Source organism: Oncorhynchus mykiss, chromosome 4 (assembly GCF_057628025.1).
Source record: "Oncorhynchus mykiss isolate SJ-2025 chromosome 4, ASM5762802v1, whole genome shotgun sequence".
NCBI lineage: Eukaryota > Metazoa > Chordata > Actinopteri > Salmoniformes > Salmonidae > Oncorhynchus > Oncorhynchus mykiss.
Genome location: NC_143025.1, coordinates 46,168,350 through 46,298,765, shown reverse-complemented (window position 1 = coordinate 46,298,765; position 130,416 = coordinate 46,168,350). Strand labels below are relative to the sequence as shown.

At 45.4% G+C, this 130,416-nt stretch overlaps 4 protein-coding genes and 1 long non-coding RNA gene across 11 annotated transcripts; 3 read left to right on the top strand and 2 right to left on the bottom strand.

Moving 5' to 3' along the window:
• Positions 1 to 10,083: 10,083 nt before the first annotated feature.
• LOC110521890 (uncharacterized) lies at positions 10,084 to 11,857 on the top strand. Its single transcript, XR_002473230.3, has 3 exons — positions 10,084 to 10,257; positions 10,593 to 10,704; positions 10,933 to 11,857. It is a non-coding gene; the product is annotated as an uncharacterized LOC110521890 (long non-coding RNA).
• Positions 11,858 to 17,951: 6,094 nt separating this feature from the next.
• On the top strand, positions 17,952 to 55,572 carry LOC149984032 (uncharacterized). Of its 3 annotated transcripts, none has more exons than XM_090232165.1 (10): positions 17,952 to 18,108; positions 19,381 to 21,561; positions 22,910 to 23,011; positions 23,424 to 23,515; positions 23,712 to 23,794; positions 30,395 to 30,541; positions 30,717 to 30,922; positions 34,519 to 34,693; positions 36,746 to 36,836; positions 53,815 to 55,572. In XM_090232165.1, exons 2-10 carry the CDS (start codon positions 19,804 to 19,806, stop codon positions 53,834 to 53,836), a joined length of 2,676 nt encoding a protein of 891 aa, XP_090088291.1. In that variant the 5' UTR covers positions 17,952 to 18,108; positions 19,381 to 19,803; the 3' UTR covers positions 53,837 to 55,572. The 3 variants fall into 3 exon arrangements, with proteins under 3 accessions (XP_090088291.1, XP_090088290.1, XP_090088292.1); XM_090232164.1 differs by having other exon boundaries at positions 18,002 to 18,297; XM_090232166.1 differs by lacking the exon at positions 36,746 to 36,836 and having other exon boundaries at positions 18,003 to 18,297; positions 53,815 to 55,488.
• A 136-nt stretch (positions 55,573 to 55,708) lies between these two features.
• Positions 55,709 to 86,753, top strand: LOC110521888 (ataxin-2-like protein). Of its 2 annotated transcripts, XM_021599827.3 has the most exons (24): positions 55,709 to 56,078; positions 56,344 to 56,450; positions 57,613 to 57,652; positions 57,916 to 57,972; positions 58,122 to 58,193; positions 59,729 to 59,912; positions 60,089 to 60,210; positions 60,792 to 60,883; positions 63,742 to 63,960; positions 65,145 to 65,452; positions 65,547 to 65,633; positions 65,770 to 65,892; positions 66,038 to 66,115; positions 66,206 to 66,267; positions 66,346 to 66,641; positions 73,861 to 73,927; positions 76,980 to 77,129; positions 77,256 to 77,319; positions 77,487 to 77,650; positions 78,843 to 78,966; positions 79,162 to 79,277; positions 84,369 to 84,551; positions 85,892 to 86,063; positions 86,156 to 86,753. In XM_021599827.3, exons 1-24 carry the CDS (start codon positions 56,058 to 56,060, stop codon positions 86,212 to 86,214), a joined length of 2,967 nt encoding a protein of 988 aa, XP_021455502.3. In that variant the 5' UTR covers positions 55,709 to 56,057; the 3' UTR covers positions 86,215 to 86,753. The 2 variants fall into 2 exon arrangements, with proteins under 2 accessions (XP_021455502.3, XP_021455503.3); XM_021599828.3 differs by lacking the exons at positions 55,709 to 56,078; positions 56,344 to 56,450 and adding an exon at positions 56,663 to 56,874.
• Positions 86,754 to 88,831: 2,078 nt separating this feature from the next.
• On the bottom strand, positions 88,832 to 112,321 carry lat (uncharacterized). The gene is made up of 13 exons (XM_090232163.1): positions 111,819 to 112,321; positions 110,548 to 110,662; positions 110,319 to 110,358; positions 110,091 to 110,122; positions 109,936 to 109,993; positions 109,800 to 109,849; positions 109,644 to 109,676; positions 107,603 to 107,651; positions 106,790 to 106,875; positions 101,698 to 101,799; positions 97,777 to 97,860; positions 93,683 to 93,772; positions 88,832 to 89,391 (listed from the first exon to the last, which is right to left on the bottom strand). The coding sequence occupies exons 2-13, from the start codon at positions 110,654 to 110,656 to the stop codon at positions 89,384 to 89,386; spliced, it is 741 nt and encodes a 246-aa protein (XP_090088289.1). The 5' UTR covers positions 110,657 to 110,662; positions 111,819 to 112,321; the 3' UTR covers positions 88,832 to 89,383.
• A 1,086-nt stretch (positions 112,322 to 113,407) lies between these two features.
• On the bottom strand, positions 113,408 to 130,161 carry LOC110521885 (protein spinster homolog 1). Of its 4 annotated transcripts, none has more exons than XM_090232160.1 (13): positions 129,412 to 129,658; positions 127,072 to 127,969; positions 125,676 to 125,891; positions 122,773 to 122,975; positions 120,991 to 121,142; positions 120,789 to 120,855; positions 120,413 to 120,555; positions 120,011 to 120,163; positions 119,401 to 119,590; positions 116,453 to 116,518; positions 115,974 to 116,072; positions 115,696 to 115,864; positions 113,408 to 114,893 (listed from the first exon to the last, which is right to left on the bottom strand). In XM_090232160.1, the coding sequence occupies exons 3-13, from the start codon at positions 125,884 to 125,886 to the stop codon at positions 114,823 to 114,825; spliced, it is 1,524 nt and encodes a 507-aa protein (XP_090088286.1). In that variant the 5' UTR covers positions 125,887 to 125,891; positions 127,072 to 127,969; positions 129,412 to 129,658; the 3' UTR covers positions 113,408 to 114,822. The 4 variants fall into 4 exon arrangements, with proteins under 4 accessions (XP_090088286.1, XP_090088287.1, XP_021455496.1 ...); XM_090232161.1 differs by having other exon boundaries at positions 125,676 to 125,894; positions 129,412 to 129,639; XM_021599821.3 differs by lacking the exon at positions 127,072 to 127,969 and having other exon boundaries at positions 129,412 to 130,161.
• Between the last annotated feature and the right edge of the window lie 255 nt (positions 130,162 to 130,416).

The window sequence follows — 130,416 nt, the reverse complement described above, 5'->3', positions numbered from 1 at the left end:
TGGTTAAGTGTGCCTTAAATTATAAATAAATCGCAGGCAGTGTCTCCAGCAAAGTACGCCAACACCTCCTCCACCACGCTTCACACTGGGAACCACACATGCAGAGATTACCGTTCACCTACTCTGCGTCTCACAAATACACGACAGTTGGTAACAAAAATGTCAAATTTGGACTCATCAGCCCAAAGGACAGATTTCCACCAGCCTAATGTCCATTGCTCATGTTTCTTGTCCAAAGCAAGTCTGTTCTTCTTATTGGTGTCCTTTAGTAGTGCTTTCTTTGCAGCAATTCGACCATGAAGGCGTGATTCACACAGTCTCCTCTGAACAGTTGATGTTGAGATGTGTCTGTTACTTTAATGTGTGCTGCAATTTCTGAGGCTGGTAACTTTAATGGACGTATCCTCTGCAGCAGAGGTAACTCTGGGTCTTCCTTTCCTGTGGCGATCATCATGAGAGCCAGTTTCATCATAGCGCTTGATGGTTTTTGCGACTGCACTTGAAGAAACATTCAAAGTTCTTGAAATATTCCCGTATTGACTGACCTTCATGTCTTGGACTGTCACTGTACATATATTTTAATTGTGTTATTGACTGTACTTTTGTTTATCCCATGTGTAACTACTGTTTTTTGTCGCACTGCTTTGCCTTGGCCAGGTCGCAGTTGTAAATGAGAACTTGTTCTCAACTGGCCTACCTGGTTAAATAAAGGTGAAATAAAAAATAATCTTTGCTTACTTGAGCTGTTCTTGCCATAATATGGACTTGGTCTTTTACCAAATAGGGATATCTTCTGTATAACAACCCTACCTTGTCACAACACAACTGACTGGCTCAAACACATTAAGGAAAGACAGTCCAGAAATGAACTTTTAACAAGGCACACCTGTTAATTCAAATGCATTCCAGGTGTGTGCAAAGCTGTCGTCAAGGGAAAGGGTGGCTACTTTGAATCAAATATTTGTTTAACACTTTGAGTTACCACATGATTCCATGTGTTATTTCATAGTCTTGATGTCTTCATTATTTTTCTACAATGTAGAAAATAGTAAAAAATACAGAAAAACCCTGAAATTAGTAGGTGTGTCCATAATTGACTGGTACTGTAAAATAAAATAGTTCATCTGGTACTTTCCTTCAGTGACCGAAGGAATATTAAATATTGCAAATCAATCATATTTGGTTCTCTGAGCTTGACACCATTAAGAATAAAGTAAGAAAAATGTGACCTATATATATTTTTTTTATAGGCATAATATGTTCCATAAATGTGACGATTTTACTTTTGGGATAACCAGAAATGTGCCTCTTATTCCAAGAAGGACCATAATGATTGTATCAGATGTTATCACAGAATAGAGTTCCACACAGTGGCTATTATGGTGTCTTCACCTGCTCTTCTCTCTGTGGTTTAGCCATCAAAGTTGTTTACAATATTTCATGGTGTTGTGTTAAAAAAAAAAATATTTAAAACACGTTATGTGAATACTGAATCTGCTACGATGAGAAGGAAACAGCCAACAGACCTATAGACTTATTTCAATACAATTTATTTTCAATGTCCAGCAATGCAATATGAAATGACATATTAACATCTACTGTCTCTTTACAGTTCAACCAATACATAAACACTTCCCGAATAGCTCTGAGCCATAAAAGGACATTATAATGTCAAGCAGTAGAAATTAGTATTTCCTGAATAGCAAAACGTATTCAGTGATACTGTACTAATGCATTTTGAAAAGTCCATTATACAAGTCCTTCGCTTTAGTCAACTTCTTCAATGGTTGAGCCTTGGGAGCTGGCACCAGAGCTAGACCGTGTCGGTGGTCATCCCTCCTTGCTGGTACAGCTTGGTAATGATGAATGAAGCTCGTGCTCCTCTCAAAGCTGCTCTTCATATTGAAGGTGTACGACTCCAGGGAGTTCTTGGCTGCAATTATCTCCCTCTGTGCATTGTCCTCAGCTTTGTATTTGTTGGCATCCTGCAACATCCTCTCAATGTCCTCTTTGCTGAGCCGCCCCTTGTCGTTGGTGATGGTGATTTTGTTCCCGTTGCCCTTGCTCGTGTCCACCACTGATATGTTCAGAATGCCGTTGGTGTCAATGTCAAAGGTCAAACATGGTGGTGGCAGCATCATGGTTTGGGCCTACTTGTCTTCAGCAGGGACAGGGAAGATGGTTAAAATTGATGGGAAGATGGATGGAGCCAAATACAGGACCATTCTGGAAGAAAACCTGATGGAGTCTGCAAAAGACCTGAGACTGGGACGGAGATTTGTCTTCCAACAAGACAATGATCCAAAACATAAAGCAAAATCTACAATGGAATGGTTCAAAAATAAACATATCCAGGTGTTAGAATGGCCAAGTCAAAGTCCAGACCTGAATCCAATCGAGAATCTGTGGAAAGAACTGAAAACTGCTGTTCACAAATGCTCTCCATCCAACCTCACTGAGCTCGAGCTGTTTTGCAAGGAGGAATGGGAAAACATTTCAATCTCTCGATGTGCAAAACTGATAGAGACATACCCCAAGCGACTTACAGCTGTAATCGCAGCAAAAGGTGGCGCTACAAAGTATTAACTTAAGGGGGCTGAATAATTTTGCACGCCCAATTTTTCAGTTTTTGATTTGTTAAAAAAGTTTGAAATATCCAATAAATGTCGTTCCACTTCATGATTGTGTCCCACTTGTTGTTGATTCTTCACAAAAAAATACAGTTTTATATCTTTATGTTTGAAGCCTGAAATGTGGCAAAAGGTCGCAAAGTTCAAGGGGGCGAATACTTTCGCAAGGCACTGTATATCCACAGTAAAACGAGTCCTATAACTACATAACCTGAAAGGCCACTCAGCAAGGAAGAATGCCATTAAAAAGCCTGACTACAGTTTGCAAGTGCACATGGGGACAAAGATCGTACTTTTTGGAGAAATGTCCTCTGGTCTGATGAAACAAAAATAGAACTGGCCATAATGACCATCGTTATGTTTCGGCGAAAAGGGGGAGGCTTGCATGCCGAAGAACACCATCCCAACTGTCCCAAGCACAGGGGTGGCAGCATCATGTTGTGGGGATGATTTGCTGCAGGAGGGACTGGTGCACTTCACAAAATAGATGGCATCATGAGGACCGAAAATGATGTGGATATATTGAAGCAACATCTCAAGACATCAAACTTCAGTTAAAGCTTGGTGGCAAATGGGTCTTCCAAATGAACAATGACCCCAAGCATACTTCCAAAGTTGTGGCAAAATGGCTTAAGGACAACAAAGTCAAGGTATTGGAGTGGCCATCACAAAGCCCAATAGAAAATTTGTGTACAGATCTGAAAAAGCGTGTGCGAGCAAGGAGACCTACCAACCCGACTCAGTTACACCAGTTCTGCCAGGAGGAATGGGCCAAAATTCACCCAATTCATTGTGGGAAGCTTGTGGAAGGCTACCCGAAACGTTTGACCCAAGTTAAACAATTTAAAGGCAATGCTACCAAATACTAATTGAGTGCATGTAAACTTCTGACCCACAGGGAATGTGATGAAATAAATACAAGTTGAACTAAATAATTCTCTCTACTATTATTCTTACATTTCCCCATAAAATAAAGTGGTGATCCTAACTCACCTAAAACTGATTTTTTCTGAGGATTAAATGTCAGGAATTGTGAAAAACTGAGTTTAAATGTATTTGGCTGAAGTGTATGTAAACTTCCGACTTCAGCTGCATGTACCCAGTAGATCCCTCAGGTCCTCTGGCACTGGCCTTTTAACTGTCCCGAAGCCTAGGACCAAGAGGCATGGAGAAGCAGCCTTTAGTTATTATGTCCCCAGCCTCTGGAATAGCCTGCCAGAGAACCTGAGGGGGCCCGAAACAGTGGCCATATTTAAAAGGGATCTTAAAACACGTTTTTTTAGCTTTGCTTTTCCTTAGGGTGCTTTTTTAGTGTTTTAGTTTAAAATTGTTATTCTTTTGTTTCTTGTGTAAATATTTCAGTTTTTATATTCATAGTTTTTTCCTTGTGGTGCATTGTGTTGCATTCATGTCTGAAATGTGCTATATAAATAAAGCTTCATTTGATTTATTATTCTGTTCCAGAATAAACGGCCTTTGGAATGAATGACTCAGGTCCTTCCTCCACTGCAGCCAGGTCCTTTCCTCCAGACTTTGTGGCTTGGAAAGGGTAGTGACTATTAATACATTAATCTAATAATCAAACAGATGGGGTTTTGGACAAGTTGGTACTTTAGTCAAAACACCTCCATCTAGTGGATATAGAGTGTCATTAGAATGAGTAGGAAATCACTATTCAAGACGAAGGCTGGAGGATCATAATTGTTACGATAAAATAATGAATAAATGATGGAAGGGATTTATGTTTTGGTACAGTGGGGCAAAAAAGTATTTAGTCAGCCACCAATTGTGCAAGTTCTCCCACTTAAAAAGATGAGAGAGGCCTGTAATTTTCATCATAGGTACACTTCAACTATGACAGACAAAATGAGAAAAAAAATCCAGAAAATCACATTGTAGGATTTTTAATGAATTTATTTGCAAATTATGGTGGAAAATAAGTATTTGGTCACCTACAAACAAGGAAGATTTCTGGCTCTCACAGACCTCTTCTTTAAGAGGCTCCTCTGTCCTCCACTCGTTACCTGTATTAATGGCACCTGTTTGAACTTGTTATCAGTATAAAAGACACCTGTCCACAACCTCAAACAGTCACACTCCAAACTCCACTATGGCCAAGACCAAAGAGCTGTCAAAGGACACCAGAAACAAAATTGTAGACCTGCACCAGGCTGGGAAGACTGAATCTGCAATAGGTAAGCAGCTTGGTTTGAAGAAATCAACTGTGGGAGCAATTATTAGGAAATGGAAGACATACAAGACCACTGACAATCTCCCTCGATCTGGGGCTCCACGCAAGATCTCACCCCGTGGGGTCAAAATGATCACAAGAATGGTGAGCAAAAATCCCAGAACCACACGGGGGGACCTAGTGAATGACCTGCAGAGAGCTGGGACCAAAATAACAAAGCCTATCATCAGTAACACACTACGCCGCGAGGGATTCAAATCCTGCAGTGCCAGACCTGTCCCCCTGCTTAAGCCAGTACATGTCCAGGCCCGTCTGAAGTTTGCTAGAGAGCATTTGTATGATCCAGAAAGAAGAAGATTGGGAGAATGTCAAATGGTCAGATGAAACCAAAATATAACTTTTTGGTAAAAACTCAACTCGTCGTGTTTGGAGGACAAAGAATGCTGAGTTGCATCCAAAGAACACCATACCTACTGTGAAGCATGGGGGTGGAAACATCATGCTTTGGGGCTGTTTTTCTGCAAAGAGACCAGGACGACTGATCCGTGTAAAGGAAAGAATGAATGGGGCCATGTATCGTGAGATTTTGAGTGAAAACCTCCTTCCATCAGCAAGGGCATTGAAGATGAAACGTGGCTGGGTCTTTCAGCGTGACAATGATCCCAAACACACCGCCCGGGCAACGAAGGAGTGGCTTCGTAAGAAGCATTTCAAGGTCCTGGAGTGGCCTAGCCAGTCTCCAGATCTCAACCCCATAGAACATATTTGGAGGGAGTTGAAAGTCCGTGTTGCCCTGCAACAGCCCCAAAACGCCACTGCTCTAGAGGAGATCTGCATGGAGGAATGGGCCAAAATACCAGCAACAGTGTGTGAAAACCTTGTGAAGACTTACAGAAAACGTTTGACCTCTGTCATTGCCAACAAAGGGTATATAACAAAGCATTGAGATAAACTTTTGTTATTGACCAAATACTTATTTTCCACCATAATTTGCAAATAAATTCATTAAAAATCCTACAATGTGATTTTCTGGATTTGTTTTCCTCATTTTGTCTGTCATAGTTGAAGTGTACCTATGATGAAAATTACAGGTCTCTCTCATCCTCTTAAGTGGGAGAACTTGCACAATTGGTGGCTGACTAAATACTTTTTTGCCCCACTGTTTGTTAATGACATCTCCATGGGGCCACCTTGGTTGGGGGTCAAAGGTCATACCTTTATATATTTTGATACCTGTATGTATTCTGTATGTATTTTGAGGTATATTGATGAGACAGAATGGGCAGCAGTGGGATGTGCTTTATTATCACATAGTACCATAAATGATAACTACACCAAACTTCACACAGAACAAGGAGACCCATTGGAAAAGTTTCATAGTCATCATAAGATTTAATATAAAATCAGTCACAACAGCCTATTTTCAAGATAGCCGACATTAATTTCAATGTGGAGAAACTGAATAGATGTTTCAGGGCATAGATTTGGGTGTCATTTTAGGGGATTTTTTTAAAAAAAGGGTCCGATCCTCAAGAGGTTTTTAATTTAACTGTTTGTAGCTCAGGACCTGAAGCAAGGATATGCATCTTGATACCATTTGAAAGGAAACACTTTGAAGTTTGTGGAAATGTGAAATTAATGTAGGAGAATATAATACATTAGATCTGGTAAAAGATAACACAAAGATTTTTTCCCCCCCATCATCTTTGAAATGCAAGACTAAGGCCATTAATAATAATAATAATAACCTGCCCAGGGACTGATGTTGAAAATTAGCCGGCTGGCTAAAACCGGCACTTTTACTGAAACGTTGATTAATGTGCACTGTCCCTGTAAAAATAAAATAAATAAACTATATCACTTAGGAATCTAGGTGCAATATAGGTTTTGGCAACTAGATGGCAGCAGTGTGTGTGCAACGTTTTAGACTGATTCAATTAACCATTGTATTTCTCTTCAAAATGTTGTATCAAAACTGCCCAAATGTGCCTAATTAGTTTATTAATACATTTCCTAGTTCATAACTGTGCACTCTCCTCAAACAATAGCATGGTATTATCTTACTAAAATAGCTACTGTAAATTGGACAGTGCAGTTAGATTAACAACAATTTAAGCTTTCTGCCCATATCAGAATTGTCTATGTCCTGGGAAATTGTCTTGTTACTTACGACCTCATGCTAATCACATTAGCCTACATTAGCTCAACCGTCCTGCCGGGGATCCACCGATCCTGTAAATAATTGGTGTAATAAGACTAAAACTGAAAGTGTGTGTTACTGTGAGGAAAATGCTAAAAGACATCCCAGTATATGTATTTAGTCAAATTATTACCAGAGCGTCTGCTAAATTACTCAAATGTAAATGTAACAATGGTAGAAATATGACAAAATGACCAAAAATAAGGTCAGGTTAAGACGGGATTAGGAGATCGTATATGTTTCTTCTATGAGATAGTATTAGTCATTTAACATGACCTTCATCAATTATGAAGCCTTTATGTGCATAAATCCTTTTTTTTTAAATCACAGAATGTGACGTTACCTGATGAAGATTAACTCATAGAACAAAACGTATAACGTTTCCTAAGCCTGTACTTACCAAATAAGTAAATGCCATGTATTACCCAATAGGCTGTCGAACGAACCATGGCGGAGTTAGTACCTACAAAAATATGCCATTACTATTTCTCTCTAAAGCTGGAACAGCGAGCTGGCTGAATGTAGTGGCGCCCCCTGGTGGCCCTCACTGGGCCCTCTCCCCACTAACCCTTGGGGCAGGGAGCTGGCTGGATGAAGCTGCTACGGGCGGAGGTCAGACCCCCTGTCCTGGGATCGGCTCTGAGTCCCTAGGTTGGCTCCAGCCCTCTCTGGGTGAATTTAGTAGCACACCCTGGTGGTCACGGGCCGGGCATGGGCCCTCTCTCTGGCGGTCACCCCCCTGGTGAAGAGAGAAGGGTGGATGTAGTGGCGCCGTCTGGGGGTTGAGGGCAGGGGGTCGGCCCCCCTCTCCGGGGGATGCCCCCACCCTCCCTGGGATGGCCCCAGTCCTCTCTGGCCCTCTCTCCCATCTCCCTGGTGCAGGGAGCTGGCTGGATGTAATGGCACCCCTTTTTGGCCGTTGGTGGGGGTCGGCACCCCTCTCCGGGTGTTGGCCCCCCTCTCCCTAGGTTGGCCCCATCCCTCTTAGGCCCTCTGTAGGGAGCTAGGTGGATGTAGTGGGTCCCCTGGTGGCCCTGGGCGGGGGTCAGCCCCCCTCCCTGGGTCTGCCTCAGATCTCTGGCCCTCTCACCCAGAGTTGGGTGGATGTATTGTCGCCCCCTGGTGGCCGTGGGTGGAGGTAGGCAGTCCTCTCCGGGGGTCGGGCCCCACTCCCTGGGTCTGCCTCCTCTCCCTGGGTCAGCCTGAGCCCTTTCCGGCCCTCCCCCCCATATCCCTGGGTAAGGGAGCTGGCTGGATTGGCCCCCGTGCTCGGGGGTCGGTCCACCCAGTCTCTGGAGTGAGACTCTAGACAGAGTCTCTGAGTTAGAGCATTAACATCACTTGTAAATGCACACTGGACAGGTGTAATGAACACGTGTAAAAATGACCATAACAAGTGTACAAATCATCTATAAACTCACACTAGACAGGCAAAAAAAATCACATGTACAAAAAAGGACATTTGACACTTGAAAAAAGCAAGTGAAAAATGATAATTACAAGTTAAGAAGTGTTACAGGTAACACGATTTGAACCTTTTGGCCTTCTATAGCTTCCTGAGAAATCCGCTCATGCAGAATGCCACAGTTTATATGCACACCATAGTATGGAACTCAGATTGGGTCTAGAAACACGTGGTCGTGTAAAGTAAGCAGGTGCAGACGCCAAATTAATGTCTTCACACGTTAAGTTAACGCCTTCACGCGTTAAGTTAACGCCTTCACGCGTTAAGTTAACACCTATATAAGTCAAAAAAGCATGTGCAAATGTGCTTGCAGACGATCCAACTTGCTAAATAAACGGCTGCAAGCAGTCCTGCACAATCAAATTAACACCTACAGCTGCTAAATATGCACGCTAACACACGCGTTCTTTAATATGCTAATTTTACTAGCCAATTTCCCTATCTCCTCCTTTCAGATTTAAGTTTGAAGGAACTTCCTTTCCACTGCAAGCAGAGTATGAACCTTTACAAGGTAACGATTTTGTCTTTGAAAATTGTTGTTACTGAATCATAAAGTTTATCAGCTGGTTTACAGTGGAAGGATCTGTTTCTCATCACTGGCTCTAAAATTCAGCTAACATTAATCTATCACAAGGATCAGCAGTGTTTAGCATAAGCTAAGTCAGATACTGGCTAGCTAATTTAGCTAAGGTCGGTAGCCTCGAACCCCTGCCATATTATATCACATAGTTAGCCTCAAACTCTGCCCGGCCATACTGCTACTCGCAGTGAACAGCGCCTCTTGTGTTTTATTAAAAGCCCCGCTGAAAAAAACTGTCAACATGTGCTTCTACATCTGCATTGCTTGCTGTTTAGGGTTTTGGGCTGGGTTTCTGTATAGCACTTTGTGACATCGGCTGATATAAATATTGTGAGCGGACCAAGTAATTGGGCGTCACTCTAAAGCGGGAAGGTGGAATAAACGAGTCAGGAGTAGGTTTTCTTGATTGAACACAGTTCTCTATTGAGGGCATTGGGTCAACACAAACACTCCAACATAATCAATGAAAATCTCCTAAGGAAAAAGATACATCTTCTTCTCCAGATGAAACAGGAACATAATAGGATTATCTTTAATTAAACTACAACAAAAGTCACGGGATTGTCACCGTTTTAGTGGTTCTTCCTGGATAGCTCCCCTGTCTCAGTGGCCATCTTCCAGAGATAGTTTCCCCCAGTGTATTTATCCCTGTGTTTCCTGTCTCTCTGTGCCAGTTTGTCTTGTATGTTTGTCAAGTCAACCAGCATGGTGTTTTCCTGTACTCCTTTTTCTCTTCTCTTTGCTAGTCCTCCTGGTTTTGACCCTTGCCTGTTTTCTGGACTCCATTGCCGCCAGCCTGACCATTCTGCCTGTCTGCCCTTTGGTACCTACTAGACCTACTGGTTTTGACCTTTTGCCTGTACACGACCATTCTCTTGCCTACCCCTTTTTGGATTAATAAACACTCCAACCATCTGTGTCTGCATCTGGATCTCGCCTTGTGCCCATATAAGCAAGATTGTTGCTTGGAATGCAGGGCCAGGAATACATAGATTAGATCATGGAAATACTGCCAAAAACATCCTGCTCAAAATCCTGGTAGTTCTCGATTTTTGGGCTATTGTCTTTAGTGTTCTTTTTGTCAGTGACTAAAGGAAGACAAGCTACCTAAATGTGACTTATTGGCTAGTACTGAAGCAGGACATGTTTTTAGCCCAAAGCCTTGTAATTTAAGCAAAACAACAGCTGAAGGTAGGCAACTTCTTCAGCCTGACTGGCTGTCATTTCAATGCTAGCGTTAGTCACTCTAGCTTGCGATTAGCATGAAGACACTGAAAATCTCACATAAAGCAAGTTTGGCTAGTGACAACCTTGTAAAACCTTTGCTGGCATCTACAACATACTGTAGCTTTAGAACAGAGTAGACTTTAATGTGCACGTTCACTTCGTTTTTGGAATATTTACATTCCATCGAAGCCTATTAGGGTAAAATAACTTCAGGCATTACCCAGTACTATATACTACTGCTTCAAAGGAATAGGGTTCCCATTCCTTACGCTTTATTTTCACACAATTGTGTCTTGCAGAAGGGAACCATGAAGAGGAGCTTGGAGTGGGCAAGGGGGAGGCTGATAACGCAGCAGAGAAGACCTGATTCATCAAGTATTCTCACTTGGTTGGCATGCACAACACAGCAAGGTGTGCAGCATTAAGCCCAATCAAATATCCAATGTTATTAAAACATGTATCCCAATCTACAATCAAGCAAAACTTAATGTCAGTCGTGTGTTAATGTTATGAACTACAAACAATCTATGGCTCTTGGAGTTAATTGAAAGTGACTACAATTATAACTTATTTTAAAACCACTGTGCCAGTAAAGTGTACAAAGGTAATCTCCTCTCTTCTGTTTACATTTTTTTCCAGACACTTCAATCCGACACTCTTGTTAATGTTTGACGTCAGGCAAAACGTACTCAGCCACCGTAGGATGGAGAGCAGCTGGTTGGCATTTTTGACTGCAGTGTCTGTGTGGGTGTACTAGGAAAGGACGTTAGAAGTTAGGTCCCCATGATATCGAAACTTCTTACCATCTCCACTGCAGCCCAGTCGATATCGATTTTAAAAACTGGAACAGTAGATATCGTGTAGCACATGGTAGCAAATATTCACTGGACCAACTCCAGTTTGCTTATCATCCCAACAAATGTCAAGTATACGTTTTACATAAGTCCGTGTGTTTTCATTTATAGCTCTGCTTTCAACATCATCTTGACCCACAAAATGGTTAGCAGACTCAGGCCTCTGGGGGTAAAATTATTTTTTTTACATTATCACAAGAATGTGTATCCCAGAATGGACCCAACACCTACACATGCTGACAACACTACCATGATACACCTGATCACCAGTGATCATGAGTACATGAAGGAGCTGTGGGACCTGACACGATGGTGATAGGACAACAGTCTCAGCATAAGCAAAACAAAGTAGATGGTGATACTTGACCATTCTCCCATCTACTGTAAATTGACATGAAAATGATCAGCAGCTTCAAGTTCCTGGGCACCCTGACATCCTTTTCTGCCCTCAGTCACCACTCAAAGTCCCACCAGTGCTTCTCCACTTTCCTCATCAACTTGCTGCACCACGACCTATGAACCAACTACAGTGTCTGTTTTTATTGCCTTAACACATGTAAATGGAATGGCCATATTTACTGTAATATTTATGGTAACATTGCACATATTGTAACATAGTCCCTTGACATACATGACTTAACTACTGTTCCTAATGCTCAGTTTACCCACTAAGAAATCATACATTTATTGAAATATTAAAGCTGCATTATGTATTACTGTGTCCAATTGACTCTGGTTGGTTGTAACGTTTTAGAAAACTTTCACGACACAACTTTTTTGTTTGTTGCTGATGGACAATCCTGTCGGAAACTTTCATAATACCAACCCTTTTGGGACACATCACCAATTAACGTTGGCTGCAGTATTCCTGACTTACTAGGTAGTCATGCAATAAACTTTTAGGATAATTCCCCTTAAATGAATTCCCTTTAAATCAAATCAAATTGTATTTGTCACATGCACCGAATACAACAGGTGCAGTACACCTTACAGTAAAATGCTTATTTACAAGCCCTTAACCAACAATGCAGTTTAAAAAAATACCTAAAGTAACAAATAATTAAAGAACAGCAGTAAAATAACAATAGTGAGGCTATATACAGGGGGTACTGGTATAGAGTCAATGTGCAGGGGCACCGGTTAGTCGAGGTAATATATACATGTAGGTAGAGATATTAAAGTGACTATGCACAGATAATAACAGAGTAGCAGCAAATAAGTCTGGGTAGCCATTTGATTAGATGTTCAGTAGTCTTATGGCTTGGGGTAGAATCTGTTTAGAAGCCTCTTGGACCTAGACTTGGAGCTCCGGTACCGCTTGCCGTGTGGTAGCAGAGAGAACTGTAGCTGTGGCTCCACTGGAAATCCCAGCTTAGGAATGCTGAAGCCCCCGAAGTGAAAATGAAAACCTTCTCCAGGGTTAAAGGGTATGTGTTCCCCCTGAAAAAAGGGAGGGGGGGGGGGCATTAAAGTCCCTAAGTAACACTTATTGGAGAACACGATACTCTTAAGTGAAAGTAGTTTGGGATTTCATTTATCTATTACATTCTTAGGGGGCCCATGAAAGAATAAGTCTATAAAATGCTGTCCCACAGTTGTGAGAGCGATTAGGTGATGTTTTACTGATATGGGCCATGTTACTTCAATGATCATGGTTTTACATCTAACCTTCCACCTCCAGCGGCCAGTCCTTCCAGAAACACATGACTCTGCTCTCGATTGCTCTTTGATTGGTACCAGGTGGGGAGCGCTCTGCTTTGAAGAGAGAAGCTGTCTTTGGCCAAAAGAGGCTTCTCAGCGTAGATGAAAACCTATCTGAAGAGGTTTCATGTAAGGCAGGAGACAGACACTCGAGACCCTATTTGAATCTATAAAGTAAAAAAATGAATTTGCCCTAAAGAATTTAACAAAACTTAGGAGATTCCTTAGATATATGGAAACTCACTGCTCAAGAGCATCCCGTAGCCTGCTTTCTAAGTAGAACTTTGTGGCTGACTCCACCAGGGCATCATTCTCCTCCAATGTACGAACGTATCGCACCTAACCCAACATGATCAGTTGTTCGGAGGCCTCCATGACCTCTTCTTGTGCCGATTCAACAGTTTGTGCTAACTGGATCTTAGATAGTTCAATAACAGTGTTTTGGGACAAATTAGCAAAACAATAAACTAATTATCACTACCCTTAAAAAAGATAGACTGTCAACAAAAGGAAACCAAATCCATGTGGAAAGGTATTCATAAGCAACTACAACCCTAGTATTTTTTCAAACTTAGTGCAAATTAACAGTAACATTACATCCATGACAGTATAAAGTTACTTACCTTCTCCAACTTCTCTCTGAAGTCATATTCCGCAATTTCTTTCAGTTCTGGCATAGGAGGTTGTAGGGCACACACTTGCCTGTATAGCCTCTCTGAAAAGAATTGTGGCTCTACACCCCCATGTACCAGACAGACAGCAATAATGCGGTCCACCTGCTTGTATATGCCATTATAGAGTGCTGTTACACAGAAGGCAAACAGTAAATTAAGGACATTACATAACATACAAAAATCAAATGTCTTACTCAAGTCATACATTTTGCCATAAACAAAAGTGTCTTTGTTGGTGTACAAGTGTAACTCATCAGAAACCTCAGTTGCTCTTGAGTGATGGCATAACAAGGTGCTCCACTCCAAGTCCGAGGAGCCCGGTAACCAGAACTGGCTGTAACAGTAATACAACACTGTGTTTAGGCTACTTAATGTATTGTGACACAGCCCACCCTCCTCATTCCAAAAACACTTTTAAATTATAGTAACTGTCACAAATTGTGACCAAGTAATGTTTTTATAATATTGGATTTTAAAGCCAAGACATAAATAGAAATGTTGACCAAGAACAAATAGAATGGGCAGCAGGAGACTAAAGAGTGAGCAAAAGAAAATCAACAGTATGCCCAACCACACCCACTACAATGCTTGTTGTGCATGCCAGCTAGACGTACGAATCTCCTGAATGAACTGAGATACTTGATCAACTAGGTCGTCTGCTGCAGTGACATTTATCAGCCTCCCCCTAGCCCACTCAAGGCTCCTCTGCATGGTTTCCATTCTGCAAGACGACAGTTTTGTGAAATTAGAGATGGGATGGGACTGCGGTTCCTGTTCAAACAGTGCCATAGTACTCACGTTAACGTTCCTGGTTTATGTCTGAAGTTGTTCATTAGACTTAGATGAAGTATTAATATTTCAAAGGGTATTCAAAAGTATTATCTGTGCTGTTTGAAAGCTGGTATGTTGTAGATATTAGCAACATTTTTACAGGGTTGTCCTCAGTCAAATGTGCTTTGTATATGTTTTCATGCTAATCGCGAGCTAGCACTGCTAGGGCTAGGTAGCATTGAAATTATAGCTAGCCAGCCAGCCTGCCTGAAGTTTTAGATCTTCAGTTGTTGATTTGCCTAAAAATACAAAATCATGTTTGACGTCCGTACTCCTCGAATATGAGTCACTTTTATGTAGCTAGCAGGGCTGTAAAAATATTACAAGATGACGCCGTTCACTGCGGCTATGGCCAGAGTGTGCGGCTAAGGAATGTTAGCAAGCTAATTAGTAACTAATTTAGCCATTTAAATACCAAGATTCATTAAAACAAAAAATATATATACTACATATATTACCTACATATAAAATACTCCCTTGGCCTAATCAGACTTACAATATTAGTGACACATAGGCTTAAGTTACTTGCACTGCTGTCTCAGTCTCTTAGCCTCCAACATAACTGCATAGCCATACACAGATCCGTCCTCTGTGTTAGCTAGCAGATCAACTTTATGATTAAGTAATAATAGTATTTAAAACTAATCAACCTTGTTAATGTGGACTGAAGGGCATCAAATCCAGGATTTCCGGAGAGCAGAACCCGAGTGCCGCCATTTAGAGTCTGTTTGCAGCAGATAACTAAGGTTCTTCTCGTCCTCTTCAATTGTGGTGTTGTTGCATCAAACTGACTGTACACCGATTTAATGAAATCTGGTTGAAAGGAGGAGCTTGGGAAATTGGCTGGTAAAATGTGCATATTAAAGAATGCGTTAAGTTAGCTTGTGTAGGTGTAGTTAGCAGCTGTCGGCATTCATTTGATGTGTGCAGGACCGCTTATTTAGCACATGTTGGACTGCCTGCAAGCAGCTGCACGGGCTTATTTGATGCATGCAGGTTTTAATTTAGTGCATGGAGACGTTAACTTAATCCGTGAACGCGTTAATTTAGTGCCTGCACCTGCTTACTTTACACACATAGCATTAAAGAGATTGGTTTATGACCCAAACGGCGTTCCATGCGTTAGGCCTCCGGTGTTCATCAGCAACCACCTTACTTCTCCAAGTGATGTCCAGCAAAGACAAGAATCTAGGTCACGGTACCAGTGTAACAGATATTAAAGATACTCTCCTTGCATTGAGTTTTGTTCAAAGAAATGACCCCAGCCAGTGGTCCCAGTTGAACGTTATTTATTATCTGTAGTTAAATTGGTTCAAAGAAATCACCCCAGCCAGTGGTCCCAGTTGAACGTTATTTATTATCTGTAGTTAAATAGGTTCAAAGAAATGACCCCAGCCAGTGGTCCCAGTTGAACGTTATTTATTATCTGTAGTTAAATTGGTTCAAAGAAATCACCCCAGCCAGTGGTCCCAGTTGAGCGTTATTTATTATCTGTAGTTAAATAGGAAGCAGCACGTTAGTTGTGCAGGGCTTAATGATGTTGATGGCTGTCAATTGTAAAATCTGTAGCATTAAATCAACTGTGTTAGCAGTGGTCTAATGTGACCATTACATCGGTGCATACTACCTAACGCACTTATATACAGCAATCATATACCAAAGAACACCCCAGAAAGCCCTTCAATCCCTAACAGGTCCCATGTACCCACACATGTATAAATCAGCAATGTACAGCAAACTTGTACACATTGTAAAATAGAAAAATAGAATACAGTATTCAGAACGTGACCTACCACTTGTATCACATGTTCATACTGGGGAGACCTGACATTCGCGATCTCCCCCATCTGCAAGCGGGGCCAATAACAACATGCCTTATTGTCATCGGAATTGAACCAACCAATAACAATGCTTGAACATTAAATACACATTTATTTAGAGGCAAGTGGAAACATAACCAACCCTGTTACATAGAGTTAAAGTGACTATGCATAGATAATAAACAGATAGTAGCAGGAGCATAAAGAGGGGGTGGGAGGACAATGTCTGGGCAGCCATTTTATTAGCTGTTCAGGGGTCTTATGGCTTGGGGATGGAAGCTGTTAAGAAGCCTTTTGGACCTAGACTTGGCACTCCGGTACCCTTTGCCGTGCAGTAGCAGAGAGAACAGTCTATGACTAGGGTGGCTGGAGTCTTTGACAATTTTTAGGGCCTTCCTCTGACACTGCCTGATATAGAGGTACTGGATGTTAGGAGTCTTGGCCCCAGTGATGTACTGGGCCGTACGTACTACACTCTGTAGTGCCTTGCGGTCGGAGGCCGATCAGTTGTCATACCAGGCGGTGATGCAACCAGTCGTGCTCTCAGTGGTGCAGCTGTATAACTTTTTGAGGATCTGAGGACCCATGGCATATCTTTTCAGTCTCCTGAGGGGGAAAAGGCATTGTCGTGCCCTCTTCGCGACTGTCTTGGTGTGTTTGGACCATGATAGTTTGTTGTTGATGTGGACACCAAGGAACTTGAAGCTCTCATCCTGCTCCACTAAAGCCCCGTCGATGAGAATGGGGGCGTGCTCAGTCCTCCTTTTCCTGTAGTCCACAATCATCAAATCAATCATCACAATCAATCAAAGCGAGAGTATTTAAGATTTCCAGTATACATTTTTTTTAATGAAAGAGAAATTATGAACACACCTGCTAATCATTCTCTATTCTATTTTAGTCTATTCAATGCTATTCTATTGTAGTGCATTCCTCTATTTTAGAAAACTTGGAAAACTATTGGAAAACAATCACAGTAAGGAACTTAACTGTTACGCAGAAAGGATTTGATATTGAGATAAAAATTGACAGTAAGTACACACTGTGTATAAACAACACAACACTGAAAGCAAGCTATAAAGACAACACCAACACCAAGCACAGCAGTAGGCTGTGGCCACTGACACAGAAATGCTGCATGTAGGCCTACTATAGTCTACAGTAATCATGGATCTATTCAGCTAGTTTGAAATAAATAATTTACCAATCTCTTTAAGGATATATTTGAATTCAAATCAAATTTTATTTGTTACATGCACCAAATACAACAGGTGCAGTATACCTTACAGTGAAATGCTTACTTACAAGCCCTTAACCAACACTGTGTTTTTAAGTAAAAATGAAGAAATAAAAGTAACAAATCATTAAAGAGCAGCAGTACAATAACAATAGTGAGGCTATATACAGGGGGTACCGGTACAGCGTAAATGTGCGTTGGGCACCGGTTAGTCGAGGTAATTGAGGTAATATGTACATGTGGGTAGAGTTATTAAACGTATGCCTAGATAAATAGATAATAACAGAGAGTAGCAGCAGCAGCATAAAGGGGGAACAATGCAAGTTAGTACGATGCAAGTAGTACAAAAACATTTGAAATGATATGCAATTATATAGGCTTGTTGTAAACATGTTGTAAAAATTCATGCAAATTATGAATAAAAAAAAATAGATAGCGTGGTAGTTCAGTATGAGACCAACACTCATTTAATGAATTTCGAAATGTTTTTAGTAACCCCTCCATTTCCCCACCATCCAGGGACTCTGAATGCAAACAGACTATTGCAACTCCTCCTGGCTAGTCTACTTTCACCTCCCGCTGCCCATCCTCTCTCTCCCACTATATCGCGAGAGATAGGGAGCACAGAAATATTCATGTGTTAGCCACAACTGTTATAAAACGACAATTATATCGCGGACATATGAACGAATTGTAATGTAAGCCAACGCAATATTGATAAATTAGTTATTTTATTAATAGCTGGCTAGCTAATAATAATAGCTAGCCACATATTGACGGTACCTATAGCGATTCGCCTGTCGGCTGTAGTAGCACATCTGGGAGGCACAAGTTACGATTTAACTAGCTAACTGTAAAGTCACTATTTTGAAGACACGCGTATACAAGTGGGTAAACATAACATTACTTCAATTAGCTAGCACCCCTTATTCAATGATAATAGCCATAGCCTAGCTAGCTACGGTTAGCTGGCTAAACCGCTGTTATTGAATTAAAACCGCTAGCTAGGCTTACATTTTAGCTTCATTGTTGAATATTGGCTAGTTAGCTAACTGCTTCAAGCTTGTGCTTTTTATTTAGTTAGCTAACATGGTTATGTTCAGAAGATGGGTGGCGTTACTAGCTAGCTGTGGTGGGTCGCTAGTTAGCGAACGTTAGCTAGCTAGCGCAGTAACGCTTACTAGATTGTTTATCACGCGATGTGCTGGCTTTTGTTGCTAGTTAACGTTAGCTAAGCTAACATGGCCACACTGTTATGTTGCCATACCCACGCACCATCATTACTCTGTAATATTAGCTATCTAGTTAGTGAACTGTCTCTCCTTTGTGTTATTTTAGCAATCAAGCACTGGCCTCGAGTTTCTGACGAGGCCGACAGTGGTTTGTGAATTCCAGCTAACTGCGTTAGCCAGTAACGTTAGTACCAACCAGGCTATCTGGATTGTTTACATCCAGCGCCAGTTTGCAAACTAGCTAGGTAGTGTAGCTAGCTAGCTACAATAATCTAGCAGCAATGTATTTTTTTTTCGTCATCAAGATAGATAGTTAGCTATGCTACACTATCTTTGGATTTGCTACAATATGTCAAAGTGATTACGCGGCTACTTATCTGAACACTGACAAATCAGTTGGTGGATTTTCACCATACCTAGCTACCTAAGTACCGTTATGTGAAGATCTCTAGCTACCCAATTGAATGGGCTGTCAGTCAAACGGGTTGCTAATACATGTGTTGTTTTTGTGGGTGTAAAGCATCGACTCAATTTAAATCAGTGACACTTGACACAACTGTTGTGACCACTAGGCTAACAGACAACAATTAGAGGTGGCAACCGGTGCTAGGGGTATTTGTATTAGTTACACAGTGATTAGATATTGTAGATCATAATAGAGTTTGTTATGGATCTGGAGAACATATGTAACAGGTAATGTGATGTCACCATTTGATTGTGCTTGTATTGTTTTCACAGGCTGCAGTTGTGTTCTTGTGGATGTGTGGTGGACCGTAAGCAGGACGGCCACTTGTGAACCTCACCTAATTTACCTTGCCCCTTTGTCCTATACCTCCTCCCTGACTCCTCCCTGACTCCTCCCAGTCTTTTATCATAGACCTTTTTAAATGTATGAAAGCATGTTGCACAGAGACAGACACCCTATATTTCTACCTCTTCTCTGTCTGTGCTCATCAGTCTGTTATGGTAGTCTTTTAGCTGAAGGTTTTAAATGGGGGTGAATCTACTCTATGTCTGGTGTAGTACGGTACTTGAATTCCCACCCATTTGTATATTAGCCCCGATGAGCTGTGCAGATTTCATTAATCAACCTTAAGTGATAAACCAATCAGCAGCCAGCTAATTGGCCAATCAGCCCCCCCTCCACTCCCTCCTGGTAGAATGAACGGATCTCTTTTAACCCCACCTAGCCTGCGGGCAGCCAACTCCTCTACCCTGCCCCCGTCACCCTCCCCGTCCCCTCCATCCCCCTCCCTGTTGCCACTGTTCCCTCGGCCACCTCCCTTGGCCCAGCCTCACCCCTCCTCGCTCTCGGACACCCCCACGCCCTCCCCCTGCCTGAGCTGGACGGAGTTCTGTGAGCTGCATGCCCGCATGGCGGCCGGGGACTTTGCCCGCCACTTCCGGGCGTTCCTCCTGGAGAACCCGCACTACTCCCCCGACTCTGCTGCCGCCTTCTGTCGCCGCTTCACTGACCGCTTTGTCCGACATTTCCAGAGCGAACTGGAGGGGGTGGCAGGGGCGCCGGGTACAGCCCCCGGGATGGAGGCAGGGAGCTGGGCTCCCCAATTAGACGCCACCTCCCTGGAAGAGGAGGCGGTTTCTCCCCCTCCCATCACCGAGGGATCCTGCTACCCCGCCTGTGCCCCAGCCAACCCGGTGCGAGCCCTGCCCAAGCCTGCCTCCACACGGCTGGTGTTGGAAACCCGAAGTGGGGACCAATTTCAAGATTCCTATGCTGTCACAACGGTCCTCCCCCCATCTTCATCCTCCTCCTGCTCCTCCTCAGTGGGAGGAGGAAACAATGGCGGGCGGGAAGAGAGGGGTGCCCCAGTTACTGTTAAACACTTCCCTGGCGTCGGCCCGGGCAATGGAGAAACAACGGCCGAGGAAGAGGAGGATAGCTGGGCGGGCGTAACGGTCATGGAGGAGGAGGTGGAGCTAGATGAGGGTGAGGCGGATCTGGAAGTTTGCTTGGACAATGAAGACCCCTCCCACATGCCCCAAGCGCCTGCCTCCCCTTGCTCTGACACACCCCCTCCCCGCTCCAAGGGTAACGGCACACCGGCCTCGACAGGAAGCCAGTCCAAAACCAAACTGAAGAAGCGCTTCTCTCTGCGGAGTGTTGGGCGCAGCGTGCGGGGTAGTGTCCGGGGCATCCTGCACTGGCGCAGCTCGTCCAGCGACTCCCCACAGAGCTCCTCCCAGCTGCCCTCCAGCTACAGCTACACAATGGGGGTCCAAGACGCTGCCACCGGCTCTTCCTCCAAGAGGAACTCTGGTACTCAGCCCCCTACGCCCACCTCCTCCATGCCTGTCTCTCTCTCCCTTCCCCTCTCCCTCCCCCACTCCTCCTCCTCCTCCCTGCCCCCGTCTTCCTCCAGCAGTGCCACCTCCCTCTCGTTGTCGGAAGCGCGGGACCGCCGGCGGAGCAATGGCGAGGGGGGAGAGAAGGAGAAGTGGAGCCACCGGCTGGAGAAGTTGCGTCTGTCTCGCTCCCCACCCCCCGTTCTCTCCTCAGCGCCCACTTCGGCCGTGGTGTCGCCTTCCTCCGGCCTGCCCCCCAGCAGCAGCAGCAGCGCCACCCTGAGGACGGGCCGGCTGGTGAGGGAGGGAGGAGTCAGCGTCAGCTCCTCCATGCCAGATGAGTTTGCCGGGAGCCACGGTGGTTTCCCTGGCTTTTCCTTTGTCCTGCTGCACCACGGCACACAAGAACACAACAACGCTGGCACCGGCTTAAACAACACCTCGTCCACCGCTAATGCTGCTCAAACAGCCGCAGTGCAGCCTCTCGTCCCCGGGGGCACTGTGGGCTGGAGGGGCGGTCGTTGGCACAAGTGCCGACTGGTCCTGAGGGAGAGGGACAAGGAGGGGGAGCGGGGCGAGGAGTACTATCTGGAGTTCTTCATCCCGCCTAAAGTGAGTGTGAGACCTGCCTTGTGCAACTCAATATTAGGAAGGTGTTCTTAATGTTTGATATACTCGGTGTATATAGCTGCGCCCCCAAAAATCATATTTGATAATGATACATTAATAATACGCTTGCTATATTGTTTTTACGTGAACATAATCAATGATGAAATTTAAATGCAAAACTCCAGTTTGTTGTTTTTAAGTTGACAGTTTAATGCCCTAACAGATAACACTGCCATATTGAGAATTTTTGGGGGAAGATAAAGTTCATGTTTGTAATTGTACTACATTATTGTGATCGCATTATTTGTGACAAAAAAAATTAAAACTTATTGTGAAGTTTAACAATGCTTATTCTTAACATACAAAGAACAACATTTTCATTCAAATCCTTATTGGGTAAAACTATATTATTCCTCCCATTTTCGATTTAAGTTCCTCATTGTCATTTGAAATCCTGGCCACATTCTTAACAGTTTAGCCTGTCAATCACTGTGGGTGGGATTGTCAGGGGAGGAGCTGGATATTTGTGAGAGTCACAGGATTGGTAGGGTTTTTAGACCTGTTAAGGAATTATTGGGGGTGGGATTTTCAGGGAAGGGAGTAGATTAGTAATTGAGGTATTAAAACACTTTTTCAATATATTGTGGCAAAACCTAACACAGATATAAACTCAACATGTCCATAAAAGATACCAGAAAGTTCCATAAGCACAAAATTTTGTGCACAAATTTGTTTGTATCCCTGTTAGTGAGCGTTTCTCCTTTGCCAAGATAATCCATCCACCTGACCAGGTTGTGGCATATCAAGAAGCTGATTAAACAGCATGATCATTACACAAGTGAACCTTGTGCTAGAGACAAAAGGCCACTAAAATGTGCAGTTTTGTCACACAACACAATGCCACAGATGTCTCAAGTTTTGAGGGTGTGTGCAATTGGCATGCTGACTACAGGAATGTCCACCAGAGCTGTTGCCAGAGAATTAATGTTAATTTCACTACCATAAGTCGCCTTCAACGTCGTTTTAGAGAATTTTGCAATACGTCCAACCGGACCACCACCTGCGGTTGTGATGCTGAGGAGTATATCTGTCTATAATAAAGCCCTTTTTTTGGGGAAAAACTCATTCTGATTGACTGGGCCTGGCTCACCAGTGGGTGGGGGGTTGGAGGCATCAGGGTAGATTGTGTATCCTTGATATAACACTGAAAGGCATGACAACCTGTCAACATGCTCCTTTGTAATGCTTGGAAATTAATGATCTGTCATATTGTGAAAATTGCACAATTTCTCTGAGCGCATAGATGGTGTCTTATTTATTCAATGTTCTTCTCTTTCCCCCTGTTTCTCAGTCCTCCAAGCCCAGGTTGACTATCCCATGCTGCTCTATTGTGGATGTGAGGAGCACCACAGCCCTGGAGGTGCCTGACAAGGAGAACACCTTCCTCCTGCAGGTAACACTCTGATCTGTCCATCCTTTCATTTCCTTATTTTTTTCAATTCCCCTTTCTTGTTCTCTCAGTTCATTTAATTCAGGTAGTCAGCTCCTGTTCAGCTTGCATCTGTAGACTGACTTGTATTTCGCTTGCGTGCTTTCTCTCACCCCCCTCTGTCGCCCCCCCCTCTCTCTCACTCCCCCTCTCTTTCTCTCACCCCCTCTCTCTCTTTCTCTCACCCTCTCTTTTTCTCACCCCCCTCCCTCTCTCACCCCCCCTGTCTCTCTCTCACCCCCTCTCTCTCACCCTATCTGTCTCTCACCCCCCTCTTTCTCTCGCCCTCTTTTTCTCACCTCCCTCCCTCTCTCACCCCCTCTCTCTGTTGCCCCCATTCTCACTCTCTCGCTAACCCTATCTTTCTTTCTGTCAGTTGGAGGGACAGGTGCAGTATGTGATTGAGACGCGAGATGCTGTGCAGATGAGAGCCTGGTTGAGTGACATCAGGAACGGTATATGTATCAGGTAAGCAAATTGTGTGTTAAGTAATATGAGTTTTCTTTCAAGTCAGTGATTAGGGGGGAGGGGGGGGGTGAGTGAGTGAGAGTTAAGAGGGACCGTGTATATTCTTGTATTCACTGTCGGTCAACTATTGATGAGGTCAACAGAAGTAGGAGCGACATCCCACCTAGAACAAGTTTTGTGTATCTTGACTCTACAGTGAACAGGAGGACAAAGAAGCTGTGTGTGGGGGACCCATGGACATTAGTGGAACGCCAGAATTCAGTGACCGCCTCTCTCAAGGTGAGTGGGGCATGCCAAATCCCAAATCGACCCCGTGACACCTCCCCAAGCCACTACTCTTAGACCAGTATATACCAACCAGTCAATCGCAGTCGTAGTCAACTAGGCATTCCTAGTCGATCGCCGAACATTTCTTTGCGCTCCTCTTTTTAATTTGTTTTTTTTGCCTTGAGCTGTTGGTGGTAATGCACTTGATTCAGCTGCCCTGTGTGCTGGGTAGGCAAAGTGTTCCCATTTTTAACCATTTTGTTTGTCTGAAGGAACAAACTCTGCCTACCCGGCAGACCTGTAGAGCTAAATCAAGTGTGCCTACTGCGCTGGCCAATCGGATAGCTCAAATCCCCGTGCCAGCAGCTTCCACGGCCCCACAATAAAGTTTGATACTATCCTAAATAGAGGTCGACCGATTATGATTTTTCAATACAGATACCGATTATTGGAGGACCAAAAAAGCCGATACCGATTAATCGGCTGATTTATAAAAAAAATTAATAATAATTGTAGTAATGACAATTACAACAATACTGAATGAACACTTATTTTAACTTAATATAATACATCAATAAAATCAATTTAGCCTCAAGTAAATAATGAAACATGTTCAATTTGGTTTAAATAATGCAAAAACAAAGTGTTGGAGAAGAAAGTAAAAGTGCAATATGTGCTATGTAAGAAAGCTAACGTTTCAGTTCCTTGCTCAGAACATGAGTACATATGAAAGCTGGTGGTTCCTTTTAACATGAGTCTTCAATATTCCCAGGTAAGAAGTTTTAGGTTGTAGTTATTATAGGAATTCTAGGACTATTTCCCTCTATATACCATTTGTATTTCATTAACCTTTGACTATTAGATGTTCTTATAGGCACTTTAGTATTGCCAGTGTAACAGTATAGCTTTCGTCCCTCTCCTCGCTCCTCCCTGGGCTCGAACCAGCAACACAACGACAACAGCCACCATCGAAGCAGCGTTACCCATGCAGAGCAAGGGGAACAACTACTAGAAGGCTCAGAGCGAGTGACGTTTGAAACGCTATTAGCGCGCGCTAACTAGCTAGCCATTTCACTTCGGGTTACACCAGCCTCATCTCGGGAGTTGAAAGGCTTAAAGTCATAAACAGCGAAGAGCTGCTGGCAAAACGCACAAAAGTGCTGTTTGAATGAATGTTTATGCGCCTGTTTCTGCCTACCACCACTCAGTCAGATACTTAGATACTTGTATGCTTGTATGCTCTGTCAGATTATATGCAACGCAGGACACGCTAGATAATATCTAGTAATATCATCAACCATGTGTAGTTAACTAGTGATTATGATTGATTGTTTTTTATAAGATAAGTTTAATGCTAGCTAGCAAATTACCATGGCTTACTGCATTCGCATCTCCTCGTGGAGTGCAGTGTAATCAGGTGGTAAGAGTGTTGGACTAGTCTCCTTGTGGAGTGCAACGAGAGAGAGGCAGGTCGTTATTGCGTTGGACTAGTTAACTGTAAAGTTGCAAGATTGGATCCCCCCAGCTGACAAGGTGGGGCGGCAGGGTAGCCTAGTGGTTAGAGAGTTGGACTAGGAACCGGAAGGTTGCAAGGAACCGGAAGGTTGCAAGTTCAAACCCCCGAGCTGTCGTTCTGCCCCTGAACAGGCAGTTAACCCACTGTTCCTAGGCCGTCATTGAAAATAAGAATTTGTTCTTAACTGACTTGCCTGGTTAAATAAAGGTGAAAATCTGTCGTTCTGCCCCTGAATGAGGCAGTTAACCTAGTTCCTAGGCCATCATTGAAAATAAGAATGTGTTCTTAAATCAAATCAAATGTATTTATATAGCCCTTCGTACATCAGCTGATATCTCAAAGTGCTGTACAGAAACCCAGCCTAAAACCCCAAACAGCAAGCAATGCAGGTGTAGAAGCACGGTGGCTAGGAAAAACTCCCTAGAAAGGCCAAAACCTAGGAAGAAACCTAGAGAGGAACCAGGCTATGTGGGGTGGCCAGTCCTCTTCTGGCTGTGCCGGGTTGAGATTATAACAGAACATGGCCAAGATGTTCAAATTACCAGCATGATCAAATAATAATAAGGCAGAACAGTTGAAACTGGAGCAGCAGCACGGCCAGGTGGACTGGGGACAGCAAGGAGTCATCATGTCAGGTAGTCCTGAGGCATGGTCCAAGGGCTCAGGTCCTCCGAGAGAGAGAAAGAAAGAGAGAAAGAGAGAATTAGAGAGAGCACACTTAAATTCACACAGGACACCGAATAGGACAGGAGAAGTACTCCAGATATAACAAACTGACCCTAGCCCCCCGACACATAAACTACTGCAGCATAAATACTGGAGGCTGAGACAGGAGGGGTCAGGAGACACTGTGGCCCCATCCGAGGGCACCCGCGGACAGGGCCAAACAGGAAGGATATAACCCCACCCACTTTTCCAAAACACAGCCCCCACACCACTAGAGGGATATCTTCAACCACCAACTTACCATCCTGAGACAAGGCCGAGTATAGCCCACAAAGATCTCCGCCACGGCACAACCCAAGGGGGGGCGCCAACCCAGACAGGAAGATCACATCAGTGACTCAACCCACTCAAGTGACGCACCCCTCCTAGGGACGTGTTCCCTTTATTTTTTGGAGCAGTGTAATTCAACACTTAACAAAAAACATCAAACGCACTTCTTCCTACTTACACTCGCACTACAACCAGCACTGCAGCTGCAGTGAATGAGTAGCCAAGTGTATCGATGGGCCTTGCGTTTTTATTATTAACGGCTCGTCGTGTCTATCCTAAATGCAGACTAATATTTAACTTTCTCTGGTCATAGGAACAACATGAATTTGTGCATGAGGCAGAAATAATGTGGTGCGACTCGGGGTTGGTCATCAGACTGTGTCCCCCTCTCTCTGGTCAGTCTCACCGGAGGAAAAGGAGAGATCGAGGGACTGTGAGAGGAGGACCTTCTGCTGCTCTCTCTCTCCCCTCCATCCGCTGAGACTGACCATCAGATGCAGATACAACCAGACATGGAAATGGTTTGTGGGTTTACGAAATGCACATTTCTTTATTGAATACAGTATGTGTATGATGCCTTGTCCTTTTGGTGCTGCCGATGTAGCCTGTGGAGAGAAACGCAGGTTGTGAGTTCAGCCGGCATTCTCATTTTGGTTTTGGCAGCAATCATTTGTTTTGTTGCGCTGCATTTAATGTTTCTTATCTGCCTTTTCTTATGTTACTGCTTCAGCATATGACACTTTCTGTACTACTCTAACCCTGGCAACCTGAATCTCCCGTTCTCTCACCGGACACCTCCGATCTCCAGCCTCATGACCACCCCCCACAACTTAACACACATATGACTTTCTCCACCGATACCACGCATTGCTTCGTCTCATGCCCGCCTGCACACTTCTCAGATCTAGGCATCTCCCTCCGACACACTGCTGCGACATGGCCCATAGACTTGACACCTTTAACACTGTTGTATTTTCGGGAACAAAAGCTCTCATGGGGTTAATTGACACTTCCTTCCACGACCTTATCTGGCCAAGACTCTGCATCAAAACTCAGCATGACAGACAATGTCTTCTCTGTTTCCCCACGCTCGATGATCCCCACTGGATCTACCACTCACCAAACGGCGGGCGTTAGACACCGGGGGGGATCTTCAATTTCAACTGCTCCTCCTCAACACTTAATGCTAATCCGGAGCGCCCACTCCCTCTGGGCGGAGGAAACGCAATAAATCATCACGAGTCCACTCCGAGTTACCTTCAACAACTAAACAGTCCCCAACCTGACGCCACATACGGATCAGCCAAAATACAAGGATCCATTCGCTCTACAAAATCTCACTCCCACTGGGCCAGAATCATCCTTATCATCCTCGAGGACAAGGGTTTCTGATGGACTTGACGCCGACCTTCCTCACCGCGCTGCTTCCCTTCGACACTTAATTTTCTTCTCAGCAGTCATCCCTGCACCTGTCACCACCGTTAATTCATCTTCACTCTTGTCACGTTCAATTTCCTCCTCGAGCTCTTCCAAACATTCTGGGAGATCCTCCAGTCCATATTCACTCAGGAGATAGTCCACTTTTTCTTTCTTTCTTTGTCTGCCATCTTACCGCGTGTCTCATCTCACCACCATCAAGCAGCCCCTGCTGCTATCACGATCATTTTCGGGATTTTCTGTCCTCTTCCACTTCATTGGTGTTACAGTATTAGATTGTCAAACAGAACTGTGTTCAGGAGCTCTAATTATCCAGGGTTCCAGTATGTGGTTGAATTCCAAGGGGGGGGGGGGTGGATGTATGCTTTATGCAGGGTCCTGCACAATTTATTGAAATGTATTTGTATTTAGGAATGTTTGATTCAATGCCTAAATACACTGAACAAAAATATGAATGCAACCATTTCAAAGATTTTACTTAGTTACAGTTCATATAAGGCAATCAGTCAATTGAAATTCATTTATTAGGCCATAATCTATGGATTTCACATGACTGGGAATACAGATCTGTTGGTCACAGATCAGAAAACCAGTCAGTATCTGGTGTGACCACCATTTGCCGCATGCAGCGAGACACATCTCCTTTGCAGAGTTGATCAGACTGTTGATTGTGTCCTGTGGAATGTTGTTCCACTCCTCTTCAATGATGTGCGAAGTTGCTGGATATGGGAGGGAACTGGAACACGCTGTCGTACACATCAATCCAGAGCATCCCAAATATGTTCAGTGGGTGACATGTCTGGTGAGTATGCAGGTCATGGAAGAAAGGGGAAATTTTAATATTTCTGTAATTGTGTACAGAGCCTGCGACATGGGGCCGTGCATTATCATGCTGAAACATGAGGTGATGGTGGTGGATGAATGGCACGACAATGGGCCTCAGGATCTCGTCACAGTATATCTGTGCATTCAAATTGCCATCAATAAAATGCAATTGTCTTCATTGTTTGTAGCTTACCCTGCCCATACCATAATCCCACCGCCACCATGGAGCACTCTGTTCACAACGACGCCATGGCATCTGACGCTGAGGCAAACTGCTCGCCCATACGACGCCATACACGCTGTTTGCCATCTGCCCGGTACAGTTAAAACTGGGTTTCATCCGTGAAGAGCACACTTCTCCAGTGGCCATCGAAGGTGAGCATTTGCCCATTGCAGTCGGATCAAGACCCTGGTGAGGACAACGAGCATGCAGATGAGCTTCCCTTAGACGGGTTCTGACAGGTTGTGCAGAAATTCTTTGGTTGTACTAACCCACAGTTTCATCAGTTGTCCGCGTGGTTGGTTTCAGATGATCCCGCAGATGAAGAAGCCGGATGTAGAGGTGTTGGAGGTGGCTTATGGTAGAGAAATGAACATGACATTCTCTGTCAACAGCTCTGGTGGACATTTCTGCAGTCAGCAAGCCAATTGCATGCTCCCTCAGCTTGAGACGTCTGTGGCATTGTGTTGTGACAATTTATTGTCCCCAGCACAAGGTTCACCTGTGTAATGATCATACTGTTTAATCAGCTTTTTGATATGCCACACCTGTCAGGTGGATGGTTTATCTTGGCAAAGGAGAAATTCACACTGATAGGGTACTAATTGTGCAAAACATTTTAGAGAAATAAGCCTTTTCTTGAACATGGGATCTTTTTTTTCAGCTCAAGAAATGGGACCAACACTTTACATGTTGCGTTTATTTTTTTGTTCAGTATATGTTTATTGTGCTGTTCAGGCCTTTATGTAAGATAATTGTTACCATTGATTTGTGATTGGTCTAAAATGGTGAGACCTGATGGGAATTGTACTTGAAACCCTGCCATTTCATTGTTGGCCAGACAGGACAAGGGTAAGGTTGCCATGCTGGTTGAATGCTATATTTTCAATTATTGATTGAAGCTTGGTTTCTTTGGAGCTCAACTTACTATTTGATACATTTTCCAGTTTATGGCCCTGTCCAGTTTTTGTTATGTTTGTTATTTTTGTTTGTACATAGTGTACAGTTTTCCGGTGGCTTTAACTCACCGCTGTAAATAAACAACCTCATTCTAAGTTTGCCCCGTATCGAAGTGTCTGCCTCCTTACTGAAACTTCCACCGCTTGGGTGGCCTCCATTACAGGCCGACTGCAATAAACCTCATTCATACAGAACTGTTTTTATTTGGTAAATATTGCATAGGCTTACATAAAAAAAAATATGTTTAGAAACAGTTCTGCGCTGTAGATCTCGGCATGCGATTATGAAAGTCAACGTGGCTCAGAAAAGGTTGGTGACCACTGCCTTAGACACTTAATCTGTAAGAACCTACAAATAGCAGACATGTAGCATAAGGTGAGGATCTACGACCATATTCCTAACCTATCCCATCTTTTCAAATATGACTGCACGGGATAGGATCTAGGAGCCCATTTGGGATCGTTGTGTGACGATTTCCCTGTGTTTCACCATTTTTTTGCAGCTTTACAAATATATAGTTCGAACACCTGATACAGAAAGCGAGACGACAAATGTTGTTTTAACTATGTGTCCAACGTTCCGCTGCTATTTGAAAGTACAAGAATAAGACGTCTGCTTAAATAATAAGACGGATGTTTTTGCTCCTGTCCTGTTGCAGTGTGTTATGGAGGTGTGGGCGGCTCTTCCCCGCTGATGGACCCACGCCCCCCAGAGTTACCGCCCCGCGCCCCTCTGGACGAATCAGACGGACGTGGGGGCGGAGCCGGCCTGGGCACACCATTTGCGGAGACGCCAGATGCCACAGGTGAAGGCTGCTACTTACGCAGTTCGCACACACACACACGCGCAAACGCTTGCACAAACACACATACACACCAGAATGTACAGAGCAAGTCCTTTTTTTTGTCTAATCTTTTCATCACTCCCCAAATTCCTCCTCCCCTCATCCATCCTTCCCCTCATCCCTCCTCACCTCCCAGGCTCCTTCCTGTTCTCAGACGTGGTGGAGGCGGTGGAGCACCCTCTGAGCGAGTGCCAGTGGTTCCACGGGACGTTGTCGCGCCTCAAGGCGGCCCAGCTGGTGCTGGCGGGGGGTATGGCCAGCCACGGCGTCTTCCTTGTGCGCCAGAGCGAGACGCGCCGCGGGGAGTACGTCCTCACCTTCAACTTCCAGGGCAAGGCCAAGGTACAAGAGACGGGAGAGGGAGAGTGTGTGTCAAATCAAATCGGATTTTATTTATCACATGCGCCAAGTACAGCTGGTGTGGACTTTACCGTGAAATGCTTGCTTACGAGCCCTTCCCAACAATGCAGCGTTTTTAAAATCAAAATGAAATATTAAAAAGAGGAATACAATAAAATGCTCAAGAATGGAGCTACATACAGGGAGTATCAGTACCTGATCAAAGTGCAGAGGTATGAGGTGTTTGAGGTAGATATGTACATGAAGGCAGGGTAAAGTGACTAGGCATCAGGATAGATAATAAGAGTAATAATTAGAGTAAAATAAAGAACAGAGCAGCCGCGGCAAGTTATGCGTGTGCGTTTGTGTTGTCGGTCTGCGTGTAGGTGTTCTGTGTGTGTGCGTACGTAGTGAATGTGTGTGTGTTTTGGTATGTGTGGGATTGTCAATGTAGTGTGGGTGTGTGTATGTGTGTGTGTGTGTGTATATATATATATATATATATATATATATATACATGCATACATACATACATACATACATATATACACACATACAGGACAGACAGCTGATCGTCCTCGCAGTGGCAGACCACGTGTAACAACACCTGCACAGGATCGGTACATCCGAACATCACACATGCGGGACAGGTACAGGATGGCAACAACAACTGCCCGAGTTACACCAGGAACGCACAATCCCTCCATCAGTGCTCAGACTGTCCGCAATAGGCTGAGAAAGGCTGTACTGAGGACTTGTAGGCCTGTTGTAAGGCAGGTCCTCACCAGACATCACCGGTAACGACGTCGCCTATGGGCACAAACTCACCGTCGCTGAACCAGACAGGACTGGCAAAAACTGCTCTTCGCTTAAGAGTATCGGATTTTGTCTCACCAGAGGGGATGATCGGATTCTAGTTTATCACCGAAGAAATGAGCGTTTACACCGAGGCCTGTGCTCTGTAGCGGGATCGATTTGGAGGTGGAGGGTCCGGCATGGTCTGGGGCGGTGTGTTACAGCATCATCGGACTGAGCTTGTTGTCATTGCAGGCGATCTCAATGCTGTGCGTTACAGGGAAGACATCCTCCTCCCTCATGTGGTACCCTTCCTGTAGGCTCATCCTGACATGACCCTCCAGCATGACAATGCCACCAGCCATACTGCTCATTCTGTGCGTGATTTCCTGCAAGACAGGAATGTCAGTGTTCTGCCATGGCCAGCAAAGAGCCCAGATCTCAATCCCATTGAGCACGTCTGGGATCTGATGGATCGGAGGGTGAGGGCTAGGGCCATTCGCCCCAGAAATGTCCGGGAACTGGCAGGTGCCTTGGTGGAAGACTGGGGTAACATTTCACAGCAAGAACTGGCTAATCTGGTGCAGTCCATGAGGAGGAGATGCACTGCAGTACTTAATGCAGCTGGTGGCCACACCAGATACTGACTGTTACTTTTGATTTTGATCCCACTTTGTTCAGGGACTTATTATTTAATTTCTGTTAGTCACATGTCTGTGGAACTTGTTACACTTAGGTTAGAGTCATTAAAACTCGTTTTTCAACCACTCCACAAATTTATTTTCAACAAACTATAGTTTAGGCAAGTCAGTTAGGACATCTAGTTTTTGCATGACACAGGTCATTTTTCCAACAATTGTTTACAGATTAATTCACTGTATCACAATTACATTGGGTCAGAAGTTTACATACACTAAGTTGACTGTGCCTTTAAACAGCTTGGACAATTTCAGAAAATGATGAAATGGCTTTAGATGCTTCTGATAGGCTAATTGACATAATTTGAGTCAATTGGAGGTGTACCTGTGGATGTATTTTAAGGCCTACCGTCAAACTCAGTGCCTCTTTGCTTGATATCACGGGAAAATCAAAAGAAATCAGCCAAGACTTCAGAAAGAAAATTGTAGACCTCCACAAGTCTGGTTCATTCTTGGGAGCAATTTCCAAATGCCTGAAGGTACCACGTTCATCTGTACAAACAATAGTACGCAGGTATAAACAGCATGGGACCACGCAGCCGTCATACCGCTCAAGAAGGAGACGCATTCTGTCTCCTAGAGATGAACGTACTTCTGTGCGTAAAAGTGCAAATCAATCCCAGAACAACAGCAAAGGACCGTGTGAAGATGTTGGAGGAGACGGGTACAAGGTATCGATATCCACAGTAAAACGAGTCATGATACAGACATTGCAGTTAGTTTGGGTGCCATTAATTGACTATTTTTTGCAGTCTGGCTATTTAGCAGTGTTATGGCCTGGGGGTAAAAGCTTTCTCTGAGCCTGTTCATCCGAGAGCCAATGTTCTGATACTGTTTGCTGGATGGTTAGCAGAGAGAACAGTCTATGATTTTGGTGGCTGGAGTCTTTAGCAATTTTTCCGGCCTTCCTCGGACACTTGTCTGGTTTAGAGGTCCTGGATGGCTGGGAGTTTGGCCCCAGTGATATACTTAGCTGTCCGCAACGCACTCTGTAGCGCTTTGTGCATTTGCCATATCAAGCGGTGATGTAGCCAGTCAAAATGCTCTCGATAGCACTAAGGAACTTGAAGCTCTCGACCCGCATCGCAACAACCTGATGGATGGGGGGCGTGCTCGCCCCTCTTTCTCTTGTAGTCCACGCTCAGCTCCTTAGTCTTACTGACGTTGAGGGGGAGATCGTTGTCCTGCCAGTTCTCTGACCTATTCCTTGTAGACTGACTTATCGCTGTCGGTGATCAGGCCTACCACCGCTGCGTCATCAGCAATCTTGTTGTTCGTTTTTTAGTCGTGCGTGGCCATGCAGTCGAGGTTGAACAGGGAGTACAGGAGGGGACTAAGTACACACCCCTGAGGGGCCCCCATGTTGAGGGTCAGCATGGTAGAGGTGTTGTTGCCTAACCTCACCACCTGGGGCCGGTCCGTCAGGAAGTCCAGGATCCAGTTGCAGAGGGAGGGGTTCAGTCCCAGGGTCTTTAGCTTGGTGATGAGCTTGGAGGGGACTATGTTGTTGAACGTTGAGCTGTAGCCCATTCTCACATAGTTATTTCCCCTCTTGTCCAGGTGGGAGGGGGCAGTGTGAAGTGCAATTGAGATTGTGTCATCTGTGTATTGGAGTGGGTTTAGGGTGTCTGGGATGATGATGTTGATGTTTGTCACGACTAGCCTTTCAAAGCACGTAATAATTACAGATGCGTGTGACACAGGGTGATAGTCATTTAGGCAGGTTACTTTGGAGCTCTTTGGAACGGTGAGAATGGTGGTCAGCTTGAAACATGTTGGGATGACAGACTGGAACGAGGACTGCGCAGTCTTTGAGGACGCTCAGTGGTATTCCATCTGGCCCTATACTTTGTGATTGTTAACCTGTTGAAACGTTTTGCTCACATCGGCCACAGAGTGCGAGATCACACCTAAGTTGCATCCAAGGCTAACCCATATCCCCCTCTCTTCTCTCTTCTTTCGTCTCTTCCCCTTCTACTCCTTCCCTCTATCCCCCTTCTCATTCTCTCTCTCTCTCCCCCATACCTCCCTTTTCCACTCTCTCTCTCGCTCTCTCGCCATACTTCTCTTCCCTCCCTCTCTCTCCCTTCTCTCTGTCCCCTGCAGCACCTGCGTCTGTCTCTGAACGAGGACGGCCAGTGCCGGGTGCAGCACCTGTGGTTCCAGTCCATATTCGACATGCTGGAGCACTTCCGGGTTCACCCAATCCCCCTGGAGTCTGGGGGTGCCTCAGATGTCACCCTCATCAGCTTTGTGGGAGCCACCGCCGTCCGGCAGCCAGGTAACAGGTCAGGGGTGAAAGGTCACAGGATGTTCCACTAGGATGAAACTGCACTGGGTTTACACTGGCCTCTAAAGGTGTTGTATGTACGTTGTATGTCTGGTGTATGTGTTTTATGCATTATGATTGGCTTACACTATGCTATTACGGCAGTGAATCAATACAGTGTGCGTGTGTGTCATCCCATTGAAGATCAGGAATGTGTGTGTGTGTGTGTGTATACAGGCCAATAGTAATGGTGTGTGTGCTAAAACATGGCCACTGCATGATGTTTCTGCCAATGTCATTATAACATAAGACTAGCTGCTTAGCATCCTCATGCTGTGTCCACTACAGCAGGGACGTCACTAGAGATTCATGGATAGGGGGGCTAAGCCGCTTTTAGGGGGGGTCTGGGCATCCCCCCCCCCCCAGGATTGTTTTAATGCCCCCAAAACATATTTTTAGAGTAATAACAGGTGCAAAATCTATCAAAATAAGGTTATTTTTGGTCAAGGTTGGCTAAAAGTATATCTGTCTCATAGTTTGTGTTAGACACTGATCTAATATGGCTTAAATTCTCTCCAAATAAAGAAATTAAAGTCCACTCTGTCCCCATCCATCCAACACCAACAAAAGGCGCAAAAATGGCTGTACTATGTAGCCACGATACTTTGGGGATTTTATTTTGAGAGAGCGAGAAATGACAAGACATGCAGGTCATATTATACCAATAGAAAAATATCTTTATTTAAATGTCACCCTTTTTTTAATTGTTGCTAAAAAATTTACCCAATAATTCAGACACATGGAACATCTTAAATAGTATCATCCACAATGGAACAAAATTGAATTCAACTAATGAGCTAAACAAAATAAAAATAACTGGAAAATAATTGGGAATGAAATCTGATTTTAAAAAAAAGTAAGATCCCAAGCAAATATTACAACCTATATTACAGAACTGCCCCTCTTGCTTCTCTCATTTGATGCTTATTTTGTGGGTAGACGCATCAAAGTGTACCTCCTATTTTTATTTGAACTGGTCAAATCTTAATTTCTCACCGGATTGGCCTCCGGCAGAGCTGCTGGCACGGCCTCTCTTGAATAATTTCCGTATATATCCCTCTAACGTTAGTCGTTAGCTAGCCTACCGTTGAGAAATTCAGGATAATACAATGACATTGTGATCAACCCTGTCACCTTTTCTACACATGACCTACTGATAATTGTTTTGCAATGGCCTACTGAATGAAAGAAGTTGAGTATGAAAATATATGTGCATGATGTTACGTCATCTGTCTCATTTATAGCCTGGCACAGATGGCAAAACTACATTAAATACAACGTTAATTAGATATCATCGCCACATAACTTATGCCGATTTTAAAAGACACCGTTACCGTTAGCTAGCTCGTAACGTCAGTTACACTGTAACTTACAGGCAGCCTCACATAAAAACATGTTGGTTAACAAAGCTATGATTATGACCAAAGTCTATAGTAGCGAATACTCTATAAGTTACCACAAATTCACATCGTAGCCTATCTGCATGAATCCGTCCTGTCAGAGCCTTTTCCCGTCTGTTTACTGTTAGCTAGCAGTCTCAAGCCACAGAAGTAGCCAAAATGTTAGCTACAAGTAGACCTAACGGTCACTAGCGTCAGCAGCAGCCTCCCCCAGGTCCTATTGCCCACCCGGTTAGACGTTTAAGATGCGATGAAACGGTTGCCTAGCGACGTCCCTGCACTACAGCATGCGTGCTTACATGCGCACACACACACACACACACTGGAGTGGCTCCGCATGGCTGATCCCATCAATTTGCACTGCTCCCACCCATACACCCCTGGTCCTTAAAACACAACTGCCCCCCCCCCCTTTCCCTTCACACACAATTCCAAATCAACCCCTTGCCCCTACTACCCTCTGCCCCTAGGCCATAGCACTCTACCTCCTCTCCTTCTGCACCCTTCTTTCTGTCCCTCCCCTTCCTCCCCCCCTCTCCTGTGTCTTCCAGAGCTCTGATTGGCTGTCTCTGTTATTGTGTTTTCGTTGGGTCATTCTTCGCAGGCCGGGACAGGGCAAGCAGCCGGCCCACAGTCTGTGATGTCATCCCCACGCGCCACCTTGACTCTCCATCAACCCCCATCTCTGACTGTGTGTAAGTGAGACCAGACTCCACAGAAAGAGACCAAGTGTGTGAGAGTGAGTGAGACCGAGTGTGTGAGAGTGAGTGAGACCGAGTGTGTGAGAGTGAGTGAGACCGAGTGTGTGAGAGTGAGTGAGACCGAGTGTGTGAGAGTGAGTGAGACCGAGTGTGAGAGAGAGAGAGAGACGGAGTGTGTGAGAGAGAGAGAGAGAGAGAGAGACGGAGTGTGAGAGAGAGAGAGAGAGAGACGGAGTGTGTGAGAGAGACGTAGTGTGTGAGAGAGAGAGAGACGGAGTGTGTGAGAGAGAGAGAGACGGAGTGTGTGTGAGAGAGAGAGAGACGGAGTGTGTGTGAGAGAGAGAGAGACGGAGTGTGTGTGAGAGAGAGAGAGAGAGACGGAGTGTGTGTGAGAGAGAGAGAGAGAGAGAGACGGAGTGTGTGTGAGAGAGAGAGAGAGACGGAGTGTGTGTGAGAGAGAGAGAGACGGAGTGTGTGTGAGAGAGAGAGAGAGAGACGGAGTGTGTGTGAGAGAGAGAGAGACGGAGTGTGTGTGAGAGAGAGAGAGAGACGGAGTGTGTGTGAGAGAGAGAGAGACAGAGTGTGTGAGAGAGAGACGGAGTGTGTGTGAGAGAGAGAGACGGAGTGTGTGTGAGAGAGAGACGGAGTGTGAGAGAGAGAGAGACGGAGTGTGAGAGAGAGAGCGACCGAGTGTGTGAGAGAGAGCGACCGAGTGTGTGAGAGAGAGCGACCGAGTGTGTGTGAGAGAGCGACCGAGTGTGTGTGAGAGAGCGACCAAGTGTGTGTGAGAGACCGAGTGTGTTTGAGAGAGCGACCGAGTGTGAGACAGAGAGAGACCGAGTATGTGAGAGAGAGAGAGACCGAGTGTGTGAGCGAGAGAGAACGAGTGTGTGTGAGAGAGCGACCGAGTGTGTGTGAGAGAGCGACCGAGTGTGTGTGAGAGAGAGACCGAGTGTGTGAGAGAGAGAGAGACCGAGTGTGTGAGAGAGAGAGAGACCGAGTGTGTGAGAGAGAGAGACCGAGTGTGTGAGCGAGAGAGACCGAGTGTGTGAGCGAGAGAGACCGAGTGTGTGAGCGAGAGAGAGCGAGCGAGTGTGTGAGAGAGAGAGCGACCGAGTGTGTGAGAGAGAGAGCGACCGAGTGTGTGAGAGAGAGAGAGACCGAGTGTGTGAGAGAGAGAGAGACCGAGTGTGTGAGAGTGAGAGAGAGACCAAGTGTGTGAGCGAGAGAGACCGAGTGTGTGAGCGAGAGAGAGCGACCAAGTGTGTGAGCGAGAGAGAGCGACCGAGTGTGTGAGAGAGAGCGACCGAGTGTGTGAGAGAGAGCGACCGAGTGTGTGAGAGAGCGACCGAGTGTGAGACAGAGAGAGACCGAGTATGTGAGAGAGAGAGAGAGACCGAGTGTGTGAGCGAGAGAGACCGACTGTGTGAGAGAGCGACCGAGTGTGTGTGAGAGAGCGACCGAGTGTGTGAGAGAGACCGAGTGTGTGTGAGAGAGAGAGAGAGAGAGACGGAGTGTGTGTGAGAGAGAGAGAGACGGAGTGTGTGAGAGAGAGACGGAGTGTGTGTGAGAGAGACGGAGTGTGAGAGAGAGAGACGGAGTGTGAGAGAGAGAGACGGAGTGTGAGAGAGAGAGACGGAGTGTGAGAGAGAGAGACGGAGTGTGTGAGAGAGAGCGACCGAGTGTGTGAGAGAGAGCGACCGAGTGTGTGAGAGAGAGCGACCGAGTGTGTGAGAGAGAGCGACCGAGTGTGTGAGAGAGAGCGACCGAGTGTGTGAGAGAGAGCGACCGAGTGTGTGAGAGAGAGCGACCGAGTGTGTGAGAGAGACCGAGTGTGTGTGAGAGAGCGACCGAGTGTGTGTGAGAGACCGAGTGTGTGTGAGAGAGCGACCGAGTGTGAGACAGAGAGAGACCGAGTATGTGAGAGAGAGAGACCGAGTGTGTGAGAGAGAGAGAGAGACCAAGTGTGTGAGCGAGAGAGACCGAGTGTGTGAGCGAGAGAGAGCGACCGAGTGTGTGAGCGAGAGAGAGCGACCAAGTGTGTGAGCGAGAGAGAGCGACCGAGTGTGTGAGAGAGAGCGACCGAGTGTGTGAGAGAGCGACCGAGTGTGAGACAGAGAGAGACCGAGTATGTGAGAGAGAGAGAGAGACCGAGTGTGTGAGCGAGAGAGACCGACTGTGTGAGAGAGCGACCGAGTGTGTGTGAGAGAGCGACCGAGTGTGTGAGAGAGACCGAGTGTGTGTGAGAGAGAGAGAGAGAGACGGAGTGTGTGTGAGAGAGAGAGAGACGGAGTGTGTGAGAGAGAGACGGAGTGTGTGTGAGAGAGAGACGGAGTGTGAGAGAGAGAGACGGAGTGTGTGAGAGAGAGAGACGGAGTGTGTGAGAGAGAGCGACCGAGTGTGTGAGAGAGAGCGACCGAGTGTGTGAGAGAGAGCGACCGAGTGTGTGAGAGAGAGCGACCGAGTGTGTGAGAGAGAGCGACCGAGTGTGTGAGAGAGAGCGACCGAGTGTGTGAGAGAGAGCGACCGAGTGTGTGAGAGAGAGCGACCGAGTGTGTGAGAGAGACCGAGTGTGTGTGAGAGAGCGACCGAGTGTGAGACAGAGAGAGACCGAGTATGTGAGAGAGAGAGACCGAGTGTGTGTGAGAGAGCGACCGAGTGTGTGTGAGAGGGCGACCGAGTGTGTGTGAGAGAGAGACCGAGTGTGAGCGAGAGAGAGACCGAGTGTGAGCGAGAGAGAGACCGAGTGTGAGCGAGAGAGAGCGACCGAGTGTGTGAGCGAGAGAGAGCGACCGAGTGTGTGAGCGAGAGAGAGCGACCGAGTGTGTGAGAGAGAGACCGAGTGTGTGAGAGAGAGAGAGAGACCGAGTGTGTGAGAGAGAGAGAGACCGAGTATGTGAGAGAGAGACCGAGTGTTTGAGAGAGAGCGACCGAGTGTGTGAGAGAGAGCGACCGAGTGTGTGAGAGAGAGCGACCGAGTGTGTGTGAGAGAGCGACCGAGTGTGTGTGTGAGAGACCGAGTGTGTGAGAGAGAGAGAGACCGAGTGTGTGAGAGAGAGAGAGAGACCGAGTGTGTGAGCGAGAGAGACCGACTGTGTGTGAGAGAGCGACCGAGTGTGTGTGAGAGAGCGACCGAGTGTGTGAGAGAGACCGAGTGTGTGAGAGAGAGAGAGAGAGACCGAGTGTGTGAGAGAGAGAGAGACCGAGTGTGTGAGAGAGAGAGAGACCGAGTGTGTGAGAGAGAGAGAGACCGAGTGTGTGTGTGAGAGACCGAGTGTGTGTGAGAGAGAGAGAGACCGAGTGTGTGTGAGAGAGCGAGCGACCGAGTGTGTGTGAGAGAGCGAGCGACCGAGTGTGTGTGAGAGAGCGAGCGACCGAGTGTGTGTGAGAGAGCGAGCGACCGAGTGTGTGTGAGAGAGCGAGCGACCGAGTGTGTGTGAGAGAGAGACCGAGTGTGTGAGAGAGAGAGACCGAGTGTGTGAGAGAGAGAGAGAGAGAGACCGAGTGTGTGAGAGAGAGAGAGAGACCGAGTGTGTGTGAGAGAGAGAGAGACCGAGTGTGTGAGAGAGAGAGAGAGACCGAGTGTGTGTGTGAGAGAGAGAGAGAGACCGAGTGTGTGAGAGAGACCGAGTGTGTGAGAGAGACCGAGTGTGTGAGAGAGAGGCCGAGTGTGTGAGAGAGAGAGACCGAGTGTGTGAGAGAGAGAGAGACCGAGTGTGTGAGAGAGAGAGAGACCGAGTGTGTGAGAGAGAGAGAGACCGAGTGTGTGAGAGAGAGAGAGACCGAGTGTGTGAGAGAGAGAGAGACCGAGTGTGTGAGAGAGAGAGAGAGACCGAGTGTGTGAGAGAGAGAGAGACCGAGAGAGGGAGAGAGAGACCGAGTGTGAGAGAAAGAGAGAGAGAGACAGTGTGAGAGAAAGAGAGAGAGAGACCGAGTGTGAGAAAGAGAGACCGAGTGTGTGAGAGATAGACCGAGTGTGAGAGAGCGAGAGAGACCGAGTGTGTGAGAGAGAGAGAGACCGAGTGTGTGTGAGAGATGGCAGTGAATGCACTCAAAGTAAAAGCCCGCAGAGCAATCAATGTATGCAATAAAAATGAAATTATTCAAAATCAGCATCCCAATTAGAATTTGGACCAAAATATTTGACAGTGTAATCCTACCAATAGCTCTTTATGGAAGTGAGGTTTGGGGTCCAGAGAAATACACCAACTAATGCATGTAGGGCAGAATTGGGCCGTTTTACAGTAATGATGAAAATAAAGAAAAGATCATTAAAATTTTGGCTACATCTAAATTCAAGTCCAAATTCAAGTCTGCAATTTAAAGCACTTCAAACCCAAGAGCTGAGCCCAAAAACGAGCCCTCTCAGTCACCTGGTGTTGGACCTCACCAACCAAGCTGACACCAGCACTGCTTCAAAAGAAAGAATTCCAATAAGCAAAATCATTAACCAATCAAAGGAATCATATTTACAACATTGGAAAAACGAAACAAAATCCCAAACGCGACTAAATTGCTGTCTGACCCTAAACAGAGAATATGAATTGGCTGATTATCTCTACTCTGTCAGAGATACGAAGCAGAGACAGATCCTTACCAAGTACAGGCTGAGTGACCACCGATTGGCAATAGAAACCGGCAGACATAAAAAGACATGGCTACCCTAAGAGGAGCGTGTATGTGGTCACTGCATGACAGGGGAGGTAGAGACAGATGCACTTTCTCCTTTACTGTGATAAATATTCCTCACAAAGAGATTCATTATTCACAGAAATTACTACATTTATTCAAAATTTTTACTTACTAAACCCAGAGGAAACACTAAGAATACTCATGGGCGAGAGAGATGGAGAGATGGAGGTGTCGGAGTGCGAGAGAGAGAGAGGGTGACGTGTCAGAGCTAGAGAGGGAGACGTGGCAGAGCTAGAGAGAGAAAGGGAGACGCGTCGGGCGTGAGAGAAAAGGAGACTTGGTGGAGCGCGAGAGATGGACGTGTCTGAGTGCGAGAGAGAGGGAGACGTGAAGGGGCGCGAGAGAGGGAGACGTGTTCGAGCGCCAGAGAGGGAGACGTGTTCGAGAGAGAGAGAGGGAGACGTGTCGGGGCTCGAGAGAAAAGGAGACTTGGCGGAGCGAGAGAGAGATTGGGAGACGTGGCGGTGTGCGAGAGAGAGAGGGAGACGTGGAGAAGCAAGAGAGAGATTGGGAGACGTGGCGGTGTGCGAGAGAGAGAGGGAGACGTGGATGGAGATCGAGAGAGGGAGACGTGGCGGATTGTGTGAGAGAGGGAGACGTGGCGGATTGTGTGAGAGAGAGAGGGAGACGAGGGAGACGTGGTAGAGCGCGTGAGAGAGAGACGTGGCGGAGTGCGAGAGGGATACGTGAGAGAAATAGAGGGAGACGTGGGGAAGCGAGAGAAAGAGAAGGAGACTTGGCAGAGCGCGAGAGAAAAGGACACCAGGCGGAGCGAGAGAGAGAGATGGACGTGTCGGAGTGCGAGAGACAGAGGGAGACGTGGCGGAGCGCGAGAGAGAGAGGGAGACGTGGCAGAGCTAGAGAGAGAGACGTGGCAGAGCTAGAGAGAGAGACGTGGCAGAGCTAGAGAGAGAAGGAGATGTGGCGTAGCGCTAGAGAGAGAGGGAGACGTGGCAGAGCTAGAGAGAAAAGGAGACTTGGCTGAGCGAGAGAGATGGACGTGTCGGAGTGCGAGAGAGAGGGTGAAGTGAAGGGGCGCGAGAGAGAGAGAGGGAAACTTGGCGAAGCGAGATAGAGGGAGACGTGTCCGGGCGCGAGAGAGAGGGAGACGTGACGGGGAGCGAGAGAGAGAGGGAAACTTGGCGAAGCGAGATAGAGGGAGACGTGTCCGGGCGCAAGAGAGAGGGAGACGTGGGGAAGCGAGAGAGATGGACGTGTCGGAGTGCGAGAGGGAGACGTGACGGGGCGCGAGAGAAAAGGAGACTTGGCGGAGCACGCGAGAGAGAGGGATACGTGAAGGGGCGCAAGAGAGAGAGGGAGACGTGGCAGAGCTAGAGAGAAAAGGAGACTTGGCTGAGCGAGAGAGATGGACGTGTCGGAGTGCGAGAGAGAGGGTGAAGTGAAGGGGCGCGAGAGAGAGAGGGAAACTTGGCGAAGCGAGATAGAGGGAGACGTGTCCGGGCGCGAGAGAGAGGGAGACGTGACGGGGAGCGAGAGAGAGAGGGAAACTTGGCGAAGCGAGATAGAGGGACACGTGTCCGGGCGCGAGAGAGAGGGAGACGTGGGGAAGCGAGAGAGATGGACGTGTCGGAGTGCGAGAGGGAGACGTGACGGGGCGCGAGAGAAAAGGAGACTTGGCGGAGCACGCGAGAGAGAGAGGGATACGTGAAGGGGCGCAAGAGAGAGAGAGAGACGTGTTCGAGCACGAGAGAGAGGGAGATGTGTCGTGGGGAGAGAGAGAGGGAGACGTGTCGGGGCGCGAGAGAAAAGGAGACTTGGCGGAGCGAGAGGGAGACGTGGCGGAGCGCTAGAGAGAGAGGGAGACGTGGCGGAGCGCAAGAGAGAGAGAGGGAGTATTGGCGAAGCGTGAGAGAAAAGGAGACTTGGCGGAACGAGAGAGATGGACGTGTCGGAGTGCGAGAGAGAGAGGGAGACGTGGCAGAGCTAGAGAGGGAGACGTGGCAGAGCTAGAGAGGGAGACGTGGCGGAGCGTGAGAGAGAGAGAGAAGTGGCGAAGCGTGAGAGAAAAGGAGACTTGGCGGAACGAGAGAGATGGACGTGTCGGAGTGCGAGAGAGAGAGGGAGACGTGGCAGAGCTAGAGAGGGAGACGTGGCAGAGCTAGAGAGGGAGACGTGGTGGAGTGCAAGAGAGAGAGGGAGACGTGGTGGAGTGCAAGAGAGAGAGGGAGACGTGGCAGAGCTAGAGAGGGAGACGTGGCAGAGCGCAAGAGAGAGAGAAGTGGCGGAGCGCGAGAGAAAAGTAGACTTGGCGGAGCGAGAGAGATGGACGTGTCGGAGTGCGAGAGAGAGAGAGGGAGTCGTGTCAGAGCTAGAGAGGGAGACGTGGCGGAGCGCAAGAGAGGGAGACGTGGCGGAGCGCAAGAGAGAGAGAGAGAAGTGGCGGAGCGCGAGAGAATTAGACTTGGCGGAGCGAGAGAGATGGACGTGTCGGAGTGCGAGAGAGAGAGGGAGCCGTGTCAGAGCTAGAGAGGGAGACGTGGCGGAGCGTGAGAGAGAGAGAGAAGTGGCGGAGCACGAGAGAAAAGTAGACTTGGCGGAACGAGAGAGATGGACGTGTCGGAGTGCGAGAGAGAGAGGGAGACGTGGCAGAGCTAGAGAGGGAGACGTGGCAGAGCTAGAGAGGGAGACGTGGTGGAGTGCAAGAGAGAGAGGGAGACGTGGTGGAGTGCAAGAGAGAGAGGGAGACGTGGCAGAGCTAGAGAGGGAGACGTGGTGGAGTGCGAGAGAAAGAGGGAGACGTGGTGGAGTGCAAGAGAGAGAGGGAGACGTGGCAGAGCTAGAGAGGGAGACGTGGCAGAGCGCAAGAGAGAGAGAAGTGGCGGAGCGCGAGAGAAAAGTAGACTTGGCGGAGCGAGAGAGATGGACGTGTTGGAGTGCGAGAGAGAGAGAGGGTGACGTGTCAGAGCTAGAGAGGGAGACGTGGTGGAGTGCGAGAGAAAGAGGGAGACGTGGTGGAGTGCAAGAGAGAGAGGGAGACGTGGCAGAGCTAGAGATGGAGACGTGGTGGAGTGCGAGAGAAAGAGGGAGACGTGGTGGAGTGCAAGAGAGAGAGGGAGACGTGGCAGAGCTAGAGAGGGAGACGTGGCAGAGCGCAAGAGAGAGAGAAGTGGCGGAGCGCGAGAGAAAAGTAGACTTGGCGGAGCGAGAGAGATGGACGTGTCGGAGTGCGAGAGAGAGAGAGAGGGAGTCGTGTCAGAGCTAGAGAGGGAGACGTGGCGGAGCGCAAGAGAGGGAGACGTGGCGGAGCGCAAGAGAGAGAGAGAGAAGTGGCGGAGCGCGAGAGAATTAGACTTGGCGGAGCGAGAGAGATGGACGTGTCGGAGTGCGAGAGAGAGAGGGAGCCGTGTCAGAGCTAGAGAGGGAGACGTGGCGGAGCGTGAGAGAGAGAGAGAAGTGGCGGAGCACGAGAGAAAAGTAGACTTGGCGGAGCGAGAGAGATGGACGTGTCGGAGTGCGAGAGAGAGAGAGGGAGTCGTGTCAGAGCTAGAGAGGGAGACGTGGCAGAGCGTGAGAGAGAGGGGGAGACGTCGCGGAGCGAGAGAGAGAGAGAGGGAGTCGTGTCAGGGCGTGAGAGAAAAGGAGACTTGGCGGAGCGAGAGAGAAAAGGAGACTTGGCGGAGCGAGAGAGAGAGAGAGGGTGAAGGGGCGCGAGAGAGAGGGAGAGGGAGAGGTGTCGCTGCACGAGAGAAAAGGAGACTTTGTGGAGAGATAGAGGGAGACGTGGCAGAGCGGGAGAGAGAGAGAGGGAGACGTGGCAGAGCGGGAGAGAGAGGGGGAGACGTGGCAGAGCGGGAGAGAGAGGGGGAGACGTGGCAGAGCGGGAGAGACAATGAGGGAGACGTGGCAGAGCGGGAGAGAGGGGGAGACGTGGTGGAGCAAGAGAGAGAGAGGGAGTCGTGGCGGAGAGAGAGAGGGAGTCGTGGCAGAGAGAGAGGGGGAGACGTGGCGGAGCGGGAGAGAGAGGGAGACGTGGCTGAACGGGAGAGAGAGAGGGAGACGTGGCTGAGCGGGAGAGAGAGAGGGAGACGTGGTTGAGCGGGAGAGAGAGAGGGAGACGTGGCTGAGAGGGAGGGAGAGGGAGACATTGGCTCCACCACGTCTCCCTCTCCCGCTCTGCCACGTCTCCCTCTCTCTCTCTCCGCAACGTCTCCCTCTCTCTCTCCCGCTCTGCCACGTCTCCCTCTCTCTCTCTCCGCCACTACTCCCTCTCTCTCTCTCGCTCCACCACGTTGTGGAGCGGGAGAGAGTGAGAGAGTTAGCGATGTGGCGGAGAGAGAGGGAGACATGGCGGAACGCGATAGAGGGAGAAGTGGCAGAGAGAGAGAGTGGGAGACGTGGCGAAGAGAGAGAGAGGGAGACGTGGCTGAACGGGAGAGAGAGAGGGAGATGTGACTGAACGGGAGAGAGAGAGGGAGATGTGGCTGAACGGGAGAGAGAGGGGGAGACGTGGCTGAGCAGGAGAGAGAGAGGGAGACGTGGCTGAGCGGGAGAGAGAGTGGGAGACGTGGCTGAGAGGGAGGGAGAGGGAGACATTGCGGAGCGGGAGAGGAAGCTGTGGCGGAGCAGGAGAGAGAGGGGGAGATGTGGCGGAGCGCGAGAGAGAGAGAGGGAGATGTTGCGGAGCAGGAGAGAGAGAGAGAGTTAGGGAGATGTTGCGGAGCGGGAGAGAGAGGGAGACGTGGCTGAATGGGAGAGAGAGAGGGAGACGTGGCTGAGCGGGAGGGAGAGGGAGACATTGCGGAGCGGGAGAGGAAGATTTGGCGGAGCAGGAGAGAGAGGGGGAGATGTGGCGGAGAGAGAGAGAGGGAGGCGTGGCGGAGTGGGAAAGAAAGACAGGGAGACGTGGTGGAGAGAGCGAGGGAGGGAGACGTGGCAGAGCGGGAGAGGGAGACGTGGTGGAGCGGGAGAGAGAGAAGGATACGTGGCGTAGAGACAGAGGGAGACGTGGCAGAGCGGGAGACAGAGAGAGAGAGGGAGACGTGGCAGAGCGGGAGAGAGAGAGGGGGAGACGTGGCGGAGCGAGAGAGAGGGAGTTGTGGCAGAGAGAGGGAGACGTGGCAGAGCGGGAGAGAGAGAGGGAGACGTGGCAGAGCGGGAGAGAGAGGGGGAGATGTGGCAGAGCGGAAGAGAGAGGGGGAGACGTGGCAGAGCGGGAGAGATAGAGGGAGACGTGGCAGAGCGGGAGAGAGAGGGGGAGACGTGGCAGAGCGGGAGAGCGGGAGAGAGAGTGGGAGACGTGGCGGAGCGAGAGAGAGGGAGTCGTGGCGGAGAGAGAGAGAGAGGGAGACGTGGCAGAGCGGGAGAGGGAGACGTGGTGGAGCGGGAGAGAGAGAAGGATACGTGGCGGAGAGATAGAGGGAGACGTGGCAGAGCGGGAGAGAGAGAGAGGGAGACGTGGCAGAGCGGGAGAGAGAGGGGGAGACGTGGCAGAGCGGGAGAGAGAGAGAGAGGGAGACGTGGCAGAGCGGGAGAGAGAGAGGGGGAGACGTGGCAGAGCGGGAGAGAGAGAGAGGGAGACGTGGCAGAGCGGGAGAGAGAGAGGGGGACACGTGGTGGAGCGAGAGAGAGAGAGGGAGTTGTGGCGGAGAGAGAGAGGGAGGGAGACGTGGCAGAGCGGGAGAGAGAGGGGGAGACGTCGCGGAGCGAGAGAGAGAGAGAGGGAGTCGTGGCGGAGAGCGAGAGGGAGTCGTGGCAGAGAGAGATGGAGATGTGGCGCAGAGAGAGAGAGGGAGACGTGGCGGAGCGGGAGAGAGAGAGGGAGACGTGGCTGAACGGGAGAGAGAGAGGGAGACGTGGCTGAGCGGGAGAGAGAGAGGGAGACGTGGCTGAGCGGGAGAGAGAGAGGGAGACGTGGCTGAGAGGGAGGGAGAGGGAGACATTGGCTCCACCACGTCTCCCTCTCCCGCTCTGCCACGTCTCCCTCTCTCTCTCTCTCTCTCTCTCTGAAACGTCTCCCTCTCTCTCTCCCGCTCTGCCACGTCTCCCTCTCTCTCTCTCCGCCACATCGCTAACTCTCTCACTCTCTCCCGCTCCACAACATGGTGGAGCGAGAGAGAGAGAGGGAGTAGTGGTGGAGAGAGAGAGTGGGAGACGTGGCGAAGAGAGAGAGAGAGGGAGACGTGGCTGAACGGGAGAGAGAGAGGGAGACGTGGCTGAACGGGAGAGAGAGAGGGAGACGTGGCTGAACGGGAGAGAGAGAGGGAGACGTGGCTGAGCGGGAGAGAGAGAGGGAGACGTGGCTGAGCGGGAGAGAGAGTGGGAGACATGGCGGAACGCGATAGAGGGAGAAGCGGCAGAGAGAGAGAGTGGGAGACATGGCGAAGAGAGAGAGAGAGGGAGACGTGGCTGAACGGGAGAGAGAGAGGGAGACGTGGCTGAACGGGAGAGAGAGAGGGAGATGTGGCTGAGTGGGAGAGAGAGGGGGAGACGTGGCAGAGCCGGAGAGAGAGTGGGAGACGTGGCGGAGCGAGAGAGAGGGAGTCGTGGCGGAGAGCGAGAGGGAGTCGTGGCGGAGATAGAGAGAGGGAGACGTGGCGGAGAGACAGAGAGGGAGACGAGGCGGAGCGGGAGAGAGAGAGGGAGACGTTGTGGAGCGGGAGAGAGTGAGGGAGAGATATGGCGGAGAGAGAGAGGGAGACATGGCGGAACGCGATAGAGGGAGAAGTGGCAGAGAGAGAGATTGGGAGACGTGGCGAAGAGAGAGAGAGGGGGAGACGTGGTGGAACGCGAGAGAGAGACGTGTCGGAGCGCGAGAGAGAGACGTGGTGGAGCGCGAGAGAGGGAGACGTTGCGGAGAGAGAGAGGGAGACGTGGCGGAGCAGGAGAGAGAGAGGTAGATGTTGCGGAGCGGAAGAGAGAGGGAGACGTGGCGGAGAGAAAGAGTGGGAGACGTGGCGAAGAGAGGGAGACGTGGCAGAACGCGATAGAGGGAGAAGTGGCAGAGAGAGAGAGGGAGACATGGCGAAGAGAGAGAGAGGGGGAGACGTGGTGTAGCGCGAGAGAGGGAGACGTGGCAGAGAGAGAGAGGGAGACGTGGCAGAGAGAGAGAGGGAGACATGGCAGAGCAGGAGAGAGAGAGGGAGATGTGGCGGAGAGAGAGAGGGAGACGTGGCTGAGCGGGAGAGAGAGAGGGAGACGTGGCTGAGTGGGAGGGAGAGGGAGACATTGCGGAGCGGGAGAGGAAGATGTGGCGGAGCAGTAGAGAGAGGGGGAGATGTGGCGGAGAGAGAGAGAGGGAGGCGTGGCGGAGTGGGAGAGAAAGACAGGGAGACGTGGCGGAGAGAGAGAGAGAGAGAGGGAGGCATGGCGGAGTGGGAGAGAAAGACGGAGACGTGGCGGAGCGGGAGAGAGAGAGGGAGTCGTGGCGGAGAAGGAGAGGGAGACGTGGCCGAGAGGGAGGGAGACGTTGCGGAACGTGAGAGAGAGAGGGAGACATGGCGGAGCGGGAGAGAGAGAGGGGGAGACGTGGCGGAGAGAGGGAGACGTTGCAGAGCTAGAGAGGGAGACGTGGCAGAGCTAGCGAGGGAGACTTGGTGGAGAGAGAGAGGGAGACGTGGCAGAGCTAGAAAGGGAGACTTGGTGGAGAGAGGGAGAGGGACGTGTCGTAGCGTGAGTTAGAGGGGGAGACGTGGCGGAGTGGTAGAGAGAGGGAGACGTTGCGGAGTGGGAGAGGGGGAGACGTGGCAGAGCTAGAGAGGGAGACGTGGCAGAGCTAGAGAGGGAGACTTGGTGGAGCGGGAGAGAGAGGGGGAGACGTGGCGGAGTGCGGGAGAGAGGGAGACGTGGCGGAGCGAGAGAGAGGGACGTGGCGGAGTGCGAGAGAGAGAGGGAGACGTGGCGGAGCGAGAGAGAGGGACGTGTCGGAGTGCGCGAGAGAGAGAGGGAGACGTGGCGGAGTGCGAGAGAGAGAGAGGGAGACGTGGCGGAGTAAGAGAGAAAAGGAGATGTGGCAGAGCGGGAGAGGGAGACGTGGTGGAGCGGGAGAGAGAGACAGGGAGATGTGGCAGAGAGAGAGAGGGAGACGTCGCGGAGCGGGAGAGAGAGAGGGAGACGTGGAGCGGGAGAGAGTGAGAGAGAGGTGGCGGAGAGAGAGAGAGGGAGACATGGCGAAACGCGAGAGAGAGACGTGGCGGAGCGCGAGAGAGAGAGACGTGGTGGAGCGCGAAAGAGGGGAGACGTGGCGGAGAGAGTGAGGGAGACATGGCGGAGCAGGAGAGAGAGGGGGAGATGTTGCGGAGCGGGAGAGATAGGGAGACGTGGCTGAGCGGGAGAGAGAGAGGGAGACGTGGCTGAGCGGGAGGGAGAGGGAGACATTGCGGAGCGGGAGAGGAAGATGTTGCGGAGCGGGAGAGAGAGGGGGAGACGTGGCTGAACGGGAGAGAGAGAGGGAGACGTGGCTGAACGGGAGAGAGAGAGGGAGACGTGGCGGAGGGAGAGAGGGGGAGATGTGGCGGAGAGAGAGAGAGAGAGGGATGCGTGGCGGAGTGGGAGAGAAAGACAGGGAGACGTGGTGGAGAGAGAGAGGGAGACGTGGCGGAGCGGGAGAGAGAGAGAGAGAGGGAGACGTGGCGGAGCGGGAGAGAGAGCGAGGGAGACGTGGTGGAGCGGGAGAGAGAGAGGGAGTCGTTGCGGAGAAAGAGAGGGAGACGTGGCGGAGCGAGAGGGAGGGAGACGTTGCGGAACGTGAGAGAGAGTGGGGGAGACGTGGCGGAGAGAGGGAGAGGGACGTGTCGGAGCGTGAGTTTGAGGGGGAGACGTGGCGGAGCGATAGAGAGAGAGAGGGAGACGTTGCGGAACGTGAGAGAGCGAGGGAGACATGGCGGAGCGGGAGAGAGAGAGGGGGAGACATGGCTGAGAGAGGGAGACGTGGTAGAGGGAGACGTTGCAGAGCTAGAGAGGGAGACGTTGCAGAGCTAGAGAGGGAGACGTTGCAGAGCTAGAGAGGGAGACGTTGCAGAGCTAGAGAGGTAGACTTGGTGGAGAGAGAGAGGGAGACTTGGTGGAGCGAGAGAGAGAGAGGGAGACGAGGCGGAGAGAATGAGAGGGACGTGTTGTAGCGTGAGTTTGAGGGGGAGACGTGGCGGAGTGGTAGAGAGAGGGAGACGTTGCGGAGTGGGAGAGGGGGAGACGTGGTAGAGCGCGAGGAGGAGACGTGGCAGAGCTAGAGAGGGAGACGTGGCAGAGCTAGAGAGGGAGACTTGGTGGCGCGTGAGAGAGAGGGGGAGACGTGGCGGAGTGCGGGAGAAAAGGAGATGTGGCAGAGCGTGCGAGAGAGAGGGAGACGTGGCGAGAGAGAGGGACGTGTCGGAGTGCGAGAGAGAGAGAGGGAGATGTGGCGGAGCGAGAGAGAGGGACGTTTTGGAGTGCGAGAGAGAGAGGGAGACGTGGCGGAGCGAGAGAGAGGGACGTTTTGGAGTGCGAGAGAGAGAGGGAGACGTGGCAGAGCTAGAGAGGGAGACGTGGGGGAGATGTGGAGAAGCGAATGAGGGGGAGATGTGTAGAGAGAGAGAAAAGGATACTTGGCGGAGCGAGAGAGAGAGGGAGACATGGCAGAGTGGGAGAGAAAGAGAGGTAGACGTGCCGGAGCGGGAGAGAGAGGGGGAGACGTGGCGGAGTTTGTGTGAGAGAGAGGGGGAGATGTGGCGGAGGGGGAGATGTGGTAGAGTGCGAGAGGGAGAATTAGTGGAGCGCGAGAGAAAGGAGACTTGACAGAGCGAGAGAGAGGGAAACGAGAGAGAGACGTAGTGGAACGGGAGAGAGAGACGTAGTGGGGCGGGAGAGAGAGACGTAGTGGGGCGGGAGAGAGAGATGTAGTGGGGTGGGAGAGAGACGTAGTGGAGCGGGAGAGGGAGACGTTGCGGAGCGGGAGAGGAGGAGACGTGGTAGAGCGCGAGGAGGAGACGTGGCAGAGCTAGAGGGAGACGTGGCGGAGTGCGGGAGAGAGAGGGAGACGTGGCAGAGCGAGAGAGAAAGAGGGAGGCGGAGCGGGAGAGAGGGAGAGGGAGACTTGGATGAGAGAGAGAGAGACGTGGCGGAGAGCGTGAGAGAAAGAGTGAGGCGGAGCGGGAGAGAGAGGGAGACTTGGATGAGAGAGAGAGACGTGGCAGAGTAAGAGAGAAAAGGAGACTTGGCGTAGCGAGAGAGAGGGACATTTTGGAGCGTGAGAGAGAGAGGGAGACGTGGCGGAGCTAGAGAGAGGGACGTTTCGGAGTGCGGGAGAGAGAGGGAGACGTGGCAGAGCGAGAGAGAGGGACGTGTCGGAGTGCGAGAGAGGGACGTTTTGGAGTGCAAGAGAGAGAGGGAGATGTGGCGGAGAGCGTGAGAGAAAGAGGGAGGCGGAGCGGGAGAGAGAGAGAGGGAGACTTGGATGAGAGAGAGAGAGACGTGGCGGAGAGCGTGAGAGAAAGAGTGAGGCGGAGCGGGAGAGAGAGGGAGACTTGGATGAGAGAGAGAGACGTGGCAGAGTAAGAGAGAAAAGGAGACTTGGCGTAGCGAGAGAGAGGGACATTTTGGAGCGTGAGAGAGAGAGGGAGACGTGGCGGAGCTAGAGAGAGGGACGTTTCGGAGTGCGAGAGAGAGAGGGAGACGTGGCGGAGAGCGTGAGAGAAAGAGGGAGGCGGAGCGGGAGAGAGAGAGAGGGAGACTTGGATGAGAGAGAGAGAGGGAGACGTGGCAGAGCTAGAGAGGGAGACGTGGGGGAGATGTGGAGAAGCGAATGAGGGGGAGATGTGTAGGAGCGCGAGAGAGAGGGACGCGTTGGAGTGCGAGAGAAAAGGATACTTGGCGGAGCGCGAGAGAGGGAGACGTGGAGGAGCGATTGAGGGGGAGACGTGGCGGAGTTTGTGTGAGAGAGGGGGAGATGTGGCGGAGGGGGAGATGTGGTAGAGTGCGAGAGGGAGACTTGGCGGAGCGCGAGAGAAAGGAGACTTGACAGAGCGAGAGAGAGGGAAACGAGAGAGAGACGTAGTGGGGCGGGAGAGAGAGACGTAGTGGGGCGGGAGAGAGAGACGTAGTGGGGCGGGAGAGAGAGAGACGTAGTGGAGCGGGAGAGCGAGAGAGACGTGGTGGAGCGGGAGAGCGAGGGAGACGTAGTGGAGCGCGGGAGAGAGAGAGAGGGGACATGTAGTGGAGAGGGAGAGAGACGTAGTGGAGCGGGAGAGAGAAACGTAGTGGAGCGGGAGAGAGAGAGAGGGAGACGTAGTGGAGCGGGAGAGAGAGAGACGTAGTGGAGCGGGAGAGAGAGAGAGGGGGACATGTAGTGGAGCGGGAGAGAGAGAGAGACACGTAGTGGAGCGGGAGAGAGAGACGTGGTGGAGCGGGAGAGAGACACGTAGTGGAGCGGGAGAGAGAGAGAGGGAGACGTAGTGGAGCGGGAGAGAGAGAGAGAGAGAGAGAGAGACGTAGTGGAGCGGGAGAGAGAGAGAGAGACGTAGTGGAGCGGGAGAGAGAGAGAGGGGGACATGTAGTGGAGCGGGAGAGAGAGAGACACGTAGTGGAGCGGGAGAGAGAGAGAGAGACGTAGTGGAGCGGGAGAGAGAGAGGGGGGGACATGTAGTGGAGCGGGAGAGAGAGAGAGAGCGACACATAGTGGAGCGGGAGAGAGAGAGGGACATGTAGGGGAGAGAGAGAGAGGGAGACGTAGTGGAGCGGGAGAAAGAGAGAGGGAGACGTAGTGGAGCGGGAGAAAGAGAGAGGGAGACGTAGTGGAGCGGGAGAGAGAGAGAGGGAGACGTAATGGAGCGGGAGAGAGAGAGAGAGAGGGACACGTAATGGAGCGGGAGAGAGAGAGAGAGACCTAGTCTGCACTAACCTTATCTAGAACTGGACACACCACAGAGTATTTTTGAGGACACAGCTCACTCCTGGAGCAATGACTTGAGAGACCACCTCTGCTATAGAATGTTGTATCTCCTAAAAAGTTTAGGGTCATGTTGAATCTTCATATAACATTTTCAGATGATGCGTTGTTTTGTGCTTTATATGAAATGTATTTAATAGACGGTAACAAGGTGTGTGTGTATGTGCATGCACAGTTTGTTTGTCCCGACTGATTCCATGACTCACATGGACCTGTCACACAGACGTTGTGGCCTTGACACTCACTCTGTCTCTCCCCCTCTTCCTCCTCTTCTCACTGCTCACTCTCTGGAAATTTCACTTTCATCTTGTCCCCCGCCCTGCCCACCCCTCCTTTATTTACACCTTTTTCCACTCTTTCTTTCTCTGCTTTTCTCTCTCGGCTGTTCTTTCCCCCCAACAGACTTGACCAGCAAACCCCGTAGCCCTCCCCAGCCTCCTCCTCCACCACCCCTTCCCCCCGGCCGGCCGCCACCCCCAACCCCACCCCAGGAACGAGGGAACGAGACAGAGCTGGGAGGTGGAGGAGGAACTACAGGAGGTGCAGGAGAAGGAGTGGAGGACTGGGAGGAGAGAGAAGCTCCTCTCCGCCAACTGGAGGGGGTGGAGGGTGAAGAGCGGGAAGGAGGGAGGGCAAGAGCCATTGACAACCAGTACTCCTTCTTCTGAGGAGGCAGGGGGGGGGGGGGTGTTTGTGCGAAAGGGAGAGTGGAGGAGGTGGGAGTCATAGCCATTCATAACCAGTATTTGTATTTTATTACGGGACTGTGGGGGGAGGGGGTTAGAAGGACGTACTAACACTATTAAAACACAAGCATTCTGGGAGATTCAGCCAGATGGAGAGAAAGAGAAAACGGGTGAAAGAGAAGAGAGAGGGATGGGAGCACCGTACAACACTAAGTAAAGGTACACTAATGTTTAGCGAGATAAGCTTTTTGCCGGTACACCTCATGGTACGCTTTTTGTAGACTTTTGAATCCATTCATGGATGTAGGTAGTGAGAGAGATATCCTCTGAACCCAGCAGTACCATACCTCAATATCCTGCAGACATTCTACTGGCCAACAGTACACTCTCACAGAGGTGGAGATGGAGGACAACCATATACTTACAAGGTGGCAAAGAGACTAGGCTAGAACCGGCAGGCAGGATACATATACCTCAGTCACTTTTTCAACCTCTCTCTTTTTCTCTCCTCATTTTCTGGTTTTCTTTAATGGTAGAGAAGTGGCCAGAGGTAGAGAGAGAGCGAATATATATTCAGATAAAATACTTTATTATTGATAATAATAATGATACGATTAAACAATAATGATAATGGAAATAATGATGGTCGGAATTAATAGTATTCATTTTATTTTGTTTTTAAAATGCCTTTTATTGTATGTTGTTTACTCCATGTAAAGCGTAACACTTGTTCCTGCCCCCATCCGATTATTTCAGTTGAAATTTGTTTGTGCCTTTTTTTATATTGCTAAGCCTCATACTCAGTCTTTCCCTCACGCTCATACAGTCCTCTCCTCCTGGACCTCATCCTAATTTAATTTTAATGTGCCGAAATAGAATATAAGAAAAATATAAGGGGGAGGGAGGCATTTTTCTACTCGTGCCTTTTTGTGTTATCACCTCTGTCATACTCCTTCAACCTGTGCCTGGGTTGTGTGGCCATGTCTGTCTGTTTGCCATTCAGTTCAGTGCCTCTATCTTTCTTTCTCTTTGTGTCTCCCTCCTCCCTCTCTTTGTTTATACCTTTACTTCTTGTTTGTCCTCTCCTCTACTCAGAGCCTTGTAATCATCTTTTACACATCTTACCCCATCCCCCTGTTCATCCTTTTCAAATGTTGAACTCTATTTGTGCCTTTCTGTCTCTGTCTGTCTCTCGCTCTCTCTTTAGCTGGGGACCTTGTGTTGACGGTGGGCAGGGTTTTGTCCAACCTTTGTGGTTAGTTTCAGGTACTACATTGAATTTAATGATATGATATAATATAATTATACTGAAACATTATGGCCTAGTGTGTTGTTGCTTTGGTTCACTGTTATTGTTTCTTACTGAATAAAGGGGAAGGATGTAAAGGAATGTTACAGTAATTCTTGCAGCTTTGGGTTGTCGCTAGTTGCCACAAAGTCAAATGAATGTCATAAAAATTCATAAAAACAAAAATTCACGTTTTGGTCATAATTTATGGTTAGGCATAAGGTTAGCGTTGTGGTTAAGGTTCAAATCAGATTTTAACATTTTAGAAATAGGCGGGGTTTGGCTTGAAATTAGTGACGACCGCGGTTTTGGGGTCTAAAGTGTTTAGCGCGTGCACGTTAAATTGTGAATGCGCACATGCACACTCGTACACGCCCCCATCAACCCAGTCAGTCAGCCACGCGCAGACGACAACATCTTTGTGGTGCCAAACCGGCGAATTTGTTTTCCCCGAGTTTTACAATTTGTTCAAGTTACAAATGACATGCAATCGGAGTAAGCCACAAGCAAGAGTAAATCCACGGAAAGGAAACGAAAGACGACGTCCTAAAAGTTTTAGCTACAGAAGGGACATTACTGCTTGCTCGTCTAGCTAGCCATCGAGCTAGCTATAACGTGCAAGGCTGTACCACAGTAGCCAGCTTAACTATCGATTAAGTTCCGAAGAGGCAATGTCCTTTCGTCGACAGAACGTGAGTTGTAGTTGTATCAAGTTGCTAAGGGTAGCTTGCTGCTACATGTATTGGTTCCTATGTGTATGAATTCTAGCTAGCTTGTGTGATATTTGTTAGCAGCTAGCTTTAAGTTGGCTAGCTAACGTGAGTTTTATCGATGGTGTCCTCATTGACTTACGTGGTAACCAGTCTGGTAAAGTCAAATACTATTTAGTAGACTAAAGGCAAATTTAATCCTTATAACTGTTACTTGAGGTGTAATTATTGGCACGTGTCACACCAGCAACAACCCGGTTCAGGCGGACGAAAAACCTCCAATGGAACGGCAGGGCCTGCCGCTTTGCCCCCTCATATCAGCGGGAACAATGCCAACAGAGCTGTGCCTGGAAGGTAAGCACATGTTCGGCTACTGTCGTCAAGCAAGTCCGGGGATCTGCCACATATCCATAGAGGTTTACCGGTCAATACGAGGATTACAGTGGGCGTGTCCATGTCAAACTGAGGCTTTAACTCGCTATTTTAAGCCAATTGGAACAAATTAATATAATAGATCTAGGTTACGGCCAATGGGCAAAGAGGGTCTGCTAAATCTGACATTGGTATGATTGACTGGTGTCCGAACCAATGGGATAGACGATACTTTTGATTGACGCCAGTATACCCATTCACATTCTGTGGGGAGGGGATTGTCTGTGTTTTCTTTATTTTCTTTTTATTAAACGTTTGTTTTAGATTTTGTTTGGCCTGTCAAATCGTGCGACTTTAAACAGAATCAGCAAGACTGCGGAGTAAAAGGGATGCACATGACTAAAAAGTATTAATACTACTTTATTATTTATTGTATTCAACGTGTCTCTCGATATCTAGAAATTCTACTAGCTGTCTTGTTTAGCTTGCTAGCTAACGTTAGCTAGACAACACATAGCTAGCTAGCTATTGTTTAGATTTTTTATCTTTTCACAATTTCTCCAAATTGTTAACTAGTTACCAGATTAATTTAGCTAAAATAGCTGCATGTTAGCAGGCTACCCCTAGGGAACGTTCGCTAAATTGTTAGCCACATCGCTATAACGTTACCTTCTGTTTTAGTTTACCCTAGTTAGCCAGCTTGTGTCAACACAATTGTTTTCGTTAAGCCTCGCAAACAATGTCAAACGACACAGTAATAGAGAACATAACATATCCGCTACGGGGCTAGCTTGTTTCCACCTCCCCCCACCTAATGTTATAGCTAGTTAACGTAGACCACCGGCGCCCGGCACGCATCGGTGACCGTGGTCAGTCTTTTGCCAAACGGCTGCATGGACATATCTTCTAGATCATCTAGCTAGCTTCATGCATTCATATGACAGGTCGAGGACCACCAGGCTCAAAAGTCCGCATTTGATCAACGCAATGTCCCTTGCCCAAAATTCTTTGCACGTTTGCTTATTAGTTAGCTACATTGAAAGTGGTGCAGCTTCCGGCATATTTCTTGCGTTGCAGAATTTTCCCCTGAGCCACCTACACCCATTTGTCTTGTCTGTTGTTAATGTTCTCTCCTCACATTCAGGACAAGAAATACAATGAAGCCTCCATCTCAGTCCTCTCCCGTAAGTCACATATCATGAAATGTAGGCTATCCAGCTTGTACTACAGACGTTTTATGCAACCGTGCATAGCCTAGTTACCTCTTTGATAAAATAATGTAGGTTGTCTTTCGCTTTGTTTGCTTCCATGCTAGTGCACTATTGTACAATGTGTAAACTCTAAAATGCTGAAAGGATATTGCGAGTAGAGTAAGGTCACATTTTTTATAGCTTTAAAATAGGTCCATGTCGTACTGAAGTCAAACATGTTTGTTTACAACTCACAGGTATTTGAAGGTGTCTACAACAACACCAGGATGCTTCACTATCTCACAGCTGTAGTGGTGAGTTCATTTGGTTAATTAGGCCCTGGTCCACCATGGTGCCTTTGTTGCAACAGATGCACTATTTCCACTATTTAAGTGGTGACAACTGTCTACTAATGTATATCTTAATGAAATGACCAATAACCTTATTATTATTACCCTTCAAGGGCTCCACCTGTGACGTCCGAGTGAAGAGTGGAAATGTCTATGAAGGCATCTTCAAGACCCTCAGCTCAAGGGTAATTTTATACTACCTTGTATTAGACCATACATGGGTTTTCTGCATACCGACACACTATAGACCCCTCATAAAAACATGGTTGTGGTCAGATGTTGAATGCATTCAACTGAAATGTGTCTTACCCATTTAACCCAACCTCTCTGAATCAGAGAGCCTTAATCAACGTTCACGTCATTGGCGCCCCATGAGCAGTTGTTCAAGCCTCTGGGATTTGAACCAGCGACCTTTCGGTTACTTGCCGCCACTTTTACCGTTTACTCTAGGGACTAGTGTTGTCACAATACCAGATTTTTTCCCCTTCGATACCAGGTTTACTCAATACGTCACGAAAGTAACAGAATGGTATTTGATCCAGACAAGATAAACTCAGCTACTGTTCTGTTTGATTGTTGGGCATCTTTTGAGTTAAATATCAGTACATTTGAATTTGTTCACATAGTTTTTTTAATTTAATTTTTAGACAGCCATGTGTATGCAGTAATAAATCAATTTCACAACCATACAATCAATTTGCCTTTGGTAAGAACAATCTAACAACATAATGGTCATTTATTTGAATGGTAAATCTCTATTGATAAACTGGGTAAATTAAGATGTGGCCTTGGCATATCCAAAAACAAGGTCAATGCATATTCAATAGGAGTGTGTGCATGCATTGAGCATTTTGATTTATTTAATTGTACTCCTCAACATTTGTTGAAGTAGCTTATTTTATAAAACTGTGCGCTGTCTACCAGGAATGACATCATTCACGAGGCAAGAGGGGGGGCGGCCCGTAGGAGCACAGTCAGTTTGCTGAGGCAATAGATCATCTTTGTGAGAGAGACCGAAATAAGAAAACGAATAACGTTTTTTGTGGCTATCAACTTTGAAATCAGCGTATTTTGCATTATGGTTTGCTTTCTAGTTCACAAAGTCCTAGGGTGGTGAATTGATGTTAGCTGTCAACTAGCAAGGAAAGTTGACCTACAATAGCTGGTAGCTACCGGCGTCATCTTGCATTGTAAAGTGTTCTAGCCTAGTTTCAACATTTCTACATTCCGCCGTGTCGCATTATTAAACTGTTAAATTGTGTGCAGCATGAGTGATGAGCTAACACAATGCATCCCAGACTCCCAGTGCAGGCTAGCAATGAGTAAGTGGAGCAGGCACAGTGCTCACTATAATAGAGGTCGGCTGTGCTGATAGATGTGCTTGATCCGTTGGACACATTTGACAGAAATACCGAAAGTAACAATAAATCTAGTACCGAACAGCTTATCTTCTACTTTCGAAAAACTACCGACGTTTCGGTATACCATGCAACACCAGGAGGTACTTACCTAAAATTGTCCAATAGAAACTTGTTTTTGTTGCAAAACGTTCCACGTTTTGTGGTAAATGGTTTCCGTTGCAAAATGTTTTGCAACAGACAGTGTTTTGCAATGGAATCAGCGTAATGAGTACACCCCAGGTCACATTGACCACTGCCTGTAGTTGCTCTTCGGTTAACCTCTGTGGTTTATCCGTGGTCCTAATGTGTTTTTACTCCAGTGTGAGCTGGTGGTTGACGCTGTCCACAAGCGGAGCGAAGGAGGAGAGGCGGATGGAGATGGAGGGGGAGGCTTGCCTCCCTCCCTGCCCAGGATCGAGGAGATCACAGACACCATGATTTTCAGCCCCGGCGACCTGGTCACAATGACTTGCCGAGATGTGGACCTCAACTACGCCATCAGAGGTAAGTGTGAGCGTGCGTTGTCAGTGTGACTGAAACTGATTCAAGATAAGGATGTGTGTTTAAGTAGTAGTCGAACTGAATGAGACCGATGGCAGGGTGAACCAAGTGTGTGTGTGCATTATTATGTACCCCTAGTAGATGACGCATACCTTCAAATTTAGGCTTTGTGCGTGTAGATGCTTTCACAGATACAGCAATCAGCTCATCGCGGGTGAACGGGGAACACCGGGAGAAGGTGCTGCAGAGGTGGGACGGAGGGGACAGCAATGGAGAAGGCTTCGACCTGGAGACGGACACGGTGAGGCGCTCACTCACAGTGAGATGAATAGACACAGTAGCTAGGTTTCCATCCAATTTGCAACAGTTTCTACAATCTGCATAAACAAATGTTGAATGTTCCTGCCGCAGGTGGGTTTCTATCAAACTGACTTGTTACTGATGTAAAAAAAACTGTGATAAAAAATATGTTTCAATTACAATGTACCAAGTAAAAAACAGAAGTTCAGTGTGTTTCAATCACGTTTTTACTCTACTGTTGGTTCTGTCACAAACTTTTGTGGTAAATAGCAAGCTTAAACGCTATTAACTCTTTATGCTTTCATACGTTGTGATGGTAGTAGGTTACAACAATGTAACACATCATTGCAAACAGCGTTTCCTCCGCAATTATGTATAATCAATTTCACAGACCAAAAAATAGTGTTGTTGACAATGGGATATTTTGACTACAAATTTGCTGTTTCTACCATGTCTGTTGAGTTTTATGTGTCAAGTAATTCATCAGCATGAAATGGTTGGATGGAAACCTGGTTACTGACACGCACACACTTGGTGAGACACAAGCACACACTTACTGGATGTTTCTTCTGTCTCTGTTAGTCTAATGGCTGGGATGCCAGCGAAATGTTCAAGTTTAACGAGGAGACGTATGGCGTCACGTCCACCTACGATTCCAGCCTCTCCATGTACACGTGAGTATTCTCCCCTCAGCTCCTTATTCTGATTGTGGAATATGCTCAGGTCGATCTGTCTATATAAACTCAGCAAAAAAAGAAATGTCCTCTCACTGTCAACTGTGTTTATTTTCAGCAAACTTAACATTTGTATGAAAATAGTGAGATTCAACAACTAAGACATGAACTGAACAAGTTCCACAGACATGTGACTAACAGATTGTTTATAATGTGTCCCTGAACAAATGGGGGGGTCAAAAGTAATGGTCAGTATCTGGTGTGGCCACCAGCTGCATTAAGTACTGCAGTGCATCTCCTCACTGCACCAGATTTGCCAGTTCTTGCTGTGAGATGTTACCCCACTCTTCCACCAAGGCACCTGCAAGTTCCCGGACATTTCTGGGGGGGAATGGCCCCTAGTCCTCACCCTCCGATCCAACAGGTCCCATACTTGTTCAATGGGATGGAGATCCGGGCTCTTCGCTGGCCATGGCAGAACACTGACATTCCTGTCTTGCATGAAATCACGCACAGAATGAGCAGTATGGCTGGTGGCATTGTCATGCTGGAGGGTCATGTCAGGATGACCCTGCAGGAAGGGTACCACATGCGGGAGGAGGATGTCTTCCCTGTAACACACAGCGTTGAGATTGCCTGCAATGGCAACAAGCTCATTCCAATGATGCTGTGACACACCGCCCCAGACCATGACGGACCCTCCACCTCCAAATCGATCCCGCTCCAGAGCACAGGCCTCAGTGTAACGCTCATTCCTTCGACGATAAATGCGAGTCGGACGATCACCCCTGGTGAGACAACCGCGACTTGTCAGTGAAGAGCAGTTTTTGCCAGTCCTGTTTGGTCCAGCGACGGTGGGTTCGTGCCAATAGGTGATGTTGCTGCTGGTGATGTCTGGTGAGGACCTGCCTTACAACAGGCCTACAAGCCCTCAGTCCAGCCTCTGTCAGCCTATTGTGGACAGTCTGAGCACTAATGGCGGGATTGTGCGTTCCTGGTGTAACTCCGGAGGTTGTTGCCATCCTGTACCTGTCTCGTGACATAGATAGACCCGTCTTCAATTTGATCGATTATTAACGTTAAAAAATACCTAATACCTAAAGTTGTATTACAAAAGTAGTTTGAAATATTTTGGCAAAGTTTATAGGCAACTTTTGAAATATTTTGTAGTGACGTTGCGCATTTTGGAAACAGTTTTTTTTTTTCTGGATCAAACGCTCTTTATAAATTGACATTTGGATATATATGGACGGAATTAATCAAACAAAAGGACCAATTGTGATGTTTATGGGACATATTGGAGTGCCAACAAAAGAAGCTCGTCAAAGGTAATGCATGTTTTATATTTTATTTCTGCGTTTTGTGTAGCGCCTGCAGGGTTGAAATATACTAACCACTTTGTTTACTATTGTGCTATCATCAGATAATAGCTTCTTATGCTTTTGCCGAAAAGCCTTTTTAAAATATGACATGTTGGCTGGATTCACAACGAGTGTAGCTTTACTTGAGTATCTTACATGTGTGATTTAATGAAAGTTAGATTTTTATATAATTTTTTTGAATTTGCCGCGCTGCATTTTCCCTGTTTTTTTGTCCAAGTGGGACGCAAGGTAATGAATGACCTAAGGCTCCTATTTCTGTGTGTTATCATGCTATAACTAAGTCTATGATTTGATAGAGCAGTCTGACTGAGCGATGGTAGGCAGCAGCAGGCTCGTAAGCATTAATTCAAACAGCACTTTCATGCGTTTGCCAGCAGCTGTTTATGACTTCAAGCCTGTCAACTCCCGAGATTAAGCTGGTGTAACTGATGTGAAATAGCCAGTTAGTTAGTGGGGTGCGCGCTAATAGCGTTTCAAACGGCACTCGCTCTGAGACTTGGAGTAGTTGTTCCCCTTGTGGAGCGATGAGTAACGCTGCTTTGAGGGTGGCTGTTGTCGATGTGTTCCTGGTTCGAGCCCAGGGAGGAGAGAGGAGAGGGACGGAAGCTATACTGTTACACTGGCAATACTAAAGTGCCTATAAGAACATCCAATAGTCAAAGGTTAATGAAATGCAAATGGTACAGAGAGAAATAGTCCTATTATTCCTATAATAACTACAACCTAAAACTTCTTACCTGGGAATATTGAAGACTCATGTTAAAAGGAACCACCAGCTTTCATATGTTCTCATGTTCTGAGCAAGGAACTTAAGCGTTAGCTTTCTTACATGGCACATATTGCACTTTTACTTTCTTCTCCAACACTTTGTTTTTGCATTACTTAAACCAAATTGAACATGTTTCATTTATTTATTTTAGGCTAAATAGATTTTATTGATGTATTATATTAAGTTAAAATAAGTGTTCATTCAGTATTGTTGTAATTGTCATTATAACAAATAAATAAAAAACGTCCGATTTAATCGCTATCAGCTTTTTTTTGGTCCTCCAATCTGTATCGGCGTTGAAAAATCATAATCGGTCGACCTCTAGTCTTAACGGCCGTTCCACGGGTGCATGTTCATTAATGGTTTATGGTTCATTGAACAAGCATGGGAAACGGTGTTTAAACCCTTTACAATGAAGATCGGTGAAGTTATTTGGATTTTTATGAGATATCTTTGAAAGACTCTCGTCCCTTTTTCAGGACCCTGAGTTTAGCTCTGTCATTCTGTTATTTTTTTTTCCCACTAATTGGTATTTTGACCTATCACAGATCTTTTTCAGAGCTGATCGGTCAAAAGACCAATTGGTGAGAAAAAAATATCAGAATTGCGCTGCCTGTGTGAACACATCCTTATTCACTCGCATCTCCCGTTCTCACACGTGTTTCTGAATGACCTTGGAAGTCTTATCTCTCTTTCTCCCCATACAGTGTTCCCCTGGAAAGGGGCAGCTCGGATGGCTTCCGACAGAGGGAGGCACGTGCGGCCCGCCTAGCGAATGAGATTGAGGGCAGTCCCCAGTACCGTCACCGCACCAACCTGGAGAACGACGATAAGAGTGAGGAGGACAAGTACAGTGCCGTGGTCCGAGAGAGAGACGAGGGAAGGGAGAGGGGCAGCCCTGGATTCCAGAGCAGTGCCGGGAGCAGGTGAGTCCGTAGGAGAATCGCAGACATGCACACGCTTAGTTCTAAACTCAATACATGGAGGCATAAACACAGTTGACAAAACTGCATCTGTGCAAGGATGTAGGCTACTCAATCAGTTGTATAGACAGACATAACACTCTAACATGCACTGAACAAAAATATAATTGCAACATGTAAAGTGTTGGACCCATCTTTCATGAGCTTTCTTTCCCATGTCACCAGAAACGTATTCTTCTCAAATTTTTTGCACCTTTGTTTACATCCCTGTTAGTGAGCATTTCTCCTTTGCGAAGGTAATCCATCCACCTGACAGGTGGGGCAAATCAAGAAGCTGGTTAAGTAGCATGATAATTATTCAGATGCACAAGGTGCTGGGGACAATAAAAAGCCACTCTAAAATGTGCAGTTTTGTCATACAACACAATGCCACAGATTTCTCAAGTTGAGGGCGTGCAGGGATGTCCACCAGAGCCACTGGAACGCTGGAGAAGTGTGTTCTTCACCGATGAATCCCGGTTTCAGCTAAACTGGGCAGATGGCACACTGCATGTATGGCTTTGTGTGGGTGAGGGGTTTGCTGATGTCAACATGGTGCCCAGTAGTGGGGTAATGGTATTGGCAGGTATAAGCTACAGACAATGAACACGATTGCATTTTATTGATGGCAATTTGAATGCACAGAGATACCGTGATGAGATCCTGAGTCCCACTGTCAAGCCATCACCTCATGTTTCTACATGATAATGCAAGGCCCCATGCGGCAAGGATCTGAACACAATTCCTGGAAGTTGAAAATGTCCCAGTTCTTTCTCGGCCTGCATACTCACCAGACATGTCACCCATTGAGCATGTTTGTGATCCTCTGGATCGACGTGTACGACAGTGTTTTCCCACCAATATCCAGCAACTTCGCACGGCCATTGAAGAGGAGTGGGAAAACATTCCACAGGCCACAATCAACAGCCTGATCAACTCTGCGAAGGATATGTAGCACTGCACTGCACTCCCCTACCTTTTTATTTATGGTATCTGTGACCAACATATGCATGTCTCTATTCCCAGTCATGTAAAATCCATAGATTTGGCCTTAATGGACTGATTTCCTTACATGAACTGTTATTCAGTAAAATCTTAGAAATTGTTGCATTTATACTTTTGTTCAGTTTATCTCTCTCTCTCTCTAGGGACGGTAAATATATTCCGCTTCCCCAGAGGGCCAGGGAGATGGGCGTCCCCCCCAGCAGCCTGAGGGGAGGAGCCTCTGGTCCAATACCCAATCGAACAGGAGTCCCCGGCTCCTCTAGACCATCCCAGGGTTCTGATAGGTGCAGCCCGCTGTCCATCAGGGGTGCCTACTCTCCCCACCAGTCCCAAGCCAGCCCCCCGGGCCAGTCCAGTAGCCCTACCCCCTCTTCTTCCTCTCACCCGATCCCTCACTCCATCTCTCACCCACAAGCTCTGACTGATACCTCGCGCTCTTCTGTCAACGGAGGTAAGGCCTCTGTCTGTTTGGGTATATTGAGGGAGGAAGTGTGTGGGAGTTTTGGGGTATATTGAGTGTTAATTGGGCTCTTTCTATGGATCAGTGTCGTCCAGAACTTCCCCCAAAGCCCAGAGATCCGTACAGACCAATCGAACTCTGCGCAACCCAAGCTCCCAGTCCTCACCTGCAGGTACACACACACACACACACACACACCTCATCTGTAAGTGCACACAACCACACATTTCCGACACTCATATTCTAGACGATTCACAACCCTCACCTCTCCTTTTCCCTTCTGTCCTCTTCTCTTTCTCTCCCCGCAGTCTCTCGGTCTCCAAAACCAGACGACCCCGCTCTGGCTGGCCCATCCTACCTGGACACTTCCTCCTCGATCGCCTCGGCAACACCTAAGTCCTCTGGCCCCACCCCTCTGTTCACTGTGGATGGTGAGGAGGAGGATTACTACACAATTTTCTTTTTACAGAATTGTCATTTATTGAAGTTCTTTTTGTTTATTTTATGATTTCTGTTCCTTTCTCTACCTCTTAATCTCTCCATCTGTCTCTTGCTTTCTTTTTCTCTCGCTTTCAGTGAATGAGATCCTAAGCTCAGCGGCTAAAGAGAGGACAGAAGGCCCAGCCAGCCCTCAAGACGGCAAGAGCGGCAAAGGTCAGCCCTTCCTCTCTCCATTTGACTGGTCTGTGTCCTTTCCGTTATCTCAGGTCTTTTGAAAAAAAATATTTTCTCTCTCCCTCTCAGTTCCCTCAGTCCTGCAGAGAACACAGTTGGAGGAGCTACGGAAATTTGGCAAAGAGTTCAGGGTAAGTGTGTCATGTCCATGCATGCCTGTGTGTGACCCATGTATCTTATCTGATTCTGACACTCGCTCTCTTCCACAGCTACAGCCCAGCCCCTCTTCTGCTGGCCCCACCTCCTCAGACTCCGCCCAGCCCTCCCCATCAGACTCCGCCACCACAGCTGAGTCCGTACCCGCCCCTGGCCACACCCCCTCCCAGGACCCCCAATCTGCAGAGGGGTCCTCCTTCACCCTGACCCCCACCACCCCTACCCCCTCTCCAGCCCCCAACACCGCCTCTCAGTCATCAGGACCAGACAGACAGACACCCCAGCCAGCCAGGTCCCCTGGCAGCGAGGAGGAGGAGGAGGGTGGCGAGCGAGCAGAGGGTGTGGCTGAGTAAGTGTGACCCGAGACCAGTGCAATACAGTACTTTATTCCACAGTGTAGTGCAATAGTCTACTCCTACGTCGTTCGGTACGTATTACGGTTGTGGGGTCACAGGAAAGATGTAATGTCATTCACAATGTTCCTGGCATTGTCTGTTGTGACCAGCTTGTTAGATTGGGCCTCAAGTTTCTCAAGTTTTACTCCAATGCTGTGTTTGTAACCATGTGGGAGGTGGGAATTTACCAGTTGTGAAGTCATAAATACTAGTTGGATGCATTCATGCGATTTGAACTCGTTGCAAAATGCAAATGAGCTGTGTCAACCGAAAGTACAGCTTTCGTGCTTGTAAAGAAATTGTAGTGCTTTTTATAAATAATGTTCTGTTGCATTTAACTGCCGAAAATACTGTTTTTGAGGCCATTTCCTTAATAGGTGATGTGGGAGAAGTGGGTGCGCAGGATGACAGACAAGTTTCCCATTAGTAATTACAAGCTTGAGGGCCGTTCAAGTGAGTTTTTCCCAGTCGTATATGGTAAATACCCACTTCCCTCTTGATTACAAACGCGCTATGGCACTGCCTCCGTCAGTGCCACTCCGGGGTAAATGTGATAGGCTCACTGTTAAGTAAGCGCAACACATGGTGCATAGGGCAAATCACTGGAAACTTCTGCTTTGGTTTGCGTATATAGAGCAAGTAACCTGTTTGCTGAAATGGGTGCAAGAGGGAAGTGGTAACGTAGCTCGAGCACTTTTACGAGGTGCTTAAACCCCCTTTTCTCAACCACCGAGAATGGGCGTATATCCGCAGCTATAACCCAGACTGTAAAAAATATTAACATAGCCTACATTTTGCTCTTGTAATGTCTTTGGCCTGGTCATACTCAGCTGTTTGAATGCATAGAGGAGACGATGTGTTGCTGTTTTTCTTGTTCCGGTATTCTGTGGTGTTGTTAATGTGTCAACATGTTTATTAGGGTATTCTCATTTAGCAGTGGCGACATACTGTTAGCGTTTTATCCACATCTCTCTGTCCATTGCCATTATAGTCTACTTTGAAGCCAAAATGTTGGGAAATTTGAGATTTTAAATGATAATTGAGGATCCTCCAATTCTGGTTTATTGACCCCACAACTCGACAACGTACATAACTAGTTTCAGACTGTTTCATTTTTTATTTTTTATCTGCTTTAATATTGCAGACAGATTGTTGCTTCCATTAATGTTCCGACATTTAATCCTAGTTAAAATTCCCTGTCTTAGGATCACCACTTTTATTTTAAGAATGTGAAATGTCTGAATAATCGTAGAGAGAAAGAAATAAAGCTGAACTAAATCATTCATCACATTCCCAGTGGGTCTGAATTTTACATACACTCAATTAGTATTTGGTAGCATTGCCTTTAAATTGTTTAACTTGGGTCAAACGTTCCGGGTAGTCTTCCAAAAGCTTTCCACAATAAATTGGGTGAATTTTGGCCCATTCTTCCTGACAGAGCTGGTGTAACTGAGTGAGGTTTCTAGGCCTCCTTGCTCACACAGGCTTTTTCAGTTCTGCCCACAAATGTTCTATTGGACTGAGGTCAGGGCTTTGTGATGGCCACTCCAATACCTTGACTTTGTTGTCCTTAAGCCATTTTGCCACAACTTTGGAAGTGTGCTTGGGGTCATTGTCCACGTGGAAGACCCATTTGCGACCAAGCTTTAACTTCCTGGCTGATGTCTTGATGTTGCTTCAATATATCCTCAAAATGTTCCGTCCTCATGATGTCTATTTTGTGAAGCGCACCAGTTCCTCCTGCAGCAAAGCACCCCCACAACAAGATGCTGCCACCCCTGTGCTTCACGGTTGGGGTGGTGTTCTTTGGCTTGCAAGCCTCCCCCATTTTCCTCCAAACATAACGATGGTCATTATGGCGAACAGTTCTATTTTTGTTTCATCAGACCAGAGGACATTTCTCCAAAAAGTACAATCTTTGTCCCCATGTGCAGTTGCAAACCGTAGTCTGGCTTTTTATGGCAGTTTTGGAGCAGTGGCTTCTTCCTTGCTGAGCGGGCTTTCAGGTTATGTTGATATTGGGCTCGTTTTATTGCGGGTAAAGACACTTGTGCCTGTTTCCTCCAGCATCTTCACAAGGTGCTTTGCTGTTCTGGGATTGATTTGCACTTTTCGCACCATAGTACGTTCGTCTCTAGGAGACAGAACGCGTCTCTTTCCTGAGCGGGATGACTGCTGCGTGGTCCCATGGTGTTTATACTTGCGTACTATTGTTTGTGCAGATGAACGTGGTACCTTCAGACGTTTGAAATTTGCTCCCATGGATGAACCAGACTTGTGGAGGTCCACAATTTTTTTTTCCCTAGGTGTTGGCTGATTTCTTTTGATTTTCCAATGATGTCAAGCAGAGGCACTTAAAGTTTGAAGGTAGGCCTTGAAATACACCCACAGGTACAACTCCAATTGACTCAAATGATGTCAATTAGCCTATCAGAAGCTTCTAAAGCCATGACATAATTTTCTGGAATTTTCCAAGCTGTTTAAAGGCACAGTCATCTTAGTGTATGTAAACTTCTGACCCACTGGAATTGTGATACAGTGAAATAATTTGTCTCTAAACAATTGTTGGAAAAATTACTTATGTACAGATTAGATGTCCTAACCAACTTGCCACAACTATAGTTTGTTAACAAGAAATTTGTGGAGTTGTTGAAAATAGTTTTATTGACTCCAACTGTATATAACATTCTATTGGTTTCAAGAAATTTGTAAAAATTAAATTGAAAAATTAGAAGCTTTGAATTTGGCGTCGTTTTGCGTGTCAATTCATGTGCCCTGGAATCGGTACATCGAATATCTGTATTTATTTATCTGTTATTTTACCAGGTAAGTTGACTGAGAACACGTTCTCATTTGCAGCAACGACCTGGGGAATAGTTACAGGGGTGAGGTGGCCAATTGTAAACTGGGTGACCGTGATGGTTTGAGGGCCAGATTGGGAATTTAGCCAGGACAACGGGGTTAACACCCCTACTCTTACGATAAGTGCCATGGGATCTTTAATGACCTCAGTCGGGACACCCGTTTAACGTCCCATCCAAAAGACTGCACCCTACACAGGGCAGTGGGATATGTTTTTAGACCAGGGGAAAGAGTGCCTCCTACTGGCCCTCCAACACCACTTCCAGCAGCATCTGGTCTCTCATCCAGGAACTGACCAGGACCAACCCTGCTTAGCGTCAGAAGCAAGCCAGCAGTGGTATGCAGGGTGGTATGCTGCTGACAATATCTCTACCCAACTAAACTTTTCAGGACCCTGCCTTTCAAAGATAATTTGTAAAAACCAATTAACTTCACTGATTTTCATGGTAAAGGGTTTAAACACTGTTTCCCATGCTTGTTTAATGAACATGCACCTGTGGAACAGTCGTTAAGACACTAACAACTTACAGACGGTAGGCAATTAAGGTAACAGTTATGAAAACTTAGGACACTAAAAAGGCCTTTCTACTGACTGGGGAAAAACACCAAAGGAAAGATGCCCAGGGTCCCTGCTCATCTGCGTGAACGTGCCTTAAGCATGCTGCAAGGAGGCATGAGGACTGGCGTGCCCAGGGCAATAAATTGCCATGTCTGTACTGTGAGACGCCTGAGACAGGATGGACAGCTGATCGTCCTTGCAGTGGCAGACCACGTGTAACAACACCTGCACAGGATCGGTACATCTGAACGTCACACCTGCGGGACAGGTACAGGATGGCAACAACTGCCGGAGTTACACCAGGAACGCACAATCCCTCCATCAGTGCTCAGACTGTCTGCAATAGGCTGAGAAAGGCTGGACTGAGGGCTTGTAGACCTGTTGTAAGACAGGTCCTCACCAGACAGCATACCATGCGATTATGTTAGGTCAGCGCCTAGTCACAAAACATACAGCCATTTTCCAGCCAAAGAGAGGAGTCACAAAAAGCAGAAATTGAGAAAATGAATCACTGACCTTTGCTCTTCATCAGATGGTACTCATAGGACTTAATGTTACACAATACATTTATGTTTTGTTCGATAAAATTCATATTTATATCCAAAAATCTGTTTACATTGGTGCATTATGTGAATTTGCAGAGAGCCACATCAATTTACAGAAATACTCATAAACTTTGATGAAAGATACAAGTGTTATACATAGGATTAAAGAAACTTCTCCTTAATGCAACCGCTGTGTCAGATTTCAAAAAAGCTTTACGGCGAAAGCACACCATGCGGTAATCTGAGTACAGCGCTCAGCCACCAAAACAAGCCATACAGATACCCGCCAAGTTGTGGAGTCAACAAAAGTCAGAAATGGTGTTGTAAATATTCACTTTGATCTTCATCGGAATGCACTCCCAGGAATCCCAGTTCCACAATAAATGTTTGTTTTGTTCGATAAAGTCAATCTTTGTCCAAATACCTCCTTTTTGTTCGCATTTAGTTCACTAATCCAAATGCACAAAGCGCGGGCACTAAATCCAGACGAAAAGTAAAAAAAGTTCCATTAAAGTTCATAGAAACATGTCAAATTATGTATATAATCAATCTTTAGGATGTTTTTATCATAAATCTTTAATATTCCAACCGGAAAATTCCGTTGTTATTAGAAAGGAAAGGACCGTCACGCGCGAGACAACTAAAGGCTTTCAGCATGACCGCTTGTTGAAACAGCTCTTATTCGCTCCCCTTTCACAATAGAAGCCTGAAACAACTTTCTAAAGACTGTTGACATCTACTGGAAGCCTTAGGAAGTGCAATCTGACCCCATGTACACTGGATATTGGATTGGCAATCACTTAAAAAGCTAAGAAACTCATTTCACCCATCCTGGTTGAATTTCTCAGGTTTTTGCCTGCCATATGAGTTCTGTTATACTCAGACATTATTTGAACAGTTTTGGAAACTTCAGAGTTTTCTATCCAAAACGACTAATTATATGCATATTTGAGCTTCTGGGCCTGAGTAACAGGCCATTTACTCTGGGCACCTTATTCATCCAAGCTACTGCCCACCGTTCCCAAAGAAGCCATTTGGCCTTGCATGGTCTTTCATGCAAGGCCGACAGCAAGTTCGGTAATTTTCCCGCCTTCCACTTGCCTCTTCCATTTTTGTGGTAATGCGTCAATTAGTTTTTTAATTTTGGGTAGAACATACATTTCCATATGTCTGCGTTAGCTGCATGTGTGACAACTCCACCAGTCCTATTTATGATATCATTTATGAAGATTCTACTTTTTTTTAAAAGATTAATCAATTAGTATATTTGAGTTTAACCACTATTTGTATTATTTGTTCCTTTTCAGGTGGATCAATCTGAAATTGCATCCCACTTTCTAAGGCTTGTTTAAAAAAAATTGCAATATTTTGGAGATGGGTGACTGTAGCCTCTGACAATTTTTTGGGCTTTCCTCTGACACCGCCTATTATATAGGTCCTGGATGGCAGGAAGCTTGCAAAATATTTTCAGTCTCCTGAGGAGGGGTGAAAGGTTTTGTCGTGCCCTCTTCGCGATGGTCTTGGTATGTTTGGACAACGATAGTTCGTTGGTGATGTGGACACCAAGGAACTTGAAACTCTCGACCCGCTCCATACAGCCCCATCAATCCAGAACTGCTGGTGCTCTCGTGCATACTTCTGTGTTACTTGCCTCGGCGCGAACATAAGGCATTTAGCTCATCCGGGAAGCTCGCGGCTATGGGCAGCTCGCGTCTGGGTGTCCCTTTGTATTCCGTAATAGTTTCCAAGCCCTGCCAACGTGAGTCAGATCCGTTGTAGTAGGATTCAATATTAATCCTGTATTGACGCTTGTTTGATGGTTTGTCTGAGGGCATAGTGGGATTTCTTATAACCGTCTGGATTAGTCTCCCGCTCCTTGAAAGCGGCAGCTCTTGCCTTTAGCTCAATGCGGATGTTGCCTGTAATCCATGGCTTCTGGTTGGGATCTGTACGTACAGTCACTGCAGGGACGACGTCGTCGATGCACTTATTGATGAAGCCGATGACTGAGGTGGTATACTCCTCAGTGCCATTGGATGAACCCTGGAACATATTCCAGTCTGTGCTAGCAAAACAGTGCTGTAGCATCTGCGTCATCTGACCGCTTCCGTATTGAGCTTTTGTTTTTGCTTGTAAGTAGCAATCAGGAGGATGGAATTATGGTCAGATTTGCCAGATGGTCAGGGGAGAGCTTTGTATGCATCTCTGTGTGTGTGTGGAGTAAAGGTGGTCTAGAGTTTAAAATATTTAAAAAATAACCTCTGGTTGCACGTGACAAAATATTTGGTAAAACTGATTTAAGTTTTCCAGCATCAAAGTCCTTGGCCACTAGGAGCGCCGCTTCTGGGTGAGCATTTTCTTTACTTATAGAGTTGGTTGAGAGCTGTCTTAGTGCCAGCTTCGTTCTGTGGCGGTAAATAGATGGCTACAAATAATATAGATGAGAACTCTCTTGGTAGATAGTGTGGTCTACAGCTTGTCATATGGTACTATACCTCAGGCAATTTCCTTTGTTATTATGGACTCTTTTGACCTAAATTGCTTTTGTTTTATAGATGAATACTGAATTTCATGGCCTCTAAAGGCACTATTAAAAGTGTCCCATACAATAAGGGGATCTGCTGTACCTATGTTCTGTCAGGAAAAAGTCAGTTATAAATTATTCTGTCATCCAGTAGGCTTTGATTAAATTTCCAATATCCTCTCCCACGTGGAAATTCTGTAAGAGTAATGTATATGCCAATACCAGGCTGTTTAACAAAAGGAAAGTTTGAAATGCGTCAATTTAAGATACAAATTTTGATTACAACGTGCGCATTGGTGCTAGTTGTTTTAACGGAATAGCCTACAATGTTTTTTTCAAGGTCAGATTTACTCGAGGCATAGGCTACAATGCAGTGTATCCATACAGGGTCACAGTGCAGACTGAACTGAGGTAGTGTACCGTTACAACCCTAGTAATAATACGATGTTGGCACATCTGTAGGTATTATGCTAGGTCTGGGTGAAATATCATGAATACCGTTATGAATGCATATACGGTATATAACAATGTTGATGCAGTGCTAAATTAAGTAAAGTGAGCCCCATGCTCAGGTGGGCAAGGTAGTTGCCATGTTGAGGATGGATGGATGTATGAAAAAGGGATTTGAAAGGTGATTTGGAGTTCTCATCTCGCTCTTCTTCTGTGTTTTTTTTTTTTTTTAGTCAGGTGAAGAAGTCTACGCTGAACCCCAACGCCAAAGAGTTCGTCTTCAAGGCACCCATGACCCTGGTCTGTCTGTCTCTCTCTCTCTCACACACACACACACACACACACACACACAGGAAAGTAGTTGAGAACAAGTTTTCTCACAGCAACCTGTTTGGCCAGAAATTCAAATCAAATGTTATTTGTCACATACACATGGTTAGCAGATGTCAATGCGAGTGTGGTGCATTGCTTGTGCTTCTGGTTCCGACAGTGCAGTAATATCTAACAATTACCTAATACACACATCTAAAGGGGTGAATGAGAATATGTACAAATAAATACATGGATGAGCGATGGCCGAGTGACAGGAATGGTGCAATAGATGGTATAAAATACAGTATATACATATGATATGAGTAATGTAAACATTATTTAAAGTGACTAGTGATCCATTTGTTTATGTGGCCAGGCGATTGGTTCTCAATGTAGGCAGCAGCTTCTGAGTTAGTAATTGCAGTTTAGCAGTCTGATGGCCTTGAGATTGAAGCAGTTCTTCAGTCTCTCGGTCACAGTTTTGATGCACCTGTACTGACCTCGCCTTCTGGATGGTAGTGGTGTGAACAGGCAGTGGCTCGGGTGGTTGTTGTCCTTGATCTTTTTGGCCTTCCTTTGACATCGGGTGCTATAGGTGTCATGGAGTGCAGGTAGTTTGCCCCCGGTGATGCGTTGTGCAGACCGCACCAACATCTGGAGAGCCTTGTGGTGGTGGGCGGAGCAGTTGCCGTACCAGGCTGTGATACAGACCAATAGGATGCTCTCGATTGTAGATCTGTAAAAGTTAGTCAGGGTTTTGGGCAACAAGCAACATTTTCTTCAGCCTCCTGAGGTTGAAGAGGCACTGTTGCACCTTCTTTACAACACTGTCTGTGTGGGTGGACCATTTCAGTTTGTCAGTGATGTGTACACCAAGGAACTTTCCACTTTCCACCTTCTCCACTGCTGTCCCTTTGATGATACGGGGGTTGCTCCCTCTTGCTCTTTCCTGAAGTCCATGTCATCTTTGTTGACTTTGAGTGAGAGGTTGTTTTCCTGACACCACACTCTGAGTGCCCTCACCACCTCCCTGTAAGCTCTCGTTGTTGGTAATCAACCCCACTGCTGTTGTCGTCTGCAAATATGATGATTTGAGTTGGAGGCGTGCGTGGCTGAGCAAGGAGTACAGGAGGGCAATGAACACGCACCCTTGTGGGGCCCCAGTGTTGAGGGTCAGCAAAGTGGAGATCTTGTTTCCTACCTTCACCACCTGGGGCCGTCAAAGTCCAGGACCCAACTGCACAGGGCGGGGTTGAGGCTCAGGGCCTCCAGCTTGATGATGAGCTTGGAGGGTACTACGGTGTTGAATGCTGAGCTGTAGTCAATGAACAGCATTCTTACATAGGTATTCCTCTTGTCCAGATGGGATAGGGCAGTCTGTGGACCTGTTGGGGCACTATGCATACTGAAGTGGGTCTAGGGTGGCCGGTAAGGTGGAGGTGATATGATCCTTGAATAGTCTCTCAAAGCAGTTCATGATGACCGATGGTGGCCATCAGACCGGTATAGGGAGCGATTGAATATGTCCGTAAACATACCAGCCAGCTGGTCTGCGCATGCTCTGAGGATGCGGCTAGGGATGCCATCTGGGGCACCAGCCTTGTGAGGGTTAACACGTTTTAAATGTTTTACTCACGTTAGCCATGGAGAGGGGGGTGGGGGGGCGCAGTTCTTGTTAGCGGGCCGCGACGCTGGCACTGTATTATCCTCAAAGCGGGCAAAGGTGTTTTAATTTGTCTGGAAGCGTGACGTCTATGTCCGTGATGTGGCTGGTTTCCTTTTTGTGTTCTGTGATTTCCTGTAGACCCTGCCACATTCGTTTTGTGTCTGAGCTGTTGAATTGCGACTCCACTTTGTCCCTGTTCTGGCATTTTGCTTGTTTGATTGCCTTGTGGAGGGAATAACTACATTGTTTATATTTAGCCATATGCCCAGACCTCTTTCCATGGTTAAATGAGGTGGTTAGTGCTTTCAGTTTTGCACAAATGCCATCATCCATCCATAATTTCTGGTTAGGGTACGTTTAAATAGTCAGTGGGTACATATCCAATGCACTTCTTTATAAACTCACTCACCGATGTTGTTCTGAGGCTCACCGGAACATCCCAGTCAGTGTGATCAAAACAATCTTGAAGCTTGGATTCCGATTGGTCAGACCAGCGTTGAATGGTTCTAGTCACTGGTACATCCTGTTTGAGTTTCTGCCTATAAGACGGTAGGAGCAAGATGGTATCGTGTTCAGATTTGGCGGGAGAGGGAGTATGCATCGCGGAAGTTAAAGTAGCAGTGGTCTATTGTATTACCCCCGCGGATAGTGCAATCAATATGCTGATAGAATTTTTGGTAGCCTTGTTCTCAAATTTGCTTTATTAAAATCCCCAGCTACAATAAATGCAGCCTCAGGATATCTGGTTTCCAGTTTACATAGAGTCCAGTGAAGTTCCTTGAGGGCCATATTGGTGTCTGCTTGAGGGGAAACAGCTGTGACTATAACTGATGAGAATTCTCTTGGAAAGTAATATAGCCAGTATTTGATTGATTGAAGAATTCTAGGTTGGGTGAGCAGAGGGACTTGAGTTCCTGTATGACGTTATTAATCATGAAGCATACACCCCCGCTCTTCCCAGAGGTGTTTCTCTGTAGGCGCCATGCATGGAGAAACCCAGTGGCTGGACCAATTCCGATAACATATCCCAAGAGAGCCATGAAACATTCTCTGCTGTTTCTCTGGAAGGCAACCCTTGCTCGAATTTTGTCTACCTTGTTATTAAGAGACTGGACATGGCGAATAGTATACTCTGCAGCGGTGGGCGATGTGCACGTCTAAGGAGTCTGACCAGGAGGTCGGTCCATCTTGCCCCTTCTGCGGCGCCGTTGTTTTGGGTCGGCTTCTGGGATTAGATCCATTGTCCTGGGTGGTGGTCCAAACTATATGTTCAGACACATACACCAGATGTAACTGTGTGTGATTTGTTCAGCTAAACACACGCTTACTTACCTCACAAACCAACCTGAACTGTGCGAATTCTCTCCTCCCCAGGTGAAGCCGTCCCCAGCCCCCACCCCCCCGCGGCCCACTCCTCCCAGCCCCTCTGTGGTGCTCCAGCCCCCCCCGGGACAACAGGCCATCTACAGCACCCCCTATCTGTCCTACCTCTCCCCCGTACAGATACAGGGACACTCTGTACAGGTATGACTAGGACTGAGGCTGTGCGTGTGACTCTGTGAAAAATAAGCATTGGTGTGTCTGGGGTGTTGAAAAACAAATGGTGTGTATACATTTGAGGTTGGGGTCTAACTGTCCTTTGTTTCCCAGGCTCCTCAGATGTATCAGTACACCATGTCTTCAGTCCAGCAGGGGAAGTATCCCAGATCTAAAGGTACTCACACCATTCTGTTGCCTAATCAATAGGTTGGTCGCAACACTGTCATAATCTCTATTCAATGTTACGCTCTTTTAATTTAGCAACTCTGGAACATTTGTAATCAACAAGTAAAGAACTATAGACTAAAGTTATGATCTGTATGTTGTTAACCCCCCCCCCAGGCCAGGTGGTAGGCCCTCGTCCGGACCACCACGGCTCTTCCCAGCCCCAGATGCTCCAGGCTGCAGCGTCTGCAGCAGGCCCTCCCCTGGTGGCCTCCCCCTACCCCCAGGCCTACCTGCAGTACAGTCAGGTCATCCAGGGCATGCCCCACTACCCTGGACAGGTAGTTTACTACCATGCTAATGTTGCTAATGCTAACCAGTCCACAATGTGTGTTGTGGATGGAGGCTTTGTTTCAATAGATGCCTGACTTGCACAGGAAATAAATTGTTTATTTTGTTCATGTCATTAAATGAATCCTACAGACGAAGAACCATATATGTGACAATTTTTCCATTTTAAGATAATCAGTTATTTTTATATTATTAATTGTGTGTACCACATTAGGTGTTTTATGGTTGACAAATAATTCACCATACCCATATCTTCCAACAACAATTTATATTTTTTTGTTATTTCAAAAAATACTTTTTATTGCCGTTTTTAATTTTAAGAATGTGGAAGAACAGTATATCTCCAGTGATGATTTCAGTTTGTGGAAGAACAGTATATGTGACATTTTGCATGACTCTTGTAAGATGTCCTTTTTTAAACACCTGATATGATGTTTTAAGTACTTTCAAGTACAGATGCCCTTTATGTAAATAACTTAAACGCAATATGTAGTTAATTCATTTGTATGGAGGTTCATTTAAAGATGGTCTATCAACTTTAGCACTAATGACTTTTCTTAAAAGTTGAGTCATGAAATCTTAGTCTCATTTAAAATGAAGCCCTCAATGTGAACATACCATAGAACTACAAAACACTCCCAATCTATACACAGAATGAGTTTGTATTTCACCATTGTGTAACACAGCACTTTTAGAGTTAACGTTAATGTACGTATCATTACTGTCAAAGTTAAACTATGCAAGTGTTCAATATAGCTATTATAATAATAGGCGTTTTGTCTTATTTCTAACCTGTTCTAAGCCGGAGAGAATCAACGCTTGTTGTTTCTCGTATGGGACAGTGTAGAAACTGTTGAACAGATGCAGCTTGCGCTCATCAGTCACTTTCCACACTCCTTTATGCATGTCGTGGAACACGCTCTTCCCTGCAGGATACAGTGTAACTAGCTAGCTACTGTAGCCATGTCGAATCATCCGGTGGATGGAGAAAAAGTAGCTACCTATGTTTCTTCTATAATCTAGCAATAACATTTGTAACGATAATGTATGAGTTATTAGCCAACAAACTTTAGCTAATATGTTTTCTCTATAGTTACAAATTAAATGTTCTTATATTCCCTTTTCTCACTCTTTTTCTTTCTCCCCTTTCGTTCTTTATCCGCTCTCTCCCCCCTGTGCTAGCCGGTGTACTCCATGCTGCAGGGTGGGGCCAGGATGCTGACCCAGGCGGGCCACCCCCAGGCTATGGGCCCTCAGTACCCCGGACAGACAGAGGGTCCCCCGGGACCACAACAGGCCATGTATGGTAAGATAACGCACAGTTTCAGTTTAAAAGTACACTCGGCAAGACTTCATCATTTTAGACATGGTCCTGCTTAGAAGAAATTAAATGTATTGATGCGACTGTCTAAGATTGCCATTGTTCATGGTTCTTTGGTTTGTAAATGATGTTTGAATCCACATACTTGAGGTTCAAGTTAGTCTTCCATCTGTCTCTTAGCCTCCCAGCAGTTCTCCCACCATTCTAGCTCCATGCACCCTCCCCAGCCCTCCAGCACCCCTACTGGGAGCCAGCCCCCTCCCCAGCACACTGCCCCCAGCCCTGGGCACGGACAGGTAAACCAACCCGCCCATCTGTGTGTGTGTGCATGTTTGTTTTGTCACAAACACTGGACAGGTGCAGTAAAATGTGTTGTTTTTTTACTGGTTCAGCCATGGTAGTACGGCCGCTTTGCTCAGGGGCACATGGACAGATTTATCACTCTATCGGCTCCGGTATTCAAACCAGCTATCTTTCACTTACTTTATGTGGGGGAGCGATTCATGCACTGGTGTAGGATCGATTCTGTCTTGTCAGTGATTTTGCTTCATGTTTTATGTGAGGAGCCTGTAATTAAAGTGACGCTCCAGCATTGTTGGGAGTTGTGCGTTAAAGTAACTTGTTATATAATCAGATTACTTGTATGAGTATTCTGTTTACGTTACCTTTTCAAATTACGTAATATTATTGAAGTTACTTTGTTAAAAAAAGTGTTACTTGCAGAATCGGGCACGTGTGTCCATGATCCGATCTTGACTTGATCCCTCATTGAGTTCTTGAGCAAGCAATGAAAAGCTGTTTTAGAAAAATGTCATGGCTGCTGCTGTCCATAGAAATGTGTAGAGGGCGCACCTCTGATCTTTGCTATTGATCGCTTCTGTGATAGCAAAGCCCATAGAGGGGTTTTCCCATCTAGTGGAAAGTGTGCCCTTAAAAATCTTTATGGGTCATGTACGTGCGGTCTGTCTTGTTTTTATTTGTCGGCTTTAGGCCTATGTATTTTACTTAGTTGACGATGGACGTTGTAGTCTACAGGCCAACCTGAATTCCTTTTTCTTTAGCCGCCAATGGATCACGGTTTATCTGTCTGTGTCCATATGGCAGAGGCTGGTGCTCTTGCATTAGTTGAATTGTAACTTTTAGATTAAACATGTGACTGTTATTATTGAAATTAATTAGTTGCTTCTATTTTTGGTAGAGAGTGCCTTGCTCCCTCAGACAGTCAAACAAATGCTGATTAAAAAAAATTATAATTCTCATAAAGTAATGTGGCTTTCCACACAAAGTAATATTGTAAAGCAACATGTCACTTGTGTTAAATGCAATGGATATGTATGGATAACAAACACTCCAGTCTCCTTTTCACCTCAACATCTGATTTACTTAACACAAGGCACATCTCAATAGGTGATCCAGCTCATGACTTGGCCCAAGTGGCAGGGTGTGCTTTTCTCTTTTGTTCTCTATTGCTCCACAAACAAGCAAGGTGGGAGGCCGATGAATTCACAAATTCCTATCAGACCAACTCCTTCAATGCCCTACTCCTTGAAGTTCGCCATTTAAAGAAACACTATTTTGCTCAGTATATGTGTGTACTTTATATATGTGTATTTATACTTGGAATATTTATTGTTTTTAAATCACAGGAAGCCTTTTTACATTGACCAGCTTGAGGCCCCTAATTCAGTGTTTTACCATTAGCACAGTCTGTCGGTCCGACTCCTTTTCAACCCTCTACTTTTTCCACTTCATTAATTAACTAGGCTACTTGTCATGTAAAAGATTCAATTCGCTAGTCCGTCAAACCCTGTACTGCCAGAATGAACAATATGAATGTTCTAGCGGTCTATTGATAGGATAGGTTCCTGTCAATCACAAAGCGAGCGCTGATGGGTAAACAGCCTGTGGTCCAGTGATGCCAATGTGGCAATTTTGTTGCTAGATTTAGCAACGTTTCAGACTACCCTGGCAACTTTTTTTTCAAACAGCATCTAGCAACAAATTTAGCTACTTTTAAAAAATGTATTTGGAACTTCTAGCAACTTTTGAAAAGTGACTCAAATGCTAAAATGCATGCATTTTCCCTCTAAATGACACAAAAAGGATTATCTGTCACACACTCGCAACACACGTGCCTGGCTGCAAAAGTGCATTGTGAGTGATGTCAGCAGCAGGCGCTCAACCCGTGCACAAGCAGCAGCAGGTCAGCAGCAATTTCAGCAAATTGCAACTCATTGTTGGCTGGCTGGCAGCAGTACGGGTTCGACGAGCCAAACCCAATGAATATAGTTGGTCACGAATGTTTGATCTTGAACAGAACTTACAACATCAATCGAAAATATACAGAAAAGAGTGGGAGTCTACCTGAACAAATGTCAGATCGTATTTTTTACCGAGATGGCCAGTCAATTTGAGTAACGTTATTGTGTATTCTACGTTATCACGCAATGATATGACAATGTATTTTAGCAACTAATCAACCTGCCTCTAGCAACTTACCCTGACAATTAGTTGGCAACACTGCTGCGGTCTGTCCCGCCTGGGGTTGGTAGCATTTAAATGTCTTTACACGGAGGAGGGAGAACGGCAGATTAATGTGGATTTGCTCGTCCCATGTAATGTAAGTGGTAATGATGAGTCGAAATCCACTTAAACTAATTGTTTTCTTGCACATTTAATTTACTTTCGTTAGCATTTCACATAGCCAGCCACGCAGCGTCATGTCGCATGGGCTATTTAGCCTACTGTGCTTTGATTGACAACTGACAAGCAAGTGTTGACTAGTTTATAAAAGGTGTCGAACTGACTGTATAAAGTCGATATTTATCGCTTTGCCATTCATAAATCATGCAACGTGGTTTATATGTACATGGTGTCGCATCTGGACAAGTAAAAATAAATATTTCGTAGGATGTCGGATTGCCCGACAGTGACGGTAAAGTGAGTGACTCGTCAGTTAGTGTATACTACCGAATCGCATCAGTTCATTTGGCTCCTTAATTTGCCTGGGATCTTTGGCGATTATCTGCAGATACATTATGAAAACATTAGATGAAGATAGTGAATCATCGCTGCAGCAATAGGTAGTGGAGAGCCTCATTCTGGTCCAAATATGATCATTAGGGCCCTTGTAGAATCCAGGCATTAAAACAGAATTAAATATTAAAATGTATTGCCCTTAGTAAGGAATCAGCTAAAAGTATTGCTTCAAATCATCAAAGATAACGATTAGTCGATCATTTGAATCAGCGGTCTTGTGCTAGGGCAAAAATGTGCACCCCTTTGATTAGGAAACACTGATTTGACCTTTAATTAATTTACAATAATGTGGGCTATTTACTTTTGTACTTTAAATACAGATCATTATGGCAATTCATATCTTGCAGTAAAACCGTTAATACGACAATCTCAAGATACAAAATGTTTCAAGTTGAATGTTCTCTTGGAAAATAGTACTGATCATATAGATATCAAACTAACAAACTGAATGTATACATTTTCTGTAATTTAAGTTGTGAAGTCTTAATACACAATTACAACACGTTTTTTCAATCTGGGAGGTAATAATTTTGCTGTGTATTTTGGATGGAATCAAGGCATTAGAATGTACTAGAGGTCGACCGATTATGATTTTTCAACGCCGATACCGATTATTGGAGGACCAAAAAAAGCTGATAGCGATTAATCTGACTTTTTTTTTTTAAATAATGAAAATTACAACGATACTGAATTAACATTTATTATAACTTAATATAATACATCAATAAAATCAATTTAGCCTCAAATAAATAATGAAACATGTTCAATTTGGTTTAAATAATGCAAAAACAAAGTGTTGGAGAGGAAAGTAAAAGTGCAATATGTGCCATGTAAGAAAGCTACGGTTTAAGTTCCTTGCTCGGATCATGAGAACATATGAAAGCTAGTGGTTCTTTTAACATGAGTCTTCAATATTCCCAGGTAAGACGTTTTAGGTTGCAGTTATTATAGGAATTATAGGACTATTTCTCTCTCTACCATTTTTATTTTATTTACCTTTGACTATTGGATGTTCTTACAGGCACTTTAGTATTGCCAGTGTAACAGTATAGCTTCCGTCCCTCTCCTCGCTCCTCCCTGGGCTCGAACCAGGAACACATCGACAACAGCCACCCTCGAAGCAGCATTACCCATGCAGAGCAAGAGGAACAACCACTCCAAGTCTCAGAGCGAGTGAAGTTTGAAACGCTATTAACGCGCACCCCGCTAACTAGCTAGCCATTTCACATCGGTTACACCAGCCTAATCTCAGAAGTTGATAGGCTTGAAGTCATAAACAGCGCAATGCTTGAAGCACCGCGATGAGCTGCTGGCAAAAAGCACGAAAGTGCTGTTTGAATGAATGCTTACGAGCCTGCTACTGCCTACCATCGCTCAGTCAGACTGCTCTATCAAATCATACTTAGTTATAACACACAGAAATACGAGCCTTAGGTCATTAATAAGGCCGAATACGGAAACCAGACGATTATTCTTTCAATGAAATACGGAACCGTAAGTCTAAATATTCCTGTTACATTGCACAACCTTCAATGTTATGTCATAATTATGTATAATTCTGGTTAATTATGCGGCCCCAACTGTTGCATATACACTGACTCTGCGTGCAATGAACGCAAGAGAAGTGACACAATTTCACCTGATTAATATTGCCTGCTAACCTGGATTTCTTTTAGCTAAATATGCAGGTTTAAAAATGTATACTTGGAGCAACAATACGCAACGCATCGATTATATGCAACGCAGGACACGCTAGATAAACTAGTAATATCATCAACCATGTGTAGTTAACTAGTGATTTATGATTAATTGTTTTTTATAAGATAAGTTTAATGCTAGCTAGCAACTTACCTTGGCTTACTGTATTCGCGTAACAGGTAGTCTCCTCGTGGAGTGCAATGTAATCAGGTGGTTAGAGCGTTGGACTAGTTAACTGTAAGGTTGAATTCCCCGGGCTGACAAGGTGAAAATCTGTCATTCTGCACCTGAACGAGGCAGTTAACCCACCGTTCCTAGGCAGTCACTGACAATAAGAATGTGTTCGTAACTGACTTGCCTAGTTACATAAAGATACAATTATTTTTTAAGTGTCCAAAAATACCGATTTCCGATTGTTATGAAATCGGCCCTAATTAATCGGTCGACCTCTAGAATGTACCAGAGGCCACCACAATGGAGCTTCTTCGAGAGGCACCTAGCTGGCTACTTTTTCTATTTGGCTGGCTAAAACACAGCCTATTTATCCTGAACAGCCTGTTTTTAGTCTGTGTGTGTGAATATAGTGTTTGTCTCATTGTTGTGTATCACGAGTATGTAATTTCCTAACATACTTCCCTTCCTCCCTTCAGTCGGGCCAGGGAGGCCCCCAGCCCCAGTCCATGTACCACTCTGGGCCCCTGCCAGCGCCCACACCCCCTAACATGCCCCCTGGCCACAGCTCTCCCCAGGCCTCTTACCCCATGCAGGGCTACAGCTTGCCCACCCACCAGCCCATGGCCCAACACTACCCCGGCCTGGGACAGCTCACACAGGTAAACACCAGACTACTCTTGACCCACAGCCCACATACATTCAACTCTCCAGAAAGAAAGGACTAACAGATCTAAGCAAACAGTGATACTAAGTCAAACATTGTGATAATATTAGGATGTAGCAAGTCAGTATTTTTGTTTCAATTGCATAAGGCCGATACGAGCTTCATGCTGTTGATCTACATGCGTGTTTTTTGTTTTTTTTTTTGAAGCAGTGGACACCGGCTGGTAACATTATGCCCTCGCCAGTCCGTGTTTCCAAGACTCCCATTTATGTCTTCTCATTTGTGGTGAAAAGAGTTACGTTGATCTTCCCTTGCTAGTAGTAACTAGCTGGCTTTAACCTGGCAAAAAACATAGCAAACTAGCTAGCCTTTTAGCTTACCACATCTCCTTGTGAAATCATCATATTTAAATATAGTATTCCCTGGCAAATATTGTTATACTTGGCAGTAACCTACATCTCAAATTGATATTCAGGAGAAAAGACACATGGCTACTAGCTGTTTTTACTGTTTCAAAATAGCCTGGAATCAGTTATTACTTCTCAACAAAATACACTTTTGTGGGGATTCTAATAAGGCAACAATGTTTTGTTTAAACAGTCGCTGAGATTAGTTGGTTATCAATGCAAAATACTACTTTTGCATAGCCTATGTAGATCAGATCAAGGAACAGTCATTGTAAATAAGATTTTGTTAACTGACTTGCCTAGTTAAATAAAATGTTTTATCAAGGAACCAAGCAACAACGTCATTGCCTACACCACACTGTAGAGCCCTGCACTGGCATGAACTTTAAGCCTGAGCGCTTACCCATGCCTACGATATTCAGGCCCTACCCTACCCAGGCCCGATTTGGCTTTTGCCAAATTTAAAACCCCGGCCCTGTCTGAAATAACTTCCTCCATTAGCTGCTCCGGTCACTCGCTCCCTGCGCATGGTGGCTCTAAGTCTGGGTATCGATAACTACGGTTCAGCTGGTGCTGCTCTGCTTGATGACGAGACATGAGAGCTGATTTTGCTTCTTTTGGTCACTCTAAACTGACAGCTCAAGGAACATTATATTCTGTGAAATTCTTATATTTGATGTTGAAGCACTTCTGACATGTCACAATCTTAGTCAGGCCTGTCAGTTAGCAGAGTTATATTAACACTGCCCCCACAATGAACTCATTCCGATTGAGCTGCTCCAAAAAGTCGCTAGTAACAAAGGTAGGACTACGTTCTACAAAGAGCCAGCCATTTTGCGCTCTGAATCTTTCCATCTCCGTGAGTCTGTAGACCACTAGTCTTGAATTTTAAATATGGTTGACATCATCTTGCCCCCTCTCGCTCCAGGCCCATGTTGCCCAAGGTATGTCTGGCCCTCACCACCCAGGAGGCCACGGCCCGCCCCAGATGATGCTGCACTATGCCCCACCCCCACAGCAAGGCCCAGGCTCAGCCCAGCAGCACGGCCCTCCCCCCCAGCAGGGGGCGCACCAACACTACTACATCCAACATCCACAGGGTAAGTAACTTAAAGTCAGAGCTAAACCTCTCCAATAGAAATTAGCTTTACATTTCCAGATCTTCTTCAGTGACTGTTGTTCTGTGTTCTAGCTGTACAGGTGCAGGCTCACCCCACCCAGCAGCTCTCCTTCCACCCCCCTGGAAACTGACACCCCTACCTACACTTAGAGGACCACAGAAGAAGCAGGAGACAGAGGGGAGCTGAGGACAGGGAGCTGATGCCCCCAGTCCCTCCCTGAGTCTTATGACTGACGCAATCCCATTGAGGGACACAATCAAGTTGTTCGCTGATCGCCTAAACTAGTCTGAACTGAAGCCCCCCCCTACTTCTCTCCTCTCGCCCTCAAAATAAGCAACTTTTTTTTTTTCTCTCCTGTTTTTTTAAGCCAGAGTTCTTAATCAAAGAGAGCTCGTCAAAGGCTTCTTGGTTAAGGACAGAGAAGAAAAAAGGTTTTGTTTTTATGAAAGCCTAGAAAGACTGAGTCGTCCTCACTAGCTGGTTCCATTTTTAAGTTGAGAGGATTGACATGGCCTCAGACTGAAGAAATCATAGGACTTATCACAATGAAACTTGCTCCCTTTTAACCCCAACCTACTTCCCTTTCTCCTTTTACAGGTAACCATTAATAAATAAACTAAAAATACAAAAAATGAAAAATCATAAAAATAAAGTTTACTCAACCTCAAATGCCACCAGAACTCTTATTTTCTGTGCAAGGGTGAAATTATTGAAAATGAATCTTGTTAATTTAGGTGTGTGTGTGTGTGTGTGTGTGTGTGTATATATAATTTATTGAAATTTATATACTGCTCAAAAAAAACATCCTAGATCTGAATGAATGAAATATTCTTATTAAATACTTTTTCTTTACATAGTTGAATGTGCTGACAACAAAATCACATGGAAATCAAATGTATCAACCCATGGAGGTCTAGATTTGGAGTCACACTCAAAATTAAAGTGGAAAACCACACTACAGGCTGATCCAACTTTGATGTAATGTCCTTAAAACAAGTCAAAATGAGGCTCAGTAGTGTGTGTGTGGCCTCCACGTGCCTGTATGACCTCCCTACAACGCCTGGGCATGCTCCTGATGAGGTGCCGGATGGTCTCCTGAGGGATCTCCTCCCAGACCTGGACTTAAGCATCCGCCAACTCCTGGACAGTCTGTGGTGCAACGTGGCGTTGGTGGATGGAGCGAGACATGATGTCCCAGATGTGCTCAATTGGATTCAGGTCTGGGGAACGGGCAGGCCAGTCCATAGCATCAATGCCTTCCTCTTGCAGGAACTGCTGACACACTCCAGCCACATGGGATCTAGCATTGTCTTGCATTAGGAGGAACCCAGGGCCAACCGCACCAGCATATGGTCTCACAAGGGGTCTGAGGATCTCATCCCGGTACCTAATGGCAGTCAGGCTACCTCTGGCGAGCACATGGAGGGCTGTGCGGACCCCCAGCCAAACCGGTCATGCTGGAGGATGTTGCAGGCAGCTGAACGTTCTCCACGGCGTCTCCAGACTCTGTCACGTCTGTCACATGTGCTCAGTGTGAACCTGCTTTCATCTGTGACGAGCACAGGGCGCCAGTGGCGAATTTGCCAATCTTGGTGTTCTCTGGCAAATGCCAAACGTCCTGCACGGTTGGGCTGTAAGCACAACCCCCACCTGTGGACGTTGGGCCCTCATACCACCCTCATGGAGTCTGTTTCTGACCGTCTCCTGATGTACTGGCCTGTCTCCTGGTAGCGCCTACATGCTCTGGACACTACGCTGACACACACAGCAAACCTTCTTGCCACAGCTCGCATTGATGTGCCATCCTGGATGAGCTGCACTACCTGAGCCACTTCTGTGGGTTGTAGACTCCGTCTTATGCTACCACTAGTGAAAGCACCGCCAGCATTCAAAAATGACAAATCAGCCAGGAAGCATAGGAACTGAGAAGTGGTCTGTGGTCACCACCTGCAGAACCACTCCTTTATTGGTGGTGTCTTGCTAATTGCCTAGAATTTCCACCTGTTGTCTATTCCATTTGTCAGTCAGTGTTGCTTTCTAAGTGGACAGTTTAATTTCACAGAAGTCTGACTTGGAGTTACATTGTGTTTAAGTGTTCCCTTTATTTTTTTGAGCAGTGTATGTGAATGATCATTACTGATTTGAAACACCAATATTTTAATAGTGAACTATATGCCATCCTTATCAGCTTCAATTCATTCAGAAAACATCACAATGGTTCATAAGCCCTATCCGCACAGGACTAGTATTACTATAGAACGTCGGCTATGTAATTAATATCCAGCTTGTCCGTTTTTCTAAACTGCCCCTAATTCTTTTTTTTCCTTCTCATGATGGAAGCCTGGAGGCTCTCCCACATCTCGGGATAGCCTAATATTGACCTAATGGCTTTCAGTGTATAGAAAGTCAATAAGAACCATCTAACATTTATCAATTAATTGGCACAATATTTTCCACTTCATCTTTTAAAAGAAGTATGGCACTAAGACAGTTGATGTGACAAAAGTTCATTAATCTGTAGTTTATATCCAAAGCGTATTTTTAAGCATCTATTTGTTCATGTTCTTTCCCAAACTGGGTGCAGCACCTATTACTCTAATATCAGGTGACAGGATAAGATCAGAGGACCTGGGAGTTTGCCAAAACGGCAGATTTGGATGGGGAAAACTATGGATGTGGTGATTTGTGCACATTACATTAACTGAGCTCCCCCAGTAAAACTTATCCTGTCCGAATAGGGCTATAGATTATGGCAAAGCATTTCTTTTATTGACAAAAAAATTATTACAAACCAGATTTGAGTCAACAGTAATAAGAAATACAGCTTAGAAAAAATGAGTAAACTAGAACGAACATTCTCAGGAGTCGTCAGCAAATCCTTACATTGAAAACAATAATGCAGCGGCGTCGACATGGGTTCAAATCTGTCCTACGACACCACCTCTTTTCCCCACTGTCATCCTTTCTCTTCAATAGTCAGGAAAGAGCTTAAAAATGTAACATGGTTGCAGCTGGGGCACCAAGAGATGTGTTTGAAGACATTTGCCCTACACCATACAATAAAACTTAGAACATGTTCTCCCTAGGCCTTAATTATTACCGCATAGTTCGGAAACAGCTGGTGGATGAGGTTAAGGTCTTTTGAAATGTTTCATCAGCCACAGTGCTCGTCCATATTGCAGAACCCCTATGTAGATGTTAGTTACGCTGTGTAGGTTTCCCTTTGAAACTTGGTTGCACTCATGATAAATCCAGCAGTCGATCGACTCAATTCCCTCCTCGTCAGAATCTGCTAGGCTTCACATGTCTAAGAGAAAAAAAATACAAGTTAGTACCAACTTTTATGTAGAGCTGAGTTTCAGAATATCACCCACCTGCTAGGTTATTAGATGTTTTAGCAAAACCAAATCTGTTCGTATACACCCCCAGGAATTAAATTTTTTGGGAAAATTCATAGAATGTTTGAATGACAGTAAGGCATGTGAAAATTGTAAAGCAAAATAGAGTGGGAAAGCAGCCTTGTTTGGACAATTTAATAAAACTGCTAGCTGTCCTGTCCAGGACCAGAGTCTATGCAGACCGGTGCACCAAAGCCAATCAGAGCTATAGTAGGCCTATATGCAAATAATTAATTTGCCAGACAGACCTGCCATCATTCACTTTAAACAACTGTGTGACTACAGGCCATAGCAACAGTGTGCCTGCCTTTAGATAATTAGAACGCATTTGCCAAAAGCCACCCGAATGGATTTCTGCAAATACTACGGGAGTCCTCTTACATTTTGGGAACTTTACAGCCCTATTGATGAAACAACCATGAAAAGGTAGGCTCTCTCCCTCAGTTGCCTATGCACATCAACAAGATCAACTACTAATGCTAGCCAGAGTCCTAACGAAAGAACAGATAAACCCTCAAGCTTTTTCAGATAGTTTGCCGCCAAAATCGTATTGATAAACGATGGGGGAAAGTAGCCTGCTTGGCCAAACCCACGTTGACAACAATGGGCCTTTTATAATGCCCACTTACGTCTGTTAAAATGCTATATGCATCCTATTAAAACAAGAGGGAAATATGTGTCCAGCCTTTGCTGCTATGCAGAATTTTTAACACAGCATGGTGCACTCAATGTATTGTAGTATACTCTATTTATAAATATATGTTAATTTGACAATCATTAAAAAAGTTGATCCTCATTCTCTGTCCCGTTGTCGTATAGAGATCGCAGCGTTGTATCCGTCTCATTATGGTATGGGCAGCGCCATTCAAATTTTGGTGGTTGCATGCAGATGTTATTGCGGGTGTAGCGAAATGCTTGTATCATTGCAAATAGGGCATTATTGGTCAAGGATTTCTTAAACTGAATCTGAACAGCTTTATATATTTAAAAAAAAACTTTGTATATGTAATTTAAATGACACCAACCCCTAACTATGTTCTATGTGCTCTTTATCTTGTTGCTATCATGGAGCACTTCCCGCGTGAAACGAAAGGACACGTGGGAACGGTTTAACGGTAAAATGGCTGAATTGAGAAGCGATTAAGTTTAGTGTTTTGAGTTTGTTCGTTTCGTTTTATTACCATGACAGGTATCACTGAAATAATGCTCCCATAACATGTATTGTGACAAAGAACATATGTAATGAAAATGTGAATACTTTGTGTCACAAATGAGCATTTAAGGTAACAAATGACATAAGGGAAATTTGAATACTACTGGTCACATAGGAGCATACTTATTATACATACTGTATTTAAGTCAAATGTCACATGAAAACAATTATTGTATTTTTCAACATAAGTGATGTGTGGATATATATCATTTATTGCAGGTTTTGTTTTTCGGTTAACCATGAAGCTTTAAATACCGAAGCCAGACTGCAACATTTTAGTAGCCTAGCTTGTGGCATGTGTCTGTACACTCTCTCCACTGTGCGCTGTAAACGGGGCACATGAAAGCAGCGCAATTGAAGTTGAATTCACTGATGTGAGTGCATCAAGCTTTAATTTCATGAAGTAAATTACTAAATTGTTGACTCATTTATACTTGCGAGTCCTATTTAGCCTGCAGGCCCATGTGTTTGACACGTGCGCAAACCTATTAACCACATTACGACTGACTTGTGATCATCGCTAGTTTGGTTGTATTAACATTCCAAGCCTTAGTTAGAGTCGTCCGTTTTCGTTCCAAAGATTTAGTAATTGAAGATGAATCCCGAATGGGTGGAGGCAGCAAACAATGTACCTGGCCAGCAGTGATTTACAACCTGATAGCAATATATTTTGGACTACCAATAAATGTATTGGTGAATATTATTCATGTATGTGTGTGTCTGTTTGTTGCTTCACAGGCCCTGCTGTTCCAAAAAGTATATATGTATCAGTTTTTTTAAATGTAATTTTACTGTGGAATAGAGTTTCATGTAGTACTGTGCGCTTCCCATAGTCTGTTCTGGACTTGGACTGTGAAAACACCTGGTGGCATATCTTGTGGGGTATGCATGGGTGTCCGAGCTGTGTGCCAGTAGTTCAAACAGCCCAGTGTATTCTACATGTCAACACCTCTCACAAATAGTAGTGATGACGTCAATCTCTCCTCCACCTTGAGCCAGGAGAGATTTGACATGCATATTTTTGTTAGCTCTTTGCTATACATCCAAGGGCCAGCTGTGCTGCCTTGTTCTGAGCCAATTGCAATTTTGCTAAGGCCCTCTGTGGCACCTGACCACATGACCGAACGGTAGTCCAGGTGCGACAAAACTAAGGCCTGTAGAACCTGCCTTGTTGATGGTGCTGTTAAGAATGCAGAGCAGCGCTTTATTATAGACAGACTTCTCCCCATCCTAGCTACTGTTGTATGAATATGCTTTGACCATGACAGTTTACAATTTAGGGTTACTCCAAGCAGTTTATTCTCCTCAACTTGCTCAATTACCACATTCATTACAATATTTAGTTGTGGTTTAGTTAATGATTTGTCCCAAATATAATGTTTTTAGTTTTTGAAATATTTAGGACAAACGTTTTCCTTGCTACCCATTCTGAAACTAACTGCAGCTCTTTGTTAAGTGTTGCAGTCATTTAAGTCGCTGTGGTAGCTGACGTGTATACGGTTGAGTCTTCCTCATACATAGACACACTGGCTTTACACATGCCGTTAGTAAAGTAAGGGGCCTAGCCAGCTGCCCTGGGGAATTCCTGATTCTACCTGGATTTTGTTGGTGAGGCTTCCATTAAAGAACACCCTCTGTGTTCTGTTACCTGTCTAACTCGTTATCCACAATATAGCAGGGGGTGTGTAAAGCCATAACATGTTTTTCCAGCAGATTATGATCAATAATGTCAAAAGCCACCTTAAAGTCTAACACAGCCCCCAATCTTTTTATCATAAATTTCTCTCAGCCAATCAGTAATTTGTGTAAGTGCTGTGCTTGTTGAATGTCATTCCTATAAGCATGCTTAAAGTCTGTTAGCATTGTATTTCACAGTAAACAAATTGACATCTGGTCAATGGGGCTTTACTATCCTTTGGTAGGGGGATAACTGTTGCTTCCCTCCAGGCGCACACTCTCTAATAGGCTTAAATTGAAAATATAGCAAATAGGAGTGGCAATAACGTCCACTATTATCCGCAGTCATTTTCCATCCAAGTTCAGACCCCAGTGGCTTGTCATTATTGATAGACAAGAATAGATGGATGCATTGAACTACTGTGTTCCAATAGCACGTTGTGTTAGCTAATCCAAGTTCATAATTTTAAAAGGCTAATTGATTATTAGAAAACCCTTTTGCTATTATGTTAGCACAGCTAAAAACTGTTGTCCTGATTGAAGAATCAATAAAACTGGCCTTCTTTAGACTAGTTGAGTATCTGGAGCATCAGCATTTATGGGTTCGATTACAGGCTCAAAATGGCCAGAAACAAATAACTTTCTTCTGAAACTTGTCAGTCTTGTTCTGAGAAATGAATGCTATTCCATGCAAGAAATTGGCAAGAAACTGAAGATCTCGTACAACGCTGTGTACTACTCCCTTCACAGAACAGTGCAAACTGGCACTAACCAGAATAGAAAGAGGAGTGGGAGACCCTGGTGTACAACTGAGCAAGAGGACAAGTACATTAGTGTTTAGTTTGAGAAACAGATGCCTCACAAGTGCCCAACTTGCAGCTTCATTAAATTGTACCCGCAAAACACCAGTTTCAACATCAACAGGTGACTCCGGGATGCTGGCCTTTATCCCTTAGCAATAAGCGCTTAGGCAATGTCTTATGTTCGATATCGTTAAAAAAGGGTTTATTTGTGAAGATGTAATATTGAAATCTTAAGAGGGGAGGAATGTGGTATTAACGTCATTGCACATACACATTACCAGGTTGTTTAGCACTTGAGTACCTTTTGGTATCATTTTTAGAGTATTGGAATGCACCCCAATACACAAGTTGTGTGCAGCTGCCGGCCTGTTACACCATGCTCCCGGTTAGTAATAAAGTAATCAGAGTTCCAAGGGTTATCACAACTGTTGAAAAAGCAGGGATTCCTGATTAATCAGGAAAAATCACATCCCTGATAAGTTATATTCTATTCAATGTGGGCCATACCTTTAGTATTGACATAGTCGTTGCCTTCGTCATCACTGTCATCACTCTTTTCCACAACGACATTCATATTGCCCTCTGCGCCACTATTTTCTGTGAACACACAAACAAAGGCTTGAGGTATATACAGTGCATTCAGAAGAATTCAGAACCCTTCCCTTGTTCCACATTGTTACGTTACAGCTAGAGGTCGACCGATTAATCGGAATGGCCGATTAATTAGGGCCGATTTCAAGTTTTCATAACAATCGGAAATCTGTATTTTTGGACGCCGATTTTGACGATTGAAAAAAAAAGAAGATTTTTTACAACTTTATTTAACAAGGCAAGTCGGTTAAGAACACGGCCTAGGACGGTGTGTTAACAGCCTTGTTCAGGGGCAGAACGACAGATTTTTTACCTTGTCAGCTCAGGGATTCAATCTTGCAACCTTACGGTTCACTAGTCCAACGCTCTAACCGCCTGCCTGTTACGCAAATGCAGTAAGAAGCCAAGGTAAATTGCTAGCTAGCATTAAACTTATCTTATAAAAAACAATCAATCATAATCACTAGTTATAACTACACGTGGTTGATGTTACTAGTTTATCTAGCTTGTCCTGCGTTGCATATAATCAATGTATTGCGCATTGCGAATAAGGACGGTCGTTGCGCCAACGTGTACCTAACCATAAACATCAATGCCTTTCTTAAAATCAATACACAGAAGTATATATTTTTAAACTTGCGTATTTAGCTAAAAGAAAGGTTAGCAGGCAATATTAACCAGGTGAAATTGTGTCACTTCTCTTGCGTTCATTGCACGCAGAGTCAGGGTATATGCAACAGTTTTGGCCGCCTGGCTTGTTGCGAACTAAATTGCCAGAATTTTACGTAATTATGACATAACATTGAAGGTTGTGCAATGTAACAGGAATATTTAGACTTAGGGATGCCATCAGTTAGATAAAATACGTAACGGTTCCGTGTTTTCTAAATTATAGTTTCCGGATTTGACCATATTAATGACCTAAGGCTCATATTTCTGTGTGTTTATTATATTATAATTAAGTCGATGATTTGACATTTGACAGAGCAGTCTGACTGAGCGGTGGTAGGCAGCAGCAGGCTTGTCAGCTTCGATTCAAACAGCACTTTTGTGCGTTTTGCCAGTAGCTCGTCGCTGTGCTTCAAGCATTGCGCTGTTTATGACTTCAAGCCTATCAACTCCCGAGATTAGGCTGGTGTAACCGATGTGAAATGGCTAGCTAGTTAGCGGGGTGCGCGCTAATAGCATTTCAAACGTCACTCGCTCTGAGACTTGGGGTAGTTGTTCCCCTTGGGCCGAAGGCTTTTGTGCCGCGGATTTTGTGGAGCGATGCTTCGAGGGTGGCTGTTGTCGATGTGTTCCTGGTTCGAGCCTAGGGAGGAGCGAGGAGAGGGACGGAAGCTATACTGTTACACTGGCAATACTAAAGTGCCTATAAGAACATCCAATAGTCAAAGGTTAATGAAATACAAATGGTAGAGAGAGAAATAGTCCTATAATTCCTATAATAACTACAACCTAAAACTTCTTACCTGGGAATATTCAAGACTCATGTTAAAAGGAACCACCAGCTTTCATATGTTCTCATGTTCTGAGCAAGGAACTTAAATGTTAGCTTTCTTACATGGCACATATTGCACTTTTACTTTCTTCTCCAACACTTTGTTTTTGCATTATTTAAACCAAATTGAACATGTTTCATTATTTATTTGAGGCTAAATTGATTTTATTGATTTATTATATTAAGTTAAAATACGCGTTCATTCATTATTGTTGTAATTGTCATTATTACAAACAATTAACTTTTTTAAAATAATAATAATAATAATAATAATAATAATCTGCCAATTAATCAGTATCGGCTTTTTTGGTCCTCCAATAATCGGTATCGGTGTTGAAAAATCATAATCGGTCGACCTCTAGTTACAGCTTTATTCTAAAATGGATGAAATCAAATAGAAATTCCTCATCAATCTAAACAATACCCCATAATGACAAAGCGAAAACAGGTTTGTAGAAATGTTAGCAATTTTTTATATATAAAAATAAAATACCTTGTTTACATAAGTATTCAAACCCTTTGCTATGAGACTCAAAATTGGAGGTCAGGTGCATCCTGTTTCCATCCTTGAGATGTTTCTACAACTTCACTGGAGTCCACCTGTGGTAAATTCAATTGGTTGGACATGATTTGGAAAGGCACACCTGTTTATATAAGGTCCCACAGTTGACAGTGCATGTCAGAGCAAAAACTAAGCTATGAGCTCGAAGAAAATGTCCGTAGAGCTCCGAGACAGGAAAGTGTCGAGGCACAGATCTAGGGAAGGGTACCAAAGAAATTATGCAGCATTGAAGGTCTCCAGGAACACCGTGACCTCCATCATTCTTAAAATGGAAGAAGTTTGGAACCACCAACACTCTTCCTAGAGCTGGCTGCCCAGCCAAACTGAGCAATCGGGGAAGAAGGGCCTTGGTCAGGGAGGTAACCAAGAACCCGATGGTCATTCTGACAGAGCTCCAGAGTTCCTCTGTGGAGATGGGAGTACCTTCCAGAAGGACAACCATCTCTGCAGCACTCCACCAATCAGGCCTTTACGGTAGAGTGGCCAGGCGGAAGCCACTACTCAATAAAAGGCACGACAGCCTGCTTGGAGTTTGCCAAAAGGCATCTAAAGGACTCTCAAACCATGATAAACAAGATTCTCTGGTCTGATGAAACCAAGATTAAACTCTTTGGCTTGAATGCCAAGCATCACATCTGGAGGAAACCTGGCAACATCCCTACGGTGAAGCATCATGCTATGGGGATGTTTTTCAGCGGCAGGGACTAGGAGTCTGGTCAGGATCTAGGGAAAAATTAATGGAACAAAGTACAGAGACCCTTGATGAAAACCTGCTCCAGAGCACTCAAGACCTCAGACTGGGGTGAAGATTCACCTTCCAAAAGGACAACAACCCTCAGCACACAGTCAACACAACACAGGAGTGGCTTTGGCACAAGTCTTTGAATGTCCTTGAGTGGCCCAACCATAGCCCGGACTTCAACCCGATCTAACATCTCTGGAGACTGAAAATAGCTGTGCAGCAACATTTCCCATCCAACCTGACAGAACTTGAGAGGATCTGCAGAGAACAATGGGAGAAAGTCCCCAAATACATGTGTGCCAAGCTTGTAGCGTCATACCCAAGAAGACTCGATGCTATAATAGCTGCCAAAGGTGCTTCAACAAAGTACTGAGTAAAGCCTCTGAATACTTTAAAAAATGCACTCAGTACTTTTTTTTTTTTTTGCAAAAATTTCTAGCCTGTTTTTGCTTTGTCATTATGTAGTATTGTGTTTAGAGTGAGGAAAAAACACAATTTGAATCCATTTTAGAATAAGGCTGTATTGTAACAAAATGGGGAAAAAGTCATCGGGTCTGAATACATTCCAAAGGCGCTCTATTGTCATGCATCTCTCTTTATTGTTTATATTCTAATATCCATTTATTTAAGTGTTGTTTGAATATCAATAAAAAATTCAAAATATTCATTCAATCGATCCCTTTATGACAGAAGTCTGGAGGCTCTGCTAGGCGTGAAGATATCTCAAATGTCTAGGGATAGCCTAACAATGACCTAATGCATATCAATAAGAACCATGAACTGTAACCTATGCAGACATTTAATTACCAGACTTATTTGGCAATCTTTCAATTCATTGGCACAATATAGTCCACGTCATCTTTTAAAAGTGAAGTTTGGCACTAGGAAAATTGATATGTGACAAAACAGATAATTCACCCGTGGGCTACATGCATAGGACTTTGTTTTAGCCTTTAACTTGTTCCCATGTTTATACCCAAACTAGGTGCAGCATCTGTTAAAACTAATATCCCCTCAAAACACAGGGATGACGATCCGGGATAGTAATAAAGTAAACCGTTTATAAAGAGCTACTCCCTCACTCCTTCCAAGGAATAAAGAGTTACATGGGTTATTACAACTGTCAAAAAAGCAGGGATTCCTGATTACATCAGGAACATCCCTAAAAAGTTATATTCTATTCAATGTGCCAACGTGGGCCATACCTTTAGTATTGACATAGTCGTTGCTGCCTTCATCACTGTCATCACTCTTTCCCACATCGACATTGACCTCCGCATCATTGCTTTCTGTAAACACAAAACACACACAGGATTGAGGTCTACAGTCGTGGCCAAAAGTTTTGAGAATGACACAAATGTTAATTTCCACAAAGTTTGCAGCTTCGTCTTTAGATATTTTTGTCAGATGTGACTATGGAATACTGAAGTATAATTACAAGCATTTCATAAGTGTCAAAGGCTTTTATTGACCATTACATGAAGTTGATGCAAAGAGTCAATATTTGCAGTGTTGACCCTTCTTTTTCAAGACCTCTGCAATCCGCCATGGCATGCTGTCAATTAACTTCTGGGCCACTGATGGCAGCCCATTCTTGCATAATCAATGCCTGGAGTTTCTCAGAATTTGTGGGGTTTTGTTTGTCCACCCGCCTCTTGAGGATTGACCACAAGTTCTCAATGGGATTAAGGTCTGGGGAGTTTCCTGGCCATGGACCCAAAATATCAATGTTTTGTACCCCGAGCCACTTTAGTTATCACTTTTACCTTATGGCAAGGTGCTCCATCATGCTGTTCTTGGATGATTGGGAGAAGTTGCTCTCGGAGGATGTGTTGGTACCATTCTTTATTCATGGCTGTGTTCTTAGGCAAAATTGTGAGTCAGCCCACTCCCTTGGCTGAGAAGCAACCCCACACATGAATGGTCTCAGGATTCTTTACTGTTAACATGATACAGGACTGATGGTAGCGCTCACCTTGTCTTCTTCGGACAACTTTTTTTCCAGATGCCCCAAACAATCGGAAAGGGGATTCAGAGAAAATGACTTTACCCCAGTCCTCAGCAGTCCAATCCCTGTACCTTTTGCTGAATATCAGTCTGTCCCTGATGTTTTTCCTGGAGAGAAGTGGCTTCTTTGCTGCCCTTCTTGACACCAGGCCATCCTCCAAAAGTCTTCGCCTCACTGTGCGTGCAGATGCACTCACACCTGCCTGCTGCCATTCCTGAGCAAGCTCTGTACTGGTGGTGCCCCATTCCCGCAGCTGAATCAACTTTAGGAGATGTTCCTGGCGCATGCTGGACTTTCTTGGGTGCCCTGAAGCCTTCTTCACAACAATTGAACCGCTCTCCTTGAAGTTCTTGATGATCCGATAAATGGTTGATTTAGGTGCAATCTTACTGGCAGCAATATCCTTGCCTGTGCCTTGCCCTTTTTGTGCAAAGCAATGATGACGGCACGTGTTTCCTTGCAGGTAACCATGTTTGACAGAGGAAGAACAATGATTCCAAGCACCACCCTCCTTTTGAAGCTTCCAGTCTGTAATTTGAACTCAATCAGCATGACAGAGTGATCTCCAGCCTTGTCCTTGTCAACACTCACACCTGTGTTAACAAGAGAATCACTGACATGATGTCAGCTGGTCCTTTTGTGGCAGGGCTGAAATGTAGTGGAAATGTTTTTGGGGGATTCAACTCATTTGCATGCCAAAGAGGGACTTTGCAATTAATTGCAATTCATCTGATAACTCTTCTGGAGTATATGCAAATTGCCATCATACAAACTGAGGCAGCAGACTGTGAAAATGAACATTTGTCTTTTTAAAAAATTTTCCCCACGACTGTACTTCAAAGAAGTATTCAGACCCCTTCACTTGTTCCACATTTTGTTACGTTACAGCGGTATTCTAAAATGGATGAAAGTCCCCCAACCTACACACAATAGCCCATAATGACAGAGCAAAAAGTGGTTTAGAACATTTTATTAAAAAAACACTTATTAAAAACAAAAATCACATTTACATAAGTATTTAGACCCTTTGCCCAGTATTTTGTTGAAGCTCCTTTGGCAGTGTAATCCTCTCAAGCTCTGTCAGGTTGGATGAGGAGCCTCGCTGTACTGCTATTTTCAGGTCTCTCCAGAGATGTTCGGGTTCAAGTCCGGGCTCTTGCTGGGCCACTCAAGGAGATTCAGAGACTTGTCCTGAAGCCACTCCTGCATTGTCTTGGCTGTGTGCTTTGGGTCATTATCCTGTTGGAAGGTGAACCTTCACCCCAGTCTGAGGTCCTGAGTGCTCTGGAGCAGGTTTTCATCAAAGATCTCTGTACTTTTCTCTGTTCATCTTTGCCTCGATCCCGACTAGTCTCCCAAATGCAGGTGTTTCAGCATAGCTCATGCTTTCTGTGGTGGTGGCAAGCCAGCAGAAAATTGGAGCATTGTGCTGTGATTGGCTTAGTATTCTGTCACTCATGGGGACAGTACGTCATCGCCAAATTTAAGTCCTTAGTTAGGGTAGACACCCAAAATGTCAGCCCTTTGGATCCTGCCATAGAGTTAGTTACATTAGAAGTGCCCATCTACGAAGACATCAAATCATGTTGTATGTACTGTAGCTTTGATTGGACTGATCATGTCAACATCTTACTTTCAAAGTCTTAGCTAGCAGTCATCATCATGAATCAAGTTGACAATCTACTGGCAAATCCTTTTTATATGTAGAGAAATAATGAAGAGAAATTATAGATAAAACTCATCGGTGCTCATCGGCCATAAAGATTACACGACAAGTTGGAAATTGCAAATTCAACAATGAGTCATTTGGAAGGAATCAGTGACTAACTGCAAAGCAACCAGTAACTTAGCCTGCTATTCAATGGAGTGGGTGGGTGGAGGGTGGGTGTGTGTGCCGCCCCCCCAGAGTTCCCACCATAAATCCAGAGAATCCCAAACTTTGATGAAAGTTTGATGACAAAATTTGCCCACAAAGGACCGCCGCACAACCTTCACAAGGCGAGTACAAAAATGTCTTGTACACTGCTGCATAAATTATGTATTATGCAAGGGAGATATGTATACTGTAGCTAAGAAAGTAATACTAAGTATATGTTGTGTAGTAAGCCGTTAGTAGCCCATGTCCCTCACCCTAATAATTTGGTCTATTGTATTGTAAACACATCGTTCATGGTCGGTGTGTGCTTGTTTGACAGTGCTACTGATAGTAGTGGTGGCGCTTGGCTTGCATGTGCAAATTCAGCACACAAACTTCTATAATAGAATTGTGTTATTTGACATGTCAAAAGCTTATTTAGCACATCAAATAGTGCTATATGCCGCGTATCTTTTTTGACACAAAGACCCAAACAGCGTTTAATGTGCCTCACCCTAATCATTTGGTCTATTTTCACCTCTTAATTTCGCCTACTGTTCTAACTTGGTGGTGCACATAACCTGTTAACCCGCCACTTGGGAGCCCCAGCAAAAAATATCTCTATTTACATGTTGCTTATGAGTGCAATTCACAACACTTTGGATTATAATTGGATTTTAAGGCTCCTATGATTGTCCCGTTTAATATAATGTTTGTGTCATCATCGCAAATCAACTGCATTCAACTGAAAAACAGCTTTTATCTCAAGGCCATCAGACTGTTAAACAGCCATCACTAGCACAGAAAGGATGCTGCCTACATACAGACTTAAAATCATTGGCCACTTTAATGGAACACTAGTCACTTTAAAAATGTTTACATATCTCATATGTATAATACTGTATTCTATACTATGTCGCTCTGTCATTGCTCATCCATTATTTATATGTTCTTATTCCATTCCTTTCCTTAGATTGTGTGTTAGATATTACTTGTTAGATATTACTGCACTGTCAGAACTAAAAGCACAAGCATTTCACTACACTCGCATTAACATCTGCTAACCATGTGTATGTGAACAAAATTAGATTTGGATGACAATCCAGGTTAGTAATAAAGACATACATGTTAAAGAGCAACTCCCCTCCCTCCTTCCAAGGCATAAAGAGTTCCATAGGTTATTCTGCTTTTTTGACAGTTGTAGATTCCTGATTAATCAGGAACACCCCTAAAAAGTTAGATTATATTCAATGTGCGCCATACCTTTAGTATTGACATAGTCGTTGCTGCCATCATCACTGTCATCACTCTTTTCCACGTCGACGTTCATATTGATTTTCATATTGCCAACCGCGCCACTGTTTTCTGTGAACACACACACACACACACACACACATAGGATTGAGGTATATACACTCCAGTCTAAAACCATCGTGATGTCTATACTGATAACCCTACAGGCCAGATTTCTACTGCAGCACTCACCCTGCTCTTCGTCCTCCTCTGCTTCCACATTGACATATCATATAAACACGATGTGAATAATACAGACAGCATTTGATTAAATAATATTTTATGGCCCATCGAGACACGTTTTCTAAACCTCCATATAACGTTTTGCACATGTGCTTCACAAAAACATGAATAAGGAAATAAATCTGCTGCTGGCAACATACGTATGCAAATTAGCGCACTATTCAAGCTGTATCGCTGAAGCTGTGCACTAGAGATGTTAAGGTAATTTGAAGCTTTTACCTTGAACGCAGTCTTTGCCAAAGCGGGGGCATAGCCTTCACATTTCAATCACGCTATAAAAGCGGAACTTATGTGATAGGTTTGAATACAGCCCTTAAAAACAAAAAACTCTTGAGTCTCCTAAATCTACATATTGTCATGCATTGCAACTTAAAATGTGATTTCAACTTAAAATGTCTTATTGTGTATGCATGGTGTAATATCCATGTATTCAAGTGTCTTTAAAGCCCTATTCAAATGGCGCCGGAGAAGAAGGCTGACGTTTTATGTGTCCCCAACTGATTGTTTTGTTTGTTTGCGTTGTTTAGAACTTATTTTGTACATAATGTGGTCTCTTATGACCGAAAATAACTTCTGGAAATCAGGACTACAATTACTCACCACGGACTGTCAGAATCTTTTTCCTTTAACAAGTCTGACGAGCCCGACGTGAATGATATACTGCTTTCTTGGGAACGGGCCCAGGTCCCAGTGATTTGCGTGAAGAGGATGCAGAGAAAAAGGGGCCAGAGGGCGAGCTGCCTTCTGAGAATTCGTAGGCAATCGAATAATCCCCCACTTCCTTCCATTCTGCTAGCAAACGTGCAGTCTTTGGAGAATAAAATCGATGACCTACGCGGAAGTTTAAACTACCAATGGGACATTCAAAACTGTAATATCTTATGCTTCACGGAGTCGTGGCTGAACGACGACACTATCAACATACAGCTGGCTGGTTATACACTGTACCGGCAGGATAGGACAGCGGCGTCTGGTAAGACAAGGTGCGGCAGACTATGTATTTCTGTAAATAACAGCTGGTGCACAATATCTAAGGAAGTCTCGACATATTGCTTGCCTGAGGTAGAGTATCTCATGATAATCTGTAGGCCACACTATCTACCTAGAGTTTTCATATGTATTTTTCGTAGCCGTGCACATACCACCACAGACTGAGGCTGGCACTAAGACAGTATTGAATGAGCAGTATTCCACCATAAGCAAACAAGAAACCGCACACGCAGACAAGGTGCTCCTAGTAGCCAGGGACTTTAATCTGTTTTACCTAAATTCAAATAAGCATGTTAAATGTGCAACCAGAAGGGGAAAATTTAAAAAAAATGTTTAAAAAAAATACATTCTAGACCTCCTTTATTCCACACACAGAAATGCATACAAAGCTCGCCATCGCCCGCCATTTGGCAAATCTGACCATAATTCTATCTTCCTGATTCCTGCTTACAAGCAAACATTAAAAAGTAGGAAGCACCAGTGACTAGATCAATAGAAAAAGTGGTCAGATGAAGCAGATGCTAAGCTACAGGACTGTTTTGCTAGCAGACTGGAATATGTTCCAGGATTCATCTGATGGCATTGAGGAGTACACCACATCAGTCATTGGCTTCATCAATAAGTGTATCGATGACGTTTCCACAGTGACCGTACACCAACTAGAAGCCATGGATTACAGGTAACAGCCGCACTGAGCTAAAGGGTAGAGCTGCCGCTTTCAAGGAGCGGGACTCTAACCCGGAAGCTTATAAGAAATCCTCTGACGAACAATCAAACAGGCAAAGCGTCAATTCAGGACTATATTCGACTCATACTACACCGGCTCTGATGCTCGTCGGAGGTGGCAGGGCTTGCAAACTATTACAGACTGCAAAAGGGAGGCATAGCCGGTAAGCTGCCTAGTGACACGAGCCTACCAGACGAGCTAAACTATTTATATGCTAGCTTCAAGGAAAATAACATTGAAACATGCATGAGAGCACCAGCTGTTCCAGAACACTGATCACGCTCTCCACAGACGACGTGAGTAAGACCTTTAAACAGGTCAACATTCACAAGACCACAGGGCCAGACAAATGACCAGGACGTGTACTGCGAGCATGCGCTGACCAACTGGCAAGTGTCTTCACTGACATTTTCAACCTCTGCCTGTCCGAGTCTGTAATACCAACATGTTTTAAGCAGACCACCAGTGCCTGTGCCCAAGAACACTAAGATAACCTGCCTAAATGACTACAGCACTGCAGCACTGTCTGTAGCTATGAAGTGCTTTGAACGGCTGGTCATGGCTCACATCAGCACCATTATCCCACTCCAATTGGCATACCATCCCAACAGATCCACAGATGATGCAATCTCTATTGCACGCAACACTGCCCTTTCCCACCTGGACAAAAGGAACACCTATGTGAGAAAGCTATTCATTGACTACAGCTCAGCATTCTACACCATAGTGCTCTCAAAGCTCATCATTAAGCTAAGGGACTCAACACCTCCCTCTGCAACAAGATCTTGTACTTCCTGACGGGCCGCCCCCAGGTGGTAAGGGTAGGTAACAACACATCCGCCACACTGATCCTCAACACAGGAGCCCCTCAGGGGTGCGTGCTCAGTTCCCTCCTGTACTCCCTGTTCACTCATGACTGCATGGCCAGGCATGACTCCAACACCATCATTAAGTTTGCCATGACAACAGCCTGATCACCGACATAGACGAGACAGACAATATGGAGAAGGTCAGAGACCTGACCGTGTGGTGCCAGGACAACAACCTCTCCCTCAACATGATTGTGGACTACAGGAAAAAGAGGACCGGGCACGCCCCCATCGAAGGGGCTGCAGTGGAGCAGGTTGAGAGCTTCAAGTTCCTTGGTGTCCACATCATCAACAAACTAACATGGTCCAAGCACACCAAGACCGTTGTGAAGAGGGCACAACAAAACCTAATCCCCCTCAGGAAACTGAAAAGATTTGGCATGGGTCCTCAGAGCCTCTACAGCTGCACCATCGAGAGCATCACTGCTCGGCCTCCGACCGCAAGGCACTACAGAGGGTAGTGCGAACGGCCCAGTACATCACTGAGGCCAAGCTCCCTTCCATCCAGGACCTCTATACCAGGCGGTGTCAGAGGAAGGCCCTAAAAATTGTCAGACTCCAGCCACCCTAGTCATAGACTGTTCTCTCTGCTACCGCATGGCAAGCGGTACTACAGCGCCAAGTCTAGGTCCAAGAGGCTTATAAACAGCTTCTACCCACAAGCCATAAGACTTCTGAATATCTAATCAAATGGCTACCCAGACTATTTTCATTGTCTCCCCTCTTTTACAGCACTGCTACTCTGTTGTTATAATCTATGCATAGGCACTTTAATATCTCTACCTACATGTACATATTACCTCGACTAACCGGTGCCCCTGCACCGGTACCCCCTGTATAGTCTCGCTATTGTTTTTTTTTCTGCTGCTCTGTTATTTTTTTAAACTGCATTGTTGGTTAGGGGCTAGTAAGCAAGCATTTCACTGTAAGGTGTTGTATTCGGCACATGTGACTAATAAAATGTGATTTATTTGCACAGGCCTAGTATTACTACTATACAACGTCAGTTATGTACAGTGGTGGAAAAAGTACCCAATTGTTAAAAGTAAATATACCTTCATAGAAAATTACTCAAGTAATAGTCACCCAGTAAAATACTACATGAGTAAGTCTAAAAGTATTTGATTTTAAACATGCTTAAGTACAAAAGTATAAATGATTCCAAATTCCTTATAATAAGCAAACCAGACGGCACCATTTTTGTTTTATTTTAGTTTTTGGACTACAGGAAAAAGAGGACCGGGCACGCCCCCATCGAAGGGGCTGCAGTGGAGCAGATTGAGAGCCAGGGACACACTCCAACACAAGACAATTTACAAATGAAGCAATGTGTGTTTAATGAGTCCGCCAGATCAGAGGCAGTAGGGATGACCAGGGATGTTCTCTTGATAAGTGTGTGAATCTTCCTGTCACGCTAAGCATTCAAAATGTAATGAGTACTTTTGGGTGTCAGGGAAAATGTATGGAGTAAAAAATACATAATTTTCTTTAGGAATGTGGTGAAGTAAAAGTTGTCAAAAATATAAATATATACCCCAAAAAACAATTTAAGTAGTACTTTCAAGTAATTTTACACTACCGGTTATATAACTATTACCACAGCATGTTTTCCCAGTGGAAGATTAGAACTTTACCAAACTGCCCCTGTAATTATTTTTTTTTTCCTTATTCAAAATTAACCGTTATGACGAAAGTCTGGAGGCTCTTCTAGACATGAAGCTATTTCACATCTAGGGTTAGCCTAATATTGACCTAATGGCCTTCAGTTCAGAGAAAGTCTAAATATTAATGCATATCAATAAGAACCATGGAATGTAACCTATGCAGACATTTAATTACCAGACTTATTTGGCAATTTATCAATTCATTGGCACAATATAGTCCAGGTCATCTTTTAAAATGTGACAAAACGGTTCATTCATCTGTAGGCTGTGTGCATAGCACTTTGGTTTAATCATCAATTTGTTCCCATGTTCTTACCCAAACTGAGTGCAGTACCTGTATCTGTTAAACTCGAAAAACAGTCCATTTTTAGGGCTGGGATAATAACCTTCCTGCCAAGTAAAAATGACTGACATGGCAGATTCGGACGGGAATAAAATTACAGATGTGGTGATTTGTGCTCGTGCACATAATTATATTACCTGAGTTTCCCCATTCAAATGTATCCCACCCGAAAAGGGCTAAAGTATTGTGTCCTATTCAGTCCCCTCTCCACCCTTACGTTACCTACCTGTGCTTTGGGAGCTTTTGGAGATGAGACATTGGTTGGAATGACGCAGAGACCCAGTCCCAGGAAGATCTGATGGTAACACTATTCTATAAGGAGGAGCGAGAGGTTACACAAAACCCAAGAGACCCCAGTACTCTATAGCCACAGAAGTAACATTATTTTAAATTTAGCCAATACAGCAACAAATGGCACTTTTTTCCCCAGGAAGTCCTAGAAATGCAAAGTGTAACATTCACAGTGAGGCACTGACATGTAGTATACACCGAGTATACAAAACATTAAGAGCACCTGCTCTTTCCATGACACAGACTGACCAGGTGAATGCCATGATCCCTTATTGATGTCACTTGATAAATCCAATTCAAATCTGTGTAGATGAAGGAGAGACCAGTTAAAGGAGGACTTTTAAGCCTTGAGACAATTGTGACATGGATTGTGTAGGTGTGCCATTCAAAGGGTGAATGGGCAAAACAAAAGATTTAAGTGACTTTGAACGGGGTATGGTAGTAGGTGCTAGGCACACCTGTTTGTGTCAAGAACTGCAACGCTGCTGGGTTTTTCACACTCAACAGTTTCCCGTGTGTATCAAGAACAGTCCCCTACCCAAAGGACATCCAGCGAACTTGACACAATCTGTTGGAATCAACATGGACCAGTATCCCTGTGGAACACTTTCAACACCTTGTACAATCCATGCCGCAACAAATTGAGAATCTTCTGAAGGAAAAAGGGGGAGTGCAACTCAATATTATGAAGGTGTTCCTAATGTTTGGTATACTCTGTGTATTTTGTTAAAATTAAATGAACACTCACAGGTAGCCTGATCCTGGTTCATAGTCATCCATCACCTCGTTGACATACTCTACAGAACAGAGATGGCACATCCGCAGAGACATGCGCACACACAGCTGTCAATCAATCATGTCAGAATACAGTGCCTTCGGAAAGTATTCAGACCCCTTCACTTTTTCCACATTTTGTTATGTTACAGCCTTATTATAAAATAGATTAAATAGAAAAAAAATCCTCAACAATCTACACATGAGACACAGGGAAGACATGTTTGGACATTTTTGCACATTTATTAAAAATATAAAACAGAAATACCTGATTTACATAAGTATTCAGTCCCTTTGCTATTAGACTTGAAATTGAGCTCAAGTGCATCCTGTTTCCATTGATAATCCTTGAGATGTTTATGTGTCTTGGAGTCCACCTGTGGTAAATTCAATTAATTGGACATGATTTGGAAAGACACACACACCTGTCTATATAAGGTCCCAGAGTTGACAGTGCATGTCAGAGCAAAAACCTAGCCATGAGGTTGAAGAAATTGTCCTTAGAGCTTCGAGACAGGATTGTGTAAAGGGACAGATCTGGGGAAGGGTAACAAAACATTTCAGTAACATTGAAAGGCCCTAAGAACGCAGTGGCTTCCATCATTCCTAAATGGAAGAAGTTTGGAACCACCAAGACTCTTCCTAGACCTGTCTACCCGGCCAAACTGAGCTATCGGGGAAGAAGGGCCTTGGTCAGGGAGGTGACCAAGAACCCAATGGTCATTCTGGAGTTCTCCAGAGTTCCTCTGTGGCGATGGGAGGACCTTCCAGAAGGACAACCATCTCTGCAGCACTCCACCAATCAGGCCTTTATGGTAGAGTGGCCAGACAGAAGCCACTCCTCAGTAAAAGGCACATGACAGTCCACTTGGAGTTTGCCAAAAGGCACCTAAGAATTGCAGACCATGAAAAACAAGATTCTCTGGTCTGATGAAACCAATATTGAACTCTTTGGCCTGAATGTAAAGCGTCAATTCTGGAGGATGCCTGGCACCATCCCTACGGTGAAGCATGGTGGTGGCAGCGTCATGCTGTGGGGGATGTTTTTCAGCGGCAGGGAGACTAGTAGGATCGAGTTAAAGATGGACGAAGAAAAGTACAGACAGATACTTGATGAAAACCTGCTCCAGAGCGCTCAGGACAGACTGGAGCGAAAGTTCACCTTCCAACAGGACAACGACCCTAAGCACACAGCTAAGACAACGCAGGAGTGGCTTCAGGACAAGTCTCTGAATGTCCTTGAGTGGCCCAGCCAGAGCCCGGACTTGAACACGATCAAACATCTCTGGAGAGACCTGAAAATAGCTGTGCAGCGACGCTCCCCATCCAACCTGACAAAGCTTTAGAGGATCTGTAGAGAAGAATGTGAGAAGCTCCCGAAATACAGGTGTGCCAAGCTTGTTGTGTCATACCCAAGACGACTCAAGGCAGTAATCGCTGCAAAAGGTGCTTCAACAAAGTACTGAGTAAAGGGTCTGAATACTTATGTAAAATGTGATATTTCAATTTCTAAAAAAGTTTTTTTTTGCTTTGTCATTATGGGGTATTGTGTATAGATTGATGAGGGAAAAAAAACTATTTAATCAATTTTAGAATAAGGCTGTAAACTAACAAAATGTGGAAAAAGTCAAGGGGTCCGAATACTTTCCAAAGGCATTGCATGAATGGTTTAATGTCCAAATGTCTGAATGAATGTGAGTAAGTCACAAGTAGGCAGGTACAGTAGCCTAGCGGTTAGAGCATTGCTGGTTCAAACATCCAAGCCAACGAGGTGAAAAATGTGTTGTTGTGCCCTTGAGCAAGGCACTTTAACCCTAGCTCCAGGGGTGCCATATGGTTGACCATGTAAAATAATACATTTCACTGCACCTAATTGGTGTGTGACAATAAAAACATATTTTGTTTCACCTAAGGAGCCATGTGCACATTGTCTAAACTTCTTCAGCAGTTACTGTGTACATATGTTTGAGGCGATCAGTGTTATTGAACATGGTAGGATATAACGCTCACATTACCTTCTCCTGGACTCTCATAGCCGTCATTACTCTCTGCAAGAAAAAGCTAACCATTAAGAAGGAACTGAACTGTGACGTTATAGAGATAGTGGCGAAAGAAGGAAAACAAGTGGAGAAAATAGACATTTGATGTAGAGGAAGAGCGAGACATCTCACCATTTTCAGTTGGGGTGACAGAGTTCGGTCTCAGAACGATCTGTGGTGAACTGTGGGATAGAAAGACAGGTACATTTCGCTTGACGGTAATATGAGTCAAATGTCTGTGTGTGTGTGTGTGTGTGTAGTAACTCACATGGGTGAAAGGAGGCTGGAAGGGGGAGCACCCCAGCTTGTGGATGAAGAGGGGTTGTCTGAGGAGGAAGGTTCATCATAATCAGAAACACATTTTTCTTAAGAAGTATCATGAAAAGATTTGGGTACAACTTCAGTCATCACACACATACTCACATGGTGGGTGGGCCAAGCCGAATCCTGGGGTGCTGAGTGGGGAAGAAATCAGAGCGTTGGTAGAGGTTGATACCTCGCACGGATATCAATTGGAGATTTGTGCAAACATTCAAGCCCACTTCTCGTCATCTCGTCTGGTACACTTACACAGTGAACCGGACATATATTACAAGTGCCACACAAACTAAAAAAAAAAAAAAAAAAATAGTTTTATGAAAAAGTGCTTACTGCTGAGTGTAATCCTCACTGTAACGCTGCTGAATGGACGCTGAGGAGTAAGAAAATTATGTTCTGTAAATGCGTTTTATTTTTTTTCTCATCATTTGCATTTAACCCTTATTTTACCAGTTTAAGCTGACTGAGAAGAACATTCTCATTTACAGCGATAACATCTACATAGAGACCAATTTAATTCAAAACAACTTGATTGGTTACAGTAACGAAGCCTTGGTATTACTAGGCAGGTTGTGTCTTCTGCAGCGAAGACACAGGCCAGTCAACAGGATGAGTGACAGGAGGACCGCTCCACTCAGCAGCAACACATACAGCTGCATAGACACCTCCATCGCTGTCTGCAGGTATAAACACAATACACAAAGTCATCCGGTCAGGTTACACTTTTGACATGACACTATTAAAAGCATTAATATGCCGTCTTCTCTGACCCCGATTAAGACTAGTCTTGGACTAAGAAGCTAATTAAATGGGGATTTTTTTTGTACTTAAGTATATTTTTTGTATCACCTCGGAATAGAAATGTGGTTGTCAGTGTTAAATCCTCATCATGTAATTTTCCTTCCTTGTGGTTTTTGATTCTCCATTTCACACATGCTGTCTCTAACCTTCTTGCTAACTATCACTTTCAGAGGTTGAGTTCACCTTTCTAATTCCAGTAAACGGATTTCCTGTATTTTCAAGTTAAAGAAAATACCAGCACACTCGTCTCACACTGTATGTGTAATCACACACACACACCCTTTCTGTATTTCACATAATATCTAGTTCTGTGGCACATAAAACAAACTCCCTGCAAAACTGACGACACACAAAATAAGACAACCTCAAGAACAGACATGACTACAACGACACTACAGTGCGGTACCATAGGGCTGGTATTTACTTTTTTGCAGAACCTTGCTCCCTCTAAACCTTTTAATAGGTAGTGAGTTGAACACAAAAGGCCCCATATGTGACAAATGGTGGCGATTGTGTCACGACACTCCTCCTGGAGAGCCATGAGGAGGGTGACTTTTCGGCCACTCAGAAGGATCTAGATTTGGTAGCGAGAGAGGAAGCGAGGGACGGCTGATCTGAAGGGCTAGCTTAGACCAAGTTAGGTGGTAATAGTACAGAGCTGCTGGACCGGAGGCCTTCAGAAAACCTGGGCCCTGTACTGGTGGCCATGATGTTGAAGAGCATTCAGATACAGTCAGTCATTTCTAACATTGTGAACATGTCTCTATACTGAATTCATCTTGGGTTAAATCAACACTGTTGTGAGTACCAGGGATGGAGTCAATTCAGGAAGTACACTGTACAATACTCTTCAATGCTTTTCACTGGGGAAAATGTGGAATTAGAATTTGGTTTACTTTCTGAATTGAAACAGGATTGACCCCAACTCAGGTGAATACGTCAACAAGTTACTTCTTCAGTTCTAGCTTATTCTCTACTAACCTAGAGGTTAAGAAACTAGGCATAAAGTTGGAGTGGAGGGAGTTCTCTTACCGGCACGATTTGTGTAGATTCCCAACAGAGCGTTAGGTCGTAGGTCGCTGATGATCTGCCAGGTGGTCAATGAGACTGGTTCTAAACCGGAGGTCGAGTTCAGGCCGAGTTGATCCCAATCCAATCCCCAGACCAGCTCAGTCGTCAGCTACACTGAGATGCGTCATTTTGGATCCATCTGATCTACAGTATACCATACCTCTGTTGCTCAAATCCCTGTCATACCACTCTCCCTATTTAACACTCTGTGTTTTCCACTCTGTCAGTTAACTGTAAGGAACCTTGACTATTGCAGCTTGACATAGGTGTCTTCCTCGATGCGCCTTTCTGTCTGTACGGCCTGTTCAGTCGCCTCCTACTTCCCTTCCTCCCTCTTCTCATCAACTCTCCTACCCTGCCGTCATCTCAACCTCCCCCAATGTGCCTTTTTTCTATCCTTCTCACAATGTTGTTTCAGATCACCTCTCCCCACCACCGTACCTCTGATCTCGTCGCCTCCTCTCTCGGAGACCTGAAACGCACATTCAAATACAGGGAATGACAAGTGTTCAGTTCATGGTTCAAAAGATGTACCATCCTATAGTTCTAAATCCTATGCCGGGGTACCCCAAAGATCTGTATTTGAACCAATGTATATGTTGTAGAGGGAACAGTGAGAACAGCATAATAATTGGCCAACATTCAGACCCTTGGCTATCATTTGGTCCATACAAGTCAATAATCAGTTATTGTCAACTGCTAATTGAGCTGTCAGTAATAATGCTTTATTTTTTAGTCAGAATGTAGAATCTGAAAGTCAACTCAGAAATGTAGCGAAAGTATACAACAGACATGGAACGGCAAATCACGACATGTGCCTCCTGTAGCTGTGTGTTCCCATCATCAGTGCACTCATTATTATTCTCTCCAGACAATCATTTTAGGGGAAATGTTTCCACCACCATGTGTGGGCATGGCACCCACACATGTAAAATGGCTGCCGGGTGCCTATGTGGTAGCGTTGGGTACGGTGTTGCATTTAGTGTTATCATCCTGGTTTAACTGCCAGAGCCTCTGAGAAGACACTAGTTCTCAGAAGAACACAAAATGTCAAACTGCTCTGGACATACACACACGTGGGCGCACACACACAGTCTCGCAGCAGCGTTAAGATTGAATAGTGTGAACTTTGCACAAGCGACCTGCTTTACCTCGCTCACCCCCCCCCCCCCCCCTCCTCCTCCCCCCACAAACAGGAAACCACACCAACGGAAGGAAGCCGTGAGCTCCTCTCTCACTCCCCATCAAAGAGAGAGACTGTGTAGACAACTGAAAAAAAATCAAGGTAGAGGTGGAATTCCTGAATAGAGAGAGGGGCAAAGGAGAGGGAGATGTCATAGGAGAGGGACAAGAGAGGGAAAGGTATAGAGAGGCTGCAGCTGCACTTGGTGTATTTGTGCAGCAGAGTATACAACCCTTCATTAAAGCGTGCTTATGGGCTTACAGGATCCAAGCTTCAAAGACACATTTATCACCTCTGCAACTGCAAAGCACTAAGTGACATATGCGCGGATACATAGAGAAATCATTCCATGAGTCATCTCATCAACGGTCCATTCTCATCGTTTAATGTTTCAACAAAAGTTTACATCAAATCAAATTCAAGTTAAAAACAGAACTAATTATTTTAAGGCTTCACTTTCCAAAATAACCAATAAATTATTTTAAAAAAAAGAAATAATGTAACAATCGCCTTCATTAAAAAGGGATATCCATTTTCCTTAGACAATTAAACTGTAATAGACCTGATTTGATCTCCTGGTCGTTGTGACATCAGTGACTCTGGATTTTGTGACCTCATATAAAGTGCGCCTGACCGCCAGGATCATTCCATAAAAACACCAGTAATTGCAACAACAAAAAACACAAAAAAAAGAAGGATCTTAATAAAGAAAACTGTCTGGAACAGACGTCTGTCCCTCCACCACGTTCTAGGTAGCTGAGGGACAAATCTAGTGTTATTATTATAATATACCAAACGGTTCTAAAAACAACAAGCATGATTAGGCTTAATCTGTTAAAAATGCAACATCCCACAATCGATCGGTGGGTTTGGAGTACAATGCGGCCCTGTGCCTGCCAACTCCCTTTTTTTAGGTTGGATACTGTATGTAGTAAGTAGTTTGTGGTTACACTGAACGAACAAGCATAATATTTACAGTCTTTAGTTTGTTGACGGGAGGACGACAGCACTGGTTGGAATGGCTTCGAAATGGACCGGTCATAGTTATTCCGTGGCTAATCAGATCTCTGCGTTTCAGACCCAAGCAAGAAGCACAGCAGCAGTAGTTGGGATGTAGTGGTTAGAAATCAATCAGAGCACTGGGGTGAAAAATATCCTGCCGGTTTTCCGCGGAGGTCTCTACCGTCGACATATAGTCCCTGTGGGGTAACGGATGAGCGTCTGTCTAAGAGTGACACCCCTATCTGTGACCCTGTGACACATTGGCTGTAATAGGAGATAACTGGGGTGCACACATCGGAACGCAAAAAGGCTTTCTGCTTCTTTCTCTCCCTCGGGTAAAGTAGCTGCCTCTTCTGAAATTCTCTCTTGTGCTTTCTTCTATCCGGTCACCTCTTCCAGCCACAGAGGTTAGGCTTCCACTGATGTGGCTCTTTGACTTCCTGATTACTACTCTGCATACATTTCTCATAAGCCACTTTGTCTCATGTTGTCATGCCAACACGTGAAGCCAATCAGAAGTGGAATATCTGATTGGTCACTACAAAAACACCAGGAAATGATGAGTGGAACGGTTTGGCAGCTCTGACTCTGCAATGTTCCTCAGCAGATAAAGGTATTAAAAACCATATCACCTCAAATGTTACAAATAATAAATAAAAGTCTCTGTATAGGGCATTGTCCAATTAAAGACCCTAAATGTAAAAACACTGCTGCGCGATTGAAACAGGGACCAATCAGGGTGCAGCATATTCCACAGGAGCCTCCAATGTCCCTTTAATCTCAAATCAAAACGCTGGACACTGGCACCCTCGTGGACCTGCCGCTCTTCGGTACAACAATTGGTTCATCATCTGTTAGGGAAAGAAAATACAGGACAGTAAAATTAAAGCATTGTATATTGATTATCAAGATGAGCAGAATATGTGACCTGGTAGTTTCTTCTAACTGTTGCAAGCCTCTCTCTGCTAACATCAACTGTGGTCTGTAAACTCGTCTCTACTGGTCTCATCTGTGCTTGCTCTCAACACTTTCTTTCACATATCTGTAGTTAGCAGGAGTAAGTGTTGGGCCAGCAGCATAGCACCCTGCATCCCACTGCAGGCTTGCCTCTGAAGCTAAGCAGGGTTGGTCCTGGTCAGTCCCTTGATGAGAGACCAGATGATGCTGGAAGTAGTGTTGGAGGGCCAGTAGGAGGCACATTTTCCTTTGGTCTATTTAAAAAAAAATCCCAATGCCCCAGGGCAGTGATTGGGGACATTGCCCTGTGTAGGGTTCAGACTTTAGGATGGGACATTAAATGCATGTCCTGACCCTCTGTGGTCAGTAAAATCCCATGGTACTTACTGTAAGAGTAAGGGTGTAAACCCTGGTATACTGGCTCAATTCCCAAATCTGGCCCGCATACAATCATGGCCACCAAATCATCCCCAGCTTCCAATTGGCTCATTCATCCCCTGTAACTATTCCCCAGGCCATTGCTGTAAATGAAAATGTGTTCCCAGTCAACCTACCTGGTAAAGTATGAGATTTTTATTTTTTATTTTAAAGGCTCCTCATTGAATTTCACCACTTCACATGCATTCATAGTTAGCTTCACCTGTTGCTAATCTGGGGCCCAGGCGCATAAACGTAGCTCCAAGTTTAGCCTCTCACCTGAGGGTGTGTAGTTTGCGGCACGTTGACGGTCCTTCTCGATGAAAAGGGCAGTGGCCAGGAAGAAAGCCCCGCCCCCCACTGCCACAAAAGTGCACGTGAGGAGGGAGAGCTGCAGGGAGCGGAACTGCCACAGGTACGAGTCAGTCTGCTTCAGAGAGTCTGACACCTGATGGGGAGGGGAGGGGGGGGTGTCAGACAGTAAATGAGGATCATACTCTTTCTTTAGACAGGTGTGTGTATCAAATGCATGCATGCATAACAATCATGAGACATACCAGGCCTATGAGATAAGGACTCCCAGCATCTCCTAGCAGGTGAGAGAGAACGATCTGGAAGGCCTCAGCTGTGGCGCGACGCGTGGGGACCACCACGTACTGGGAAAGACAGAGGGAGAGTGGGGGGGGAGAGATGGAGGGGAGGTAGGAAATAATTAGCAAATGGTTTTTCCATATCTTATAAATCAGCACAATTTAAAAGTAACCTTGAGGTTGGAAGGTCAAACATGTACACTAAAGAGTCACATTACTTTAAAAATGTGGCTATTCATATATGCCACTGACATGGCATGATCTAAATTCCTCAACAGAAACCGAATCCATATTATCCAGTTAGTACACATTTTTGTTGTCGCCCCGGACGAGCACACCAGGTGAGTTTGACTAATTTGATCAGAAACATCTGCATATGGACATTGATTGAATAGGGCACAACCACCTTGCGTTTAGATTTTGGATTGTTATGCATCTGAACTCACTAGCAGGATGTCCGCTACGATGGCCCAGTTCATAGACAGGAAGGTCTCGCCCAGGAAGATAAACACCTGATCACAAAAAAAAACTGGTTAGACTACCATACACTGGGGATACAAAGCCAACAGAGAGGAAAGCGTGTGTGTGAAAGACAGCCTGATCGGTCTTACCTACTACTTACTAAAACTGCATACTGTGTACTAATCATTCTACATACTATTTATGTACTGTTCAGTAAAATCGAATGCAGATAGCAACACATGCTCCCGAATGGCACAGTGGTCCAAGGTACTGCATCTCAGTTCTAGAGGCATCACTACAGACCCTGGTTCGATCCTGGGCTGTATCACAACTAGCTGTGATCGGGAGTTCCATAGGGCGGCACACAATTGGCCCAGCGTCATCCGGGTTAGGGGAGGGTTTGGTTGGGGTAGGCAGTCATTGTAAAATAAGAATTTGTTCTTAAACGGCTAGCCTAGTTAAATTTCAAAAACATAACATACTAGACTCAGCCATATTGAGAATGAGTCATCTAATGTGCAATTGCGTTGACTCCTGCCATTTGTTTATTTTGGTACAGCGTGTTACTATATCTGAGTATCAGCTGTTGTCAAACACAAGCATTTCTCTTCCTCAATATTGTGCAAAATTTCACGTACTTTCACACATGATCAATTCCATGTAAAAGTACCAACGTGAAGTCACTAGGAGCATATCAAATTGGGTGTTAAAATGAAAGCTAGTCTGAGAAAGTAAGGCATATATACACTGAACGTAAATATAAACGCAACATGTAGTGCCATGTTTCATAAGCTGAAATAAAAGATTCCAGAAATGTTCCACACACACAAAATTCTTATTTCGCTCAAATTTAGTACATAAGTGTTTACACACCTGTTAATGAGCATTTCTCCTTTGCCAAGATAATCAATCCACCCGACAGGTGTGGCATATGAATATGCTGATTAAACAGCATGATCATTACACAGGTGCACCTTGTACTGGGGACAATAAAATGCAACTAAAATGTGCAGTTGTCACACAATGCCACAAATGTCTCAAGTTGAAGGTGCATGCAATTGGTATGCTGTCTGCAGGACTGTCCACCAGAGGTGTTGCCAGAGAATTAAAATGTTCATTTCTCTACTATAAGCCGCCTCAAAGATCGTTTTAATGAATTTGGCAGAAAGTCCAACCGGCCTCACAACCACGTGTAACCATGCCAGCCCAGGACCTCGACATCCAGCTTCTTCACCTGCGGGATCATCTGACCAGCCACCCGGACAGCTGACGAAACTGTGGGTTGGCACAAATGAAGAATTTCTTCACAAACTGTCAGAAACCGCCTCAGGGAAGCTCATCTGCGTGCTCGTTGTGCTGACCAAGGTCTTGATCTGACTGCAGTTCGGCGCCGTAACAAACTTCAGTGGGAAAATGCTCACCTTCAAATGGCCACTGGCACCCTGCCTAGTGTGCTCCTCACAGATTAATCCCAGTTTCAACTGTACCGGGCAGACGGCAGACCGTGTGTATCAGTGGTGGTCAGCGCCATGAGGATTTTTCTTTTTTTTTAATGAGCATGGCCTTATTTCTATTATTATCCTCTCACCTTCTCCCTTCTCTTGGGGACTTCAGTGCACAGCACTTCAGCTAACATAGCATCCCTCTCTGAATAGGCTGAGCTAGCTGCATTCACAGAAGTAACAAGTAAAAAGGTAGACCTAACAATTAGTGTTTTTACATTATTTTCTTTCATACCAAATTGGTAGCAGAATAGCTGCAACTGAGTTGGCTACAATGGGAAATAATAGTAGTCACAAACCACAGTTGGTTTCACAAGTTTGGACAGGACAGTAGAGTAAGTAGTAGAGTATAGTTCAATACTGTAGAGTTCAGTATAGTATACAGTAGAGCACACAAGTTGAGTACACTAATGTACTGAACTATCTGCACTCTACTGAGCTCTACTGTGCTGTACTCTCCAAACATAGACTTCTATGATTGGTTCAGATTTGGTGTGGTCAAATTTTAACCTTTGTGTACCCATTTAGGATAAATCACCATGAAGAGAATTTCTGTAGTACAGATCAGGGAACCATGATGAAATTCCGTTACCGGGTGTAAATCCACTTCACTTACTGTAGTTGAATAACCAAATTAAATTTATGTCATAGCTGACACCCCATTCTTTCCACAGACATCGTTGAATCTTAATTCGGAGCATATATTTAAACAGAGTTTTTGGGAAAACGTGAATTCATTTAAAAAAAAAAAAGAGGCAAGTGCCTCCCAGGTGGCGCAGTGGTTAAGGGCGCTGTACTGCAGCGCCAGCTGTGCCTTCAGAGACCCTGGCCGCGACCGGGAGGTCCGTGGGGCGACGCACAATTGGCCTAGCGTCGTCCGGGTTTGGCCGGTAGGGATATCCTTGTCTCACCGCGCACCAGTGACTCCTGTGGCAGTCCGGGCGCAGTGCGCGCTAACCAAGGTTACCAGGTGCAGTGTTTCCTCCGACACAATGGTTCGGCTGGCTTCCTTGTTGGATGCGCGCTGTGTTAAGAAGCAGTGCGGCTTGGTTGGGTTGTGTATCGGAGGACGCATGACTTTCAACCTTAGTCTCTCCCGAGCCCGTACCGGAGTTGTAGCGATGAGACAAGATAGTAGCTACTAAAAAACAATTGGATACCACGAAATTGGGGAGAAAAAGGGGTAAAAAAATGTTTTTAATTTAAAAAGGTTTTGTAAAAATGTCAGTGTTAATTGTTTTAAAATAGTCCTTGTGCATAGATTTGTATGGTTTGTTAAACTTTGAAATCCATGTTTTTTGTTTTTAAGTGAAAAATGTAAGTCAGTTCAGCTCCAGCACTGTGGAATTGTCCATACCCAAAACGCCTACTATTTAGAATGCAAGTATTCTGACACGGCCACACAGAGCGAGAGATGGGTGTTGACTTACGTAGGTGGCAGTGGGGCTGGCCTGAGCGAAGACGATGGCGAGGTAGAGGAAGGGCGCTGAGAGCAGGAGTCCTAGAGCACACACCAGGGGGTCAGCCTTTGGGGTCCTCAACCTCAGCCTCCTACTGACCTCTGCACCACTGGCCACACCCAGGATCCCCGACACAACTGTGATGATGCCAAAGTACAGGCTGCGAAGGGAGAGAGTGAGAAGGGTTTATAACATTTAATTCAATTGGAAACATTTGTTTACCCTTGCTGACTCATCTGTGTGGTTTTTGATTGACAATTTACTATTTCCTGATAAACTGAATTCCTTTGAAAGTGAAAGTTTGATGTCTATTCTCCACTGCTGCTCTCTATTCACTGACTCGTACTGTCATCCCAAACCGTTGCAGTCATCAGGAGTCGAGTGTAGTAGTGGCAACAACGTTGTGATGATTCAATCTTATCCTGTGATTACAGAGGAGTCTGATGATCCCTTAACATTCTGACTGATTATAAAGTGTCTTTGTTCACCCCTTAGTTCCAGTGTGTGTGTTACCTGTCGGACGTTTGTGCGTCACCTGTTGGATGTTGGTGTGAGTTTGAGGTGTGAGCCTGTGTGTTACCTGTCGGAGGTGTCGCAGGGCCCCTTAATGCAGGGGGGCCTTTCTCCGGTGAAGACAGCAGCTCTGAAGAGGAAGGCCGGGGCCCAGAGTGCCAAGGAGCCAGTCACAAAGGCCACTGCTGTGAAGCCAAACGTAGACAACACAAAGCTGGGGCTGCACACAGACACAAACAAATATATTGGTTTGATAACTCTTCTGTAAGACCAACGATACACTATAATTGTGCAATGACTACAGAGCTATAGAGATATGGGCAAAACATAGTGGACTATTATAGGGAACATGGGTGTCATTTCAAGTAGTGCACAATATAGAAAAGAGGATATGATACTCAGCTCTGGTCAAACGTAGTTCTCTACACAGGGATATCATTTGACACTGGGCTTGTGATGGTGGACATACTTTCTGCAAAGGGCCTTCATGTCACCCAGCCAGCTGGTCCTTTGGAGGGTGTGCTCCGGTCGGGCCTCGATAGCACCCCTCTTCGGCTCTTTCACCACAAACAGAAGCAACACCACCGCTACCAGTCCTAACGCAGGAGTCACCTAAGGGGAAAAAACACAATTTTAATGGCGTAATTGATGTTTCTGATACGGACAGATAAAAATTCAATGTGTCCATGTTTTAGTTCTAAGTCAGATGACCAGCTGGCTGGGTGACATGCTTTTATGCATTTTTGTTTTATTCCCTTCATGGTTGAGAGTGCATGTATTTTGAGAAACGTGTGTGTTGAGATGAATGTATAATATCCAACAGCTCAGGGGATTTGATAACTCACCCGCAGGGCCCAATGCCAGTCCCCTGCCATGTCATCAACCTTTGACCCCACGATGTAGCCCAGACCACTGAGGAAGGAAGGACAATGGAACAAACATTCACCACAGGGTCAATTGGCTCCTACTCTTAACACATAATCCAAGACAGATAACAAAGATGGACAGATGTATACATTATTAGGTGTGTATGTTCTATGACCCCACCTGCCCACTGGAATGGCGAAATAGAAGACAGAGAGCATCTGCGTCCTCCTCTCCTTGATGTACAGGTCAGCGATGATGGTTGGGGCGATAGTGGAATAACTGGCCTCCCCAACCCCCACGAGGCCACGCGTCAACAACAGGAGCCAGAAATACTGACAGGATGAATGGTGGAGAGAGGGGGAGAAAAGAACATTCCTTCAGGTTAAGAATTTATTTTCATTTAAAATCAGGGGAGCCCATTGAGGCCAGGTTCTCATTTTCAATGGTGCCCTGAGGACAACAAATTCAACACAAACACAAACATAAAATATCTATATTCACAGCATCATTGGAATGAGCTTGTTGTCATTGCAGGCGATCTCAACGCTGTGCGTTACAGCGAAGACATCCTCCTCCCTCATGTGGTACCCTTCCTGCAGGCTCATCCTGACATGACCATCTAGCATGACAATGGCACTAGCCATACTGCTCGTTCTGTAGGTGACTTCCAAGACAGGAATCAAGTGTTCTGCCATGGCCAGCGAAGAGCCCGGATCTCAATCCCCTTGAGCACGTCTGGGACCTGTTGAATCGGAGGGCACCAATATATCTCAGGAAACACCATTCAACTGACTACCAACGTCAGCCTGCAGGCGCCCGGCCCGCCAGAAGGAGTCGCTAGAGCGTGATGAGCCAAGTAAAGCCTCCCAGGCCAAATCCTCCCCCAACCCTGGGCCAATTGTGCTCCGCCCTACAGGACTCGCGGTCACGGCCGGTTGTGACATAGCTTGGGATCAAACCCGGGTCTGTAGTGACGCCTTAACCACTGCAGTGTCTTAGACCGCTGCGCCACTTGGGAGGCCCAGCTATTCACAGTTAATAAAAACAAAAAAAATACTCTGACTTAACAAATTCAACACAGACTTCTAAACTGCCACCAGGGAATCAAGATGCAGGGAGTTCTGCATGTTATTTAAAAAAAATGGGTGGCATTAAAACTGAAGGCGAATTTACTTAATTCAGTGGAGACCCGCAGCTCACGTCTCCTCACACACGGAGACAGACAGACAAGCAAGCAGGCAGGCAGACACAGAAAGTTTAAGAGTTGTCACACACAGATTTACAGTCCATTGTCAAGTCATATTCACTGTCTGAGAACCAGGGCATGGGCCTAGAGGTCTTCACATGTACAAAAAGTTGGATCCGTTCCGAAATGAATCCGTGGCTCTCCCACCAGACTCGATAAGCACACAATTATTTCCCAAAAAACGGAGACCGTTCCGAATTAACCCAAGGTCAGTGGGACCAAGTCTGAAAAGTACTGTGGAAAGCAGACTCAAACAGACCTGTGCTGGTTCGGATCCAAAGACCCGTTCAGATGCGAGAGAAAGAAACCAACTGGGCGCTGCCAGCACCATCAATAAACAAGCGATATTGGCCAAATTATCCACAGTTAAGCGTCCTTAAAAACTGCCTATAACAAATGACAAAAAAAAATGTGTTGTTTCGATGTGGAGCATATTCCCAACTTTATAGTTCCTAAAACAATAATCGTCAGAAATTAGGGAGAGATTTTTAATTATAGAAGAATGGAGTAACCTTTTCAACGCTAGTTAAGGATACTATAGTTATCACGTTTCCCATTGGATTAATTAACTACAAAAAAGATGTGTTCTAATTTTAAATTCTGGAGCTGCTCTGCAAAAAAAAAAAAGAAAAAGCAACAGTAAGGAACGATATAAACCGTAACTTTTTGGGGATTCAAAACAGTTTTATTTTGCTGGTCAGAACAGTGTCACTCACTTCTCTGGGCATGTAGGAGCTGGCAAGCGTCACCACGGACCAGAAGCCGATGCCCACACTCATGATCACCTTCCTGTTGTACCGGTCACCCAGGTAACCAAAGACAGGAGCCAGGACCATGTAGCTGCAGATGAAGACTGTTTGTAGCAGCCCCGACTTCCCATCATTGATCCCAAAGTACTGCTCAATGTCAGGCAGAACACCTAAACAAGACAGAGACAGACAGACAGACAGACAGACCTGTTATTTGGAATATGGGAAATTACTTATTGGGGTTATGATAGTCTAATCCAACATGCTTTTTAGGAGTTGCCTATGCTTCTGTAGCAAACAGATCGATGATTGTTCTTTGTGTGAAATTATAATAATATATACACAGTCAAAATCATGTTTTTCATCAAATTTGATGATATTTGGATGAAACCAGAACAAAGTAGGATGACCAAATTATAAAAGACTGCTGTTGCTTTTACAATGATAAAGTTTGATCAGAAAGTTAATCACATAAAGCCTAATTTTAATAAACCATGGTAACTTCTTATTATCTTACCGATCTTAAATACGTACAGCCTTGTAACTGTCATCGCAGAAAGCGTGTTGGCAGAGTTGCGTGGTTTAGATTGGTACAAGTAAAATAACACCAAAATTTGACTTCAGTGTGTCAGCAAATATAATTAGAGGCTAGCTAAGTCTTCAGCCAGCATGGAACAAAAGAGGGGGAAGGGCTGCCCAAAACTGACAGATGTCATGTCATTTATATTGAGACATTCCAATTGGAAGATCCATACAAATTTCTGGACATCATTGATGTCATGATATATTAACATTGTTTGATAGTCAATATACATGTATTTAATTAAATGTATTCAGACCTCACCTTGTAAAGTTTCAACTAAAATTGTCCATTGGCTAGCTACAGTTGAAGTCGGAAGTTTACATACACCGTAGCCAAATACATTTAAACTCATTTTCACAATTCCTGACATTTAATCCTAGCAAAAATGCCCCGTCTTAGGTCAGTTAGGATCACCACTTTATTTAAAGAATGTGACATGTCAGAAGAATAGTAGTGATTTATTTCAGCTTTTATTTCTTTCATCACATTCCCAGTGGGTCAGAAGTTTACATATACTCAATTAGTATGTGGTAGCATTGCCTTTAAATTGTTTAACTTGGGTCAAACGTTTCAGGTAGCCTTCCACAATAAGTTGGGTGAATTTTGGCCCATTCCTCCAGACAGAACTTGTGTAACTGAGTCAGGTTTGTAGGCCTCCTTGCCCGCACATGCTTTTTCAGTTCTGCTCACAAATGTTCTATAGGATTGAGGTCAGGGCTTTGTGATGGCCACTCCAATACCTTGACTTTGTCCTGAAGCCATTTGCCACAACTTTGGAAGTATGCTTGGGGTCAATGTCAAGTTTTAACTGATGTCTTGAGATGTTGCTTCAATATATCCACATAATGTTCCTGCCTCATGATGCCATCTATTTTGTGAAGTGCACCAGTCCCCCCTGCAGCAAAGCACCAACACAACATGATGCTGCCACCCCCGTGCTTCACGGTTGGGATGGTGCTTCACGGTTGGGATGGTGCTCCACGGCTTGCAAGCTTCCCCCTTTTCCCTCCAAATATAACGATAGTCATTATGGCTAAACAGCTCTATTTTTGTTCCATCAGACCAGAGGACATTTCTCCAAAAAGTACAATCTTTGTCCCCATGTGCAGTTGCAACCCGTAGTCTGGCTTTTTTTAATGGAGGTTTTGGAGCAGTGGCTTCTTCCTTGCTGAGCGGCCTTTCAGGTTATGTCGACATAGGGCTCGTTTTACTGTGGATATAGATGCTTGAGGAAGCAGGTACAAAAGCATCTTCACAAGGTCCTTTGCTGTTGTTCTGGGATTGATTTGAACTTTTCGCACCAAAGTACGTTCATCTCTGGGAGACAGAATGCATCTCCTTCCTGAGCGGTACGACGGCTGCATGGTCCCATGGTGTTTATACTTGCGTACAATTGTTTGTACAGATGAACGTGGTACCTTCAGGCGTTTGAAAATTGCTCCTAAGGATGAACCAGACTCATGGAGGTCTACAATTTTTCTGAGGTCTTGGCTGATTTCTTTTGATTTTCCCATGATGTCAAGCAAAGAGGCACTGAGTTTGACGGTAGGCATAGAAATACATCCACAAGTACACCTCCAATTGACTCAAATGATTTGCCTATCAGAAGATTCTAAAGCCATGACATAATTTTCTGGAATTTTCCAAGCTGTTTAAAGGCAGTCAACTATTTACAGATGAGCTGTGTAAAGGTGCAGTGATCGAAAAGCTGCTCTGACAGCTAATGCTTAAAGTTAGTGAGAGAGATATAAGTCTCCAGCTTCAGTGATTTTTGCAATTCGTTCCAGTCATTGGTAGCAAGAGAACTGGAAGGAAAGGCGGCCAAAGCAGGTGTTGGCTTTGGGAATGACCAGTGAAATATACCTGATGGAGCGCGTGCTACGGGTGGGTGTTGCTATGGTGACCAGTGAGTTGAGATAAGGCGGGGCTTTACCGAGCAAAGACTTATAGATGACCTGGAGCCAGTGGGTTTGGTGTTTTCAAAAGAACCTCCAGTCAAGGTGAGCTCCCTGCCCACTCAATATTTTCAGACTTCCTGGTAGTTTGACATGAGAGAAAAACATGTAACATAAAAAAAAATTGAAGTATCTAAATCTGGAAAAAATATAATGGGTGATGTTTAAGTCACACGTAAGGCTATTTTACATGGGAATCAGAATGACTGTTCGGGACCTTTAAAAGGTGAGGACCAATATCTAAACACTTATGATATGTAGTTCCCCTTTAAAGAAATGTTAGGTGAGCATTGGGTTTGGTCAATTTTGGTGTAACGCTAGATCGTCCATACCAGCCACGGTGAACCTGTCCATGTAGTTGAGCAGGTTGATGAAACACAGGACGATAACAGTGAACACCGATCTCATGCTGGACACGCCGCTGGCTGGCTCTTCCACTTCCCGGTGCTGGCTGGGCCCCGCACCAGGCTCTTCTGAGCCTTCCGCCTCGCTGTCATCAGAGAAGAAGGGCGTGGTGTCAGAGGTGGGGTCAGCTAGAGACATCACAGCTGCTGGAGAGAACAAGGAAAGAAAACTGAATGCTGAGAAGGCCATTTTTGGGTCAACACAGTATGCACCTGGAGTTAAATGGAACTCACATGCAAAGAGTTATCTAGAAGAAACAAAGGAGGGAAAATAAAAAGGAAAAAGTCAAAAGGAAAAATACCTAAATGAATGGCAGAGACACAAAGGTCCAAATGCATTTCAAATGTGTGTCATTGTAAAACCAAAGCAAATTTGAGTGGTTTGGTTGTGTTATTCAGCTGAAGGGAAAGCAATGTAATTTAGAGCCAGGGGAACAAGACAGTCAGAGACAATGTGGGAGAAAGGGGCAGTATAGGGTAAGTATAGCAATGCAGTCTTGTGATGTATGCTAACGAAACTAACTTACTGTCATGTGAGCATGGACAGCACATGTCTGAATGTGTGTGTGCGCAGAGTGTTAAGACAGTGTGTGTGCATTTGTATCAGCAAGAATGGAGGTTGTTTAGAAAGAGTATGTGAGGAAACGCAGGTAATGAAAAATACTAGAGAGAACGACGAGTTAGGGCTTGAGTATGGTTTCCAATTTCCTGAAGTGTTTTTCAACGTCACACAAAGGCTAACCAGACAAGGGTCAATTTGTGCTGACAGGCAGGCTAATACACGAACATCCTCTTCAAACAAAAATCTAAACTGTTCATAATTAACCACAAAACTATGTCTAGAGTAGAGGGTTAAAATGCTTCATCTGTTTACAGATCGCTACATAAAATACCAATGTGATTCTGATCGAAACTTGCTAAAGTTCAAGTAATCTAGTTTGAGCAAGGTTCCATTGACGTCTTTGTAAGCTTGCAGAAGTAGACATTATGTAGTTACCAGTTAGCTGGCTACTGTTACGTGATTTCTGGACACCGAGGTAAAGACAGTTATAAGTTGGATATTCAACAGATATTTGCGTTTTCAAACCTCAATAGCTTTCAAACCACTTGAGCCACAGACTCCAAATAAGTGTCATGATGTTGGAAAAAATTGCACACTATATTGCACAGGTCTTATTTTAGCAATTTGGAGATTAATTCGCTTTCCAAAGCTAATAAACATGTGGAAATGTGAGCCGCATTTTGTATTCCTAGTTTAATTAGGGAGCGTAATCAAAATACAAACTTTTACATTCAAATTTCAATAGCTCCTTGACCTACTGACCTCAAACTCATTTCAGAATGTCCACGGTACAAGGGCACAAGGCGAGACCCAAATGCAGGCACAGGAGGCAGATGGTTGAGCTCCGATATTTATTATAACAAAGGGAGTAGGTAAAGGCAGGTCGGGTCCGGTGGTTGGCGGCGGCAACTCTGGACGCATGCCAGGCCCTTTTCCCAGATCTCCCCAGCTACGGCGCTCGCTGGCCCCAGACGTTGTAGGTGGGGAGGTCTCCTCTACGCTCACTAGATTTGAGGCGGAGACTAAACCCATTGGCCCCGCAGTGATAGGGCATTGCATGGATCTGGCTCATGCCCTATGAAGTGGGGAGCAGTATCTCAAGCTTGTCTGGGAAGGGGGGCCTACATCTGGTAGTACCATCCACGGCCATTGATTTGCTGCGGAACCATAAAACGGACAGAGGAAGCCTAGGTTCCCACTAGGCACAGATCACTGAATGTCAAGTTGATGAAATTCAAAGGTTGCTTCTTCCGACACCCAGTTGATGGTGCCGCTAGGTACTGCAAAGGGTATTTGGTTCTCAACCCTATAAGTATTGCACTGGCACTTGATGTCGATTGGGTGTAAAGAAACAGTTGAAGTCCACAGAAGGTTAGTAGCGGCAAATGATGTCCAGTTTGTAAGACAGAAAAGCCTCTGATGATAACACCGGGCGTTACTCAGGGGCTGGGGGCAGCACTCAGGCTGTGGAGGTTGGGGACTTAGTCTCTTAGCTGATAAAAGCAGGCAGGTCACCAGGTGCACAGAGCTTGTTTCAGGTTACCAGGTGCACAAGGACACCTCCATCAAGGTAGGGGACACTCCGAGTCCAAGCAGGGGCGGCCAGGCTCGGGGGCTGGGGGCAGCACTCGGTCCATGGAGGTTGGAGTGGGGACTTAGTCTGTGAGCAGAAAAAAAGTGGGCGGGTCACCAGCAGCGCAGAGCCTTTTATGGGTTACCAGGTGCACGTGGTTCCTGACAGCGGGACTATAGATGTTTTAGTAATTCCAGAGAGTAAGCAATACTCTAAGGCCAAGGGAGAGGGATGTTGAACGAGTAGGGAGAGTAGGTGTGGAGGCCTGGAGGTCTGTAGTTCCAGGGAGTAAGCTATTCACTCTCACGCCCAGGGAGAAGGCAGGGAGTGTAGACCTAGAAGCCAGGAGGTCAGGAAGGCCCCAGAGAGAAGGCCGAAGTGAATAGGTATGTGAGTGACACTGTCCTTCAGGGGGGCAGAGCAGGGAAATTAATGTAAAATTGTGTGAGTTGAAATTGGACCAACCTAAAGGGTGTGCAATGTGTAGGCTCACTGACTGTACATTCCAAACCTTGTTTGAAGTCAGTAGGTCACATGACCAAGGAGCACATTTTTTATTTCACTTTTATTTAACCAGGTAGGCTCATTAAGAAGTTCTCATTTACAACAGTGACCTGGCCAAGATAAAGCAAAGCAGTGCGACACAAACAACAGAGTTACACATGGAATAAACAAACATACAGTAAAATATTGAAATTACAACAATTAAAAATGGTAATGTAAAAACATGTGAGATGAAAATGGACAAACTAAAGGGTGTGCAATATAGAAGTGGTCAGTGGACACTGGACATTATGAACCTTGTTTGAGGTCAGTAGGTCACATGATCAAGGAGCTATTGAAATTAGAAACATTGAAAAACATTGAATGAATAAATGCATGAGATGAAAATGGGCAAACTAAAGGGTGTGCAATGTGTAGGCCCACTGAGTGTACATTCTGAACTTTGTTTGAAGTCAGGTCACATGACCAAAGAGCTATTGAAATTCAAAAATGTAAATAAATCATTGAAAACTGTGAAAGACAACAAAAGAGACAATAAAAAGTGTGTGCGATGTGTGTCTATGCCATCGGGTTAGCTAGAACCAGTTTGAAAGTTTTAGGAGTAATTGAAATTTGAAAATGTTGATTTGTCACTATGTTGACGGTCCCTAACTGCTGTTGGTGGTGAAAACTACAGGCGAATATCCAACCTGAAAGTGTCTTTACCTCGGGTTGCTGGACAGCAAATTATGTAGCTAACTAGCAAATCCTATCATTATGGGACCTTGGTTGGTTAGCTTGTTGCTAGCAACCAGTGTGACACCGTATACAATTACCAAACACCTTGTTAGCTGGCTAACAAAACTAAAGCTACCTAACAGATTGACATCGAATGACAGTACGTTGCTAATACTCTGTAACAAATGTATCCCATACCTAGCAGCCCAGCAGTATAATCTTGCCAACTCTCGTATACTTTGAAAACAGATGTCCATAATACCTGTGAGTCTCAAAGCTACTTTTTGTTATTGTTTAACGGTCGTTACCTGGTAGCTGGTCAACTCAGTGATGAGACGAGGTTATCTGTCTCGGGTCCTGTGTTGATGTCAGATCTGCTCTTGGACGTTATGCCATTAGCTTAAACACTAGCGTCAACATGTCTTGATGCTCTCTGAAAAACTGGTCGGACGAAGGTAAACCGTTATGTTTTTGTGAGGCGCAGCTAGGTTCTTCTTTCCTTATCGCGGCGCAGCCATGTTGAAATTGTATCCAACTTCCGCACCTTACTCACATGACTTATTACAACACCACCTCCGTTGGAAATCGACCAACAATGAAACTGATACCAGTGACTGAATACTGAATAGATACGAGAAAAACAAGTCTTTTCATTGGCAAATAGTCAAAGTACATAGTTGCATTTTTCCTAGCCTCAACCAATGATGTTAAAAATCATTGGCTTCAACCGACCCTGGTGTGGTGAGATAACAGTCATTGTGCAAACGTTAATTCCAGAGGCAGTTTGGAACTCCGTAGTGAATGTTGCAACATAAGATTTTTATGCGATTCAGCACTCGGCGGCCCGGTTCTGTGAGCTTGTGCGGCCTACCACTTCGCGACTGAGCTGTTGTTGCTTCTATAAGTTACCACCCCACAATAACAGCACTTACAGTTAACCGGGGAGGTTCTAGTAGGGCAGAAATTTGATGAACTGACTTGTTGGAAAGGTTGCATCCTATGACGGTGCCACGTTGAAAGTCATTGAGCTCTTCAGTAAGGCCCCAATGTGTGTCTATGGAGATTGCATGGCTGTATGCTCAATTTTATACACCAGTCAGCAACGGGTGTGGCTGAAATATGGGACGGCAAGTAGTGGTTAGAGCGTTGGATTAGTAACCTAAAGGTTTCCAGATCGAATACGTGAGCAGACAAGGTAAACATCTGTCGTTCTAACCATGAACAAGGCAGGTAACCAACCCACTGTTACTAGGCCGTTATTGAAATTACGAATTTGTTCTTAACTGAGTTAAATAAAGGTTTTAAAAAAATAG

Coding starts and splice junctions, on each gene's coding strand:
- LOC149984032 (XM_090232166.1), top strand. CDS start 19,804: ATGAACGGATCTCTTTTAACCCCACCTAGCCTGCGGGCAGCCAACTCC. Junction 23,795..30,394: donor CAGTGACCGCCTCTCTCAAG/GTGAGTGGGGCA, acceptor GTCCTGTTGCAG/TGTGTTATGGAGGTGTGGGC. Junction 30,542..30,716: donor GGAGACGCCAGATGCCACAG/GTGAAGGCTGCT, acceptor CTCACCTCCCAG/GCTCCTTCCTGTTCTCAGAC.
- LOC110521888 (XM_021599827.3), top strand. CDS start 56,058: ATGTCCTTTCGTCGACAGAAC. Junction 63,961..65,144: donor CAGAGCAGTGCCGGGAGCAG/GTGAGTCCGTAG, acceptor CTCTCTCTCTAG/GGACGGTAAATATATTCCGC. Junction 77,130..77,255: donor TACAGGGACACTCTGTACAG/GTATGACTAGGA, acceptor TTTGTTTCCCAG/GCTCCTCAGATGTATCAGTA.
- lat (XM_090232163.1), bottom strand. CDS start 110,656: ATGGAGGTGTCTATGCAGCTGTATGTGTTGCTGCTGAGTGGAGCGGTC. Junction 110,359..110,547: donor CAGAAGACACAACCTGCCTA/GTAATACCAAGG, acceptor CTTACTCCTCAG/CGTCCATTCAGCAGCGTTAC. Junction 109,677..109,799: donor TGTCACCCCAACTGAAAATG/GTGAGATGTCTC, acceptor TTTTTCTTGCAG/AGAGTAATGACGGCTATGAG.
- LOC110521885 (XM_021599821.3), bottom strand. CDS start 125,886: ATGTCTCTAGCTGACCCCACCTCTGACACCACGCCCTTCTTCTCTGAT. Junction 120,164..120,412: donor ATGAAGGCCCTTTGCAGAAA/GTATGTCCACCA, acceptor GTCTGTGTGCAG/CCCCAGCTTTGTGTTGTCTA. Junction 119,591..120,010: donor CCCTGCGACACCTCCGACAG/GTAACACACAGG, acceptor CTCCCTTCGCAG/CCTGTACTTTGGCATCATCA.